At 45.6% G+C, this 108,068-nt stretch overlaps 2 protein-coding genes across 2 annotated transcripts in view; both read right to left on the reverse strand.

Annotated features, from left to right (window-relative positions):
- Nucleotides 1-2,995, reverse strand: part of LOC142574165 (uncharacterized) — a 7,835-nt gene extending 4,840 nt beyond the window's left edge. Inside the window, exon 1 of the mRNA XM_075683318.1 lies at nt 2,746-2,995. Within this exon, the coding sequence (XP_075539433.1) occupies nt 2,746-2,985 (240 nt within the window). The 5' untranslated portion in view covers nt 2,986-2,995. The remainder of the gene's footprint in view (nt 1-2,745) is intronic.
- A 29,247-nt stretch (nt 2,996-32,242) lies between these two features.
- On the reverse strand, nt 32,243-104,628 carry LOC142574166 (neprilysin-1-like). The gene is made up of 7 exons (XM_075683319.1): nt 104,500-104,628; nt 79,229-79,327; nt 76,793-77,077; nt 70,512-70,706; nt 49,908-50,140; nt 37,573-37,719; nt 32,243-32,652 (listed from the first exon to the last, which is right to left on the reverse strand). Exons 2-7 carry the CDS (start codon nt 79,275-79,277, stop codon nt 32,311-32,313), a joined length of 1,251 nt encoding a protein of 416 aa, XP_075539434.1. The 5' UTR covers nt 79,278-79,327; nt 104,500-104,628; the 3' UTR covers nt 32,243-32,310.
- Between the last annotated feature and the right edge of the window lie 3,440 nt (nt 104,629-108,068).

Below are 108,068 nucleotides of genomic sequence, written 5' to 3' on the forward strand. Positions count from 1 at the left end.
TTAGGCATTCAAGCATGTCAGTGCACTATATTGATGGGTGAAGATACATAGTATTTCAGTTTCAGCGCAGCAAGTCAGCTTCAGTTAACGCAGAGTTCCGCAAGGTTCTGTATTGGGGGGGGGGGGGGGGTCCTTTATTCTTCCTGCTCTACGTGAATAATATTGTCTCTATACAGGCCTCCCCACAGCTTACTATGTACCCAGACGCCACGGACGTATTCTCTAGATCACAGCGCTTAGAAATACTTGAACAAAAAATATAAAGGAGTATATGGTATCCCTCTGAAGCTGGCTCAAGAAAAACAAGCTACATCTTGGTGCCAGAAAAAACACCGTATATCGGATTTCGACAACTAAATAAACATGCAAAGCATGAATTAAACATTATAAATCGACAAATATATCAAAAAATTGCTTCTGGTATGGTTCAGCGAAGACACCATGGAACGCTCACATTTATCATCTTATTAAACAGCTTGCGCAAACAGCCTGATGCCTGTAGAGAATTGTTTCTCTTATTCCTCCGTGGCTGAAGTGAACTTTTTATAATTCGGTCTTCTACTAATGACTCGGTTACGGCGTATTAGTATGGGGGACAAGTAATAATTATATAATAGGCGGATTGTGCTAGAAAATAAATTACTTCGCTCTTACGAAAACTACCATGGTACTACCGACGGCTCGCGCACATCACCGCTCTTTTATAAACATAACATGTTCAAGGCAAGCCAAACATTTTATTTTAAACTACTGAAAGAGGTACAGTCAACCACAAAATTTTATGGAACATGAATTCTGAGGAAAAGCTGAATATATACGCAGCCGCGGAATGCAGCCTCGTATTCGCGTTTACAACCTCTACCAGTATAAGTGAACAACACTGTGATGTTCGGTTTTTATAACTAGTCTTAGAAACGGCAGAGAAATTGAGTGTTTTGCGATATCCCGTGGTCCCTTAAAATTTGTGGTTGAGTGTACATAAAGATACTTTGTACATGCGCAATGAGAGCAGTCGGCGGTATACCACAAGAACAACTTTACAAGAATTGCCAAGAACGAGGAGAAATTATGGAAAATAAACTATGCAATACCAGGCACTGAGACTAGTTAATGAATTAGAATATTTATCAGAATTTGGAGCTATTCCACAGGCTTTTAAAACTCATGCTAAAAAATTTCCTGGAGCAACAGAGTTTTCTTTGCACTTACCAATCTTGCGAAGAAACTTTATGAAAATTATAATAATTTTCTCATACGTAAGCGACAGTGCATCGCTTATGTTGTATTTTTTTTCTACTTTACTACTGTACGAAAAGTGTCGGCCATTCGCTGCTTTTGTAAGTGCTAAATATCATTTGTGTGCTTACATGTTATATAAATGCATGAAATGCCTTCTTGTGTATGACGTGTATCTTTTGCGAAGCACAGGTGCAGGCGTATACAACGGTTACAACGTATACAAGCGTTTGTCAGGCGTATACAACGCTTCTTTCTTCTTTGCCGTTTCTTGTTTATGTAGGAAAAGAGTATATGTACATACAACTACTACTGCTGCTACTACTAGTTATGTGTGTTTAAGAGTCGTAAATCGGGCATTGCTCTTGCTTCTGATCTAATATCAATGGAAATTCCTCGGTTTCTACGCGGCAAAACCATGAGACGGTTAAGAGGGAGACTGTAGTAAGGGACCCCGAAATAATTGCGGACAATAAGTGAGCCTATTTTGCATGCACCTAAAGCGAAGTACGCGAGCGCTCTTTTTTTTTTAAATTTTGCCCCCATAAAAATTCAGCCTCGTATGCCGTGATTACAACCTCAAGCTAGTTATATTTCTTTGCTAATTAAAACAGTTTTCGGGCTCACGTTCTTTATCAATCTTCATTTTCACACGCACAATTTGTATACCTTCCGTTACTGGAAGCTTGTAATATTGCAAAGCCTTTTAATATGATTGTGAGATGGCGAGCTTGCATGTGATAAGCGCCATTTGCAGACGCCTCGAAGGATTACAAATTTCTTGCTCGCGACCTGATTGGTCCGCAGAACGATGGACTCTGGCGGCCGAGCCGCCAGAAACTTTTTTTGGAACCATGTTCACAGTTAACGCTACCTCGCACAGGTTCACTTTTTGTATGACCGCATGTTTTGCTACAGAAATTTGGCGGTCAGCAGTTTGAACACATTAGTGATTTCGGCAGTAGGTATAACTACTTTTATGTCTGATTAACTTTAAAGTTCTTAATTTAGCGACAGGTGTTAGACCAGAAGCGGCGATACTTTAGCGACCTAGAATTTTGGAAAGTCGTCTGGCGGCTTTCAGCTGTCGTCGTCTGCTGCTTTCGAAGATCAATAGCGAAGTAAAAGGCCGCTACACACAGCTGGTAAAAGTACTGTACGTTGCTCATTCACACCAGCCTTAGACAAACGTAACACGTTTAGCTGAGTTCTTTAAGCCAAGATAGCGTATATTATAGTGTTTCAAAGCTCCAGCATTGCCTGACATCTACTCAGATGGTTTCCGGTTAGCTTTAATGACCACGCCGCAAAATATCGCAACTATTTCACAATATTGTGTAAATTAGTGAGAGATTTAAAACAGCTGGGGTCATCCTGAATATAGGCATCACTGATGCAATGAACTTTACGCGAAGTGATCTCATTATTGCATGTGCTCACGGAGGACTCGTTCTCGCATTTAGTATAAAAACGACGCAACATAACGTTCTTTCTAGAGAGTGCTCTCACCGCGTTGGTGTCGTCGTGTGAAATCTGACTGGACAGCAGGAGTATGGTCAGGAGAATGCCGCAGCATATCACCGGCAGCAAGCCGAACATGGAAAAGAGCGCCAACCTGGCCCAGCCAGAATTGTGCTGGTGGTCCCACTCTTCTGGGATCTCGTCGGCAAGGCTCGATCTCTTCCTCACCTTGTAGGGCCCTTCCCACCCTTGTGTGGTCTGGTCACCAAGGCTCAACCTCTTGCTCATCTTGTACGGCCTTGACTCCTGGATTATCCCCATTCAGACACGTTACGGAAGCAATGGTACATTTTCTCTGAAATTAACATCTGGAAGCATGTTAGAAATTTTATTAACAAAAATAAACACAGGGTATGAAGCTGGAAATCAAGTGACGTCGCTTCGCATTGGCGTCGTTTATGCACACAAAGAAAAATAAGATGCTTGCAAAGCCCAAGTGATGGGTACCTTATTAATAACGCAACTTTAGCTCAAATTCGTTAGCTGGAATCGCTAATAAAATTTTACAGTATATATCGTCGTCCACGAACTTTCTTCCTAGTTAGTTGCAAGAAAAGAATGCAAGAGAAACTGCATGAGCAGGTCAGGGTGATTTCGATCCAAAGCAATGAAATGAGGCAATAAGGCAATGGGAGGCAATGGATCTTGCCTCCGAAAGGGGCAAGCCTATAATGTTTGAGTAGCTAATACGTGGAAGGGGGAATTAGGATGGCTCTAAGCCTTTAGATGCACTATGACTAGCTAGCGCTAAGACAACAAAAGCTTTAACTATGAAAGCACTCACGTTTTAATACCACTGCTGCATGCAAATGTGTATCATGTCCCTTGCATTCACTAAAAGCCGGCACACCTTCAGATAAGCTTCCTCAGGTTGGAGATATAAAAACGTTTATCGCCATTTGCGTAGAATCGCAATGATAATTCTTCAAAGAAATAGAAAGATACTATTGTAATTGTAATATAATTGAAACTCACTGAACCTATTTCGCAAAATGTTTATTTTGCGTTTGGCTCACTCGGACAGACAAACATTCACTGAAATCGTACTCCAACGCTTTCACTCACTTTCAAACACTTCATGAACAATCCTAGACAGGAGAACTCTGATTCAAACGATCTAAAATTTAACAGAGCCAGACTCATTCAAACTTGAATCGGCGGAAGGCTCACGCCTACTGTATCATGTACCAAGACGCCGCCGGGTTGCATCCGCCTCACAATAAACTGCTCAAAGAACGGGTAACAAAATGGAAGAAAGCAGTCAAGCAGCATACGTCACCATAGTTTTGTCGCGTTTGTCATGAAAGGGGCGTAAGCTGAAATATCCAACGAGGAAGCGTCAGCGATGGAATGTGTGGGGCAGCGTAATGTGGTCTGGTTGCTTTATCGAGGCTTCTTCTTCTTCTTCTTCTTGCTTCGAAACACTGGCCCATAACCACTACGGGGTGTTGGCCAATAAGCAGGCGGGTTTATATGTTTTGTTCAGGCTTTGTGTACGAAAGTGAAGTTTAGAAATTACGAAATAAAATAAACAAAATGAAGAACTTGATTACAATTTCAGGAAAGTAATTATTTTGTGGCATTAACGAAATTGTTAATTTCGAGAAAAGCTTTCCTGTGGTTCCATCACAACGAAGACGCCCCCGAAGAAATCACTCATCTAGAGGAACAAAAAACAAAAGCCTGCTCCTTCAATAAAGTTTAGTCCTCTTCCTCGTATGCACATCTCAGGCTTACTTTAAAACCATCTATGGAAACATTTATTGATTTCGCCATTACCGAGAAATGAGCACCCCACACACAGCAAAGAACGCAGGGAGCACTGAGCTAAAACCATAACAAGAAGAATGAAAGATAAGAGAGCTGATGAGGTCGACGGAGCTTCCAGTAGACATGGGGCTGCAATCTCGGCTGTCGTAGACGGTGACGGAATACCCAAATGCAAGGTGCAAGTACGGCCGAAGAAGTCGCAATAGCACTCGCTTGCACTGGTACAAAGGCGAGCATTATCATTAGTGATAGCAATACAGCTATTTGCATGTTTTGTAAAGGAGTATATTGGACGAACCTAGACGCATAGTCCTCGGTAACCCAATTGATAGAAATTGCATGGATCCCCGCGCACAAATCTGTCCCAGGTAATGGGGCTCCACACGAGCTGGCCTGAGCTCTCTGCCGCCGGGCGGCTGCGGAACAGCCCGAAGGTGGGGGAATGAAAGATAATGTAATCACATGTCATGAAATCACTGAACATTACAAACGTGAAAGGAGAAAGCTCCCTCCTCCGGATCGGTCACTCTCCTACAACGATGCGCGTATATGGAGGTAATTGCAAGCCGGTAATTACATCTACCTATTTTAGGTCTAATGTACGCAGACAGGGGGCTAAAATGACAGCAAATGAAAAGATTGCGGCGAGAGCGGTACGCTAGGCCACATAATCTGGGAATGTGCCGGCTCCCCAGGGATCATCCAAAGCATAGATGGTGGAGAAGCCTGAGAGGTGTGGCTGCGGAGCGAAGACCCCAACGTCGAGAAGCAAGCCATCCGCCTGGCAGCTGAGGCCGTGAAGAAGCAACTTCACTAGTCCTTAGTCTACGGGGCAATCCCTGATTCCCCCTCGGCCTTCGTGCGAGGGCCGGGCTCTGACAGGCCCATTCTGGTGCAAATAAAAGTTTTTCATTCATTGTACTGGTTATAGTTTATAAAAACTTCCGAAAGAAATTACGAGCGTATGAGGAAAGCATAAATCTTTTAGATACTGTTTACATATATTTTATACTTTATGCATCAAATGTATCGGCGTCGACACCGCAACTAGCAACTCGAACTCTGGATGAGGAACGTGCCCGTGAGACAGCATCTTCCATGATGGCGAGAGCGCGTGAACAGGGAGCAGGTTGGTCGACAAGAGGCGACAAGAAAAGCTCCCCAGCACCGCAGTCAACAGTGGCACTGCAGTGTTGTAGGATATCGAGGCCAAGAATTACGTTGTGAGCGGATTGAGCAAGCACTGCAAATTCGGCTTGATACACGTTATCGGAGAAATAAACGTTCGCGGTGCACACACAAAAAAGTCGGAGCAACTCTCCACTCACAGCACGAAATGCATTGGCGTTATCCCAGCGAAACACCACTTTACGACCTAGTCGGGTTTTGAAATCCAGGCTGATAACGGACACACTCGCTCCTGTGTCCACTAAGGCCAACGTAGCAACATTGTCCACTAAAACACGAATCTTGTTATGACACATGGTGACTGGCGGAGGCATAGGGGCGTGTAGTTGATGATGACTGGCGACCTCATCTCCATTGGTCGCGCCGCCTAGTTTCCTGGCGGTGGTGACGTGAGACGTCGTTGTGGAGATGGAGACCTGCGAAGGCGTGAAGGTGGCGGCGTCAAGCTCCGCACAGAAGCTCGTGAGTGGCTACGGTAATTCGCCTGGTGGTTTGTCCTGCTATCGGAGTCAGAAGGCCAGCGTGTCCCGTCGCCATGCCGGTTGCTACGCTGATAAAAAGTGCACGGTCGCTCATGGGACGGTGGTGACGTGCAACGGCGATGGGGACAAAATCTGGTGACGTGACCACGAATACCACATTTGGAGGAGATGGGGCGCTCACGGGACTCACCGAAATTGTAAGTAGTAGGATAACTCGCACGGCCGTCCCACCCTTGAGAAACTGCAGGTGGTCTGAGTGAGCGACCATCGTGGAACGGTTAACTGGGATGCGCGTTCATAGTAGGGTATGGCACTTTTGAAAGATGAGCGAAGTTGTAGGCGTCTACGTAGGCGGCGTTGATGGACGTCTCACGAAAGTCGCAGTGAGAAAAGGTTTATCGAACCCGTGGAGTCGAGAGGGAACCCGCCTCACGTCGGTCAAGCTCTTCGCGCACCACTTGCTGAATAGCTTACGCAAGGCAGGATGCAGCTGGAACTACGTCAACACTGGCAACGTTAGTTACGTTTTACCATTGAATGAGTGATGAATAAAGGGAAAATGAGACATCCACCTGTTCGTAGCAATTGCTACGAACAGGTGGAACAGGTGGAATGAGTGAATACACCTTTGTTGCATGCGGCTTTCTCTGTCAGAATAGGAAATTGGGAGGGGAAGCAAGAGGCAGAGAAAAATTTAAAAAAAATGGCGAACGATATGTTATGGTCAGCAACTAATATTCCTTGTTTTTATTATTGTTTAATAATTCAATGTGTTAACGCTGCTATGTCTGCCGCAGGCTCCTTGGGATGGCACCACGCTCACGGCGCACAGCGCCTTCAAATCGTCTGAGATGGGTTTGCCCCGTACCTTTCATCCACTATAAGCGTCAGGACCTATCCTTTAGCAATGCTTTGTTACTAGTTCACCGACTCGTCTTGATCGGTTGTCGGAACTATGCTCAGTCTTATGAACAATTGCAGTAAATTCACCTAGAAGCTCCTGTGGAAGTTGTCTAAGTATGGGTAAGCATTCTGATACATGCACATCTTTACTCAGACTGGTCTTATTATCAATGGTATGAAACTTCATCCGACCTGCATAAACCCTTATCAACCTTTATTGATGGTTATCAATGTTGTAGGGCTCGATCGCAGCCTTCTCAACCCTTACCGGCCGGTGTCAACCTTCTCGCGCTCAACCCTTACAAATCTTTATCTGCCCATTTCAACCTCTACATGTTGTCCCAGAAGTGGCATTTATTGATGTGAAAGTATCAAATGGCCCATTGAGCGAAAAAGCTAGCGCTTTTGTCTGTAGCCGCGAAACGGCACCTAAATTCCCATCGACTGCGAAGTCAAATCGCGACCACGCCTCGACAAATTCCCACTGGCTGCGATGCCCCGTCACTAGCGAGCATCGACGGAGCGAAGAGGGTGGAAGGGAACATGTCTTGTTGCGCTCACGCCACATGGGTTGCGCGAGTAGAGAGGGCATCGTAGCGACGCAAGTCACCATCGCTGTCGCTCTCGAACGCCGGGGTGTGGTCCGTCCAGGTAACCCCGTAGAGGTTAGCTACTGCGCATGCCTACCGGCCTTGGTGGCCGCTGCTGCTTCCTTGGTCCTCGTCGCGCAGGACATCGGTGGCAAGCGGCGTGTGTGCTGCAGTCTGCTGCTAATTGCTGGCTCGGGCAGCACGCACCGCTATGGTGCATCACTAGCAGCGCACAGCTTGACGTACAGCTCGGCAGCGTTCAACTGTCCTTTAATGCTTTGGCATTCACAACTAATAAGCGCTTAGCTTTCCTTGGATTTTCTACAATCACCAAACCTTTATACAAATACTTCATAGGAACTGTTCTCCTACGACATTTATTTTGTAGCACCGGTAGAATGCATTCATATGGGTCAGCCATATGCCCCTTCTGCACGCGTAAGACACTCTGCTTCAGAGCATTGGGTCGTAGGTTTGGAGTTCATCAACGCCAAACTTCTTCTTTTCGAATTTATTTTGTTTTATGTGTTTATGTCGTTATAGCTATTCGTCTTACGTCACAGAAGGACGGCTAAATGGGCTTCCTCGTTCCGTGGACATAGAAACGCCTACGCAATTGAAATTCGCTGTTAGGACAACACACGTATACATGACACCGATGGTTAAACTAATTTTGTAGTTTTTATTTTATTGCAGAAGCTGCTTTTCTCAAGGCATTCCGCAGACCTCCCTTTCTTGGAACGAACTGACCATAGTGAGGGAGCCCCTCTACTATAGCCATAACATTATAATGACCGCATAACAGAACCGCGGGAGAACCAGTGCACTGGTGCAATTTTTCGTCTAGTTCCACGGTGCTGCACCAAAGCGTTCCGCCAATGAATGTGGGCTACTGGGTTTCAATCGCACCTTCGGCAACTTCTTTAAACAGTGCTGCATTATTTCTTTCCTCGTTAGACTTCGGCGCTGCTTGTACTTCAGTACTAATTGTAACAATAACACCTGACATGGAAAGCTCCTGCCATGGGAAGCGAATCGACCCGCTGCGTAGCCCGGAGGCCCTATAACGTAAAACTATTCCAATATGTTTCTATTTCAATCTCCTAATGTCAAATTTGCGTAACCGCCAACCCAAGCATCGGAAGGTCTGCCGCGGGGTTGTCTGAACAGACCAATCAAACGCTCTCCTGATTCATAAGAAGTCACTTCTGTTTGCTTGAAAAACGAATAACGTTGGCTACACTGAGCGGCTTGTCACATCTGCTTGACTGAGAAGAGGCGAGGAACACGAGCAAGTGAAGAGGGTTTCGATGCGGTGGAGCCAATGCACTGAAAATCGATAAACGTATAACGCGTACACCTAAGTTTGACGAGGTAAGTTTTCGTGGTTTTGTGACTTGGCGTGACAAGCAGCTGAAGCTGGAAACTTTTTAGCAATAGCCGAGGGGTAATGGCGCAATGGCGTCGAATCAGAAATAATTTTTTTCTTCTGTTTGGCCCAAGCATGCATAATGAGTGTGCACACCTCATATCAGGTGGGAAGCTATCGCGGTTTTCATGACGTCGCTTAGCAGACAGATGAAGTGAGGGCTGGTCCAAAAACTTTTTGACCAATCGCGGAGGGCTGATTGCAGAATTGGAACAGAAAAATTTGGAATAGCTTTACATAATAGCGCCCGAGAGTGCGGATGCCGCATTAGCAACTGCAAGCCGTAATTAATGGCATGTTGTTACGTTGTTACTGTGTGCCCCACTTAGACTGGGGCCAACCACTGGCAAGCGAAACTATGTGCGCATTATAAACGATGGAATCAAAACCGGCCCCCTCAATTTAATAACTCTACGGGGATGAGGCCCGTCACAGTAGTGTATAGGCTCTTGCGATGGGCTCCATCACCGTAGTACGTACCGTATTGAAAACGAGGTCATCGCCAGAAACCGCGTCACCTACCAGAGATGGCTTCAGGCAAAATCGGCAGCCCATTTTAACTTGTTTGCCCCGTTATGAGAACTGAATGATGTTATTGGGTTACCCTACCTCTCATTTCGTGTCGCCGGTGATTTTCTTGCATGATCTATGCGGTCTTCTTCATATCGCTTCAGGGAAGAAGGCTTAACCTAGTGTAACCCTAGCAACACCGAGGCATCTCGCCATTGCAGCTCTCTTAAACTGACGTGGCTTTAGGCGGCACGTGCTGCTTATTAGTTTCAGGTCCCACCTCGTGATGATTCACACATTCGATCCAGGCACGTACACGTGAAACCGCTTTATTTTAATTCATACAATGCTGCAAAACTACGACATAAAGGCATAGTTCCTGCGTTCTATGAGTCTCGGTACTAATACGAAAGTTAAAGCCCTGTGCATTGAATACGTGAACGATCTCAGCTATAGCTCTTTATTGCTTGCAGAGGCTCCTGTCCTGATACGTTTGATGTATGCACTGCCATTCAAACGAACGTGCATTTGTAAAGCATCGGACTGGTTATCAGGTAAGGTGTCAGGCTGGCGTGTTTCAATTTACGCCCAAGCCCAGTGCTTGACCGCTGCGCCGCCCGAACGTATCACATTTCTTGGTACTTTTTCGCCGAAGCGACCCGGTACACTCCCTAGATCCTTCTAGGTATCTGGTTTTGCGTCCCTGGATGTTCCTGGGCGCGCAGTCAGCTCGGCCCAGCCCGCATTCGCAGAGTTTAGGTGGTGTAGGTAAGTCTTAATTTTAAATGCGTAAGTCTTTGTATACATACGCAACGAGAAAACTGCACTGGGGGTGGCGCCCGCAGCAGCGAGCGAATTTGCCTTGGTACTGCCTCTCCCTTCAACGCCAACGAAGGGGCCAGAGTACAAAGCTGATGGCAAACGCCTCACTCGGCCACTCTGGTTTCAAGTTACGGGCGCGCGCGTTTCTTTAACACTGAGTAAGCGGCGAGAACACAGCGCGGAAAGCTGTGAGCCGTCGACACTCTTTGTAGGCATCGCAGATCGCTTTCAAGGTGAGGCCGGCGCGGCGGTGCCGTAGGGAGCCGCCACCTGAGTACGTTCATGGTTAATATTGGTTTCATGTGGATGGATAAGGCGCTAAAGGACGATAAAGGCTTAGAGTGATTGGAACGTCATCAACACACCTGGCGCCTCCACCTGCAGTACTTTCCTTGCATCATCAATGCTTCTTGCGCTGCCGTCGGCACCAGTTCCTGTCGCCACGGCGCTATCGTTAGTGGTGGCCTAATCAAGTTGCATAACATCTGCAATGACACCGGGCTGAGTGGAGATGAGCAAGTGGCCCAATGCTTACGCTGCTAGCGCATAGTTAGTCTAACTCCCAGAGGAACTTCTGTGATTTTGTTTTTGTTCCTGCACGCCGCGCGACAGTTTGTTTATTATGCGTAGTGTGTGGCGCCTGCGTCTTGCTATTGTTCCAGCTGGAAGAGAGATAGTGATGTAAAGAAGGAAAAGACGCTTGATTGCAACGATGACATGGCTCACGGTGCTAGAAACGCTCCATGCCCTACGACTCTCCCAGCTTTTGTAGATCGAAGCGCTTCGTACACCACGACCAACTTCTTATCACAGTCCTTTATCCCCTTACCTAGATTGAAAAATTCCGTACAATGTTACTTCAGCTTCCGCACGCAACCTTTATTTTGAAAGACCCTAGGCGGCGTGTTTTGAAAAAAACCTATTTTCCCTTAGCGACAACTGGCTGAGCAGTTTGTGCGCCCAGGCACATCATCTCCCTAGTCCCACCAAGTCATCATCATCATCATCATCAGCCTGGTTACGCCCACTGCAGGGCAAAGGCCTCTCCCATACTTCTCCAACAACCCCCGTCATGTACCAACCCCACCAAGTACCTACACTGTAAAATAATTGACACCCTTAAAATAGAAAAAAGGGTGTAAATGTATCTATAACCCATAGCCCAAGGGTGTCCGTTATATAAATCACACCCTAAGGATGTGCACGAGTTATAGACACATGTTCACCCTTTTGCTCCTTTAAGGGTGTAAATTATTTTACAGTGTGGAAGGATCTAGGGCGTCGCCGTGGCGCTTCAGGGAAAAAAGTACCTAGACACGTGGTACACGGGAGCGGCGCATGGCGGCGCCGCGGTCGAGCACTGGGCTTGTGCGCAAATAAAAACGAGCGTCAGGCTTTTAGTACAAGGCTCGAAACAAACCGTCCGTCGGAGTTGGGTTGCTGTGTATAGGAAACTCGGCATGTGCCGCTCGGTATGCGTCGCCACGAGAGCTCACCTCATGCATATGCAGTGCGCTTTGTGGCCCTCGTGAAATTCATGAGAAATCTGCAGCTACAGACGGAGCGCTCGCCAGGGTGTTTTGTGTTCAGCGCCCCATTAAGCATAGTAGCACCGAGCGGTAGCAAAATATTGACGGCCATGGGTGCTAATTTGCGTTGTTTGAAAGCATGCCATTTGAAGTAGTCCTTGAAGGGAAAGCAATTAAGCAAGTTGGATAACAACAACTCTACGACTACTACACCAGAACCGTCAACACGGGCTACATTGTTTCTTTCACAATGTGAAAATCACACGAAGAGCTAGTGCTCAAAATAGTTAAATCAGCGACGGCTAAAGTCGTCAAGTGTGTCAACAGCCCGGATTAGCATGACTATTTAGGGATCCACGCACATGCACATACCACCTTTATGCTCGCCCCTTGTAGCACCCGCCCATAAGCCCAGATCCATTGTTCCGACGGCAATGCCACTGTTACGTTCTTGACGATACGCTGCTGGCCTGTAGTGTGAGTGACAGTTGATGCCGGTGTCATGGCTTTGCAGGGGACGTACTGCCCATCTGGCTCCTGGCAAGTTGTATCACCAATGGGGCTGCTGTGGCTTCGGTGAACCAACCGCACGTGGAAATGCTTAACGTTCATCACTATCTACGAGACCGGTAAAATTAGCCATTCTTTTCGTAGCGCTTTCATAGATAGTACTCAATTAGGTACCACGTTACTTTACGCTTTTTCAAAAGATACTATGGTGAGGAGGCCTGCCATAATTGTCTATGCATTGATATGACGGACCCCCTCACCGCGTAGTTGCTAGAATGAGAACGCACATAGTAGTGGACGGCCCGGTTCACTGGTACGTACAGTCACAACGTAACAACGCGCTTTTATTCATTGGTCTATGGTCACCAAAGCCGCATATACCCAAGCCCTCCTTCCTACACCTGGGTTACTCAGCTCGTCACTTCTCTCCCCATGGCAAGTACCCTCCGTTTCAGGCTTGGTGGTGAAGCATAGTGCAAAAGAACAAACAACGCTGAAGTCTAACGAGGAAAGTAATAATGCAGCAATGTTTAATGTTGTCGAAGACGCCATTGAAACACACGATCCCACTATCAAGAGACCAACAATTTTATGCATCGCCATGAGACCAAACGGAGAATTGCACTATAGCACAAGTGCTGCATCCGCGGCTGTTACCCCGTCACTATAGTGCTATGGTTACATTAAAGAGCTCCGTTACTCAGTCCGTTCCTTCCCAGAACGAATTTAGGTGCCATGCTATAGCCGCCGTGGTGGTTGCAAGGTTTTTTTGAGTGACCATTCTGCGCCGCTTCCGATAAAATTAAAGAAACAAGAGTGAACAGCAACTATGTAAATAGCGCTTGTTTGTATATCTTCAGTTAATTTTACTCATATACGGGGTGAATTCAGCTGCGTCCTCTGTATGCTCACGATAAGGTCAGTTTTATAGTAGAATTTGTTGACATTGTGAACGATAGACAAGATGTTGTCTCTACGTTCGACGGTAACTTCCGTCATTTTCATTGTGTCGCTGCTCATGCATGTCTGTTCATGTACCTAATGTTGTCATTAAGTTTTTTGTATCAATTGGGAACCAAGACATTTTTTTACAATCTTCGAAGCTTGCACAGTAAACTGAAGCATGACCTTTAGAAAAAAAAAGTAAGGAACTTGTGAATGGGCCGGTTTTTTCTTTTTTTTTGCATGCTGAAATCTCCACGCCTATACGTCTAAATATATTTCCTATATTCTTTTGCGCCTGTATAACATGGTTGACAAAAAAAGCGAACATCCTGCCCGTGGAGATTAAGGACGGATGTATGAAGGCACCACACCTCGTGGAGCACGCTCTAGCGACGTCACCACTCAAGGTGCTTTATTCTTTATGCGTAAGACTCATATGGCCCTTCGACGTTAAGTTTTATTAATTCTTATTAACGCAACAACATCAATTGCTGTCTTCCACATGCTCGGCAGTCAATTTCTCCCATTTCCTGACATCCATGCGAATTCACCACGCAGACAACTGGGTACCTGTCTAGCGCGTCCAGGTACGAAGAGCAACGTAACCTACGCGAAAGCGGTACGCGAACCAGTTCAGTGTGGCGAGGCACTGCGCAAATCGTCACAGCTTTTGATTTATCTAAACTGGAAGTGAGGCTCAGCAGAGTCAGAACCCGTTGATACCGAAGCGAACCGATATTTGTTTTTTTGTTTTTCGGTAATACCAAGACGGAAGTACAAATTATTTCTTCAAAGAGGTAATAGGAAAGAATACACGAAACGCTTGTGTTTCACTTCCACATACACCGATCAGTGGCATCCATTCTTTCACGACCAGAAGGTGCACCTGCTCTTCGGGTTCATGAGGGACCCCGGGGGGCAGCGGAAGGCGGTCGAGAATTCCGGCATGTGCATGAGTGGCGCCATGCAGCGTACGTGGAAGGGCGAGTAGCGAAAATGTTCAATGTCGCTTTAGTGGTAGCAATACTTGACGCAGTGGCTGATGAAGAACAAACGTTCGGCTGTTATGTTGAGGCCCAACAGCGTAGTGTCCCGTTCGTGGGCTGACAGTGACGTGTAGGCCGAGTACGATGCTGCAGTGCCAACGGAATCGGCCAGGTTATCCGAGTCGAGCACATGGTCCGCAATCTCCTGCCGTGCCAGCTGTTTTCTCTGAAAGTTAACACATCAACCAATTAGGTGATTGAGCAGGCGTTTGCTGTATTAGCAATTGCGCTAACAGCATCGTTCATAGCTGGGCGGGCCCAGCCGGTCCTTAGATGCACTTCATAGCGTTGGCGTGAAAGAACCAGCGAAACACGAATAAAATTAAATGGGCGCTCACTCACGAGAGCCATAGTTGATCTGCGCACGCATACCGCCCTCTTTCCGTATTCCGTTAGGAACTCTGGCGTTACCCAGACTCGATTCTCGGCATTTTCGTCCAATATCGTGCCCAATACGTCGCACATGTGCATAATCTCATGGCCAACTATCTGCAAAGAAGAAAACATAAAAACAAAATGTCGCAGAAACATCTTATATGATTGAAAAAGGGAGCTTCAGCTGTCATTGCAATCGCGCTGTCTAATTCGACGCCGCCGCTTTCTTAACGATACACTTTACCCCTACAACCTGATCAGAAGAGGCTGTTTTAGCACTAAATTGGCAACGGCACCATCAACATTTCGACACAGTAGGCACCCCGTGGGCCAAGCTTTACCTTTATAACAGTACTAGGAAGGTGAAATGAGGTATAGCACTACTATGCGTCCGATATCCGTTGACATACAGCGCGCTCGTCGAGGTGCACATTCATTTTGTGATATCGGTGACGGAAGACTACGCGCAGCTGTGGTCGCTGCCGCAAACTAATTAGGCACCCCTCCATCTGCTTCCGCGTAACTTGGCTTTATTCTCCACTCCTCTACGCTACTCATCGTCACTTTTCTAGAATTTTACAGTGTTGTTTTTAAGTTTATGTTGACGTAAAAGAAAATGTTTGCTCTCTCAAAAATATCATGTGAAAAGTTATCCATTCTAGACATCACATCGAAAAAAGTATAACGCTGCAGAGGTATTCAGTCCTGAAACAGGTTAGCCTAGTGAGCAGTAATAAAGCAAAAGCAGTAGTGGGTTTCATGGCTCTGCCGAAACTCGTTCAACCGTTCCTGCAGATTTTTTTTTGTTTAGAGATGTCGTGGGCACATTGAGATGTTAGAGCTGACTTAACAACGGATATTCAAGATCATGTACAACATGGGCCAACCTATTTACAAAACGGACTGCGAGATAAGATACACATGTCAAGTCAAGTCAATTTATTTCAGGATTTCTTTTGTACAAACAGAAGAATGCTAGGACAAGCACAAAAAGCTGCTGAGCTGCAGCTTGACTGGGTGCTTGCCCCATCACTTGGCAGAAACAGAGACAGAAAATACATTTGAGTGAAAAAAAAATATTTACACATTTCAAATGGTCACGTAAAAGCATGGGAAAAAAACACAAAGTACATCATATGAAATACTCAAAAATCTGTAGCGACTGCTCTGTTATAGTATGTCACTGAAAATTTATAATGAACAGTAGCGCACAGAACAGCAGAAAACAGAAAATGCTCAACACATGACGTAAAATAATTAGAAACCTCTCTACAACAAAAATTGAACAGAAGTACAACATAAATATTTCAATTCGATGTAGTAGTCTAATCATACAGTCAACGAACGGTCTATATCTTTTAAAAGCACCAGCGATTTAGTAGAAAAGTTTTCCATTTTTTGCGGGTTAAGTTATCTATGTCGATATTGCCTTTTTCCAGGTCACCTAAAAGGGTAGCTATGCGCGATTTTAACCTGTTTCTTCCATGACATGTTCTTGAAAAGGGAGTAAGCCAAGTGCTTCTATTTCTGAGCGTATAGGGTATGTCGGATGGTTTTGTTAAGGTGCATAAAGTAAGAAAGGTGGTTTCGTTTTGCTTAAGACTGTTTTTGTATTTTCATAGTAAAGTCATACAGTAACTGAAAGGGAAGTATGCCATATTTTAGAAACAGATCCTTTGTATGCGCATCGCGCACTACATTCCCTATATGACGCAGTGCCCTTTTCTGTAGAGTATACATTTTCTGAATGTTCCTCCATGAAGTAGTTCCCCATATAAGAGTACAGTAGTTAATGTGAGTTGCAAAGAGAGCGTTATAAAGCAATAATTTAATCTTGTCCGTCAGTACATGACGAAGCCTAGAAAGCACACGGCACGCTCGTGACAGACTTGCACATACACGATGTACATGAGCATCCCAGCTTAAGTGCTCGGTGAAGATAACTCCTAGTGTTTTAACCTCACTCACAACAGCTATTTTTTCACTCCCTAGGTACAGATCAAGTGAATGGTTAACTGGTTTTTGAGAAGGTGTGAATAAAACTGAGTTAGTTTTTTTGGTATTAATTTCAAGTGAATTTGCCATACTCCACGTGTGCATTTTTTGAAGTGTTGAGTTTGCTAAGCAAGAGAGCTCGTGAACATCGTATGCTTGGATGAATATGGTTGAGTCATAGGCAAAAATAGTGAACTGCGCATTGTTACGAACTTTTACGATATAATTTATATATAGGTTAAATAAGATCGGCCCTAATATGCTCCCCTGAAGTACCCCTGCAACAATATCTTCTGAAGAGGAAAGGTGATTTGTGATTGCTACTGCTTGTTTCCTATGCTTCAAGTATGATTGTAAAAGAGAGAGAGGTAGGCCACGAAACCCATAGTATTCTAATTTAGCAAACAAGGTTCGATGACTTATTCTATCGAAAGCCTTGGAGAAGTCAACAAAGATGCCTAGCGTTAATTTTTTGTCTTCAAAACCCTGTAATATTACGTCTTTCTGCGTTAGCAAAGCGAGTTCTGTGGACATGCGCTGGCGAAAGCCGAACTGTTGCGGTGATATAAGAGAGTGTTTTTCGCAGAACGAGGCGATTCTTTTACCAATTACTTTTTCCAAACCCTTAGAAAAAACTGGGAGAACAGAAACGGGTCGATTATTTGAAAAATCGTTTTTGTCCCCGCTCTTGTATAAAACTGTTACTTTCGCGTGCTGCATTTTTTCAGGAAAAATGCCTGTAGAAAGAGAAATGTTATATATGTGGTTAAGCACGTGCACAAGAAAGCCAAGTACATACTTTATTGGCCGTATTTGAAGACCATGAATATCTCGAGCTTTACGGTTCTTTAGGTTTGAGAATGTGGAGAAAAAAATGCGGAGTGAATGTTAGGTTCATTTAAAAAGCTCATAGCTGCATTGTTGTGGACGCCTGACACTAAATTAGTAAAGTATGTATTAAATTGGTCAGCTAGCTCTCGGCCCTTCATAAGCCTATTATTGGATGTAAGCTGCAGTTCATTGAACTGACTACTACGATTCAAGAGCTTGTTAAGTTCGCGCCATAAAGCTTCCCCTCGGCCGGTACATCGTAAGAACAAGTTTTCGTAATACAAATATTTCGTACTGCGCAAACGTTTTGTTACATAATTTCTAAATTTTTTAAATGAGGCTAGGTCAGTAGGATCCCGTGTGTGCATGAACTTTGAGTACATCGCATTCTTTTTTTTTTATTAAGTCCATACATTCAAGTGTAAGCCATGGCTTCCTGATTTTCTTAGGCTTACTTATCGTTCTAGGTCTAAACTAGTTGTCATACGCTATTTTAAAAATTTCTATAAAAATTACATACGCCTCATCAGCATCTGTGCATTGAAATACTGGTGTCCAATCTATGTGTTCTATATTATGACGAAACATATCCAGCGTTCTTGTGTTAATATCTTGAATAATAAATGTATCGGGATTATCTGTTCCGTTTCTTTGTAACTCATTTTGTTTGCAAAACATAAATATTGGCAAGTGATCACTGACATATGCGGCAATGACGCCCGACGCAATGTTGCTGTCTGTGCAATTGGTTATAAACACGTCCAAAAGGGTTTCAGAAACGCAACTAATGCGTGTGGGTTCCGATATGACGTTCATGCAGTCAAACGAGGCAAGTAACAGTTGTAACTCACAGGAATGAGATGTTGGTTGTAGAATATTGATATTACAATCACCACCTATTACCAAGTCTAGCTTATTAGAAGAGGAAAATTCGAGCAGTTTTTCTAGGAAACCAAGAAATCTCCCAGTATTTCCATCAGGAGGGCGGTAGACAACTGCAAAAAGATGTTTTCCGCATTGCACGGCTAGTGTTTCATAATCATCGGTTGTGTTAGAAAAGTCACTAATAATTGAACATGAGAGTTTAGTGGATACAAGTTGCGCTATGCCCCCACCTCGACGTTGCTTTCTATCTAAAAAGAACGTGTTAAACCAGGTAAATGCAACACGTCCATATCAGAAACGTACCAAGTTTCTGTTATCATGATCACATGAAAATCTACGTTGAATGAAGAAAGAAGTGCTGTTAGAATGTCATGTTTGTTTACTGCGGATTGCGCATTACAGTGCAGAAAACCTAGATAATCGCGTTCAAAAGGGCATACTACATCTTTTGGGTCAGTCGTTGTAAGCCGTCAGACAATGTTGACGTAGGCTTATCTGTAACTGTCTACTCCATTTTGTCCAAATCATTTTCGCAGGTGATCCGAATCACGTGAGACGTTTCTGTTTTTCTAGCGAACACCTTCCCTCCCTTCGTTCAAGCGAATTTCCAGTTCCGTGCTTTCTTTTTTCCAATCGTCATCCCAAGCAGCTTCTTTAACTGGGGACACAAGTGTTCGTTCAAGAACACGGGTTCTCTCACGCTATATCCTAGATCCTGTGTAGTGAAGCTCGTTTTTCGCGCCTTCTCAACGACTAGATCACGCTTCGCTCGGCGACTGAAAGCTACAACAATATTTTGGCTTGCATTGTCCTTTCGGTTCGGAGTACGGTGACACACTTCAATGTCCTGCTCGCTTAGCGATACGCCAATCGTATCGCCAATCTTGCTAACTACTTCCACAAGATTTTCATTCTTTGACAACGGGATTCCCTTGATTTCTATGTTTCTATTTCTGGAGTACTGGTCCTGAGCCACTATTTGCAAGGTTGTTTCATGGGCTTGTTTTTGTAGAGCGGCAAGCTCACGTTTCAGTGGCTCCTGCATGGCCTTCAGATCTGCATTTTCTTTCCTTGTGTTTCCACACACTTTCTTAAGGCTTTCATATTCCTTTCTCACAAATTCCAAGCTGTTCCTTAACTCTCTTATGTCTTTCCGAAATTCACGTTTCAGATCAGCCAGCTCTCGTTTAAGGTCAGCGACGTCGCCTCCCATCACCGTAGTTGATCAGGGCAAGGGCTCGAGATAGACTTACAACCGCCAATGAAGCAGCAAAAAGGCAAATGGCAAATGGCAGCAGAGGCAGCAAGAAAACGAGAAAAAAAGGAAAGAAAGAAAGAAAAGCAAATTGTTTCATCAAACCTGTGAATGTAAGTAGATTCTTAGCCACTGCTCTGCCCGCCACCTCTGCTGCCAAGTGTCCGAGAAGCCGCTCGGAGCGTTGTTTTATCGGGTCCAGCAGGTGACGTCAGCCACACGTGGTCCCGAAAGTAGGCTGTGCGTCTTTCGCTGCAGTACCGAGAAGCCGATCGGAGCGTTGTTTTATCGGGTCCAGCAGGTGACGTCAGCCACACGTGGTCCTGAAAGTAGGCTGTGTGTCTTTCGCTGCAGTAGTCGGTGCAGATGCACTCAGCCAGCCACAGTCCGGGTCCTGAACGAGTTCCACAGTCCACGGCTGCCGGTCTACAGATGGCTTCAAGGGTCACCCAAACCTGTGAATGTAAGTAGATTCTTAGCTACTGCTCTGCCCGCCGCCTCTGCTGCCAAGTGCAAGCCAAGTGTCCGAGAAGCCGCTCGAAGCGCTGTTTTATCGGGTCCAGCAGGTGACGTCAGCCACACGTGGTCCCGAAAGTAGCCTTTGCGTCTTTCGCTGCAGTACCGAGAAGCCGATCGGAGCGTTGTTTTATCGGGTCCAGCAGGTGACGTCAGCCACACGTGGTCCTGAAAGTAGGCTGTGCGTCTTTCGCTGCAGTAGTCGGTGCAGATGCACTCAGCCAGCCACAGTCCGGGTCCTGAACGAGTTCCACAGTCCACGGCTGCCGGTCTACAGATGGCCTCAAGGGTCACCCAAACCTGTGAATGTAAGTAGATTCTTAGCCACTGCTCTGCCCACCGCCTCTGCTGCCAAGTTGACGAAGAATAGATATTTCGCACTTAAGTCGAGGTTTGACAGCTTGCTTTCCCGGATGTAGTTGAGCAATGAAAGGAAGATCTTGTACGCATTCGTGACGCCCAAAAAGTAATCCAGATTTAGGGAGTCCAGCATGGAATTCACCACCTGCTGCCCGGATGAGGCGTCTACCTGCGAGTAGCGTTGGCGCCACAGGAAGGGTACTATTTAAGGCGCGCAAACTTGCCTTGTTCATGTAAAGTAACATCAATCTCAGCTCTTACATTTCCTGGTGAAATGGTTTCGCTTAGTGGCTACGTCTCAGCAACCACGAGTTTGCGCACGTTCCGTACGTATCGCACTACAGGTGGAAGGCCAAGTATCCTCATAAACAGTTTAACAGGAGTCTTGCAGCGACGCATTTGAAGTTTTGTACACGAGTTAACGTAAACAAACGCGCACACTGACCGCCCGACAGCAGCCTCGCGAGCCTAGCAGCCGCAAAGCTGGATCTCGATGGCACGGTTCCGCCATCTGTCGGCCAAACTGAAAATAGAGACAGGGGCAAAGCACGGCGCCGGCGGAGAGCTCGACGACTGAACCTAGTGTAGTAACGTTGGTCCGAACCGTAAGGAGGTTTTTTTTTACCTTTACGCCACCCCAAGAGCAGCGGTGGCGTAGAGCTAGAACACTCGCCTCGCGTGCAAGAGGTCCGTGGTTCGAATCCCGGTGCCGGCAATTTTCCACCGGATTAAAAAAAATCCGCGTGTCGATAAAATTGCACAAACTGGCCTGGAGTGTGGCCTGATCCCGGTGACCAGAACAGGTAACGCACTCCCTCACCAGAGCAGGATTGGCCACCCTGGTGCAGTACTTGGCCACAACCTCCTATACGAACACAACAATAAAATTTTGATGTTTAGAAGCATGAAAAAGAGATCTTCGAATATTACGAAATTAGCATTAATTTCTATAGTGTTACCATTGTTCTTTAGAACGCAGATGGGTTTCAAAAACGGAGTGGAATGGAATGGAAAACTTTATTGGTTCTTTAAGATATTAGTGAGTTGAGGACGAAGTCTTTATTCTTGAAAACTTTGGGTCCTCTTCAGCGTTGGGTGGGCTCCTAGTCCAGGGCACCACTGAGCCGGGCCACCTCGCTTTCGTGTGCTATGAGGGCCCTTTGGACCCCTAGCTCACAGCTGGTGAGCCGGCTCTCCCATTGCTCCGCACTTGGTGTTGTATGTTTGTGGAATGTCTTGTTTCTCTCGCATTCCCATGTGATGTGATACAGCGTTGGCCTTGCTCCGCACCACGGGCATACGGCGCAATATTGTGTGGGGGACATCCTGCTTAGTATGTAAAGATTTGTAAAGGAACCCGTCTGCAGTCTACGCCATCCTGCGGCTTCCTCCTTCGTCAACGCTTTGTGTGGTGGGGGGTATTGGAATCTTCGCCCTCTATATAGGTTTAGCAGCTCTGAATAACTGTCCCCGCAAGTAATCTCAGGCTCTCCCGGGGGACTGAGGTGCCCGCTCAGATGGTGAAGCCTCAAGCTAAGCTGTCCGCCCCTTCATTGCCCTGAATCCCTGCGTGGCTTGGTATCCAGATTATCTTGTGTGTAGGTTGTCCTTCATAGAGCGGTGCTCTACTAAGCATCTTGAGTGCCGTGCAGCTTATTCTACCCCTGATATAGTTTCGGCACGCCTCTTGTGAGTCTGTTAGGATGTTGAGGGATTTTCCTATCCTGTATCCTTCCTCTGCTGCCAGTGCGACAGCTATTTCCTCTGCTTCGGTTATGTCTGATACCGCTGCCATGAGACTCGTCATTATTTTACTTTGATTATTAGCTACTACCGCTACTGCGTGTTTCCTTTGTTCTTTTGGATAGAGGGAAGCGTCTGTGTAGACTGCGTTGTCTCTCTGCCCCATCGTTCTTTCGTAGAATTCTGCCCTAGCCTGTCGCCTGCTGGTATGGAGATTGGGATCCATATTGCGGGGGACAGGTTGTATGCGTAGTTTCTTCCTTAGCAGGTCCGGTATTATTACCCTACTACTTCGCGGTTTTTCTATTTCTCAACCCAACTTTGTCAGGAGCGCCTTTCCTGTTGTTGTGTTACTGAGCCTTCGCGCTTGTGCCTTGAGCTGGCATTTTCTTCAAACGTGTTGCTGATTCCCAGTTGCATCAGCTTGTCATTGGATGCGTTTCTTGGGATATGAAGGGCTGTTTTGTATGCCTTCCGAAGGATTGCTTCGGCTTGTTCTCTTTCAGCTTTGATGGTTACATGGTACGGCAGGGAGTATGTGACCCGGCTGACCACCAGGCTGTTGACCAGCCTGAGGTTATCTTCCTTTTTCATGCCGTATCTCTTGTGCGCAACTCTGCTGATCATGCGGCCCACTTGTCCCGCTGGTCTACTCCGCAGACAGATGGTGTGGCTGCACCTCCGGCTGCCCTGCAGCCACATGCCGAGGATCCTGATCATTTTCTGTTCCGGAATGTCTTGGCCTTCGAGTTTTACTTCGAGTGGGGCATCTGTTGGGTGCCTTCCCACTCTGAGGAGCTCAGACTTCTCCGTGGAGCATCTGAGGGCTCTTTGCTGCGTATATTCCTCGATGCAAGCGGCGGCTTTCTGTAGCGCTTCTTGCTTGTTCCCTAGTGATCCTTTGGTGGTCCAGATGGTTATGTCATCTGCATATATGGCATGACTGATGCCCTGGACTTCGTTGAGCTTCTTCGAAAGGTTGACCATGGCGATGTTGAAAAGTATTGGCGAAATTACCGAGCCCTGCGGAGTGCCCTCTCATGGCGTTTGAAAATAGCGGTTAAAGTCTGTGGCTATTTGTTTCTCATCTTGAACTATTTCATCGCCGATTTTATTGCAGTGCGATGTTTTTTGTTTATTAGTTTCATGTGACACCAAAACCTCTCGGGATCACTTTTCAGGAATTGAGGTAACTTTACTGAATAGAAGACGTGTTTGCTAGACCGTATTTTTTTAGAAAGCATTCCTTTTAATTTTTGAACTAAGAAATCTTTTGAGTTGCGCTTTCTCATACGCTGAATCTTCCGCGCTAGATGACTAATTTCTCTAGCTATCCGCCGATTTTTAGAGTGCTGCTTCTTAGTTTTGTTTGGAATGAAATGTTCGAAGGTGCATCCTGTGATAAGAACATAAAGGGATGGATGGGTATATAGTGTAAATAGAGTTCTTTGAAATGAGCCACTCGCTCTCGGTGAAGTTCAGGGCATTGACTGAGGACATGTAGGACGGCTACGTTCTCACCGCAGCGTATGCACGTTGGGGGGTCAGTTGCAGTCAACAGGTATTTAAGTGTGCCATAAGTGTGTCCTATGTATAGTCGTGCCAGGGTGGCTTCGGTGAGTCTGTCAAGCTTCAGTGGGACATATTTCGTTAACTGCGATTTAAGCAAGTGCAGCTGATTTTCAACTTTCTTGTCCCATTCAGCTTGCCAATCATTACGGAGCGCCTTTAATGCCGCAGGTTTCATGTCTACACCAAGTACCCTGCTTACATCAATTCTATCCTGATGAGCCGCTTGTCCAGCATTTTTGTCCGCCATATCATTGCCTGCGATGCCCGAGTGGCCTGCGACCCAGCATACAAGAGCAAGATTCAGTTTATACGCTGCATGAATCCATTTGAGGAGCTTGTTTAACACAGGGTTTCGGCTTGCTTTGCCAGAGGACAGGCTTGGGACAACGCTTAAAGCATCTGTGTACATTATAGACTTTCGTATCTTGTGCTGTATTACGTGCTCAAGAGTGATCAGAATACCGTATGCCACCGCTGTAAAGATGGTGCTATGGTTATGCAGGGTTTTAGAGTCGGAGAAGTTTGGGGCATGGGCAGCACATGATACCGAAATTGCAGACTTTGAAGCATCAGTGAAAAATGCCATAGATCTATACTTGTCTTCAGGGGCCAGAAAATGTTGCTAGATGAGGGCACATTGTTAACTCCTTTTTGTTAACCTCTGTAAACGAAAAGTCACAGGTGAATGTACATTGCTCCCAAGATGGGATGGGTTCAGTGTATTCACTTTCCTGCAGATCTGTGAAAATTATTGCGAGTTCTTCTGCAACAGATTTGACTGCTAACGGGAACGGCGGGGCGTGTGAAGGCCGGTTTAGGTGCAAATGATTTGTGAACTGGTCATTTATGAGTGCTTTGCATGGATGTTGTTTTAGCGACATGGTTCTTACTGCATAGGTAACTCCAAAATATGTACGCTGATAACACAGTGGCCGCTGGTCCTACTCTGCATAGAAACTTTGGACAGGGCTCGTACGAAAGGCACCATGTGCTAGGCGCATGCCTCAGTGATATGGTCGAGTAGCTTAAGTGTTGTCTTTGAATCTGACTGGTACCCAATACATCCATATTTTGTGCGTAACAACACAAGGCTTTTAAAATGAGATCGGAGACAATACCTATCTGTTCCCCATGACTGGTGCGATAAAATCTTTAAAACTTCATAGTTTTAAGACATTTCAGCTTCAGCTGTTTTACATACAGCATGAAGGTTAGCTTAGTATCGAAGATTACACCCAAAAATGTTTGTTCTTTTCTATTTACCAGGCTTCTCCCATTCATCGTAATCCAAGGGTTAGGACATACGCTTCTTCGTCTGGAAAACAGCACACAGGAAGTCTTTTCTGCACTGACTATAAACCTGTTTTCGTCATTAAGTGTTAACGGCGAGCCCATTAACACTTAATTGTATCTGACGTTCGGATATGCACAGGTTACAAGATTTAAAGGTCATTTGGATGTCGTCCACATAGACAGAATAAGATATCACAGATAGTATAACATAGTGGAGAGAGTTCATTTTAATTATGAAAAGTGTGCAACTTAGCACTCTTCCCTGTGGTGCACCGTTTTCTTGAACAAAAGTGCGAGATAGTACACTGCCAATTCTTTCGCGGAACTTCTTTTCAGAGAGGTAATTTTGCAAAATGTTCACCATACTACGACGAATTCCATAGGGCGACAGGTCTTGCAGAGTACTGTATCGCCAGGCAGTGTCATATGCCTTCTCAAAATACTGATATACGGTATTGACTGTGTACAAATGCATCACGTACATGTAACTTAAGGACAACAACATTATCGGTTGTAGACCTCGCTCTTCGGAAGCCATATTGGTGAGGGTCCATTATACCATTATATTCGAAAAAGTACACAAGGCGACAGTTAATCATTTCTTCAAATACGTTAAGTAAACATCTAGTGAGTACAATTGGTCTGTAACTGTTAATTGATGAAGGGTCTTTGCAGCGTTTGAGTATTAGTATGACTATTGCCTACTCCCAAGATGAAGGCATATGACCAGTTGCAAAAATCTTAGTGTAACGACATAAGATACAGTTCAGGTTCTCACCAGGCAGATTGCTTATTATTTCATTTGTTATTGTGTCAACCTGGAGCCGAGTTGCCACAAGAGCCTAGGGAAAGCTTGAGTTCATGGAATGTTAATGGTCTGTTGTACCCTTCTGATGACTTGTTTGGACACAGAGGAATATTTTCAGCTATTCTTTTATCGTTTAAGAACGTTTAAGCGTAAGATACGTAGAATTGTGCGTATGTCTGTAATTGCCTGTATGTAACTTATTCTAGCTGATAAAACTTAGGGGCAAATACTTTCTGATTCGCCTTCGTAAAGGATTGTTGGTTTCTTAAATGAAAGAAATTGCGGTACACTCCAAAATAATAAAGAAAGAAACAAAGGTTGACAATACCTCCACTACATATTATATATTGAGGGGAACATGTCCTGAGCTCAAAAGGAGTGAATATAAGTGCACAAGAAATATTTCCAAATTAATTTTTCCACGATACCATTTCCCAGTGAAATCCACTGGCAGATAGCATTTAGCATACTTTATAATGAACGCGTTGCAGTGCCTCATCAAGTTACTTTCTTTCTTGCATCGACCGTGGCTGATGTTTTTTTTTCTTTCAACATAGGTAGAAACTAATGCGCATATGTAAATAATACCTTTGAATTGTTGCACGGTAGCATTCTTGAGTGACCGAAGCTCTTAGGCGAGTCATTATTTTTCATGAGGAAAATATTCATTACTTTTATGACGAATTACATTTTTTCTTTTTTCTTTATTTTTGCTATACAAAGTAGTGAATATGTACGGATGTGGTTCGTTTACTTTGCTCCTGGAGCAGCAGGAATACCAGACGAACGGGGTAGACATGGCAGTCTCGAACCGTGGCGCGCGATGGGAGGTGGCCCTGCACAGCCACGACCTCGCCGATCAACTGTGGGACGTACGGCACGCCGAGGAAGCCATCCGAGTGCGAGGGCTCGAGACGGTCACCTAGGCTGAGGCGTTTATGGACCCGATCCGCCGAAATCGCGTGAGGTTTAGAATATCCTTTTAACTCACTCATTACTTCTTTGGCACCTCTTACACACATCTTTATTCTGTCAGTAGAAAACATACGCGCAACTGGAAATATTCATTCGTAAAGAAAGTTGTACTTTTTTAAATTTTAGGAGAGGAGATGGCCTTTCAGACCTCATATGCCTAAAATACCACCCATGGCTACGTAAATCTTCTGTTTATTCGAGTGCCCCTTTCAGGTTTTTGACATGCATAGTCGGGACATATATACTCTGGGAGCCTTGCGGGAGCAATGCCGCATATGTAGTCAAAAGTGCAAGCATTTATAGTACGAATGCCCTGCACTGACAATTTCTGAAACGGTCATTCACTGACTACACTTTTGAGCAAAATTACAACCTTTTGCCACACAACAATAATCGACATCTATCTTGCACGTATTTCCTTTCCTTAACGCGGCGAGCCCGGTACTTTCCAGTAACGAATGGAATGCGCGTTATCAGCATGACATAAAACTTCCCGACAGGAAAATAGCGGGCGCGGCGTTTTCAAGAAAGGAAACGCAAGCAAGGTAGATGACGATTATTGCCGTATGGCAGAGATGCTCGCCAGAGGGTGTAACTTTGCCTAAGAGTGTACTCCTTTGAAAGCAAGGGTGAAGTATGATCATACTTGGAAATACTGCAAAGGCACGCATCCTGCAGAATTTTATTAGAATTTTCTTCAGGTGGCGGTGAAGGTGATTGCTCATAACGGAGATGTGTGCGTCCGTATAGATGAATGTTGTGTCGGTTGTTCCATAAATTGAGCATCAAGAAGGCTGTGCATTATTCATAATATCCATGGAGGATTTTGAGCCATATCGGACACTGAAGCACCACCTGTAGGTACCGCATCGTCTCGCTTTCCGGCTGGGTGAGTCCTGGGTTCATCTGCGATGTAGAGCGGCAAGGCAAACGAGACTGACAATGTTGTGATGAGGACGAACGAGCGTAACGGCGAACAGCGGAAGTGGCGCAGCTGGGGCGCGAAGTGGAGGAATCCCAAAAGATATTTCGGGTGAGAGCGTCCACCGACTTCAGCTGTGTGGAGAATTCCACCCCAATAGAAGCAGACTGTGCAATGATTCAGGACAGATTTGTTTAAATTTTCCACCCTCTGCTTCCTGGCTGCGTATTTCAAATCGTTTCGGTGAAACTCACGTCATTTACTGTTTTCGCATAGTCCACCTAGCAGCATCACTATCGCAATCTCTCACATAGTTAAACACATATAATTCATTGATGTGCGACATTCTGCAATTGCACTTGTCCACCTCGTAAGCCCTTCCAGCGCACCACAGTATCTTCTGCGCTTGATGTCTCTTCGACGAATTAGTCTGACCAGTAATGGAACTACCTAAGAAAGCCTTCTCTCCTTGAGCGCGATAACCAAACACATGCAACACTCCAAAAATGGCAAAATAGTGCGCCAATATACTTTCACGCAAGTCTGCGCAGACGTGAGCCGCATCACAATAACAGTTGTTCTCGACTTAGAACCCGCGATCGCTTTGCCAGGCGCTAGTGTCCATAGTGAACACATCTTTAAAGATCTAATTGGTAAGAGCCCAGTCTCTATTTAGTTCCTACCATAATTCCCACTTCAGCGCCTTTGCGCCTTCAGTGCCCTCTCTGTCTGCAGCACACACTTCCCGCAAAATTGGGGCTGGCGGCTTCATAGATTGGCCCGCATATGATTAACGCACCTATACATTGTGAGATGGTGCACTTTTGCCAACGGCACTTGGGCCTCCATCGTGGTCCGTCCCGGCTCAACTCTTCTTTTCTGGCCATTGCGTCGCCACCGTTCTCGTTATTAACTTCAGGACGCCACTTACGAGGCTGCCTCATTGTTTCCATCGATGCTAATTTTCTTTCCTGGGCCAAAATTCCGTTAATATGTTAGACGTACACAGCATGCAAGGAGCGAACACGTAGATGGTTATTATCAAGAAAAGCGCGGTTACATCCGCATTTAATCGTCCACTGGACTGCAACCCGGCCTCCCAAGCGTCGCCCTCTTTATACAGCTTGTTGGTTCCCGTGCCTGTGACATCATTGGTGCCTGCAGCTTCCACGGCCTTTTGCCACACAACAATAATCGACATCTGTCTTGCACGCATTTCCTTTCCTTAACGCAGCGAGCCCGGTACTTTCCAGTAACGAATGGCATGCGCGTTATCAGCATGACATAAAACTTCCCGACAGGAAAATAGCGGGCGCTTCCACCGCGAGGCTTTATGAGTACTGTACACTACAATAACATACCCAATAATGCTGGACCCAATGCTGATACCCAATGATACCCAATGCTGGACCTCCATTTCCACGCATATATTTGTTTTCTGCGCCGGGATTACGCGCACATGTTTCACGCACGCAGTGGGCAGGGACTGGAAGCATAGAGGGCTCAATGAAGAAAAATAGCAGTTACAGGCGCACTTGCAACCTGGCAGATGCAGCTGCCAGGTAGTGTTCCATTGTCAACCAACGGTCAGTCTAAATGTTCTTCAACATTCACATTAAGTATGAAAAATGTCGCAATTTGAGTAAATGGGGTATGATGTACAGATGAAAAATATGAAGATCCAACGCACATGTTGGAATGTGTGGGAACCGAATCTTTAGAAAAGAGGGTTTTGAAATTTTACAATAAAGGGAAATGATTACAATTTTGCTCGCTTTCGTCCTATACATGAAGCAGATCAAATTAATTAAATTCTGGGGTACTACACGCCAAACCACAATATGATTATGGGGGTTGCCGTAGTGGGGGACTACGAATTGTGTTTGTTCACCTGGGATTTTTTTTTATTGTGCACTCAATGCAGGGGCATTGGGTGCAGGATATTTCGCACGCAAGGGTGCACGATGTTGTGCGTTTTCTCACTCATACAGAAAACGCACAACATTAAATTCTAGTTTATAAGGTTCCTGCTTGTTTGTCACTGCTATCGCAATTTTTGTCGTGGTGTCTAGTCGCAGTAAAGTTTAGTTAAACCTCGTAACCTACGCAAACTGTCCCTTTCCATGCTGATAAGAAAATAAAGTGAAATTCGCCGACGAGGGGTTAAGTGTGCTCTGTTCCTTAGAAAGAACAATTTATCCTCAGTTACAGAGCAAATCGTGTATATTAAGCTTATACGTGCCTAAAGGACCATACTTGGCACCTATAATCGCCTTAAGTGACAGATTTAGTGTCTGTTAGAGACGCCTAGAACATCAATTTTTAGTGCCCGAGCACCCTGTCTCTACTAAAGAGAGGAGTGTACACTGAAAAGCAAGACAGGTACCAACGATCATTTAGAAATTCTGCATTCCTTGTTTCGTATATTGGTGTAGGAACAGACGGCCCGCGAAGACTTGCCATTTATTAAACAGATGACTGCGTTGATGTCGCGGCTACCATCGTTGAGCCTATATGCTTGATGGCGCTAGTCCAGTCTCTTCTTCCACCGCGAGGCTCTATGTGTAATGCCCACTACATGGCTCCCCCCCCCCCCCCCCCCCCCCCCAGCGATGAAGGCACTGCCGTGAAGCGGTTTAAGTTGTGGCGATGGCACTGCCAGTAACTAGATTAACTGGTTTCAATCGGCCGATGGAAATTGTCTCTTCGCGTCCGTGTGAAAAACTTAGCGTCGCGTTTGAGGATTTTGAAGGGACCGTCATCAGAAGCTTGTAAAGGAGCGTGGGTGAGCGTCGTGACGGATAAATACGTCACTGCTATGAAGTAAATATGGGCTCGTGTAAACATTTCTGCGGTAGTTACGAAGCGGCGGTGGCATAGCAGTGGTCACTGTAATGCGAAGGCGGTCGGCGTAGGATTGCACGTCAGCAGATGACGGTTCCGAGGCGAAGAACTCACCGGGTATGCGAAGTGTCAGGCCGAAAACGAGTTCTGCTGAGGAACACTGTGCATCTGCTTTCAAAGCTGTGCGAAGACCTAGTAGAACCAAAGGCAGACACTCTGTCTATGTAATCGTGGATTCTTGAGCGCGAAATGCTGCTTTTAATTGACCCTGGAAGCGTTCTACCATGCCATTGGAACTTGGGTGATAATTTATCGTTCGTATGTTCGTAGGTATGTTCGTATGTTCTTCCACCGCGGGACTTTATGAGTACTGTACACTACAATAACATACCCAATAATGCTGGATTAGCAAAGAATGTGAGCATTCGTAGTGTCACATAACCAATGGATATATTCAAAAATAAGGAAGGTGAAACAATCTGTGAATTATAATTTTCCATTTTATTACCATATCAGTCTCCTGTAGGGTTATCTGTGAGCTGACGTGAAAATGATCATGTTCTATGTAGGAATCGTAGCAGCACATGCTCATTATATAGGTTCGGCTAATGACGGGCACGCAACGAGTGGCAAACACTGAGGGGCTAAAGAAGAGAAAGTAAAACAAATCCAAGAATAGTTGAAAAATATTTGACATGTATTAACAGGTCAGTATGTTTTAGATATCCGCGTGAGACAATATATATTCAGCTTTTATGTAGGAAGTTAACTAATACAATTATTACCTGTATACTTGATCACCATGCAAGGTTTATATTAGTCACTACGCTGGTACTTTCATATGCGTTTTACTTATATATCCAAAAAATCAACAGCCTTGATGGCGACCGACCCCGCAGCACACAGCACCCAGCAGCCAGGCAGCCAGGATAACCTGGATAAGTAGGCAACGATTGCTCAGCTTTAAATCTAATATAATTATTGTCTTAATTCCACGTTAAATACGCGTTTCGACCATGAGGTTGAAGATAGAATTTCTAAGCACTACTACCCATACCCGTATATTTAACCCGTGGTTATCAAGCAGAATGATGGCTTAACATAAAATGCATTAGCAATCCCTTGAAGGAAAGCACGGACCACACTGGAAGTACAGATGGTAATGCTCCTCGAAATTATTTGAGTGTTTTGCGATTCAACTTGCGTTATTTGTTTACGTGCTTTCAGACTTCGCGATTGATCAGAGCGGGCGAAATGCCACTCAGTCTAATCACAAAAAAATATTACTGCCACAAATAAAATTACTACAGCGATAACTATTGCGCTGGAGTTGCGAAACCACGTTTAATTATGCTTTTCTTTATTTAATCGGCTCAGTGATGCAAAGAAAAACACGTCGAGGAAGAGAGGCCACGTACTGCGACAGTATTGAGAAGAGGGCGCGTGGACAACATTTTACGACCAGAAGTCGCACTTCTTCTTCGGGTTCATGGGCTGCCCTGCCACGCAGCCAAACGCATTCGAGAACTCGGGCATATTCATCAGTGGCACTATACACCGGGAGCGGTATGGTGCATAGCGGCTCGTTAGTTGCCTGTGTTGCGCGCACCACTTGATACAGTGGCTGATGAAAAAGAGCCGATTCGCCGATATGTTGAGGCCGACCAAGGTCATTATCCGCTCACGATAGGGCAACAAAGTGAAGGCATCGTACGCAACCTTCACGCCCACCAGGTCGGCAATGTTCTCGGAGTCGAGCGTGTCATTGACCACTTGTTGCCGGGACATGAGCCTTATCTGCAGATAGAGACCACGGTACAGATTAAATCTCTCAGGCAAATGTTAAGTAATTGGAACTGTCACGGAAGCTACAACACATTTAGCACATTCAGAGAAGTGACCACGCAATAGAATTGCTGTTGCAGTGACAAACAGTAAGAGGAAGGCGTTTGCTACGGCTTCTGACTTCTTAACGAGCAACAACAATCGTCGCTAAACAAATACGAGGAAAAAGACGCGCTGCACAGGACAGGCGCTTACAAAGCGCCTGTCCTGTGCAGCTTCTTCGTCCTTGCCTTTGGTGAGCTATGTTTTTTTTTTCATTTGTTGGCGCAAAGAAGCTGATCGCATTTATTCGCTTTTCCATATGTATTTTCTTCTTGCTTTGGTTTCGATACGGCGTGGCACAGAGAGTGGTTATCTGTGGCAGAATGCTAGGCTGAGGTACGCACTTGCTTCATAAGCTCCGTGAATGGCGCAAATGACGCCAGCAGTTTGACGTGTCTTCGCCTGTAATCTCAACTCAGCTGTCGTGCATCATGGAGTCTACACAGAACTCATCTCAAGAACTCCGACACCGCGGAGAGCTGCCCGTGCTCTTGGGCTGCCTATGTGTGGTACAACTAATCGCAGTATTGAACTCTGAATTATTTCGCAATAACGTTTCGCACACCCGTGAATCCATTCGCAAAAACTTGTTGCCCCGTCTTTCGAAATAATGACCAGCAGCGTATTGCTGTCTTTGAAAAGCAACGTGTAGAAAGAAACATTACATCATAATGTTACTCACGTATTGCGTAGGAACCTTCAGATCAGCAAAGAAGTTCGAGAAATGTGTTAGGAGTCGCGCAAGGAGCGATGTATAAAAAATATGGCGCTTTAAGAGACTAGTAGATGGTCGCAGCGTTTCGCCACGTGGGTTCGTGAGGCCGCTCTATAAGTATATCTCCAATGAGTGGTGAACGACATAGAGTCGATATAGCTGAGAAGCCGAATTCCTAACCCGTAAGCTGTTGCGGCTTGACTGCTTTTAGGCAGACTTCCTGCTGCCTCCATCTTGCTACGCACGCATATTTCCGCTAATATGGCGCTTTTCTAACGATGCTGCTACTTGTAAAGTGACAGGCAATACGTGTGAATTTATAGATGACGTGTTATGGCTGACCGATAAGTATAGCCAATGCATGAGTAAAACCTCCAGAGAACGTAGCTAACATGTACCAAAAATTATTTCGGCACTAACTGAAAAACAATTTGGCGTTGTGATACTGGTTCCGCTCGCGCATAAATGAAGGTCATCTTTAGTGAAGATTTTGATGGATAGCCTCATTATCCTCGTATCTACAGCACTAAAGACAGATTCAAAATTTCTCTCGTACGTGCTAGCCGTTCCTCGCATCAATGGAACGTACCTTCGCTATCGAATTGGCCAATATTTGGGTAGCATAAGTATTACAAATACGGGGAATATATAAATAAAGAAAAATTGTAGCAGAAGGCAAGAAAACGACATTTGGAATAAAAAAAATATAATCGAAGGAAAACGAAACTTCAGTCTGAAGCACTGTTTGCACTGTTAGGGGGTTATTAATGGGGGTGCTGCTTTCTTTTCTTTGATTATTGTAATTTACAGTCGTTGAATCTAGTAATTTTTTAGTGCCTTGTAGGAAAACAATATAGAAAACAAGCGTTATTGATATTTTCGGACTTTGGTAGTGCTTTCTGCGTCTTTTAGTTGTACACAATGGCTCACGTGATCAACTTTTACTTGCCATGAGCAAAGAGCGACATGTGCCTTTTTCATCTTAAGGCATATGGGGAAGCTTGAGGTCAGGGCGAATTTTAATTTCTGGGCTTAAGTATTTTAGCAAGATTCCCCAATGTTAAGTTTTTTAAAAATAAGCACAATGTTCTATCATCATCATCATCACCCTGGTTACCCCCTTTGCAGGGCAAACGCCTCGCCCATGCTTATCCAACTGCCCCGGTCATGTACTAATTGTGGCCATGTTGTCCCTGCAAACTTCTTAATCTCATCCCTCCATCTAACTTTCTGCTGCCCCCTGCTACGCTTCTATTATCTTGGAATCCAGTCCGTAACCTATAATGGCCACCGGTTATCTTCCCTCCTCGATGCATGCCCTGCCCATGCCCCCCCCCATTTCATTTTCTTGATTTCAACTAAGATGTCATTAACTCGTGTTTGTTCCCTCACCCAATCTGTTCTTATCTCTTAACGTTACACCCATCATTCTTCTTTCCATGGCTCGTTGCGTCGTCCTCAATTTAAGTAGAACCCTTTTCGTAAGCCTCCACATTTCTGCCCCCTACGTTAGTACTGGTAAGACACAGCTGTTATACACTTTTCTCTTGAGGGATAATGACAACCTGCTGTCCATGATCTGAGAATTCCTGCCAAACGCACCCCCAGCCCATTCTTATACTTCTGATTATTTCAGTCTCATGATCCGGATCCGCGGTCACTTCCTGTCCTAAGTAGATGTATTCCCTTGCCCCTTCCAGTGCTTCGCTACCTATCGTAAACTGCTGTTGTCTTCCGAGACTGTTAAACATTACTTTAGTTTCCTGCAGATTAATTTTTAGACCCACTTTTTTGCTTTGCCTCTCCAGGTCAGTGAGTATGCATTGCAGTTGGTCCCCTGATTTATTAAGCAAGGCAATATTATCAGCGAATCGCAAGTTAGTGAGGTATTCTCCATTTACTATTATCCCCAATTCTTCCCAATCCCTCCTGTAATCACGCTGTGAATAGCATTGGTGAGATCGTATCTCCCTGCCTGACAACTTTCTTTATTGGGATTTTGTTGCTTTCTTTATGAAGGACTAGGGTGGCTGTGGAGCCGCTACAGATATCTTTCGGTATTTTTACATACGGCTCGTCTACACCCTTATTCCGTAATGCCTCCATGACTGCTGAGATATCGACTGAATCAAACGCTTTCTCGTAGTCAATGAAAGCTATATATAAGGGTTGGTTCTATTCCGCACATTTCTCTATCACCTGATTGACAGTGTGAACATGGTCTATTGTTGAGTACCTCTAGGGAATCCTGCCTGGTCCTTTGGTTGACGGAAGTCTAAGGTGTTCCTGATTCTATTTGCAATTACCTTAGTAAATACTTTGTGGGCAACGGACAGTAAGCTGATCGGTTTATAATGTTTTTTAAGTCTTTGGCGTCCCCTTTCTTATTGATTAGGATTATGTTAGCGTTTTTCCAAGATTCCGGTATGCTCGAAGTCATGAGGCATTACGTATACAGGGTGGCCAGTTTTTCTGGAACAATCTGCCCACTATCCTTCAACAAATCTGCTGTTAAAATATGGTGGGTAGATTGTTCTACTGTAGCAGAGTGTTTACTACTCCACAAAAACAGATGTCGGAGTACCGAAACTGAATCTTTTAGAGTATCTCAAGAGAAGGAATTTTATATAAGAATTTACAGGTTAAATGAACTTCTTTATTATTTACGAATGTTTTCGAAGCTTCCGTATCGCAAGGACCTGATGGATATTAGTGAAGTGTACGACAGATCAATTTCGATCGTTCTAGATGCATTATTTATAAAGTGCAGTTAGGATTGTAAAATTGATAATTTGTTGTGTATAGTATAAATCGTATTTTTCATTACACGAGCCAAAACATTTTAACTTTATTTGAGTACAGTATAATTGATGAGAATGGATGCAACGATTTCTGAGAAACACAATTACTCCGTTCTATGTATTTAGATAGGTTCTCGCAAGCTAAACCGACCTCTGAAGCTTACTAGAAAACGAGCTGAACGTTTCTCACTTCTGGCGCCAGATGTCATTTAAAGCCATTTCGCTTCTGGCTTAGAGGTTGGAACAGAGCGCCTCATTAATAGTTATGATGGTTTTTTCTCACGCTTTTGTGTCTCGCTCTTCTTTCCGTATTTACTTCCCCTTTCCCTTCCCCTAGTGCACGGTAGCAAACCGGAGGTTATAACTCTGGTTAACCTTCCTCCCTTTCTGTCATTGCCATCTCTCTCTCTCTCTTTCTCTCTCTCTCTCTTCCAGATTCCGTGCGCGCCATGTGGCTATTCGAACCATGAAAGGCTTTGAGTATTTTGGAAGTCATGTTATTGTGTTACGGAGTCGCAGGTGGCACATCGCACAACAATAAGCACTTCACCTGTGCCGGCCGAAAACGTGTTAGAACACATCTATACATGGGTAAAAAATATATTGATTTCTACTGCGGCAACACTAGTGTGGTGCTACCTATCAAATAAATGCAGCCTAATTTCATTCAAGGCCAAGTGAATTTTGCCGTCACTGTTCACAAGGCTCAAGGTAACGAAAGTTGACAACAGAGGAACAAAATATTTGTGTTGCAGATGGCACCCGGCCGTGCCCGTCATGTTCCCTACATTTTTGTTCTTTGTGCTGTACCAACACTGTCAACAAGCTGGAACGTGAACGTGTTATTGATGCCGCCGCATGCTATGTTTTCTGCAGTGCTTGTATGTCTATAATAATGCTAAGCCTCTGCTGTAGCAGTACACACGGTAACCGCTCGACTTTCTACGAATTAAACTTTGAACATACAAGTACTTCTCTGTATTAGTACACTTCGTTCTGGAAGTTAGAAATAAAACTAAATAATGACATATTTATCAATACCACAAGGGGCGCAAAATGTTAACGAGAACAAAATTCATTCGTAAGCTTTTTTGCTATAGATGCCTTGCAACTGTCATGACAGTAAGTGCTGCATTTTTCGCGCAGCGTTGCCTTGTTGCCCATGTATTTATGTAGGTAGCCAGCTACTTGACTTAAGCCACAGATCTCCATTTTTTTCACTAGCGATTCGCAAATGCCCTTGCGATGAACGCGTCCAGAAAGATTCATAACAGGGTGCTTCCTAATGGAATGTGCCTAGGTGTACGTACTTACCGCTTCTTTGTGCGATTGCCGTAGGCACAGCGCCCTTTGGGTATATTCCTTTGTGAACTCGGGCGTTACCCAGGGCTGGTTTATGCCGTTGTCGTCAATTTCGGTGCCCTTTACGTCGTATGCGTGCATAATCTCGTGGCCCACTACCTGTAAGCCGGAATATTTTTTTGTGATAGCTAAAACTCAAAGCGTGGGCGAAAGTAATTGAAGAAGCAAAATTATCAGCCTGGAAATCGCTTAATAGCGCGCGCGCGCTGCTGGTCATGATCAAATGCCCTAATAATGAATGACCGTCTCCTAAGGGTGCGAGAAAAAAGAAGTCCGAACATAGGTTCAGGAATAATCATGCATTAGTTATATGATATCCCGTGGCTCCATTGGCGCCGTGGCTTCAACAGACATCTCAGCAAATATGGAATCAATGTCCATGTTATTAGATCCATCTCCGTTGGTCAAATATTGTCCAAGCCTTCGTTCTGTGTGCGGCATCCATAAATTGTTGGTAGAATATTTAGCCGCACTAATGTCACTGCGTGAAAGATCCAATTCTCGTCGGATCCTTTAAACTTTCAAGCCCTTTCTGTGAATCTCCAGAAGATTAAGACCACTGCAGGAATGATGACGCAGATAAATTATACGGATATTTGTCAACAGGCCCTGCAACTTCTCCACTTCAGGTTTCGAGTTTAAAACATGTCAATAAAGAGTTGACTATAATTCAATGTCAGTAAATGATCACCTAAGCTTCTAGTCAAAAATACGATGATTTGCTCAAAAAGAGAGTGAACAATGATAAGTCGGTTCAACTCTCATAACGAGTACCTGTATTTTTCTAGGCTCGGCAAGAGTTAGCTAAAACACCATGCATATATCTACATATTGATATTGATACGTGTACTTGATTAGGCAGCACTCGATCTGTGGCGCATGCGCCCCTGATCGCCCTTCTTCCTTCCACATTTAAGCATCAAGCATCGCCTTGACTTTTGTCAGATTGCTGCGTGAGCGCTTCAGTGCGCATATGACCTGCTGTTTGCATTTCGGTACTTATTTAACGGTGTAGTATAAAACATTGTGTGACAATAACATTGCGAACAGTAAGGATACCCATAAAAATGAGAGACGTTTTTGCACTATAGAACAAATTCAGCAGCAAGGAATTCCAGATAATTGTACGCATTGCGTTTGGTTGTGCCCAGCGCGGTGGATTATTAGCTATTGCGTTCGTTGTTGGTTCTTATTCCGGCTTTGGCGGCCACTTTCTTATGGACGCTCAATGCGAGGTCACTGGCCTGTGTGTGCATGCTGGAAAGACGGGATGGTCAAAACTAACCTGCCGCCCAAAGGCGCCCCTCATTACCATTTCTCTGCATCTGGGATGTGAAAACCCGCACACTGGCTCCTTCTTGTGTAAAGAGCTTTCCAACGGGCGTAGCAGAAAAAGGCACGCAAAGAGCCCTTCCTCCTCTGCAGCTTGTGCGAGCCGGCAGGCCGCTGCTTGAATGTGTGGCCGCCGCGTGCGGCGTGAAGATTTCAGGATGCCTTAGGTCATTCGTATAAAACTTACCAGGATTTTAGTTCGTAAAAGGTTGAAACACGTTGGTGGGCTAGTTGGTTAGAATCCTTGGTAGAGTGCATAAGCGCGACTGGACGAGGACGTAGAAAGAAACAGATAGACAGACGCACCGCTTCACTTTCAACTACAGATTTTATTTTCGCAGACGTGTTCGGTTCAACGAAATGCACCACTCAATGTTCTTTTTTGCTGTATCTATTTTTGCGATATATCTATCGATGCGTGCGGAAATAAAATCTATAGTTGAAAGTGAAGCGCTGTGTCTATCTGTTTCTTTCTACGTCCTCGTCCAGTCGCGCTTATACACTCTACCATGAGTTCGTACAAGGTCGTCTGGGAACCACTGTCCATAGCTTTAGGGTGCCGCAGTAACTTCAGTACGCGAATGTTTTTCCAGACTGCGCCAACTTGCGAGGTGCTGCATTAGTCGCGGTGTGTGTACATCTATTTTGGAAGTGTCGGCATCCAGTCGACGAAGAGCAGCAGCGTCTGCGAAGCGTGAATTGGAAAATCATTTCGCGGTCTGCTCGTTTCGCATGAGATTTTAAACGTAATGGTGGCCGTGTACGGCCAACCCGACGCAACCTCGAAATATCCAAGTGTCAGTCGTTATAGAATGGTTGCGTCAGCCACCGGCCATCAGTCTGACACATTTCAAGGTCAGCATGTCTCGTCTACATTAGCCAATCGTATAGAGGCCGATGGCTTGTCTCAACTCACTGATCAGTCTGGTTCGTAAACGAACAATACACGTATAAGTTTTGTGCTTAGCGATTGCCTCTTTGTTTTGTAAAGCAGTAATATCCAAAGCGACTCATATAAAAACAAGGCGGCGGCTCTTTGTAAGGACCCAATTTGCGTAAGACCGGTGAGTATGCCATAGCGGTCAGGTTGAACAAGACCTAACAAAAAAAAAATCGGTTTTCATCCCCTCGTGGCTTGCAAGGTTTGAATCGGGCTTCGCTTTATTGGTCAATCGCCCAAGGGGGTCGCCACCATTCGCAAAAATAAAAACACGAGGCAGGATGACGCTGCAAGAAACAACACGTACGTGTGCCAAACTAAACGTGCGCTACAAACCAAAATAGATATATAGCCCGGCAGCTATCACTTCTTCGGACGCTCGCGCAGTCCACAGCCGACTGCTCAGTCACTCGAAACTGTGATTCACACTCAACTATACGATGTTATGACTATCGAAAAATATTATATTCGGGGACGCAAGCCGCACCAAATAAACTAGATAGCCGGCCCACTGATTTAGAAAAAAAATACATTTTTAACGCCGGTCAAAAAAAAAATACGTTAAGGGCCGATCACTGACAGCGATAGCAAGGTTTATCTCCTTGGACAGTGTACTAACTATACGCGGGTGCGATTGTACGTGGAGGCGGCATACCTCGATGCTCGAAGACTTGTGGTAGCCCCCGTAAAGGGGCCCTGAAACACTTCTCTAACTAGTCATTCATTGGCCTCACTGCTAAAGGACGTGACTTCATGAGTCCCCCTGCAAGAACTTTTTGTGCCCTTAGAAATAGCCGAAGGTACAGGCAATTATCAATCGGGAGCCCCGATTTTTTTAAAATTTCGCCTGGGAGCTCCAAAAGCAGGATGACGAAGCCGCAAGGCCCTGCTCAAACGTCAGACATTTTCTTTGATTTTTTCGTTACGACGCTTCTTGCGGTTCAGATGGGTGCTCGGGTCGCTTCGTGTTGCCACGTCCATGTAGCTACGTCCCCCACAAAAACAAATCGGAGCACACCGTGGTCGGAAGCCAGAGGGTTGGCCATGAAACCCTGTAACGGCCGTAGTATCTACGCTACGCAGTCACCGCTGCAATGTCTGGCCCTTAGAAAAATGGCTTTAGACTGTCTATAGAACGTCTATAGACTTTTTTATAGACGGCCTTGCCTTTCTATAGATTTGGACTTTTGTTGATACAAAGTCTATAGAATCTATAGTCTATAGGTACAAAGTCTATAGTCGATAAAGTTTCTATTTCTTTTTGTCTTTCGCAGTCTATAGACGGCCTACAGAAAAAAGTCGATAAGATGCTTGTTTCTTTATTGTCTGCTTCCCCTCTATAGATTACCTATAGACGAAAGTCGATACAGTCTCTATTTAACTTTGTCTATTATTTATCTATAGACTTTCTATAGACGAAAGTCAATAATGCTTCTATATCTTTTTGTCTGTTCGCAATCTATAGACGGTTTATAGAAAAAAGTCGATATGGTGTTTGCGTCTTTTTGTCTGTTTCCCATCTATAGACACCTATAGAAGAAAGTCGATAAGGTGTATATTGCCTGTTGTCTATTCCCAGTCTACTTAGTTCTCCACAAACACGCACATCCACACTACACGTACAAACGCACACCCACACAGACACGCACACACACACACACACACACACGCACACGCGCGGGCATATATATATATATATATATATATATATATATATATATATATATATATATATATATGTGTGTGTGTGTGTGTGTGTGTGTGTGTGTGTGTGTGTGTGTGTGTGTTTGTACGTGTATGTGTGCATATGCGTGTTTGTGAGGAACTAAGTAGACTGGGCATAGACAAGAAGGAAAATGCACCTTATCGACTCTCGTCTGTACACAAGCTGCGCGACCGGCCGCGCGAGGCACATTGCGTGTTATCACGGGCTTCACGCGGAAAAACACTTCTACGGAGCACGTGTTGAGCAACAGAAAGCTGTATCAGCAGTTTCTCATGTTGCTCTACAATTTTATGATTGAGCATTTTCATATAGTTATAATAATGGAGAAATTAATTAACAGTAATTATCTAATCAGGGGGAATGCAAAAAAGTAATCTGAGTATCTCGAAGCGACGGCAAACAACATTACCTTGGTTCTCTCCAGCTACGTAGCATTTGCATATCTTAAAGGCCGGTTCAAATTAAACGGAACGCCCCGTATACTCCTTCTCAATTCGATTTTTTTCCACGGTTTCCTATATCATCGCCAGTGAAGGCCGTAGGGTGGGGCGTCACCAAATGTATTGTTAACTGTAGCAAGCAGCCCGTATACCGATTGTGGTAAGGCGTGAAATGAAGTAGAAAACTGCCGATACCATAAAACGCTTATTGCTTCAGGTTTACATGACGTCTATAGATTGACAATAGACATAAGTCAGTGACCTCCCGGCCCAACCCGTGTACGCTGTAACCAAGCGCAGGTACCGGTGGATAATACGGAGCTGCGTTTAATATAAGCCACTGAAGTTCTATACTGCTGAATTGCTGTAGAGCCTATTTGTAATCTTTAGTATACACATAGTGTATACCTCCGCATTTGTCGACCACCTGATATGATCTACGTGGTCGCTCTCGGAAATCCCAAGACAGTCTTCACAGTTGTCATGCCATGACTTTGCGGAAGTAAAATAAAGAAAGGAAAACGCCGATGAAATCGTGATAATAGATTGTATGAACGCCAACTTTAGCTAGAAGTAGATTCGAAACAGGCATCAAGCTAACTGCACAAAAACTCGTGTGTTTGTAGCTGACAACGCGGACTTTCAGAGTGTGCGATGAACCGATGTCGCTCATGTGGTGTGGGCGTTGTGTGTCGTCCGATCGTCCGATACCTTTCACATTGTCCTCATATCTCGGCTGCATCACTAACATCGGGTGGTTTTTCGTTCACTGATATCCTGCACTATAAACTCATCAAAGTTTCTCATTCACTTAAAATATGTGCCAAATTCTCTGAGCCCACCCAGTATTTCGCAGGCGGTATGCCTGCGCGGCTACGCATATGAATACGTCATTGCTGTACTGATTCCTTTGACCTATCATCTGGATGGAAAGTTTGCACTGATCACATTTGGCGATACGCTGGAAGGTATGCTACAAATGCACTGTATTACTCATCGTCGCTGGCGATAATGCAAGCGCCTGAGGGGCCCTGTAACGGCGTTTACAAACAGCGAATTCATCCATGTGTGCGTTCCAGTTTCATACGATAGCCCACAGCGTTTGTAATACTTGCCAGCGCATTTCCTTCATCCATGAAAGAAAAATGAACAATGGAAAAGAAATGGAACCCGTCCCGCGCGCATAGCACGCAGAAAGAGACAAAGAGACATGAAAAGAAAAGAAAAAGGAACAGGCGCTCCGACTTTTCGGAGCGTGGACGCCCGCGGCGCATGGAGCTCCTACGCATGCGCAATGGCGGCGCGCCATCTGTCCTAGTCAATTTGAATTCTCAACGAGTGCGCCAGGCACGTAAACGCTTGTAGCGGTGTGCGGTGTCTGCCTGTACCTTGGTGTCCGTGTATGCGTATCTTCTTTGTGGCATCACACGTCAACTACACTGAATGGTAAGTTTTAGCAAAAATGTTTTCCGTCAATAGCTCATGATTAGGTAAGCGCATTTCGTAGCGCGAACCGGCAGCATGTAACGCAGGCGACTCGGGCATAGTGTCGGTTTTTCATTTTCATGATTTGATAACACGCTCTTGTTCTCGCTTCTACTATAAGGAATGTTTTACGGCAAGTGATCGTTCACGCTTGTTGATTTTAGCGTCATAGTTGATGTACGTAAAAAAGAAAGTACACGGTGTTTTACCTTCATACTGAGCTGCCACTAAGCGGATTGTGCGTCTTGAGCAGCCAGTGTGGCAGATCTCATTTCGTGGCGCTCGATCCGGCCGAGATGAATGCTGCGCCGCATCTATATTGAAAGTCTCCTAACACGCTTTACGTATATATCGCGAAATTGTGTTACCATGAAGAATTTTCAGAGACGTATAGTTGAATAAATGCTGGCGTACTCGGATGAAAGGCCGAGTTTACGGGTCATGCATCAGCAGTGTGTGCGCTGCCGTTTTCGTATACTTTAAATGTAGCAGTATATTTAAGGCTCTTGGCAACTAATCTAAATAATTTTGGGAAGTTACCGGAAGCAAAATACGAGACTGGAAATATATAGATTCAGCCAATCTAATTATGTGCAACCACAAAATCTTTTGGAGCATGAGACCTGCAATAAGCTCAGTCACTCGCAGTTTCGCAACTTAGCCGAAAAAATTTGAGAACAATAAATTAGTGGCTCGGGGAAGCACCTTTACAGGTTTAAAACTGAAGGCATTGCGTTTGACGACAGTTGGAAGATTTCTTTTTTTGTGTCTCGTTTAAAAAAGTTTAGCAGCAGAAGTTATCTATCGGGCTATTCGAAAAGCGTTAAACGCCTTTCGATGCCTCGGCGTTATGCAGTTTACGTGATGTTAATCGTAAGGCAGCTGCTGGCGCAGATTCGCATTGTGGCAATCGTGCATGGTATGAAGCCCGTGTCATGAGTAATAAGTATTCCGGTTTTCACAACTGGTGCATTTAGTGCCGTCGCCTTGGACAGGCTGTATACTACATGCGCTTTGCAAAAGAAAAAAGAGCCAGACTATCCATTTGGCGGTCTTTTCTAAGTAGATAACGCACAGATTAGTCAAATAATTTAGTGCACATTGCACTTGTTCTACCCTTATCAATGCACCTAAGCGTTCATAACATGTTTTAGCTGATAACTAACCTTATCAGTACACCCCCATTCATGTGCATTCTACTAAAGGTATGGCAAATGTATTCATCTGAAGTATAAAAAAAGAGACATTGCAGACTGTTCTAAGCGGAAATAAATTGCAATTCTTAACGTGATAGTTCAAAACTGCAGTCACTATGCTGAACATGTTCGTTCGACGCGGGTATATTGCATTAACACCCGAACAATGTGCACAGTCCAGCCGGGTATCTTTGTTTTAGCAATTATTACTATAGGAATCGTTTGGGATTCTCGCATTTCTTTTATTTTTATAAGTACAATGGGTGTGCACATGAACCTGTCCATGAACGAAACGTGCTGTTGCTGGCACCAGCGACCAATACGGTTGTCTAACTGCTCATCATACTGTAACATAACGAAACATCATAACGGTACTTATTCATATTGCCATGTAGACTTTAGTCAGAGGTAAACCAAGTTAATAATAATAATAATAATATTTGGGGTTTTACGTGCCAAAACCACTTTCTGATTATGAGGCACGACGTAGTGGAGGACTCCGGAAATTTTGACCACCTGGGGTTCTTTAACGTGCACCTAAATCTAAGCACACGGGTGTTTTCGCATTTCGCACCCATCGAAATGCGGCCGCCGTGGCCGGGATTCGATCCCGCGACCTCGTGCTCAGCAGCCCAACACCATAGCCACTGAGCAACCACGGCGGGTAAACCAAGTTAACTAGAGACATAAGTGATGAGAGCAAAAACATAAGAAACTACTAGTGAGCCATCAAAATAACTCACTGAATATTTTTCCCTCACATTGTTGCATTTGCTTTACGTATATGTCTCTGTGTCCTTGTCTTCCTTGCTGTGCTCGTGTGGCCATCAATTACGAACTTGCCTAAGCCCTTGTCAGCTTTATTAAACAAGGGATTCAATTCAGTTGAAACTAATACTGCATATTAAGTGACTGGCGTGTTATTCGTTTTATCTAAATATTATGGACTGGCAGTACTTGGCAAGCATAACCAGAATATTTTTATTGCACTTTAGCTGCGGGTGTCACAGATTGCCCGGGAATTTTTCTAAAAACTGCCAAGGAAAGCTTGAAAAGAGATCGTGGAATTTTAAAATGACCTCATAGGTATGCTGTCTTGTTATGTCATACAAAGTTTCCAGAGAATATCTCTATTAAATATATCTTTAAAACGTTACACCTCATTAAAGTTTAAGGCAGATTGGTCCCATCTATTGAAAAAAATGAAAGTCAACCACACTGACATGGCACTTCTTACTCAATTTGTGTTTTCTTGCGTTAACTTAAAGTGCTGAACCTCGAAACCCTAGAAAAAATTTTTCCTCTTTGAGAGCACCTAAACTAATTTACTGTGATAGCATTCCTTCGAACTATTGCTTCAGTTTTGTTTCCTAGGAGGTGCATATCTGTCGTGCGATGACACAAAGTGCTCGCATGGTATTTCTGGTGCTCATGTGGTACACCTAACTTGCAAACGTGGTAGCATGCCCAAGAGCCCTCATTACCTGTAAAAAACTAAGTGACCATATCAATACAACCAATCCACTTGCCTTCTGTTGAAGTTATGGCCAATGAGCCACTCATGTAAGCGTATGAGAAAGACATTTAAATTGGTATTAAGGAAAATAAATTACAATATTTAGCATGATACTGTGAGTATGCCAGTCACTCTTCTGAGCATATCCCTCTGCGCGGGCATATTTAATTACCAGCCGAAAAATGCAGAGACCGTCCAACTCGCTAACCTTGTTTCATCAATTGATATAGAGATAATTTGGAATAACTACAATGATATGTCATATAAACTTGTCTTAAAAGCAACATACTGTTGGTCTAGCACCAGCAGCAGTTGGGACTGTTTAACTGTTCATCATGCTATAATATTAAACATTCCGTACTAGTACCGACTTGTATTCACAAGCAGCCATTACTCATACTTAAACCGTATTGAATATTGACTTAAATGGTTCGAGTAAATATATGAAGCTCCTTAATGAGCATACAAAGAATGCACAACTGTTATTTTTGCCTCACATTGTTGCATCTACTTATTTGCAGCAAACACTTGCAGCATCTTTGAAACGTATGCCACGAAGGTCAAGGCCGGCCTGGCGGCCTTGCTTGCAAAGGAGAAGTAGTCTGTAAATCTGTAAATAGTCTCTTTCGATCATAGCGTAAGGGCTGCATTTTAAGAACATTAATATAACGCCAAATAAAAAGAGTTAATTCAATGCTGGTGCACTTGTTTTCTTTTTTGCATTGCATGACTCAGCACTAGCGGAATTGCTTCAATTGTTTTCTGTTTATGCAACATATGATAGTGGAGCTGGTTCAGGAGCATTATTAGGCTATCGACATTAGTTCATATGTGCAGATGAGAAGCAGCCCGTGAACATACATAATTTACGTTCAAAACTTTTTTGCCGCCATATATAAACAGAAATGTAAACTAACTTGTAGAGAGCAGATAGCTAGCAGATTTCTCTCAACTGGATGCATTGCATGCAACTGTAATGTTTCTTAAATGTGCTCATCCACAAATACTCATGCAGTCTCGCATAAAGATTCACGGCTACATGCATTTGAGATTTTTCGACTGCTTCCATCCGCATGCATGATTTTCTGCGTACAGTTTCCTGGGTAGTTCCCATGCGCATGCTGCATGCACTAGATATTAATAGACATGTCCAATATTCTGCATATTAACAGCCCCAGCAGCGAGTGCTTATATATAATCGAAACGTCTTTGGCAAAATGTATGGTTTACATAGCTAGTATATAGGGTGTCGATCCCGGCTTTTTAGCCAATCTGGGCAATGAAAATACAAGATTTAAAAAGAACACGGTGCAAGATATACTAATATAAAAAGACCTACGGGTCAGATCTCTCACGGCTGAACACCATGTCTTAAATTCGGGTCTTACTGCACCGTCTATTTTTACATTATTCTTCGTTGAACAGCTTCACTGAATTTATCTTAGCTCGGACACCCTGTATTGACAATAATCGATAAGTAGTGTCAGGCTAAAGTCTATGGATTAGCTATAGACTGATCTACAGGAGTTGTCTACAGTCTATGGATTTATGACCTTACACTTTTTGTAGACTAGTCTCAAAAATGTGTTAGTCTATAGACGCTCTATAAACTGTCTATAGATTAATGAAACTGCTTGTTTGTAGACAAATGTCTGCAGAATGTCGATAGAGAAAAGTGTATAGGAATATAAAGCTCTACTTTTGTAGACTGAAGTCTATAGAATGTCTATAGACAAATGTTTACAGAGAGTTATAGATATTTGCCTATAGACGTTTTGTATACTTCAGTCTGCAAAAGTAAAACTTTATGTAGCTATATATTTGTATACTGAAGTCTATGGGATGTCTATAGACAAATATCTATAGATAGTGTATAGACGTTTGCTTATAGACATTTTATAGATTTCAGTCTACAAAAGTATTTCAGTCTACAAAGGTAGTCTACTGTATAACCGTATACACTTTTGTCTATAAATATTCCGCAGACATTTGTCTAGAAACGTGACTTTTCATAAGTCTACAGACTGTCCATAGACTAGTCTAAAAAATTCTGTAGACAGTCTATAGATATTTCTCCATAGACAGTCTATCTATAGAAATTATATACACTTCAGTCTACAAAAGTAGAACTCTATAAGCCTATACACTTTTGTCTAGAGATATTCTGCAGACATTTGTCTACAAAAGTGTTTTTTTATCATTAGAAAGTGTATAGACAGCCTGTAGAATGTCTATAGACACTCTATTGACTTATGGCCATACACTTTGTATGGTATAGTCTATAAAAAGTGTTTGGTCATAAGTCTACACACTGTCTATAGACAGCCTATAGACTTCACAGACGAATGTCTGTAGACTGTCTATAGACTTTCTATAAAACGTTTGTAAGGGGAGGCCACGAGCAACACCCCACGATACATGGAAGTGTCGTGTGTAGACATCAAGTGTTCACCAACACCATTGGGTTGGCTGCTTGTGACGTCGCTGTTGACGACATTGCGAATGAGACAGCAAGATATGATTCTATTTCTTGACAGGAGATCTTAAATACCATGCTTCATACAGTGAAATAATACGTCGCTGACATGTTTAGAGAAGCCAGATCTACAGATCACTAATATTCTTTTGCTGTGTTGAAAAAGTGTAGATCCTGTAATGGTACCGCTGACGAGCCACTCCGGTGCTAGGAAAGTGCGGCGTCATTGCAATTATATTTTAGATTGTGAGCACTGAGAAAACACATTCAAAGCACGTCATGCAGTTCTAAGGCTCGTGAAGCTGCTAATGAAATGCAATAAATTTGGCAGTTCCATACCTGCGCCTTTGGTGTAAAGGAAACTCGTGTCTCAATGGTTATAAACGATAGGCATGGAAATGTTCGATATGTTCCTTTACTAAAGCGTGTTTATTCTCGATGGCGTACATTTGTTGCAGTGAGTATATTTAGCTATCATCTATCATTGGGGGGGGGGGGATGAATCCCGCAAAAGAACAATGCCAGCAACCTGGACACTTATAAGGGTAGGACAGATGGTACACTGCTATGCTGCGTGGGAGCTTATTGGCAAGACAGCAGCAGTAGCGGCAGCCGCAATCAACCATTAGCCACGGGCGGGAATATTCTGTGAGGGTTCACAAAGAAAACTTCGCTCTAAAGATATGAGATTAATGCAGTTCTGCGAGGCGTGACGAGCAGATATGCTCTATGTATGCCAACTTATGCACCAAGAAATCTTACCAGCCTATGCACTCACTCTAATCAAAAGAAGGCTACGTTTCTGCATAGCAAACGCACCGCACCACTCGCACCTAACCATATACGGCAAAGTGACGTGCGTGAAGCAAACTAACCTGTGCTAAGAAGCGTCGCCTAGAAATTATAAAACGCCGGAAATCCGCCTGCGCACGCTTGCGTGGGGTAAAGTGAACTGAGCAAATTAGTGTTTTGTTTACTGCAGCCTAAGTGTGTTGAGGAGAGACCTCATTCGCGCCAGCTGAAGCATGGAGTACGATTAGAGTGTGCTTCAATACTTGAGCAAGAATGCTGCCTTTCAGACCCAAGTGATTATTATTCGGGTCCTTCGGGACGTTGGTTTGTCTTGTGCAAGTGCAGCTTCTGTGCACCCTTGAAATATAATGTCCGAGTGCTTACCGTTCCGAGGCCACCGTAGCTGAGCGCCACTGGACCCTCGAAGTAATGCAAAGGGCGCTGAATAATGGCTGTCGGTATGACGATTGTGTTAAACAAAACTTGGTAAAAGGCGTTCACGGCCGCCTCGTCGTAGAGCCTCGTCTTTTGGTCGGTCCAAAGATAATGGGCCGAAAGCGAGACAGCTTTGATCCATGTGGGGAAGAGACTGTCTTGGGGCACGTCGGGGAACGGTCCTGGGCATCGTAGAAGGAAACAAGTTAGTCTGAACTAGTGCAACTACTTTATACAAACTCTCAATAATATTGATAATTTTCGCGAAACAGTTTGTTTTACAGAAACGACATTGCGCTGTCGGCGGCTCGCCGCATGTCGCCTCAGTGACAGCGCACTAATACGACACCATTACCGCTTCCACCTTGCTTCTTTGCGATCAGCTGTTAAAAATGGAACTGAGTTTTCGCTAACGCACTGTGCTGCAATCATGCCAGATTGTATCATCTTAGTTGAAGACGTGTGTAGTAGTTGGCTGCAAAAATAGCGACTGGCGTATTAAGGAATGAATAGCCAAGCTCGCGCACCGTTGCCTCAACTGCCCGTACGTTTTACCGGCTTTCTTCGAGGATGCAAAAATTTGCTCATCCACGAGCGTTGTATCGCTAACTTTCAAAGAAAGTGCTTCAGCCCCGGCACGTCAGCAAGAGTGAGTGCCGCTCGTTAAACAATGACAAAGAGAGTAGAGCCACTTCCTGTCGTAGTACGTCTCAAGCACAATATCTACACACATCTATCCCAAATGCACGGAATCTTTCGCCCACTCTATCGCCAACGGGCCAATAAGTGAATGGACGCACACTTGAATCATATACGCAGAATAAATGACGCACTACACCGGTACCGCACGAATGGTCGAAGGTGAGTGTTCCCTGAACGCCGACAAGAGTAAGCGAGTTACTAGCGATAATACATATTTGCTACAAGGTATTACAATGTACAAAACGGCTACGTGTCAGGCCTTGTACGCAACAAGAACAAATTCATCGGAACTGAGCACACCCGCGATCGATCAGGCGGAAATAAGATAATGAGCGCACCAAGCAAATTTACCTAGTCAGAAGTGTGACAAGCCGCTGCTTCAGAATATTTGCCAAATAAAGAACGAAGAGCAAAACACACTAATACTCATTCTGTTTATGAGCCGAAAGTTCTCATAGCATGGAAAACGTATTCAGCCTCGCTTCTAATACAAGCACACTGTTTGCGACATTTGGACGTAGCTGAATCAGCTTCCAAAGCGTTTGTGCATGTTCTCTGAAGCTGTGTCGAAAACTTCGTGCCGTCCACGCAATCACCGTCCACGACATCTCCCGAAACAGAGGTTTGCTAATCCGCACCGGCGTCATACACACCCATTGTAAACACGGAGGCAAGGGACGCGTCACCACTTGATCAAACATGCCAGTGCCCACTGCATCGTGATATAACATTACATATTGCCATCAAAATAAAGTAAAGTAGCGTTGAGAGAAAATTTCTAAATATCTGTAAGGTAGCGACCCTCTTCACAGAGAATGCCCTTTCCGGTACGATAGCATTGCTCTGCGGAGAGTATAATGCTGCGACAGGGGCTAGTTGGTGAAATATCGTGGCTAGAGGCGCTCCTTAAGCCGCTACAAAGTGCAGGTTAAGAACGACAAGAAGACAGACATGGTGACACAAGAATGCACAAATGGCTTTTAAGGTGGTGGTACCACGGCAGTCATCTTGTGATTCCTATATTAACTGGCACGTGACGGCCACTAATTGTTACCCTAAAAAAGAAATTTGCCGATTCACCATAGGTGTGCTGACAGCAGATCTGCTTTATTCAGATATAATGCCTCCCCCCCCCACCCCTTACCTTTTGCGAGCGATGGGTGCTGCCATGGTATGCTATTGTTGTTTTGTTGTCGCGGGAAGTGTCGATGGGAATACAATTGAGCAATAATACGACCGATTCCGCCTAAGCGTGAAGCGCACTCTTGTTCTACTACTAAACGCTAGTCGGTTAGTGCCGTCCTTGTAGTGAAAGTGGAATGAGGCAAGTAATCACACACACACACACACACACACACACACACACACACACACACACACACACACACACACACACACACACACACACACACACACACACACACACACACACACACACACACACACACACACACACACACACACACACACACACACACACACACACACACACACACACACGCACGCGCACACACACGCGCACACACGCACATACACGCACGCACATACACGCACGCACACACACACACACGCGCGCGCGCGCACACACGCGCACACGCACGCACGCGCGCACACGCACGCACGCGCGCACACACACACGCACGCGTACGCGCGCACACGCGCGCACACGCACACGCGCACACGCGCGCACACACGCGCACATACACATACACACACGTACACGCGCACACACACATACACACACGTACACGCGCACACACACATACACACACATACACGCGCACACACACATACACACACATACACGCGCACACACACATACACACACATACACGCGCACACACACATACACACACATACACACACACACAAAACTTTCATCCATCCACCCAAAGTGTTTCAGAAATGCCCAGAGAAAACCACTGCGCTCGCCTCCTGCTATCTCATGTTTAGGTTCGCATTCCTGACAGTTCCAAAAGGCAGGATAGACAGAGCAGGTGCAGTCATGTCGCAACAACACAGCGTGGCCTTTTCACGCTCCCAGTTCTCTTGCATTGTCTCACCTTAGTTTCAACATCATTATCATTGACATTTTAGCTGCTCCTCCTGTGCGCTCCGCGGCATTTCCCCTCGTTGGAGCATTTTATCATGACAATCACGAAGCGAATACCAATAACCTTTATCAATAAGTTCGCGCACCGATATTAATGGGCCACAGCGGCCGCATTTCGATGGGGGCGAAATGCGAAAACACCCGTGTGCTTAGATTTAGGTGCACGTTAAAGAACCCCAGGCGGTCAAAATTTCCGGAGTCCTCCACTACGGCGTGCCTCATAATCAGAAAGTGGTTTTGGCACGTAAAACCCCAAATATTATTATTATTACCGATATTAATGAAAACCGCACGTCGAAGCGTGTCCGAAAATCCAAAAGTGTGCTAGAAATGAATATAATCTGCGCGAATATGGGCGATCAATAAATAACAATAATGATTATTATTATTACCAATAAATAGAAAGAAAGAAATGTAAGACCGGTTTCTGGCTACCTCAAAACAAATCTGAGGCTATATGCGATCCTCTACTGCAGCACTGGATTAGTGTACTTTAGCACACGTTCCGCTTCGACACTGCCACCGCAGATGCTACGCATGGTATACGCAAATAAACAATAAGGCAGTGCAAGAAATGGACCATCTCAACTTGACAATAAGCTATGTACGTCATAATATAGTCACGACGACCGTATCTAAAAAAATGGCATGTATGAACGACGAAGTTGGCCATTAGGCAGCAGTTTTCATTTCTTTTTCTCTTAGGAATCTAGGCATCGAGGTCAACTATTCCAAGTTTGTCCATACAAACGAAGGAAAATAGTACTGATGTCCAGGAAAACATTGAGTGCCACATATATATTATTGCACCGCATATATCACATTGCAAGATATATAGTTTCTTCTGGGAGGGGTCACTTGCAGTGATCTTTCCCCATTTCAAATGCGCAGGCATGACGGAAGCGATCACCCCTAGAAACATGTCGTCAGTCACAAATAATTCGCGCGCAATATATTCGGCTATCTGTACGTCGTTTGCAATCTCACCTTGAGTCTCAAATTATCGGTAGATAGATGCTTTCTCACATTCCCTGCATCTAAATGTGGCTACGATGGCCTGATATTGAACCGGCCACCTCCAGATCCGCAACGGTATGATTTCGCTCATTTGAATACTGCTCTCTATTTTACATGTTACAGCACAAGTGCTCGTGCTTCAACTGCAAATTTTATGGCGATAGCAATTCTATGGCCGATCCAGAAGCATTTTTACCGTCGCCGTGGTGTGACGTATAACGTCCAGGGGCAATAACACTGCTGCTGCACGTCGTATACTCTATGTGCGAGTGATAGCACGCTAGAGAAGCCCACGATCGCGGGTCAACATGGCGGGCGGGAAGGAGAAAGTGGAGAGCAAAGGCACCGTCTTCCTTCGCGCGGAAGGCCGTAGGGGGGGGGGAGGGATGGGAAGGAGAGAGGAGAGGCGCCGTAGCGTAGCGTTGTGCTCCGGCTGCAACTGCGCATTTCGAGACGGCGCAAAAGCGGCACTGACCATCGCGGTTCAATCATCATCATCATTATCATGTTTTATGTCCACTGCAGGACGAGGGCCTCACCCGGCGCTCCCCTTCTCTTAGTACCCATTCTGTCACCCTAATGGTCCAACGGTCATCTAACTGGCGCATTGCATGACTTGCACAGCTCCATTTTTTCTCTAAGTGTCAATTAGAATATCGGCTATACCCGCTTGCTATCGGATCCAAACCGCTCTCATTATATCTTAAGGTTATGCCTAGCAATTTTCGTTCCATCGGCCTTTGCGCTGTCCTTAACTTGTTCTCAAGCTTCCGTGTCAGTGCCCAAGTCTCTGCCCCATATATGAGCACTGGTAAAATGCGCTGCTTGTGCACCTTCATTTTCAATGATAATAGTAAGCTTCCAGTCAGGAGCTGACAATATCTACCGTATGCGATCCAACCCATTTTTATTCTTCGATGAATGTCCTTCTCATGATCAGGCTTCCGTGGGATTGATTGACTGAGGTAAACGTACTCCTTCAAAGACTCTAGAGGCTGACTGGCAATCTTGAACTCTTGTTCCCTTGCCCGGCTATTCATCATTATTCTTGTCTTCTCCATAATAATCTTCAATCCCGTTCGTACACTCCCTCTGTCAAGGTCCTCAATCATTTGTTGTAACACGTCTGCATTGTTGCTGAATAGAACAATGTCATCAGCACACAAGAAGTTGCGGAGATATTCGCCGTCGATCCTTACTCCTAAGCCTGCCTAGTTTAACAGCATGAATACTTCTTCCGAGCACCCAGTGAATAGCATTGGAGATATTGCGTCTCCCTGTCTGACCCCTTTCTTTGTAGGTATCTTCCTGCTTTTCTTGTGTACAATCAAAGTAGCTGTGGAGCCGCTGTAGATATTTTCCAAGGTATTTACGCATGCGGTCTGTACTCCTTGATTACGTTTTGCCTCTATGACTGCTGGTATCTCTGTTGAATCAAATGCATTTTCGTAAGGTATGAAAACCATATAGAGAGGCTTATTGTGCTCTGCGGATTTCACGATAACCTGAATAATGACATGGATGCGATCCATTTAATGTATCCCTTCCTGAAGCCAGCCTGTTCCCTTGGTTGACTGAAGTCCAGTGTTGCCCTTATTCTACTGGAGATTATTTTGGTAAATATTTTATATAATACTGGGAGTAAGATAATGGGCCAATTATTTTTCAATTCTTTACCGCCTCCCTTTTTGTGGATTAGTATAATGTTTGCATTCGTCCAGTTTTCTGGCACCCTTGCAGTTGATAGACACTTTGTATGAAGAGTGGCCACTTTTCCAAGCATTAAGTCTCCTCAATCTTTGATAAAATCAACTGTTATTCCATCTTTCCCTGCCCCTCTTCCTCGTTTGATGTTCTGCAAGGCCCTTCTGACCCCAACGCTAGTTATAGGAGGACTCTCTGTATCTTGTCCATTACTGTTTCTAATGGAGGTATCCTGATTCCTCTGGGTATTGTACAGGTCAGTATAGAATTCTCCCGCTGCTTTTACTATACCTTCGAGATTGCTGATGGTATTACCCTGCTTATCTTTCAGTGCATACATCTTGGTTTGTTCTATGCCAAGTTTGCTTGTCACTGATTTCAGGCTGCGTCCATTTTTTTACATCTTCTTCAGTGTTTCTGAAGTTATAGTTGCAAATATCACTTATTTTCGCCTTGTTGATGAGTTCTGACAGTTCCTCGCATTCTATCTTATTTTTGAGTGGGACATTTTCATTCTTTGTCGTTTCTTTATTAGGTCCTTTGTTACTTGGGAGAGCTTGCATACTTGTTGCCTTGGTGCCTTGCCTCCAACTTCAATTGCTGCCTCTGAAGCCAGCCTAGTTACGGTTACATTCATTACCTCTATGTCGTCTTCATCTGTGTGTTCTAAGGCTACATATTTGTTTTCAAATACCAACCTGAATTTCTCTGCTTTTACCCTTACTGCCTGTAGGTCGACCTGTTTCGTCTTGCCCAATTTTACTCTTTCTCTATTTAAATGACGGTGAATCCTAGCCCTCACTAACCTATGATCACTGCAGTTTACCCTATCTATCACTTCTACATCCTGCACTATGCTGGGATCGGCTGTAAGTATGAAATCAATTTCATTTCTTGTTTCACCTTAAGGGATATTCCAGGTCCACTTTCTGTTGCTGCGCTTCCCGAGAAAAAAAGGTTTTCATTGTTCAAAGCTTATTTCTTTCTGCGAATTCTACTAGCATCTCTATTCTAGAGTTCCAAGAATCGACGCCGTAGTTGCCAATTGCTTGTTCCCCTGGGTGCTTTTCCCCCACTTTTGCATTGAGGTCGCCCATTACTACAGTATACTAAGTTTGCACTTTTCTCACCGCTAATTCAACATCCTAATTAAACTGATTTTCTTCATCAACATGGTGTCTGGATGTTGGAGCATAGGCTTGTACTACCTTTTATCTATACCTCTTATTAGGTTGATTACGACTACAGCCACCCTCTCACCGGTGCTGTAGAATTCGTCAATGATGCCCGCTATGTCCTTATGGATTAGGAATCCTACCCCGTATTGCTTCTAATCTGGGAGACCTCTAAGTAGAGGACATTCCTGACCAGTTCTTCTATTGTCATTAAGGCCGATGATATCCATAATAATGTCTGATATTACCGCAAAGAGTCCTGCTAAGCTAGCCTCACTGGACAGAGTTCGGCAATTAAAGGTTGGCAGGGTCAGTTTCCATTGGCTGTCTGTCTGAGCACAGAGATTCTTAGCACCCTCTGCTGCGTTACAGGTTTGACCACCATCTTGCTCAAGTGCACACAGCTGCTGGGCACTGAGGGCCATGGGTTCCCTTAAAGAATCATTAGGGAGGTGATGGCCCAATACTGCACCAGGGAGGCCAATTAATGTTCTGGTTCTGGGTGAAGCTTAGTGGGCCTTCTTAATTTCGTTATAGCTGGACTTATAGAAGGATTTGAACTACCGACTACGGCAACTGAACATTCGACATAGCTCACGCAGATAACCCTGTAGGCGACAAGGCTAACTTAAAGCCGACAAGCACAGCGCAGAGGGCCTACGTGCCTAAAAACTTTATTTATCCGCGATAGATGTGTTTTCCTGATCGCGATCAGTAACTCAATATAGAACGATTTCGAAACAATTCTGGCCTTGTAGTACCGGAATCTCACGAGCTCAGGCGGCCGTGAACTCGGCTAGGCAAACCACAAAGGCTCACCGACTACCGTTCACACTTGCGAATACGTGCTTGTGATCTACGGGAGCACAAACGAAAACCCACCAAAACGAATATAAGTACAAATGTAGAAGAAGTAAATGCACGCTAACTACGACCATTTTTGTATTTATTATTGCTTTTTTTACTCAATGAAAACCTGTATGAAAATTTTGCAACTGTTGTCGTTACATTACTTTTTTTCTTATTGTTTGCGTAATACGTCAACCCTTCTCATCACTTTTTTTCTCTTCCTTTAGTGCTAGAATATTCCTGGGGGCTACGGGGGAGGCTCTCACTAGAAAGTCAGCGCGAGGCATGTCGGTAGAGTCAGTTTAAGTCAATTCGGTATATATCACGTGCCTGAAAACTTGCTTGAATTATCCGCGGTATGCGGTTTCTGCTCATCGCGGCAGGAGACACGGCGCAGTGTTTCACAATGGCTCTAACGTCGTGGTTTCAGAGGTTCCCGTACGCAAGCGGCCAAGAACGCGGCTAGATTCACGATCTATTTTTGGCGAATTTGAACAGTACTTAAATGTAGTGCGAAATAAAGAAAATAAGAAAGTGAAAAAAAAAACAGTCAGTTACTTCATGGACTCGGCTGTCTGTCTCGTACATCGGAGAAGCGCGGAGAAAGCGCGGGAGGGAGGCTGGGCGGCTTCGACTCCGTCGATAAGCGCGTACTTCGCATGGCTGCGCGCGCTCGCGTGCGGGGTGTCTCGAAAGCGATCTGCAGACGGCTTATACCTTTGTATACGCTTTGTTGTACACTCTCTTGCATTAAAGCGATAGACAGCACGAATGAAGGACACTTTGCTCGCTGCTGCTGTAGTGCTTGCTCTCACCGGCGCTTTGACAGCTAGTGTCCGCGCTCATCGATTGTGGTGTGTTTATGTTTGCTGGAGCGCGTTGACACAATGGTTCAAACTCTGTTAGTAAGGGAATGTTTTTTTTTAAAGTTTATACAGCCGATAAAGCTACTATCCTCAATTCGTATAGCTGTCTACTAATTCTCTATCGCAAGCAATGCTTTGCCTTTCGGGCGAAGCTGCTACTATTTCAAAAGGTGGTCTCAAATGACACCCACTTAGCAAGAACAATGTATCCTCGCCGTGCGCCTTTATTCAGAAAACCTACACTCTTTCATAATATATAGCGTTTTTAAAACATAAGGAATCTTTTTTTAAATCGCCTTTGGCCGAAAACACAATGTCACAGGAAGAACAGACAAGATATACTCAATGGGCAGATGACAGGCATACAAGATGGAGCCCGTGCGCATGACTATTGGCGATCGTCGTCTTTTTCAGTCCTCTCATAATGGTTCGCTCCTGCAGCACCTCGTAGCATGACCCCTGGCAGCGAAGGCGATGTCCCGGCGCTTGGTAGGTTTGAGTGATATTGCTTCAGTCGAGCGACGTGAACGGCATCAGAGGAGGATCGCGTTGTGGAGGTATCGAGAGGATGTAATTCGTAGGTCACATCTGTCACTTGCCGCAAGACACGGTATGGGCCTGAGTAGGGTGAAATCAGCTTCTCACGAAGACCAACTTGGCGTGCTGCTTTCCAAAGAAGCACGATGTCATCACGGATAAAGCGAGCATCGCGATGACGATCGTCATATATGCGTCGTTGCTTTTTTTGGGAAGTCGTTAGACGAAGGCTTGCAATCTCGCGTTTGTTGAGGGCCCGAGCCCTTGCTATTCTGCGGCTCCCGTCTCGCTCAGGGTGCACATTCTTGGGAATGGGGTGTATCCTGAGGTTACAGTGGAGGGTAGGAGAAAGGGGGAACCCCTCGGTAGGGCGTGTAATTTGTGTTAGGCTTAGTTGGAGTAACAGATTGCGGCCAGCCTCTGAGCTAGATAGACGGGATATTTGTGCCGTAAATGTGGTTTCTGTGAGTTCCTCAATGGTGTTATGGACACCGACTTTGAGGAGTCGGTTATTGATGTGTTGGGAGGAAGGCGTAGAGCTGCTTTCGTGCCACTCCGTAGGAGCGCGTCTAGCCGGTCTCTCTCCTTCTGTCGGAGGAGCAGGTATGGAAGAGCGTATGCGGTGCGGCTTATGATGTAAGCCTGGGTTAGGCGAAGCGCGTTTCTCTCACGTAAGCCAGCCCGGCGGTTCGCTAGGCGGCGAATCAGTCGGGTGGTCTGTTGAGCGTGTGTTTGCAGAGTATGACTTCTCCGTGCGCGCCATAAGTGACATCTAGACCTAGCGCTCGGATTTTGGATACAAGTGGGATGGGATGGGTACCTAGCGTAAAGATCATGGGAGGAACAACTGAATCGTGTTGCTTGTGAGGATTGAGAAATAGCTCCGATTGTGAGGGAAAGAAGGTCAGGCCACGCTCCCGTACAAATGTGTCGATCGCTGTTAGTGTCAATTGTAGGTGTTCCTTTATTTCGACGTCACTGCCTCTGTTTCTCCATGCAGTAATGTCGTCGGCGCAAAGGCTGAAATGGATGAAGGGGATTTGAGCTAGTTGTTGGGGTAGGTGAAGGAGTGCTATGTTCAATAATATAGACGAAAAGACGGCTCCTTGGGCGTACCTCGTGCCCCCAGCGTGATACCTGTAAGGCGGTGGTCGCCGAAATTAAATGTTGCTGTTGCGGTGGCTGGAGGAAGTCTCGGATGTAGTTGTACATCCTGGTGCCGACTGCCAAGGTTGTAAGATTCTGTAGGATATCTGAACGTGTAACGTTACTAAATGCCTTAGTGAGATCCACACTTAGAATAGCTTTGGCGTCTTTGGTTGGGGAATCTAGAATGTGATGTTTTAGCTGTAGGAAGATGTGCTGTGTGAAAAGCCTAGGACGAAATCCAAACATGCAGGTGGGCATCAGATCGTAGCTTCCTACGTACCGGCAAAGTCAGGTCTGGAGTACCTGTTCCATGAGTTTGCCGACAGAAGAGGTCAAAGAGATGGGTCTGAGGTTAAAGATGAGCAGAGATTTCTTAGGTTTAGGTATGAAAACGACTTTGGCCTCTTTCTGTTGCGGTGGAAGGGTGCCCTCTTACCAGCTACCGTTAAAGTACTCGTTAAGGGCCGCAATGGATTGGGCGTCGAGATACTGAAGTGCCTGGTTATGTACCACGCCTGGGCGGGTCTGAGGACGTGTCAAGTTTCTGGAGTTCAGCCTCGACTTCTCCTTCTGTGTTGGGTTGATCGAAGAGGTCTTTAAGGGGGCCTGCATTTGCGCGGTGTGTAAGGGAGGGTGTGTGGGGAAGTACAGATATAGAAGTTCTTGGGAGAGTTCCAGTGGAGATGCATCGGAAGTATGTATCAGTTTGGTTTGGTTGTGTCTTTGTGTACTCTTAGGCTGTGTGTGGTCTATTAAGTGCGTAAAGAGGTTCCAGGTCTGAGGTAAACTCATATTGCCATCTAGCTTTTTGCATAGTGACTTCCAGTTTTGTCGTGAAAAAGTCGCTGCGTGCTGCTCTTTCTCTTTGTTGCGACGGGAGAGGTGGCGTCAAAGTGTCCGGTTCCAACGCTGCCTTCGCCAGCGTCGTTCTAAGCCTGCTTTAGCTTCCCATAGATGTAGGAGGCGGGAGTCAACTGTATCGCTTGGGTAGTCCTCCGCTAGGGGACTAGTTACTAATCGGGCATCAGTTTGCAATTGCTTGGACCATTCGGTGATGTCTGTGATGGAGGCGGAGGTGCGGTCTGCTCTACATGATCGGAAAGAATACCACTTCGTGAAAGTGGCGCCTCTGGGAGCGGGGTAGTTGAATGTTTAAGAGAATTTCTATGATGCGATGGTCACTACCCAAATTCTCTTGTGTGTTGCACCATGTGGCGTGAGGGAGGCGATGTGCGAACGTAAGGTCTGGTGAAGTGTCCTTACAGACACTGGTTCCCGTGCTTGTAGGAGAGGTAGGGTCGGTGAGTAGGAAGAGGCCGGCTTGTTGCGCTGCTAACTACACCCGACGGCCTTTCGGTGTGTCATGCGGGTAACCCCAGGCAGTATGCGAGGCAGTAAAATCTCCTGCAACCAGTAAGGGGCACTTGTATGCTATGCGCTTCGCAATTGTAAAGATGCGTTCGAAGTTGCTTTGTAGGTACTTTGGGTGGCTATATACATTTAGGATGAAGAGAGTCTTCAACGGAGCGCGTTTCGGCACAATATCAGTTAGAAGGTGCTCAATGTCTTGAATCGCTAGGGAATGGAAATGGTGGTGATTGAGCGACGAACTAGAAACGCTAACCGGGAGGGTGGGGGAGGGTGAACAGGAGTACAGCCGGGAAAGGTAAGTGGGTTGGAGGGTTCCTGCAGGGCAAAGATGTCGGGCTTTATTGCGCAGGACAGCAGTTCGTGCGCCACATGATGCTTCTGGTCAAAGCCCCGGCAGTTCCACTGCCGGATTGTAGGATTAGGGTTTGGATCTGCCTTCATGAGAGTCGATAGGAGGGGGTCGGAGCAATAATGGAGAGGGGGAGTCGTGAGCTATGGCAGCAATAGGGTTGTCCTTTCCTTCCGTTCCTCTACCCTTCTTCCGTCTATTTGGGGTGGAATACCGCTTTGTAAAGGCGGGTGAGCAAAAATTGAGCCGGGTATCATGATCACTACAACGGTCAGAGAATCCTTGGTTTAGCACATCTAAACGTTGGATGAGAGCAGCATTCTTTTGTGTAATGTAGCTTACCGCGCTTTAGAGGGTGGCACATTCCTGTTTGATGTGAATAAGAGCGTACTGTAATTTTGCCTCAAAGCGAGCAGCGAAGGACTTAAGTAGGGTTGGTATGTCATCTAGTGAGATGTGGTTGGAGGGAGGGGGTGTTGTGTACGGAGTTGAATTTGTAGAGGGTTCGTGTCAGCCTCCATTGCTAGCAAATCAGTAGAGGAAGTAGGGTTGGAGTGACTGGGCAAGGTTTGGGTTGAGGTTGGCAGGCTGGTATGCGGCAGGATTGGGGGCAGATGGAATGGGAGATCCAGAGGCAAAAGCACTCATCTGGGCTTGCAGTTTGGCGATGTGTTGACGAAGGGCGGCTGCTGTGGCTTCTGCTTTGGACGCCGCTGCCTCCTCTTGGGATTTCGCAAGGGCGTGTTGTATATTGGGAGTCGCTGTCATGGATGCCGTGTTCTTGTGAGAAGAAAGGGAGTGTCCCAGGCTTGCTTCAACAGCGCCGTCCAGCCTTGCTTGTGTTGGTTACGCGACATCTCGGGAAAATTGCACCCGGGTGCGACTAATTCTTGCTGCTGCGTTTGTGGGTGGCTCGGCTGTTTTCGTGAGTGGTGAAGCTTTGGTCTCTTGCACTATCCTGTGCCGGTAAGGTGAGGGCCTCCGCACAAAATGCACCTAGGCTTGCAACGAGGCTCTTGTTGCGAATGTTGTGTTCCACAGCAGGGACAATGGTTGTTCTTGGGACTTGGGCATGCGCCATGACGGTGACCCGGTTGTTTGGGATTGGAACAGATATCCGTGCTGCCGTGGTATGTGGTGCAGCGGTGGATGGCTGCCATGTACTTTATGCAGTGCAGTACTGCGTTTGCGTCGAAGGTGATTAGAATGTAGTGGGTCTTTCCCATGCGTCGGGCTGGTAGTACGGTGTACTCTGTATTCCTTCTGACCAGGTCTTGGTAGAGTTGCGTTGGGGTCTCGTCGTCATAGGCGTCTGTGATGACTCCTCTGGTAGCCCCCGGAGGGGGGATGCTACGTAAGCGGCGCACGGGTAGGTTCGATGCCCAATGGTGAAGGAGGTCAGCATATTCAGAGTCTCGGGTGTTGGGAAATGTGTTATTGACATGGTGAACGTATTGTTGGCCGGATGGATGCGCAGGCAGAAGTCGCCCGGTAGAGTGATTTGGAGCTGGGTCTGCACTGCCTTCCTGATTTGAGGTGTTGGGACGTCTCGGAGTCGCACTTCACCTTGCGGGCGAACGACCACTCTAATAGCGTTGGGTGGGAGCGGCGGCTGCTGCTTGCTGCGTTGCACTGTGAGGCGAGCCGCCTTCGTCGCAGGTTGTAGGCGGGCTGGCGCCTTGCCGCTGTCGGTTGCGATTGCTGCGTCGTGCGCCGCGTTCCTGGCGTTCGGGTTCGCTGCCTCGGACGTGGCCTTATCGGAGAGTTCAGGTGGTTACGGCGAACTGGCTGGCCGGGAGGAATAGGCTGTGTAGAGAACCGGTATCCAATCGTCTGGCTGGAGCTCTTGTGTGGTTACGGTGTGGCCTTCAACCGTCACTTCCTTTTTAACGGCTGGCGTCGCCGCCGGTGCCGGCGGAGTGGCGGAGACCAAGTGAGGCTTAGCTCGGCAGCTGAGCGTCTCTGTACGATAACCGCTCTTAGCACAAGAAATGTCAGATTTCGCCGGGAATGGGCGGCTTCCCTGTCTTCCTTAGGCACTGATTCCGCTTTGCGAGCAGAATAATGGCTGTAGGAAAGATTGGGTAGGAGTAGCACATACCGTTTCTGGGACCTGATGTTACAGGCATCCGCTCGCGGTGGCCTCCTATTGGGGCCTAGGACTTACGGAGTCGCCATCTGTCGGAAGCGCCGCCCTTCCGTAGTATGAGGGAGCACATGGCGCGCTCCTCATAGGTTTGGCTTACGGCGCTTAATAAATATAACACGCGGCAGCCCTCCTGTATATTTCTGTAAGTACTCTCAAAACGGGGGAAATTTATTACTGTCGAAATAATAATCTTGGGCAAAGAGGAAGCACAGAATCGTTTGCACACGCCATCTCTTTACGAAATACGTACAGTGAAAGTCACTGCGTGCGGTCGCCGCGATGGGGTCTCCCAAACCAGCTTGCGCGAAAGGTCGGCAATCGCTGAGCCAAACTATGTGAAATATGTTCAGATAGTAAGCGGTCTGTATAATCAAATGGCGCATAACAGAACGAAGCCTCAATGCAGGCAGCGATCGCACGGGTCTGCGGAGACCGACTGCGCGTCTGCATGCATGTCCGCGCACAATGTTTAGCTTTCACTGAGAGCATTTTCGCACTGCGCCGTAAGCTTTAGGCCGCAGAATATCAGCATTTGACAGTACACAAGCAACCATTGTTGCGTGAACGCTATCAGAGTTGTTCAAAAATAATGTCGTTATAGAGACTTCGACGCCTACGGGGACTGTGATGTGCCGTCGCGACGATTCAATCTTTTTTTTCTGGAAAATTCTTGGACGTTTCAATATTATTTCTCAAGTTGCGTCGCACTGTATGTTTCTCGGTCTTCTCAGCGCGCGATTGCCCGCTGCTACTTTTTCGCAATCCAGTACATTAATTCATAACAAAAACATGACCGTGTGTCATACCTTATTCTAATGGGCTTCTTACCGCTCCCTTTCCATTCTAGTGAACTAGCCAGAATCTAGCCTGAACAAGTTCGTAGACCAAATAAAACGTCATGACATTAGCCGCGCAGCGGACGTGGGCGAGCGTCTCAGTGCGCGTTTTCGCCATCGCCATCCCGGCGCCATAGCAGAAATCTTGCTCGCATCTGTGCTTGCTGCATACCCGAGTTGTAGCCGATGGCTGTTTGCCGGTCCTCAGTTTCGCGAGCTTAGCTTCACGCAGCTTCTTCTCCTGCGGCTACCTGTGAATAAGGCTGACACCGGGCTCCGTTGCACACGTCCGGCACTGTGGCACCGAGCAGTGCCTCTACCATGCTGCACGCCTCCAAAGGCAGCCACTACCTATTATAGTAATTTCAAATGTTGTCAAACAGACACCCAAGGCGGGAAAGTCTCACAACTTAATCAGAACCGCAGTGCAGGTGAGGCTTTCGACTTTCGTTTTCAGCTTGCTTCAGCGCTTCCAAAGCAGCCCACGCGGCCGCTGTGTCCACGTGATCCGCCATACTACGTCAAGCCGACGTTGGCGCCAGGTTTTCCAGTGGTGGAGCTCGCCCCCAATAGGGGCAAGTCCTGACGGTGGGTGGCGGCGGCGTAGTTCTCCGCTTCTCGTTGAGGCTGCCGTCGTTCAGGTAGTTGTGGCGGCTGCTTATCTCCTAGCCTACGATGTGTGCAATCGATGCCACTTGAGGCTGCGATGAAGGGACCAACTACTAAAGCTCCTCCTTTACGACCGCTCTAGTGGTCTCGCACAGGTCATCGATGCCAGTGATTGAACTTCGGCGTAGTTTTTCATGAGTATGCGCTGGTTGAATTACCTATTCCGCATTTCCAGTGCTCTTTTGATCTCGGTGGCCTCAAAAATAAACTCTTAGGCGGTCCTCGGTAAGTTTCCTATCATTACGGTGAAAAGTACTTGCTTCACACCGCGCATGAGTAGGGCAGCTTTCTTGTCCTCGGATATTTGAGGGTCGGTGTGGTGCAAAAGACGTGTCATCGCTTCCATAAAGATGGCAACGCTCTCGTTACGTAGCTCCATTTGGGCTTCCAGTAGAATTTCGGCCCTTTCTTTTTTGACAACGCTCGTGAAGTCCTAAGTTAGTGGGGAACAGGTCCCACATTGTAAGGATGGACTCCTGGTTCCCGAACAAACTGCTCAGGGCAAACTCCAAGCAGAAATATACATGGCACAACTTATCCTCAGAGGTCCAGTTGTTGAAAGTTGAGATCCTTTGGAAAGTATCGAGCCACGTTTCTGAGTCGTCGTCCAACAAATCTGCAAGGCAGGTAGGTGGCTACTTAAGCTATTTCAGTACGATGATCGCAGGGGATGCTTCCGTTATGTTGGTAGTTAACTTGCCGAAGATCTTTCTGGTTGTGTCAGGTAGAAGTCCGTGCGGCGGAGGCAATTGTTGTAGACTGCGGCTAGCTCGCTGGTCAGTCGTTACGTGGGTCGTGTCGTCGCTGTTCCGGCTTGGATAGCGGCATTGCGGGGAGTCCGGTATATTAACGCCGAAGCATCCCCACTTCATATCACGTTATCGTGATGGCATAGAACAACATGATGTCATAAGCGTGATGTAAAAATGTGAACTCTTCCTTGGACGAACCTACGCCCAGCAATACAAGTGGCGCTGAAAGCTCAATGATGGCATCGAGCACCGCCGGTGATCGTAAAATGTGATCTGCGGGTCAAGCCTTTTGGCTTTTATACATGACTTGTCGAACGTTTCTGCGTTATCACTGATACCCGCTTGCCCCCCAGAAAGCACTCCTCTCGCGCATACAATCTCATTACTCAAAGCTAGGCAAGAACGTACAGACCAGGTAGAACCAACGATAACGTTCGAGTAAGCTCCAAATCCTGCAGGCGGATTTTGCTGAGCGATAATTTCCAAGTTAATGGGTGGAATAGAGCCCCCGGAAAAAAAGGTAAATAGGTACACGTGTCAATATCAAAGAGGTAGTTGGTTTTCGCACAGTAGAAGTGTGCGTGTGGTTCTCACCTAATGGTTAGGTCATCGCGTTGCTCTGCTGGGGCACCAATGCTCGATCCCACCATTGGGCACGTAATTAAAAAAATACGTATATATAAGACATTAGGCAAGACAGTAGGAGCAGCAGTACGCACCAGCTACGGTCAGGAATGCCCGGGAGAGTTAGCCGAGATAGCTTCGTTTTAAAAGCAGAGAAGCAGAACTAAGGTGGTCATAAAAGAGAATGCTGCTGTCACAGTGAATCAGTTCAGAGCCGACGGGTTCGCTGAAGTCTGCTGCCTTTCCTTTCCGTTTACTAGCACATTACCAAGCCATAGCTTCCAGCACACATCTCGCGGACCGCTTGTTACCGTGCTTTCTGGATACACGACCAAGGGTGACGTTGCCTGATGCGCTTTCCAAATCACCGTCGGTTCATGCAGGGGAAAATTGTTTCAGACGTGGTCGTTCCCGGCCTGCATCTTTTGCCATAGGTTTAGCGTGCTCTGGCTAAATTGAATTATTTAATCAATCTTTGCAAACTCAACTCCTTAACTAAAGTTTAGTCGGTTCACTGGGAGTTCACTGTAGCTAATTGTTTGTATTTAAAAGCACGTCACCAGTGTAAAAAAAACAAGCAGATTCAGGGTCAGCAGAAGTGTAAAATAACGTGTTGTTTATAATTACCGCGTTAGAAATAGTCACCTAAGCTAGATAGTGATAGAGCCGTATTGAGTAAAAATTCCGCAGTATAATAAATTATTTCGCTAAGCCCACCTTAGTAGAAATGGCAAAGTGATTGCTTTGGCAGTCTCATTTACAATTAGCGTGTCTACATTCAATTTCAACTCCATTCTGGGATATTTCGCTCGCGTTATATTGCATTTAATCTGTCAGAGCGATGCCATAATTCCTTTTCCATTCCATTCCGATTGTTTAACAATATGGAATAACTCCGGAATCATCCTAAGCTGTAGTTGTTACTCCGCAACTCTGATATGCACGCACTGCCTGAGTTTTGTTTTCATAGGTTTTTTCATCGCGCACTTATACACAATATTCTTAGCACTTTTACTATATCGATATATAGATATTGATCTGCAATAACACCCTACTGCATTCCAATTATGAAAATTTGGCCATTATGTGTTCTTACAACTTAGTTACACAAATCACTTACAAAGAAATACAACAAAGAATGTGTACTCCCGGATTTAAGCAAGTCCCACGTTTATAGTTATCTAATAACGAAATGCAACATGCATTCCTAACTCCGTTAACAGTGTTTCGCGGTGATTGTATTTCGAAAAAAATATCTGGTAACACCCGCTTTGCAAGGACTTTAAAAAGGTGTTAATGCGACCTGGTGGGTAATGAATCCATATGCAAAAAAAGAGCGTGCAATGAACAGAGTGGGGAGGGGGAATTATCATGCACTTCCATTAACGTATGTGTCAATTGATTAAAACTTAAACTCACAGGCATGAAACTAAATTGTTGTATCTGATAAATGGCGCAGGTATCCAAACCCTTTGACAATCAGCGCGATTTAAAGAGCGCTGATGCATGCGTCATCTTTGCTAATCGTGGCAAAAGCTTCCAGAATCTCGTGTGTTGTTTGGTCTATGTGCCGAAGCAGAACGCGCCACCCCAAAAACCACCTTAAACCCAAATAAAAAGCAACTGGTCAGTGTATATCTCGCGCAGATTTTTAATGCAAAAGCATTTATGTGCCCCATCAAACCGCGAGCGTCCAGCGTTTAACATCCGATTGTACCAGTAACCTACGTGATCAAGTGATTACGTCACTTCCCCGACGCTGGACCTGCTGCGGCTTGCACTTCGAAATGCCACGGTGAACCGCCACGGCTTCGGCCGGGCGCCGCGACCCATACCCAAGATATGGACAATGCCCAATTCGAAAATTGAGTTCACTCAAACTCAAAACCAACTTGTCTCACTTCCTAAAATGACTTGACCCACTCCCAAAACTTGGGTGGGCCACCCCCAAAATTGGCTCTGTCCAATTCGAAAATTGAGTTGACCCGCGTTCAAAACTGACCTGGCTCACTTCCAGAATTGGCTTGACCTGCCCAGAAAATTAACCTTGAGCAATTCGAACACTGAATTCACTCACGATCAAAGACGACGTGCCCATGCTCTCCCATGCTTCTCCAGCTACCCGGTCATGTGAGATTTGTGGCTATGTTGTCCCTGCAAACTTGTTAATCTCATCCCTCTACCTAACTTTCTGCAGCCCCCTGCTACGCTTTCATTATCTTGGAATCCATTCCGTGAGCCTTAATGGCCACCGGTCACCTTCCCCCCTCATTACATGACCTGCCCATGCCCATTTCTTTTTCTTGATTTCTACTAAGATGTAATTTACTCGCGTTTGTAGTTTGCGGTTCTTTATTGGGCGAGTAAAATGCACGAAACTACGAGGGACGTTCGGGAAATCACTTTCATCGTTTGTTTTAAAGGTAAGAAGGTGCACCAGGTGAAACAAACGTCGCCCTAAGAATCCACGCCGGTTGCTGGTTTAACGACGGAAGGAGTGTCAGCGGAGGAAGAATGACGCATGCGAAGAGTGCCGAAGAAAGAGTAGCAGCAGACCGGTGTGGCCAAGGTTATTTGCGTGGAAATCGCGATGACAGACAGACGTGTGCTAAGTACGTGGTCCCCAATGGAAGTGCATGCTTTCAGGGATAAATGGGCACTAGTTCCCTGCATTGAAAGTTACATTCTCAGGACGTCGCTTCTAAAACAATGCTGAGGTTGAGCAGGTTGTGCGACAGTTCCTTGCATCGCAGGGTGCCGACTTATACCGAACTGGTTTCTTCAAAGCGATTGCACGCTACCTCAAATGTATCAATGTCAGCGGCTATGTGCAAAAATAGAGCAAGGTCTATAATTCATTATCCCTTGGTGTATTTTTTGGCAGTAAAGTTGCCGCGCGAAAATTAATGATGTGACTTACTTTCAGAACGTCCCTCGTTGTTCTCTATCCAAGGCTATTCTACTCGAGTTGCACGACTATTTAACAAATGTTATGTAAGCTTGCAGGCTAGGCATGAGGAGGACAGAATAGTCGGGATGCTTTGAGAACATAATGGTCTGATCAACATAAACAGGACGAATATCTTCGGAAGGCGAAAAACAGTTAGTTGAGCAAACAACATCAAGAATAATAAAGGACCTAAAATTAAGCTACCTTGATACAACGAATAGCTCTGAATATGATTAGATACATAATTCTTAGAGAAGCAGACCGCCTCTTAAGGAGAAAGTTCTCTAAAAGTGTCAGTACACAACAAGGTATTGAATAATACAGTAATTTAAAAACACAATCAAGAGAATAACACTGCCAAATCCTTCAGAAGTGAGAGGTGAAATGATACAGTGCATTTTTGCAAGGCCGGCGGAATAGTCATGCATGAACTCTCTTTTACAACTTCGATCACTCTTAAGTGTTAAATAGAACGCATGCAATATTTTACTTGGCTAGTGTGCCTCTTGTTTATGACATCGCAGTAAACGACGCATAGTACTCCGCGGAAATTTAATATATTTAGTCACTACGCTTTCTATTTATTCGATTTAGTGGCTGATACCTTAGATTCTTAGATTGCAATATAGGTTACAGATAAGATTCACTACACTGGTACCGACGCTTGCAAATATGATATTGGCTTACAAAAAGCATGTAAATACGTTTTATCAACTCTATAAAAACAGAATAAGTACTAACTATAAAGCTCTTCCACGAAGGCTGCGTCAAGGCGTTGTCCTGGACTTCCCACGTAGGCCTTCATTTTGGCTAGCTTGCGAAGGGCGGTTTCACGAACTTCTTCCTTGACCCAGGTTGAAAACTTGAAAGCATCCCTGAAGCCATTGCGGATGTTTCCCAACATGGCCTTCACCTGATCCAGCATAAACGGCTTGACTGCAGCGTTGCAGATAAAGCGCGCAAACGCATTAGGATAATGGCAGCGCACGTCGGTTTCTGGTAAACATAATATCAATTTCACTTTAAATAGGTACCATTTTTCCCTTTTCGTCTCGCGTACTTCATTCGCACTGATTAGGAACACATGCAAAATGTCGGCGTGCAGAAAATAAGAAAATAAGGATACTAGAAATCAAGGGTGCTCTTCAGCACCTGCCCAGTGATTGATAATGGTCTAACAAGCGCCGTCGTGCCAGCCAGTGTTTGATTACAGAGGATTGTCTTCGTCAATACAAACGCATTAATGGACAGAGTTTAGTTACCTATTTCTCGCCGAAAATTACTGAGCAGAATAAGAAATTTAACATGTAGAACGAACAAAGTCAAAATATTGAAAAGGTGGGAATCCTTAGCTGTGAGAGGGAAAGGAAGGAGGTATCTGAGGGGCGTTATGTTGGCACCTATTCCAACAAATAGCGATAACAAAAACCAGAAACGGGCAAGCTGATACTTGACGGCTTTTGATTGTGGACTATTTTTGTTTTTTTGAGGAAGACGGAAAAATAAAGTTGTGCTTTTGGAAAGTTCTGACATGCGCGAAAAATACAGTAATAGTGAAATAACATAATACGGAATGCTCTTACAACGACTACTTTGTCGCTGGATGTTTGAATGTTGTTGCGAGCGCAATGTCATCGCCCAGATGGCCACAATCATCTAATAGATGTGCCGGTTTGATCCAAAGATGCCGCAAAAAAGGGATATCCTATGGGAATCCCTTAAATGCACTTAAATCTTAGGGACGTACAATGACATCAAAGTTTTGAATGTCCATTGAAAATCCATTTAGTTCATTCATCAGGCGTACAGCGGTCAAAATGTTCGAGGTTCATAGAACGTCTCTAAAAGAATACTTCAGACGTGCATTTCCCCTCCATAAAGTCTGTAGTTTAGGCGTGCACCGTAGGCCCTCCAGCTTTAGCACTGCATACGCCTTTCCATGATTTTCACGTGGACGACAATACGCAGTTAGTGCCAGTAGTTGGTGCGACTGTATCACGCTGCATCCTCAGTTCATATGTAATGGATGTCCATATATACAAGACGTCCCATTCTTTTGCTGGACATCGATCGATCGCTGCTACTTTATAACATGAATGTTAGCGCATGAAATGTACGTTTTTTTTTCGTAGAAGAATACCCATAAACAGTGGGGGATGCGAAATAAGAGTGCACATGCGCCCAAAACTTTCGTGTTGCAGATTCTGAGTTGTTGTTTACTTCGTTGTTTCCAACTTTGAAAAAGTAATCGAAAAACAAGGTACAGTTCATTCATCAATTAACTGATGTATATATAGGAGAAATAAAAAACGCATGGTAATTATATGAAGGGACTCGGCTTTTATGAAGCACCACCAATCGTTTTAAAACGGAGACAAACCTTAGGTGCGCAAGTTAGTGCACGGCTTCCGATACTTGACACTCTGTCTGAGAGGTTATCTGTGTCGAACGCAAGGAGTCGGAAAAATTATGTTTAAAGACGTTACAAAAGTGAAGGGATTTAAAGAGATTTACGTAGCATTATTGTCTAATTATCAATTATTCTCACAGTCGCGTGCCTTTCATACGTCACGATAAGCGCAGCCATCACGCTAGCTTATGCGGGCATGTGCCAGCTTGTGTTCCTGAGCTGGCGCTGACCCGTGCTTTTCTATGCCGTGCTCCCTGAAGGGCTGCAAAAGATAGCAAGATAGCACCAGCCTTTCAGTTCTCACAACGAACCACTTCTAGGTTGTGGTGCTGATGCTGCGACACATCATTTCTTATTCTCGCCACGTGTGCAGTGGTGTCCGTTCGTCAGCAGGTAGTGCGTGCTTTTCAAGGTATGTCGGCGGTTTGTTCTGGTACTTCTTTTATGCCGGTAATGAGGGCTTAGCATGCGCCGGAAAAGCTGTTGCATAACGCAAACGCACAAAGGTTGCGGTAGTGTCCGTCAAGGCATGTCGGCCATGTTTCTTCTCGCAATATTATTGAACTGAGCTAGTTTGGACAGCTGAACTACAACCCGAAACAAATAGTGATAGACAAGCGACCTTGTTGTCAGTCTCCCTTTGTCTCGTGTTTGTTCGCAGGTTTTGTGCACAACGGCACAATGGTTTCAGTGGTTCTGGCACACGATTTCGATAGTGGTGCTCGATGTTGTGAAGTAGTCACTGTTCATGCATTGGTTTTGTTCTGTCTGCCGCTGGAGGTCTTGTGTTATAAAGGCTGTCTGTAGAGCTACGTAATATGTTGCACGCTTTGTTACTCCTGTGTACGTTTACATAGCTCCTGTGTATATCGTGCACTATTACATGCTTGTATCATTTGTAGACACGAGCCATGTACTTTCAAGTGCTCTTGAAGAGGCAATCTTTTTGCACATTATATAAAACTTCGCTGTGCCATACTGCTTCGCAAGGACAAATTTCAATATCAGTGGTACTATTTAAGCAGATGCCTTAGATCTGTCCCCATGATGAAGGAGATGCTATAGGTGTCCATTTCTACTCTGGGATTTTAACCAAATCACTGAATTGATAGAAATTGAAAATCGGTTACTTTAGGTGTTTTAGGCTACTTTGTACGTCTTACCGCCTCATTCGAAAATATGCCTTAACTTCAAGCCCACACTTGATTTGGTCAAGATAAAGCCTGACGCGAACGCGCCCAAGTAAAGGCAATGAGTGTCGTCCACACTTTCGCGCCTGTTATAGTGGCAAAATGAAGCGTGGGCTTAAAGTAAGGGTGAATATCTGAATTCGGGGTAAATAATAGGCGATGTGCTTGGATATCTGGAAGGATTCTGTCCTTTTTTTCATGTTTAGGATGCTCAAGTCCGCCAGCGAGAGAGTGGTCTGCCAAGTAAGATTTGCCCTCCAGCCCCGCATAGCATCGTACCGTTTGCCTTAAGGAGTGCTGATAAATTTCTTCCTCTTTTAAACCCGTAGCGGTATAACTTCTAATAACGGTAATAACTACAAGACCAAACCTATGATCAGCGCACAAAAATAATGTTTCCTTTGAAGTGGCAAGCTTAAGATGAACACTCACTGTAACATGTTTCTTTGGTGGTACTGCTGCGAGGGCCAATGCAATTAACCACTGCAGGTATGAGGTCAGTGAACACCAACCAGATAACGCTACGGAGATGTAGAAGTAGCAGCTCGCTACGGCATTAGCTGAATCAATGCTTTGACCTTTCGTGGTACCTGATTGCATTATAAGTAATGCTGTATGTTGCCAAAATTGTGAAAAATGTAATGGCGCTATAACGTAAAACTATTCCAAACTTTTCTATTCCAATTCTGCTACCAGGCCTCCACGATTGGTCAAAAACTTTTTTTGACCACCCCCACTTCACCCGTCTGTCACGCGACGTCACGAAAACCGCGATAGGTCCCCATCTGATATGATGTGTACACACTGATTATGCATGATTTGACAGAAAAACGAAAAACAGTTATTTCTGATTCGACCCCTTTTCGCCATTAGCCCTCGGCTATTGGTAAAGAGCTTTAGGGTTGCACCCACTTCACCTGCCTGTCACGCGACGTCAAAAAACCGCACAAACTCACCGCGTCAAAGTGACGTGTACGCGATAAAGATGCATTAGTATGCCGAACAAAACTGAATTTTCTTCGGAATAGCCACAGGCTGCCCCGTTCCGAAAGGAATAAAAGATGGCTGCCGCCGATCGCTGAGACGCTGGCTACTCGCACCTGCCGGAGAGCATGGGTGTATTTGCGTATAATAAAACTTCTTTCGTGGCCGCGTAACGTTTTCAAGCACTTTCGGCACGTTTACCACCTAACTCTGCCAACTCTTTTTTGCTGAGGGTCAGTTTTAGCGTCATTCTTAAGCTTCCGTTGCATGCCGCCGCGATTTTCGACCAGCCACCAGAAGCTAAGTAAGGGAAAGCCGACCAATCGCAGACGCTGGCACCACCCTGTTCATCCGGTTATCAATTTTCAGTGCACTGGCTCTGCCCCAGCGGATCCCTCTCCACTTGAGCGTTCTCCTCGCCTCCTGTCAGCCAATTAGATACGACAAGCCGCTCAGTGTAGGCAATGTTATTCGTTTTTCAAGCAAACAAAAGTGACCTCCCATGAACGAGGAGAGTGTTTGATTCGTCTGTACAGACAACCCTGTAGGTGACCACCTGGTGCTTGCGTCGGTGGTTACGCAAATTTGACGTCAGGAGATTGGAATAGAAACATATTGGAATAGTTTTACGTTATAGGGCCCTAGGATGCTGTTACGCGGTGTCAGGCTGAGTGTACAGAATGCATTGATACGGTTTAAAAGGAAAGGGCTGATTTGATACTGCTACGAGTGGCTCAGCAGTCTCAGCAGCATGGTGTGACCTGGTGCCACTGCATTTGGTTGACTACTGCATACCAAGTGTGCTGTAGTACCAGGTAACCACAAACCGCAATGACATTGACATTCCTTATGATCAGTGAATCTACACACGAATTGGCTGTAGTCTCACTCGCATGGAACTATGGTATAGTTATTGTATTCGAATAATTTATGGCGCATACCATGGTTGTACTCGGGATGCCTGCTTACATATTTAAGAAAAATTAGGGAAAAATTAAGGTACTTCCTCGTTATAACTGTCTTCATTTCTAAGACTGAGAACAATATATTAAAACTGTATTTATTTATGCAGCACCTGTGTTCCGAATATTTCTCCTTTATGGAAAAGCTAATTTGGCACCCTTTTGCTGCAAGTGGTTACCTGCTTCTCTTACACAATTTATCATTGTGCTAACGTGTTGATGGTTCTCAGATTGTTTTTCCTGTAGGATATATTGCTATTTTGGGCGTTCAGCTGTTGTGCTTCTTTATGTTCCACTACGTTGTTTCTATTCTGTCTTTCTTCCTTTTGCTGAATTCAAGGCTAGCCAAATAGTGCTTTGATGTTTCCGTATGTGAATTCTGCTTTTCTTTTTGTTCAGGAGAATAGCGTATCATAATGTGGCCTCTGTGTCTTAATGCAGCTAACACTGCGTTGTTGCTCACCTAAAAATTGTTTTTGAAAACACAAGTGTTCGTTTTCATGCGTTTATTTTACTCACTTATTTTATTTATCCTTTAGTGTGTTTATGCCTATAGCTCTTATGCAAAAGCGATATTTTCGTATTGGTTCGTGCGAAGTGCTCATTGTGCCTTTCAGAAACCAAGAGATGGCATTACGTTGTATTTTTAGCGTTAAATTTATTTTCTGGAGACAGCTGCAATATGCCAGTGTATTTCGCTGCTAGCATTGTGGACATCATTAAATGCTTGTCAAGCGGTTGATATCAATATGAGGTTCCACAATAAAAAGGCTGGTGGTAACAAGTTGAGCTTTTCTTCGCTTAGTAATAGTGACACTTTGATCTGTTGTTCCGAACGGTCCAGGACTATCAGAGAAGCCACGTACGCCAATAATCAGTGGCTGTAATAGCGTCTCAAGCAGTCCAGGGCAGTCTGGGACAACAAATTGAAGAGGCCCAGTGCATGCATGCATGACAAATAAAAGAAACAGCTAGAAATATACAAGGTGCATCCGATGGATGTGAATGTGGATATCTAGTGGACGTTGCGGATACAGCCATACATAGTAAAATGGATGTCCTATGGACGTAAGTGTGGTTAATATAAATGTACATTAGATCTAGTAAAAATCTATTGGATGTTGTGGACGTCTATTAGATGCTACACATATCCAGCTCTGACATCCCCACAACGCACTACATACACGTTCTGGATGCATTTGTGATTATCCATAGTACATCTACGCAACGTTTTCTGGATAAATCTGGATATCTAACAGACGTACTGAGTGTCCAAAGTGTACCATATTATGTGCGTCTAATGGATGCATCTGGCTATCTGGGAGGTGGCACAAACAATATCCACAAGCAAAATCTTTAAAAGCTCCACGTTCCTCCCTAGATTCTTTCACGACCTTCTGCCTAATGTCTTCTAGCGGTTCGAGTACGTTGGCAATGACCTCATAATAAGTGCACTAGGCAAGGAGTCAAACGCACCCCACTGGAGGTAGGGGCTGACCACAGCCAGCTTCATCGCCTTTCCAACGTGCTCGTAGCAAACGTCTTTGCTTTTCCTGCGGCCAACCAGCAACTCTGGCACCGTGTACTCCATCAGCTGCGTGTAGACGCTCCAAGCCACCAGGTGTCGCAGCCCATCCTGGCCCACGGACGTGTCATTGAGGAGATTCGCGAGCATGTTCACCACGTGGATTTGAAGCACAATGGAGTCCACTGCCCGATAGGTATTGTTGGTGTACTTTGAAAAAAAGTTGCCCCATTGATCTGTTAAACAGAAAGACGCAGGCGCCAACGAACTATAAGTCCTGCAGCACTGTAAGAGTGGCCGATTACTCAATATAACATCATTTTAACCTATTCCTTACGTGAGCAATGTGTTGGTTTGCTCTTTAACACGGCGGTTGCGTGCTTTCGTTTCATAGGTTACGCTAAAGCTAGGTGACAATGAAGAGTAGCTGCAGCTAAAATTCGATGTAGTTTATTCGATATAATGCAGCAATGATCTTAGATCACAATGTGTCCAGTACAGAATGGACACAATAATATTCACTATTACTTTTTAAATGGGACTACCTGGTGCCGTTAAACTGAAATTGCATACCTAAAATGGCTTGTTAATTATAGGAATATCTAGGTTTGCACTTTTGTGCAGTGGAAATCTGCTGCTTTCTTTGCTGATTGGATGCTGGCAGAAAAAGTTTCACTCTCCCGCTCATTCATGTCTGTTTTCTTTTATTCTCCCTGAAAAGCTGTCCTTTCTTAAGAAATGAAGGATAGCTTTGCATTATTGCTATTTGTAGCTGCTTTAGGTGCTCCATACTGTTGTCCGAGAAATTTAGGGCGTCAGCTGGGACTGTTCACAATAGAACCGTCTCACCTCCTGGAGACCAACATTTCAACCCTATATAAATACGTTCACTCAACGAACGCTGCTTTCAATCTCAAACGGATTTTTTGAGCACTGTCTTGAACCACTTTCCGAATATCCAAGTGTCGTATTTGCTACATTCTCCGCTGAAGGCCACATACAGAGAGACTTGGGTACTGTCACACTAAAACTACTTCATAAAGGCTAGTTTTGAAGCAACATATTACAATGAAATTCCTCTATTTCCAAAACGGATGTCAGATTACCTTAAAAAAAGGCCACAATGAATATTATTCAATAAAAGCACGCCGATACATTGCCGTGGCCGCCCCTTACGGCAAAGACATAACTAAAAGCGCTTGCGTAGTCACATTTAAGTGGAAAATAATAAACTACGTGTAGCCAAGGTTATTCCATAGCCTTTCACTGCGGCCTCGCTCACCATGTACTGGGAAGTTGTGAAAAGTTACAGACTAAATGTCAATTTAAAAGTTCTTGCGACCTTCCTGAGGGCTATGTTCTGGGGCTTTTTTTTTCATCTATCTTCTAAGGCGTGACTGCGTACGCTGTACACTTCTTGTTGTTCCTTATTTTTGTGTCTGTAAGTTCCATGTCTCACGTCTCTATACATTTGAGCTATCACCGCGCCTTAAATATAGGTATACTTGTTGTGCCACGTTTTCTTTTTTGCGTATATTTTGTACCACATCTTGGTGTTTACCAGTTGTGTATATCTGTTCTTCTGCGCGGACATCTGAGACGACTGATTCCGATTCATATCTGATCTTTCTAGTTCTAATTGGGCTCTGTATTCTTCTTCTAGTAATTCGAGTGTATTATCAATTGTCTAGATGGCTTATGACTTCGCTTCTACATATCAGTTCCATGTTTTCTAGCACTGTGCTGCTGCCAAAGTTGTTGCAGGAGGTTTGGAACTCCTCAAGAAGTTGGTCGCTGCTTTTCTTTCAACACCGTCCATTTATTTTGTTTGAATGTAAAAATTGTAAGGTTTGGTTTTATTTATTGCGAATATCATGATCTCTACCCAAATTTTTCACTATATCTTTCCGGCGCAGTTTTTTAGGCCTCGGATCAGTCATTGTACTTTATATCTGAGTACAATGGGCGAGCATTCTGCGATCACCAAGACACTAGATCCGGGCTCCTGTTTCTAACTCGTCGACAGTTTCCTTCAAAGTTGTTCGCGCTTTCGATAACACATCACCTAGTTTTTTTCATGTAAGGCTTAAAACTAGGAACTCATGCGTGAGGCAACATGAGCGTCTGTTGAGGAATACGATGAGCGCGGCACTCTGCGTTACATAGCTAGTGCTGCCGCAATGCAGTCCTATTAGTTTCAACCACTTTGCTGTTTCTTTTAACATGAAATCGTTCAACCGTAAAGCCAGAGCAGGGACTCTGTATATTAAACATACCGCTATAACAAACTTCAAAATCTTACATTGGTACAGCGTAAGCCGCATCGTCTTATATATTGAGCCCAACAAACTTGTATCGCACAGAGGTAGCGGCGAAGCTGCACCCACCTGCAGTGACGTATGGGTCTGTATATGCACCCAGCCTACCTATGGCCATTAGCTGGTTGCGGGCATCCCGCAAAATTGTTGTTCTGGCTATGTACACAACTGCAACATGAAAAATACAGAACATTAGCAAATTTAAGCTTTGTGGAATACACAAATAGCTGCATAACTCACACTGGAGTAAATGCAGGGCGCTCTTTCTATAATTCACGCAGCTGCAAAGGAAACAAGCTTTTCTATACGAATGCATGAACGAATTCTGCATTTATAAAAATATAGTAAGCTATATGGCCTGCAGGCGAAGAAGTGCGTCGGGAAGCAAAGGACACGGGAGGGACGCTAAAACAAATAGAATGTTGTCAGCAGTAACCAGACGAAGGCTTCCGTATTGCGTGCGTATTTTCTTAATAATTAGTTCCTAATGCCGAATTATCTACCGTTAGGTTGGTTTATTATTACCGCACATATTTTCACAAAAGATTTCGAAGTCATACAAACATTGATATATTTATCTTCTTTTCTGCCTCCTATATACCTAGATTTTTCGTGATTAAGAATTGCCCGCCAAATGCATTTCGTGTTTGTTTTTTTGTTTTCCTGCCGGAAAGAGGTGTCTTAATTTTTCTGCTGCAGCACCTGCATTCCGATGAGGGTTGAATGCAGCATTAATCGTGTACCTTACTTTCGTTGCATGTTAAAGGGACACTTAACGCAAATACTAAACGCACGCTGGCTGTTAAAATATCATTTCAGAAACCTCTCAGCATCCGTTTCGTGCCATCAAAAGACTAAGTTTATGAGAAAATTGCGTCTGAAGTGACCGCATACCCTTAGCGTTATTAAAATCGCCCACCTCCGAGAGGGGAATGGCGACGTTGCATACGCCATGACCGTCTTTACTGACGTCAGGCATTTAAAAATAAATAAATAAATAACAAAAAATGACACCAAACAGAGGCCGTTACAATTTTCCACGCCAAACTCAGGCGCATGGCCTTGGAGGAACCAAGACAAGGCAGAACGTTGGATTCTTCGTTACAAGTCCCCTTCGTTAAGTGACGTCAACCGTTTGGGCATTTTACTACGTAACATGGACGGGGCATTTTGTCCTACTTTCAGTTTGTCTGAATTTCGTTCAAGAGCAGATGGAGTGCAGCACTACGAGATAACGAAATTGCTATAACGCGAACGAGCAGCAGGCGCGGAGTCGAACAATCGCAAAAGCTTTCGACCGCCCGAGTCATTGTTAAGGGTAACGACAACGAGTTCACTTAAAAAAAAATCCAATTAATCTGGACAAATATTTTCTTGCGTCTTCTGATGCAATGCTAAAATTCTTTTTTTTTATGAGTGATTCAGTACTAGTGGCAGAATTTTAATGAGCGCACCCTACGTTGAGGGGCTAGAGTATGAAAGCCCCAGGAGAGTCGAAATAGTGCCCTGTACTTACCTCAACTTCTTGATTACTAAGGTTCAGTACGCGATAGTGTTGACGCGAAGGTTGTTTCACATGATGCGATTTGCATCGCACCGGAAGTGTGCTTTGGGTCGTACGTGACAAATTGCAGGGGCACACGTAACCCCCCCCCCCCCCTTGCTCCCCGTGCGACAGTGACAAACCGGCTGGTCGAAGATAGCAGAGGGGACGAAAAGAAAACTCCGCCAAGAGCCGCGAGAGCTGTTTCGAGATTTCTTCGTGAAAATGGCGTCTAGTCGCTCAACAAACCCCGAACAGTGCAACTGAGTGGAGACGTGGATTGCGTAAGCGGTACGTACGCTCTTAGTCAAGTCCTGCACAGCGTCCTCTGTATAAGCGGTACTTTCTCGGTTCATCCCAGACCACCGCATATACGCGTTCTTGCGTCACAAAACGCGGCTGACCCGCTGCTCACGGCTGTATGCGTCCTATGAGCAAACGCAACGTTTATATAGACCGTTTTTTTCGTAGGCGCCGCCATATTGTGAACGCAGTGGCGCCGCCTATGAGCAGCGCCATTATACTGGCTTGGGTGAAAGCGGTCTTTGGCATGGCAGGTATATGCTCGGCGGTAGGTTCTGGCATTTGTTTTCGCGGTCGCGTGCTTTAACGTGCGTCTTCTACGTGGTAAGCGGTTCTGTGAGACGTGCTGAAGTGGTTTAAGGCGTCATGGCTGGAATTTCTGCTGGCGTTGAGGTGGACAGAACACGCAACGCGATGTGCGCGCGCATATTTGAGCCTACAATCAGCCTCGGAGATCAATTGTGTATTTCTGAATGTTCCAATCACTAATGTGGCCTTATTGCAGTATTATCCTGTATTTCTAAGCTGCGGTTTAGGAGCCATGAAGCCTACGCGACGATCGCAACAGCGTGAGTACCGTTCTGCTACGATAGGAGCTGTGCTGTTATACTTTGACGACCGTTCAAATTGTCCGCTGCAGGTTACATTGCGTGACTACTTGGTTGGATAGATGAGGTACCCACCCATGAATGAAATAGTTTTGGCTAGTAATGGGATCATACCTTACAGTCTGAATTAGGCTTGTCCAGCAAAGCGACCGTTTACGAACTGCGCGAGCGTCCTGAGCAGTAGTAGGTGCTGGATTACAGATATCTTTGTTCTATATAGAGCACCGTCCAAGCGTACGGCATCAGCTGTTGTATATTTATAAATGTTGTGCGGCGTTAGCCCGTTTTCTCTTGCTTTTGAGAGAAAGAGGATGATAACCGATTTTTTTTTCGCTTGTGTTCGTTTAGTTCTCTACGACACACTCACATGTATTATGGAAATTTTGCGCTCAAAAATAGCCATCGCATTCTTTTGATACGAACCCTCTCAGATACTATGGCTGTATATAGGCCAAAAAAGCAATGCCGAAGCACACAGCTTATATTTGTCTCGTGCTGGCTCATCAGCCGCAGTGATCGCTGTGTTGAGCAGCGCCCTGGGCCTCATGCAGCAAGGCTAGCGTAGACACACGGTAATTTCAAGCATACTAGTCTTGAAATGCGTGAGAACGATGCCAGTGTATCACAAATATTTGATAGTGCCTGCCGCTCAGATGTTTTGTGGTTGGCTTAGGTTGGCCGTGCAGTAGCATGCGCTCTTATGTTTTACTCCCTACGCCAATCAATCATACAGCGAGCTGATTTACCATTTATTGCCGGTAATACAGAGATGCCGGTTTTCTTTGTAGAATTATGATCGATATAAGCAATATAGTAAACAACACATACACGCACCGCGACTGATAATGCGCGTACAACGCGGCTGATTATGCACGTCGCATTTTAGCGCATCCAAGACATGTTTCTGACTACAGTAGTTACCAATGTACCGAAAGGCTTCCCTGACGACCTTACATGAACGAACGTGGCGTAAATTTCACAAAGTAAGGTTTAAAACATCTCGAAATCGTTCCGCAGCACGCGACAGCAATACTTTCAAGCAGCGCCGCGCCGGCTCGCCCAAGCCAGAGAGGAGGAAAGGCCATCCGCACGCCCTATCCTCCTCGCCCGATGAAACGGTCTATAGTCAAGAACAGCACCGCGAGCGGCGCTGCTGCGCTGGCGTTGAGAGCGCCATATGCGGGGCAAAATTCAACTAGCGGGTGGTACACCTCTCCCATGTTGCGTTCGCACCGCCTTGATTGCCTCTTGCACTGCGCGTATTTGGGCACGTTTCTTACCGCGCTCGGTATGTGCCTACGTGCATGTGCGTGGAGGTTTTATTCGAAGGACGATGTACACTCTGCTTCACACTTAGGAGAAAACTCAGAGTGCATTGCATCGTGATGCAGCGAGGGCTTGAGTCAGGTGGCGGTAGCAGCTCGTGCAGGCGCAGGTGCTCGAGGGGCGGGGTTTTGAATGGCGTCGTCTCCTACGGCGGCGCACGCTGGCCGCATTGTCGGGAAGCGTTCTATTACCAGTTGCAGTGCGCCGATCTCATCGTCAATGCATTAAATGAACCGATATCTTTTACTAAGCGTTGTGCGGCATCCACTGATACGCCTCGAGGGTAAGATCATCGCTGAAAGGTGCAGGGCAGTCATAGACGACGTACTGATTCCATACATTCATGACGGCTCGTTCCTTGAAGGTGATTATATATTCTAACACGATAGGCCGCCGATCCACACTGCTTATGTTGTGCAAGAACTGCTGGAAGAGCGCGCCGTCCCTCTCTTCGAGTGGCCACCTCAATCCCCGGGCGCCAACATCATTTAAAATGTCTGGGGCTCGTTTAAAGTATCGCTGCCGCACCATCCCCTCTATCAGTCGCCCGAGGATAGGCTTTTATTCACCATCGTCAGCGACTGAGACGTGCTGCGAATGAACACATCCCTGATCAAGTCACTCTGCACTTCACTGCCTTCCAGGATGAGCGCTGTCATCGCTGCCGCTGGGGACATGACGAGATACTAATTGAATTTCGGAGCGTGACGTGTCCAATTCCCCGCCGGCGGGCAGAGTCTGTCTGGTGTAGTGAATGATTGTCGAGAAAAATGAATTGAAGCTCATTGCCTTAACTTCAAACATTCCTTTAATCGTATCCGCTTGTTTCATCGTATTCGACCCCCATAGTTATCATTGTTGAGTTCCTTGTGTTCCTCTCGAGTCAAATAAACACTGAGCACGTTGCGCGCACATTTTGGTGCGTCTCGTCACTGCTTATTACAGCAGCACACATAGTGAAGAAATATACGTGCACGCGCTCAGTACCACAGCGTTTCAAAAGAACAAACGAAGCATGCTGTCAAGCTTGTGGAACTCCATTATCGCCAATGAAGACTCAGAGTTTGGCGTCGCACAGCGTTTAGTAAAGAATATCAGCTCAGTTCCCGCAGTACCGATGAAATCGGCGCACTGGCCCTGGCAGTAGCACGCTTCCCGACAATGCGACCAGCGCGCGCCGCCGTAGCAGACGACGCAGATCACGACTCTGCCCCTCGAGCGTCTGCGCCTGCTCGAGCTGCCGCCGCCGCACCACTCCATTGCCTGCCGCATCGCGATGCAATACGTTCCGAGTTTTCCCCTAAGTGTTAAACAGACTGTACACGCTTCTATTTGCTCTAAAGAAGATCGGTACTCTTGACGATTATTCCTATGGCTGCAATGCGGCGAAAGGGCAGCGTCTGCCTAGACATGTAAGTGACGCTGTGCAGGTAATTGAAAATGACATCGTATGTGCCGCCGGAAAAATCGTCGGCACATACGATACGGCACGTAGGAGCTAAAGTCATCTTTAGAGTTTCTCAGAAAATGTTTGCTACAAATCCGTGTTGTCTCTGATGGCAACAACGGACTTCCATCGACACTTTGCGGAAATAAACAAAATATATCGCTGCATAGCACAAGTACGACATGCGCACACAACTTTAACTAGTACTTCTCCTACAATATAGAATAGAGGCAGCAATGTAAATAGCTTGGCCATTTGTTAGCAGTACTCAAGGGGCGGAAGTTGAAAGTATTAGTAATCATTTCTGCTTCAGCGATGCCGGCGCGACCAAGATGCGGGCGTGTATCGTCCAGTAATTCGATCGATCGGTGCAGTGGTGATGCAGGAATTAACTCCGGTCATTTTCAATGCATCGTGTACATATTGTCACATAGTGGTGACATCGAAGAACACAGTAGCAACACTGTGACCGGCAAAACTAACTTCTATTCGGTAAACCTGTGCCCACTAAATAGGATACACTTATAGCACAATGATAGCGGCGAAAACGGTCGGAGATCGTCGAAAATCTCATCAGTGGGTCAAGCGCGTCGGCTTTTATACAGCACTTGTCGAACGTTCCGGACTAATGGTTGGGACCCGCATGCCTTCCAGAAAGTTCTAAACCATTCGCGTCACGCGATGAAATCAGATAACACAAGGATCGGCGACAACAGACAGCAGATAGAAGCATCGATAACTTTCCAGAAACTTCGTATACATGCAGGCGCGTACGCACTGTGCGATAACGTTTGTTAGGCGGCGAAACGTGGTCGCCCGATAAAGAAACGTACACGAGTCAATACCCCCTCTTAAAAAGCATCGGCTCGATGCTGCAAATAAACGAAAGTAATAAAAAAGAGCACTCGTAGCAAAGAAAACAACAAAATAAGGAAGTTCGTCAGCGTCCGTAAAAGGGTTTAAGGCGCACCACGTGGACCACTTCAGATCGTGCGCGGCGCCGCTGTGAATACGAAATGCCATTTGGCACGACCTCATAGTCCAGCGCACCAATACGTCGGATGATCTTGTAGGGTCCGAAATAGCGTCGCAATAGTTTCTCACTCAGTCCTCGTCGGCGTATGGCGGTCCATACCCAAACACGGTCGCCGGGATGGTACTCGACGAAGCGTCGTCTGAGGTTGAAGTGTCGGCTGTCGGTACGCTGCTGGTTCTTGATCCGTTGTAGGATTTGTCGGATGATCCCACCGCAGGCACACAGTTGTATGAGTTGTCGGACGACCTCGCCGCTGCCACCAGTTGAAGGGGTTGTAGGTCGTAGAGAGGAACTTGGGAGGAACTAGGTGAACAGGGTTTACTTACAGTGTTCACATTTTAAACAAGTGATAGATTTACACAGTCTAGCGTGACTCCCAAATGGAGCCCGCAAAACGAAGCATGCAGCATGCGAGCACACAGGCTCACGAGTACATTGACGAGCATAGAGCACGACGACGCGCACACTGTAGCAGCGACAAACAGCTTCTTATAAACACTCCGTTCGACGCCATCGTTCGACGTCATCGTAGACGACCCGCCTTTTTGGAGGTGGAGGGCTCACACACACAAGTACGCACTTTAACTGCCCCCCCTCCGAGGGCAGACGACCTTCGCAGCACTTGGAGCTGACCTTCGAAACACTCGGAGCTGACCTTCGCATCGCGGCCGTCGTGGTGTCCAGTGTCTTGCGTCCCCGTAGCCAGCTGGTCACGCCCGACCCCAGCCGGCGCCTTTAGGTTCCACAGCTGCCGTAGTCCGCAGTTTTCTGAAGTAAGTTCATGGTTGGTTAGCGCTGTCCTCGCTGGTTCTCTGTAGGGCGCCCCCACCGCGGGTCGATCGAAGCACGTACAGCGGGCTGAAATAGCTTTCCAGAGCAGTACCCCTGCAGGCCGATCCTAACAGCTCCTCCATGGCCCGGAAAATCTCGCCTGGCCAATGCTGGCAACCGCTGGGCAGGAAGAGAATGGCTGGCGAGCAAGAAGATGGATTTGCTCTATGCAACCCCTGCGCACTTGGAATGCCTTCAATCATCTCACAACAACTGGCACAGAAGAGTCGATCCCGGCAACACAATACCACTCAACGTGCAAACGCCCGGAATCAGCTGTTAACCTACCAGCCTTCCTGTCAAGATTTCAATGCAAGCCACTGAACTGGGAACCCCAAATTTTGCGCCAAAATTTCGTGCCGCCAAAGCAAGCGTTCGCGTTCCCCCTGAGTTTAACTAGATCTGACTGTCGTGCTGCACAAGAGCAAAGGTTTACGCAGAAATAAACCGAAGGCTCTCCAATACCAATACCCAAACATAACTTAAGCAGCCTAACTTCACGAACAGCCTGTTCTTACCTTATCGCAGGGGCGTACTTATCTCACGTACTGTTGCCACTGAACAGTCTGGCCAACTCCACAGGCACGTAATCACAATCGCGCTAGCTTTGTGGTCCCTATTCCGAACACGTGCTTGCGTCGTACGCAAACGTTTCATCGCGCTAACTTTTCGTGTCTTTCTCTAGTCCATACTGGACACGTTCCTTAAACGAACAACTAAACTTGCCTAACGTACGCGCTCTGCAGAACCCTTTAAAAAATTGCGTCTTCTAATAACTCGTTCCACGCACGCTTATTAGAGAAGTCAGAAAACGGCCGCCCTCAACAAACACGAGCAACCCAGTTATAAACATTCTGCTGCCTTCCGTCCGCACAGGACCCGCGCTAATGGAACTACGAACGCCTCCCCGTGCACATGATGCAATAAGTCAAAATCTACGGGCTTCAGCTTAAAAAATTCGAAAACACTCATAAATAAAAGAAAGTTAACTAATACACACGCGCTTTACCATAGACCTCTCAATGATGACTCACACATTCTCAATGACTCACACACACAAAAAAAAGGAAAGCCTATGTACTCATTAACTAACGCCTCGCGAAACTAAACTTTTACCTAAAATGCGTCTTTCAAATCTCGGAGCTTCTCAAACGAAAACACAAACAAAGCTCATACCTTACATATTGAAAGAAATTGTTAGTCCCAAATCGCGAAAATTTCCAAAATGCTCAGAACTAACGAAACAACACGTTTTACTTCTACAGAAGCTCCCTTGGCCTTCCGTTCCAAAGGTTTACGTCTGACTCATACTTTTGAGCCGTACTCGCGGTGGTCGCGGTTCGAAAGCTATTATGGATACCCAGGAACAACAAAAGGGCTGACACGCTATCAGCTCCTCCAAGACGTTACAGTGTCCTGCCGATTTGCGTCCTGGCGCGACGCTTTCATGACGAACTCGACTGAACGCGTAGCGACTCCCTACCACCTCGTCTCGACTTGCAACCTTGCGCTCCTTCGCATTACATGCTGCACTCCGAAAAGAACGACGGAATGACGAGGAACGTAACTGTCCCGTGCCCTTTGTCCGCGTCCGTGCAGAACATGCTTCCCGGTCTCTCTTTGACCGGTGGCTCGAACGTGTTTGATGCGTCAACATCGTCAACGACGACCGCCCTTTTCTTTTCCTCGCGCCCTGGCTTTTTGCGTCTTTCACCGTCTTTGGCTGCGCTACTTTATTTACTGCTTTCTGATCTTTACGGCGCTTCTTTCTACGGCGCTTTCTCTTTGAACTCGCTTTCATGTCGCCTTCTCGTGTCTCAAACCTGGCCGGTACACATTGCGTCGGCCCGGATCGGTCTTTTACCCGCAGAGTCTGAGTGATTTTCATTTAAGTTGACTCTCTCTTTGCCTCGACTGGCGGAAAGCTCAACCGACTCTGGAACAAGTCGAGAAAGACTCGAGCTATGCAACTCGCACTCGGGCGAACTGCCCTCTACTGCATTGCCCAGCTCACGCTGTGCATCGACACACAGCCCGTCGGTCTCGTTCGTTGTCTCACGCGCACAGTCCGAATGATTCCTAATTAAATCATCCCTCTCTTGGCTACCTAAACTGGCGGAGAGCTGCACCGATCCCTCAACAATGCAGTTGTCTTCTCTTGAGCTACGCAGATCGCAATCCTGAGAACTACCCTCAACTGCATCGTCCAGCTCGCACTTCACTTCGGCACGCAGATCTGACCTGACATGGGTGCTCGCGTCTGTCGGGTCAGCAGTACTGTCTACTTCTTTAACAACCTCGCTAACATTACAAGCGACGCACACACGCCGTAACTGTGCCAATTGATTCGCAGATGGCCTAGCTGCCTCTACAGTGCTCTTTTGGCACAGCACCTCGTCGCTCTCACTACGGCCTTTACGGCCTCTGTTGCCACTAAGGCCTCGTTAGCTGCTAGCACTTCGAGTTCACCTATGAACGTGCTGCTACTCTCACAGGTACTACTCCTTCTCTCGGCTTGTTGACTTTGCTCTATTAACTGCTCAAAACTTTCAATCTCTTTGTTCAGTGCATCAATGTACTGCCTCGTTACTTCTGTGAGGTCTTTCTCCTGCGAAATGCTTTTCAGTTCCTGCCTAGCTTTTACCTGTTCTTGCCTAAATTCTTCCTGTTCTTGCCTAATTGCTTCCTGTTCCCGTTATTTTCTCACGTTGCAGGCTGACGTTCCAGCTCGACCTCCTCCTTAAGAGGAATCTTTAGCTCGGGTGTTCGCATCTAAATACATGTACAGGGAGAATTGGTTTTCTCGGCAACCACTGCACCAAATTTCACGAGGTTTGTTGCATTTAAAGAAAAAGCTTAAATTCTAGTAATTTTTTGTTTTGGATTTACTATTTAGACTGTCACTTCTTTCTTAAATATTGGCATGAATCGGAAATTTTCAGAAAACGAGATTATCAAGTTTAAAACTCAACAGGAAAAAATGATATCGAAATTCTGTGAATTGGAACTAATAGTATGTCTACATCGGAAAAAATTCTTTTCTTATACATGATTCTTAAAAAAATATTGTATTATGGAAATACGGCTTTTGCAGAACCCTAGAACACAACGTAATCAATTCACGTAAGGTACCTATTGATGTACAAAATTTGTCTGCTTTGACTGTTTTAACCAATGCCGTTTACAGAACCGCAATACCTGTTCTTGATGCATAGCTTTTGATTTGTAAACGTTATGCTACTACATTTTTCGAAATTTCAAGTTTTTCAAAATATTTTAAACAAAATTCAGACCCTAAATCGAAATTCCTTTTCCAACAGACACTAGAATTTAACTTTCTCTCTCAAATGCAAGAAATTTCATTAAATGCGATCCTGGGGTTATCTCAGAATAGTGTTTCTGCGTGTTACATGTATTTGAATGGGCCACGACGGAGTTGGGCCCGAGCTAAAGCTTCCTCTTAAACAATTTGTCGAGGGATCAAATACATTAATTCATGGATCAAATACATACTGCATTTTCATTGCCAAAGATGCTGCAAACGATTTCTTGAAGGCTACGCACTGTCAAAGCAAGTAAAATATGTATTTTTCCATGAAAGAATATACTCGTATGTTCAAAAAATTCTGCCCAATATAAGTGATATGAACGCTTCCATATATTTTGTCTATTTAAGAAGTACAGAAAATATGACATGAACTTTAGAACTATATCAGTTCGAAAGCAGCAAAGCAGTGCATGCTGCTGATATAATAAATGTAAAGGCCATGAAATGAACAAGTTGAGGAGAAATATGTTAATGAAGCTTTGTCGTTCAAGAACTTTGTTTACATCCTTGTACATATTCAACGGCCAATAAAATTTCTCAGCGACGCTGTCATTTGCTCCAATATATTACGCAGGAGCACTTGTCACCGGTCGTGTATCGTAAGTAATTGCACCGAAATTATAGTAGCAACATAGCAGGAGTTTTTCAATATATACGAGGGCCAGTCAAATGAAACTGAGTCAATGCGAACATATGACAAACGCGGTACTTTATTCAAATTAGTCTCCATAAACAATTAGACGTTTGTCCTATTGACCAACGAGTCGCGTGATTCCCGTCTCGTAAAACTCCTTGGGTTGCTGCTTCAAAAAGTCTGCAACTGACTCTTTCACGTCATCGTCCGACACGAATCTGGTTCCCTCGAGCTGTTTTTTCCGTTGCCCCAAGATGTGAAAGTGGCAAGGCGACAGGTCTCAGCTGTATGGCGGATGTTGCAGCGTTTGCCACTTTAACATTGCCAGTTTTGTATTAACCATATCCGTGACGTGGGGAGGGGCATTGCCGTGGAACAAGATGGCCCCATTCGACGTCGATGACCCCTTTTTCGACGTCCTTTGTTCTTGACTGCGACACGTAACCGATCCGGCGTTTCACAATATCGGAAACAATTGATACTCTCTCAATATTTGGTAAATTCTATCAGTAATGGCCCCTGAAGATCTAAAAAGAAGTCAACAACACCTTTCCGGCGGAAATGACGGCCTTTGCTTTATTTGGGGGTAGTGAATTCGACTGTTTCCACTGTAAGCTTTGCCGTCCTCTTTCATGCTCGTAGTAGTAGTGGCACCATGGTTCGTCGCCGATGAAAATTGTAGACAAGAAGTCGTCACTCTCATTGTCATACCAGATGAAATGAGTCAAGGCAGTGCCAAAATTTTCCGTCTTCTGGCGTTGGTTGAAAATCTTGGGCATCCATTGCGCACACAAGAGCCGATAACCGAGATGTTCATGAATTATGGTGTGAACAGAAGCGCGGTTGATGTTCGCACGCTCTGCCAGTTCATCGATGCTTATCCTCCATTCTTGTCTAATCAGCTCATAAACTTTTGCAATTGTCTTAGGGGTGATTGCACGGTGACAGCCCGGTCTTGGATCGCCTTTGACACTTTCACGCTTTCTTTGAACCGTTTGCTCCAACACTTCACCGTGGCCACTGAAATGCAATGTTCAACGTACACGGCAGCTCTACGACAACTAATTTCTTTTAAGGAAACATCTTCAGCTGTCAAAAACCTCACAACACCACGCTGCTCAACTTCTGGAGCGTCCATTACGTCACGCAACCATGCTCAACCCAGTGTACGAGAGCATTAGAAAACATTTATCCTCCCACCTGCATGTCACTTTTGTAAATGGGATATCATAAGAAGCCAACAAACACTGACACCAAGGAGAACATAGGGAAAATCACTTGTGCTTAATAAATGAAATAAAGAAACGATAAATTATAGGAAATTAAAGAGGATGAAAAAAACAACTTGTCGCAGGTGGGAACCGAACCCAAAACCTTCGCATTTCGCGTGCGATGCTCTCCCAATTTAGCTACCGCGGCGCCATTTCCCCATCCAATTTCTTGGGTATTTATGTGTCGTAGTAGAAACCTGGGAGTGTTAGCCAGCGCCACCACTCACAGACCTTGGCGGCGGACGCGGAACGTCTTTTTTGCCGCAGCCGTCACGAGAACGTGATGTTTTTCGGTGAAGGCAACTGGTTAATAAACCCACACATGGTAACTGAAGGCATCAATGTTGCTGGATTCGAGACCCTCCTTATGTAATAAACGAGAAGAAAGGGGGCTAACCGAGGGGCCCGATTTTTATAAGTCATAACATAAGAAGCCATAAGAAGACAAGAAAAAGCGGGCACGTCCTGTGTTACTGGGGCTTAGCGGAGAGGCGAGAACTAGGAGTCGGATTCCTGGTTAATAAGAATATAGCTGGTAACATACAGGAATTCTATAGCATTAACGAGAGGGTGGCATGTCTTGTTGTGAAACTTAATAAGAGGTACAAAATGAAGATTGTACAAATCTACGCCCCTACATCCAGTCATGATGACCAGGAAGTCGAAAGCTTCTATGAAGACGTGGAATCGGCGATGGGTAAAGTCAAAACAAATTACACTATACTGATGGGTTGACTTCAATGCCAAGGTAGGCAAGAAGCAGGCTGGAGACAAGGCAGTGGGGGAATATGGCATAGGCACTAGGAATAGCGGGGGAGAGTTATTAGCAGAGTTTGCGGAACAGAATAATATGCGGATAATGAATACCTTCTTCCGCAAGCGGGATAGCCGAAAGTGGACATGAAGGAGCCCGAACGGCGAGACTAGAAATGAAATAGACTTCATAGTGTGCGCTAACCCTGGTATCATACAAGGTGTGGACGTGCTCAGCAAGGTGCGCTGCAGTGACCATAGGGTGGTAAGAACTCGAATTAGCCTAGACCTGAGGAGGGAACTGAAGAAACTCGTACGTAAGAAGCCAATCAATGAGTTAGCGGTAAGAGGCAAAATAGGGAAATTCCAGATCAAGCTACAGAACAGGTATTCGGCTTTAACTCAGGAAGAGGACCTTAGTGTTGAAGCAATGAACGACAGTTTTGTGGGCATCACTAAGGAGTTTGCAATAGAAGTCGGTGGTAACTCCGTTAGATAGGATACCAGTAGGCTATGGCAGGAAACGAAAGATCTGATCATGAAGTGCCCCCCCCCCCCAATGTATGAAAGCCTCTAACTTTACATCTACAATAGAACTCGCAGAACTTTCGAAGTTAATCAACAAGCGTATGACAGCTGACATAAGGAAGTATAATATGGATAGAATTGAACATGCTTTCAGGAACGGAAGAACCCTAAAAGCAGTGAAGAAATAACTAGGAATTGGCAAGAATCAGATGTATGCGTTAAGAGACAAAGCCGGCAATATCATTACTAATATGGATGAGATCGTTCAAGTGGCTGAGGAGTTCTATAGAGATTTATACAGTACCAGTGGCACCCACGACGATAATGGAAGAGAGAATAGTTTAGAGGAATTCGAACTCCCACAGGTAACGCCGGAAGAAGTAAAGAAACCCTTGGGAGCTATGCAAAGAGAGAGGGCAGCTGGGGACGATCAACTAACAGCACATTTGTTGAAGGTAGATTGGCAGATTGTTCTAGAGAAACTGGCTACCCTGTATACGCAATGCCTCATGACTTCGAGCGTACCAGAATCTTGGAAAACCGCTGACATAATTCTAATCCATAAGAAAGGGGACGCCAAAGACTTGAAAAATTATAGTCCGATCACATTACTGTCCCTTGCGTACAAAGTATTTACTAAGGTAATTGCAAATGGAATCAGGAACACCTTCCGTCAACCAAAGGACCAGGCAGGATTCCGTAAAGGCTACTCAACAATATACCATATTCACACTATTAATCAGGTGATAGAAAAATGTGCGGAATATAGCCAACCTTTATATATAGTTTTCATTTATTACGAGAAAGCATTTGATGCAGTCGAAACCTCAGCAGTCATGGAGGCTTTGCGGAATCAGGGTGTAGACGAGCCGTATGTAAAAATACTGAAAGATATCTATAGCGGCTCCACAGCCACTGTAGTCCTCCATAAAGAAAGCAACAAAATCCCAATAAAGAAAGGCGTCAGGTAGGGAGATACGATCTCTCCAATGCTATTCACAGCGTGTTTACAGGAGGTATTCAGAGACCTGGATTGGGAAGAATTGGGGATAAGAGTTAATGGAGAATAGCTTAGTAACTTGCGATTCGCTGATGATATTGCCTTGCTTAGTAACTCAGGGGACCAATTGCAATGCATGCTCACTGACCTGAAGACGCAAAGCGGAAGGGTGGGTCTGAAAATTAACTTGCAGAAAAGTATAGTAATGTTTAACCGTCTCGGAAGAGAACAGCAGTTTACGATATGTAGTGAGGCACTGGAAGTGGTAAGGGAATACATCTACTTATAGGACAGGTAGTGACTGCGGATCCGGATCATGAGACTAAAATAATCAGACGAATTAGAATGGGCTGGGGTGCGTTTGGCAGGCATTCTCAGATTATGAACAGCAGGTTGCCATTATCCCTTAAGAGAAATGTTTATAACAGCTGTGTCTTACCAGTGCTCACGTACTGGGCAGAAACCTGCAGGCTTACGAAAAGGGTTCTACTTAAATTGAGGACGACGCAACGAGCTATGGAACGAAGAATGATAGGTGTATAATTAAGGGATAAGAAAAGAGCTGATTGGGTGAGGGAACAAACTCGAGTTAATATCTTAGTTGAAATCAAGAAAGAAAATGGGCATGGGCAGGACACGTAATTAGGAGGGAAGATAACCGACGGTCATTAAGAGTTACGGAATGGATTCCAAGGGAAGGGAAGTGTAGCAGAGGGCGGCAGAAAGTTAGGTGGGCGGATGAGATTAAGAAATTTGCAGGAACAACATGGCCACAATTAGTACATGACCGGGGTTGTTGCAGAAGTATGGGAGAGTCCTTTGCCCTGCAGTGGGCGTAACTAGGCTGATGATGATGATGATGATGAAGAAGCCAGGACATTTGGCACCATTTTTGGTATATACAAATGCGAAGATGCACTGCAGCTTGATAAAGGGCAAAAAAGTGTAACTGGAAACAAAGGTCACTGAACCTATACACAAAACCTCGCAACAAGATATTTAAACATAAGTATAAGTCTCCAATTAAGCTGCGTATCTAAGAAAAAGCCACCGTTATAATGTGTCAAACAAGGCAAATAAACATGTTGCGCAATCACAGATTCACAGATCACCGAACCATATTGATGAACTATAGCGTGTGACCGAAGGCGGCGCGCTTGCTCCCCGCTTTTCTCCTTTGCGCACACAAGACTGAGCCACCATCGTCTGCTCACCCATTCCAACCCCTCCCCCCTACGCTTTTCCTCGCACATACACCATGCGATGCGCGGTCACGATGTTATCACCGTTGGACTTTATACGAAACACGAGGGCGACGGCGACGGCAGGAATTCGCCTGGAGTGTCCATATAGTTGCTATCGTAATAATGTAATAAGAACATCCGGCAACTGAAGCGTCCCGTGGCCCAATAATTTCCGCAAGAGAAGTAACAAAATAGGACTTTCACCATGCGGCAATACGCTGCGCCACAACAATGTGTTTTTTTTTCCTTTTGAGGGGCGAAGCCACCGATACGAACAAACGCAAAGGAAAGTATGTTGGCCACAATCGAATGCCTACATTGTGCACCCAACGTTTCTACCTTAGGAATATTGAAGAAAACGTCCACTGAGAACCATACGCATACTTCTCAGTATCCTACACCGGTGAGACAAGACTCCGGAGAGGTTGCGCTCAAGCGAACGCGGTGCAATCCGTCGACTCCCCACAGTGATGGCGGCGAGCGACCATTGTTTATTTTTCTAGTCTGCTAGCCAGAAAGTGTCCAAAACTGTGGAAGGCGAAAATCCACTCGGCCAGAGAAAACCGAACGCGCACCGAAGTGCGCCGCGCGGTGGTCGGGGCAGCCCCAGAAACATGCATGCACTCTGGCTGGCTCTGGCAGCCCGCGGGTAGGGTAGCGAGAATTTAAAAAAATGAAGAGGGGGGGGGGGTCTCAATGTGTCTCGCAAATAAAAGTCAAAGTAAAAAAAAAATACGAACATAATTACCTTGGCTGGCCTTGGTTTCTTGACGTGGACGCTTTGGCGTAGGTAAAAAAAAATGTTCATTTTTTTATGTGACGTGACGGCACAAAGGAACCACCACAGCGTTTCGTCTTATCGGACCTCGCTGCGCGCTTTGTCAACTTGTCTGATAGTGTGCTGATTTGGCTTGTCTCGTTCTATGTTCCGATGTAAGACGTAAAGTCAATAAAATTTTGGTGTCAAACCTTCATAAGAACATTAAACCTACAAAATTCCGCAATTGAAAATCTAAAGCCCAACTTTGGAAATGTCAACGCGTCTTTCACATCAAAAATTAATGAGAATTCTATACCAATGAAGTTTCAGAATTGACATCCAGGCGCTCCGTAGATTCCGCGGCCTTCGCGATATGCCGCGACGAGCCCGCTCGCCAACAAAATGCCCTTGACATTTTGTGCTCGGATAGGGCTCCTTTCGTTATGCGACTCCAGGTGCAGGGGCGTCACCGCGAAATCCAGCTCCAGTTCGCAATGTTTGCGGTGAAATGTCTTTTTGAGCGTGAAAAATACATTATAGACAAAATCGAGAATGATTTCCGGCGCCGGGGGTTGCTTTGGTCGGCGGTGCATGGACAGCACGAAAAAATTTCGGAGGGGGGGGGGCTGTAGCCCCATAAGCCGCCCCCCCCCCCTGGCTACGCCCTTGCTCCGCAGTTCTCTCAAGTAAGTTCATGGTTGGTTAGCGCTGTTCTTGCTGAATCTCTGTAGGGCGCCCCCACCGCGCGTCGATCGAAGCCCGTGCAGCGGGCTGAAATATCTTTGCAGAGCAGTACCCCTGCAGGCCGATCCTCACACCGTAGGCGGGCGAGCTGTAGAGCTTCTTCGGCGCGCTGGAGATAGGTAGCGATGTCAAGATTTTCCTCGTCAGTGACATGTGGCAGCATGGCGTCGAGCGTCGTCGTCGGGTTCCTGCCGTAAACCAGCTTAAATGGCGTTATCTGTGTTGTTTCTTGCACAGCCTTGTTGTAAGCGAATGTTACCTACGGCAGGACCACATTCCACGTCTTGTGCTCGACGTCGACATACATTGCTAGCATGTCGGCGAGGGTCTTGTTCAGGTGCTCCGTGAGACCATTCGTCTGCGGATGGTAGGCAGTTGTCCTGCTGTCGCTTGTCTGGCTGTATTGCAGAATGGCTTGGGTGAGCTCTGCTGTTTTAAAGCCGTTCCTCTGTCGGTGATGAGAACTTCTGGAGCACCATGTCCGAGCAGGATTTTCTCGACGTAAAATTTCGCCACTTCAGCTGCGCTGCCTTTCGGTAGAGCTTTAGTTTCAGCGAAGCGGGTGAGATAGTCCGCCGCCACAACGATCCACTTATTTCTGGAAGTTGATGTCGGAAGCGGCCCCAACAAGTCCATCCCGATCTGCTGAAAAGGTAGGTAAGGAGGCTTGATCGGCTGTAGTAATACCGCTGGCCTTGTCGGTGGTGTCTTGCGTCGCTGACAGTCTCGGCATGTCTTGACGTAACGGGCGACATCGGCGGTTACGTGCGACCAGTAATACCTTTCTTGTATCCTCGATTACGTCCGGGAGAAACCGAGGTGCCCAGTGGTCGGATCGTCAAGTAGGACTTGCAGTACTTCTGGACGCAACGCCGACAGAACAACAAGAACGTAGTTGGCGCGGACTGGTGAGAAGTTCTTCACGGGTAGGTTGTTTTGAAGCGTGAACGAAGACAATCCACATTTAAATGCCCTAATACTCAACTAGGGCTTTTAGCTCGGGGCCTCCTCATTGCTGTTCGGCGAAGTCTTTCGCGTTTATTATTCCACGGAAGGCGTCGTCATCCTCGTCATCTTGCTGCGGCGGGTCAATGGGGGCGCGTGATAGGCAAACGGCATCTGAGTGTTTTCGTCCGGACTTGTAGGTTACAGTGATGTCGTACTCGTGTAGTCTGAGGCTCCACCGTGCCAGCCGTCCTGAAGGGTCCTTTAAGTTAGCTAACCAACACAACGCGTGATGGTCGCTGACCACTTTGAATGGCCTCCCATATAGGTAAAGGTGGAATTTTGCTGTTGCTCAAATGATGGCGAGGCATTACTTTTCAGTCGTAGTATAATTGCCTTTCACCAGCCCTTCAAGTCAATATCACCCATTCAAGTCCGTTTTTCCTCTTGACTAGGACGGCACCGAGGCCTAGGCTACTGGCGTCAGTGTGATTTCGGTATCACCGTTCTCGTCGAAGTGTGCAAGTACTGACGGCGACTGCATGCGTCGTTTGAGCTCTTGAAATGCATTGGCCTGCAGCGTTTCCCACTTGAACTCGACATCACCTTTACTTAGGTGCGTTAGCGGCTCCACGATGCGTAAAAAGTCCTTGACAAAGCGCCTGTAGTAGGCATATATGCGAAGGAATCTACGCACTGCCTTCTTGTCGATGGGTTGCGGGAACTGTGCGATGGAAGCTGTCTTCTGCAGGTCTGGACGGACACCAGATTTGCTGATTACGTGGCCTAGGAACAGAAGCTCATCGTAAGCGAAGCGGCATTTTTCCGGCTTCAGAGTAAGCCCTGACGACTTGATGGCCTCTAGTACTGTCGAAAGCCGCTTGAGGTGATCGTCGAAATTTTCGGCGAACACGACGACATCATCCAAGTAAACGAGACAGGTCTGCCACTTCAATCCTGCTAACACCGTGTCCATGACGCACTAGAACGTTGCAGGCGCTGACTACAGTTCAAATAGCATAACCTTGAACTCGTAGAGGCCGTCTGGGGGGATGAAGGTGATCTTTTCGCAATCTCTTTTGTCGGCTTCTATTTGCCAATAGCCAGACTTGAGACCCATCGAAGAGAAGTATTTAGCGTTGCAGAGCCGATCCAATGCGTCATCTATCCATGGGAGGCGGTATACGTCCCTCGTGATCTTGTTCAGACGACAATAATTGATGCAAAAGCGTAGGGTTCCGTCCTTAGTCTTCACCAAGACTACTGGTGATGTCCACGGACTTTTTGACGGCTGGATGATGTCGTCGCGTAGAATTTCGTCGACTTGGTGCCTTATAGCGTCACGTTCTCGCGCAGAAACTCGATAAGGGCTCTGGCGGAGTGGTCGAGCACAATCTTCGGTTATTATGCGATGCTTTACGACTGGTGTTTGTCGAACCATTGATGACGTTGAAAAGCACTCTTTGTATCGTCGAACTAGACTTCTGTTTCGTTGTTGCTTAATCGTGGGGAGACTTGGATTTATGTCAAAGTCTGGTTCGGGAACTACGGTCATCGAGGTAGATCCGGCAGAATCCGGGAGCACAAACGCATTGCTGGTTTCCAAAATTTCCTGGATGTATGCGATCGTCGTGCCCTTGTTGATGTGCTTGAACTCCTGGCTGAAGTTTGTAAGCAACACTTCCGCTTTTCTTCCGTGCAGTCGAGCGATCCCTCTTGCGACGCAAATTTCGCCGTCGAGCAGTAGACGTTGGTCGCTTTCGATGACGCCTTCTACGTCAGCGGGTGTTTGGGTGCCAACCGTAATAACAATGCTGGAGCGAGGCGGGATGCTCCCTTGATCTTCGAGCACACTCAAGGCGTGGTGACTACAATGATTCTCGGGCGGTGTCGCTTTATCTTCCGACCGCGTTATTGGCTTCGACTTCGGGTCGATGATTGCGCCGCGTTGGTTCAGGAAGTCCATACCGAGAATGACGTCTCGTGAACACTGTTGGAGGATAACGAAGGTGGCAGAGTAAGTCCGGTCATGAATGGTAATTCTTGCAGTGCAGATTCCAGTCGGCGTGATGAGGTGTCCTCCAGCGGTCCGAATTTGAGGGCCTTCCCATGCGGTCTTAACTTTCTTCAACTGGGCGGCGATGGGTCCACTCATGACGGAGTAATCGACTAAGGCGGTGACTGTGTGGCCGTCGAGAAGCACGTCTAGGTCGGTGGTTCTTTGACATGTGTTACAGTTAGGTCTTTGCGTCTGATCACTGCTGCGTCGCGTTGACCTGTGGCTGGTACGTGGCGTCGTGAAGTCGTCTTTCGTCGTCGTAGTGTTTGCTTCCACACTACGTCGGGATGACGGTGTCTCGTTCATATGTCGTGTAGACAGGATTTTCGGCGTATTCGTCGGCGGCGGAGGATCTTTGTCAGTTCGACGAACAGCAACCGCAGCTCCATCGGTTGCTGCTTTTAGTTTTCGGGATATGGGCTCGCAGAGCGGCCCCGCGCAGGGCCAGTGTATGGACGGCGCTGCGGTGACAGGTAGCGGCCTGACGACGGTGACCGGGATGGCCGTCGAGGGCTCCTTTGAGTATCGGCGAGGTAGTCGGCGATGTCACGAGGGCGTTCACCTTCCCGAGGGCGCGATGCGTTGCGGCAAACCCTCGCTATCCCACGTCGCGGTATGGGCATCGGCGGTACAAATGGCCGGCTTCACCGCAGCGGTAGCAGAGCGGGCGGTGGTCAGGAGCGCGCCAAACGTCTGTCTTCCTCGGGTAGTTGCGCTGGGCGACGGGAGGGCGTGCTGGCGGCGGTGGCGGTGGTCGACGGAATTGCAGCGTTACAGGGCCCTGGCATGGTCGTCGAGGGGGACTTTGACGGCTGGCGACGGCAACGTAGGTCATCGCTTCTGGCTGGGGCTGCGATGACTGTGGTTGCACCTCGGGAACTCCGAGCGATCGCTGGACTTCTTCTTTGACAATTTCGGCGATTGAGGCCACTTGAGGTTGCGATGAAGGGAATATTCTTTGAAGCTCCCCTCGTACTGCCTTGACGGTCTCGCGCAGGTCGTCGGTGGCCATTGATTGAACTCCGGCTTAGCTTGTTGGCTTGGTGCGGCGGTCGAATTGCTGGTTCCGCAATTCCAGTGTCTCCTCGATGCTCTTCGCCTCACGATGAAGCTCTTCGACGGTCTTCGGTGGGCTTCTTACCATTCCGGCGAAAAGTTCCTCCTTTACAACACGCATCAGTAGGCGGACTTTCTTCTCCTCGGACATTTCCGGGTCGGCGTGGCGGAATAAACGGCTCATTTCCTCAGTGAAGATCGCGATCCTCTCCTTCGGCAGCTGCGCTCTGGTCTCCAGTAGTACTTGGGCTCGCTCTGTTTGCAAGACGCTTTTAAATGTTTGCAGGAAGCCGCTTCGGAACAGGTCCCACGTCGTCAAGGTGGATTCTCGATTCTCGAACCACGTCCTGGCGGCGTCCTCTAATGCGAAATAGACATGTCGCAGCTTGTCGTCGCTTTCCCAGCTGTTAAACGTAGCGACCTTCTCATACGTTTCCAGCCAGCTTTCCGGGTCCTCAAATGTGGAACCGCGGAACGTCGGTGGTTCCCTGGGCTGCTGAAGAATTATTAGGGCCGCTGCGGCTGCCATTGGGGATGTCTTCTTGGTCGTATCTGGTAGAAGACCGCGTTCCAGGGGCAGCTGCTGTAGCCGGCGGCTTCCTGGGTGTTCCGGGACGACGTTGGTGGTGTCTTTGCGGTCCGGGCTTGGATTACGGCTTGTCGGGGGCGTCCTGTGCATGAACATAAAGCACCTCCACCAGATGTCACGTGGTGGTGATGTTTAGGCAGAGGTACTCAACTATTGTACACGGTAACTAATGCCTGATTCAAACGTTCCTTCAAGAAAACTGCGTTGCAGTCCATCTCACCTGCTTGCAACCACTGCCTGGCACACCTTACTTTGCCTGACGCACAGCACAATACCGTCGGGCTCGCTTAATACATCGCCTCTCCTTTAAGGCAGTTCGCATAGAAAATATTTATAACTAAAGGTAGTTTTTGCAAGAATACGGCTCCTCTTGCGGACGGAGAATTGCTTGCCTTCCTGAAAGCGGAAAGGGCTGATTGTGGTGGTGCTGGTCATACAAATGTAGCACAAGACAATGGACAAATCGTCATTATTCCATGTTCATTCAGCGTCGGAGCCATCGATTTGAAAGGCTCGGAATGAAGCCGTTATCGGCTTTGATATGTAGGCAAAATCATGCCTCGGTATACATTTTCAAACAGCTGAATCGTTATTTTGATGACAGTTGCCGCAGTAACCTGGTGCCTCTAGCGTTTCGGCCCCGCCTAACGCATTACGGAGGAAATGCAAACCTTCCTTTGGGTGCGCGTTAATTAACCCTAGGTGGTCACAATTAATCCGGAACTCTCAATTACGGCGTCCCTCGAAATCCGGAGCAGTCTCGGTATGCTAAATCCCACAATGAAAATTCTTTAACCATACCCTGGTTTGTTTTCTCCCTTCCTTCTTTTAAGACCGACGGCAGTGCAGGTATGGCCACGGTAGCTGAACTGACATGCACTTGGCAGGTAAATAGATGAAAACAAGGTGGCGTGTGCAAAGTGGCGTAGCTTCCGATATTTTCACTACAGTTACGTCAGGCTAACGAACGGAGATGGTGACGCACCTTGCTGCTTGAAAATGAGTGTCGCCATATTTCCTACAATTTTGTTCTAAGCTGTGTATCTAACCTCGTGCAAAAACCTCTGGGTGGCGCCTGTCCGTAAATATTTTTTAGTGAGAAATGCCCGTTGGGCCTCTTAATCTTGAGTAGCATAATATTTGAGCCGCTTAGTAAGCCGGACAGATTCGGTCTCAAATACAGCATAAACATTTGGCGTTATGCCAGACAATTTCCAAGCGGCCCCCTTCTCTGTAACGAATGGGGCTGTTTAAATATGGACCGCATATGCAAGAGCCGCATAAAATAGGCCGCATATTCAGGAACCGCATAAAATAGGCCACTTGGAGTGAGCCATTCATAAGCATCGAAATTTTGATCTACTTTGCGCGTTTTATGCGTTGTTTTAAGCCGGTATTGACTAAGAGTGCACCATCAGCACCTGCAAGCGAACAAGGAAGGCTCAGAAAACTCGTAGGTAGGATTCAGTTTCTGTAATTTCTATGGGTTTGTAGACACACTGCATTGCTAATCAAACAACGAGTTTTTGACGTTGGCTTCCGGTGCTGATACTACTTATTCTTGCGTGCCTTTTGGTTATTTAAAGGCACGTTGCAAACAGTACGAAGTGCCCCTCATGAGAGGATATGGGCTTTGAATGTCATCCCAATTTTCTGCTCTGTTACGTACAGCCTCCTCGCCATATACGAAAAGGCCGCACTCTTGGTGCCTTATGCTTTTACGGAGGGAGAAAATTAAAGAACATGCAACTGTGGTCACATGCTATGTTGGGGGGATATGACGTGAATGCGTAGTATGCGACGTTTCAACGCAATGCCACGCGTACGACCATTTAGGTCTATTCTCTTCGTTTCGGCTTTCACGCGCATTTTTTCGCAGTGAATTAAGCGTCTAATTTCAAGGTTCTGTTACTTCCATTGCGAGACGCTATTGCTTATCAAGTATATCGCAATGACTATTCTACAGTCGCACATGCAACGCTTTTAGTGGGTATAAATAGCATCGTCAATTTGTATTGCAAGTGTCAATGCACAATAAGAATAAATTAAGCTGTTTTATCTGTTTTGTCTCATGTATCATTTATTTCCTGCACGAAAAGCAATAAACCTTCAACATGTTCCAGAATTTATATTCTGGCTGCTTGTATATTATCCTTCACTTTGAAAGATAATCGCATATAGCACTTCAGTGCATTGAATCCTTGTTTATGCTACTGTGTTTAAGTTACTGTGGAGTAATATATCAAGAAGGCGCACATCACTAAAAGTACAGCAATCAGAACATGATAGAACCACACGCGCTGTGAACAGCCGTAAACGTCCGCCATGCCTCCCCCATCTTAATTTGATGAATCGCTGTTGCCCTCTGCAAAACAAATTTAAACTTCAAAGTGTTTAACTCACAAAACGAGCGTATGATTTGCTAGTAATTAATATTATTCATAAATGTCACAATGCGAAGATTTTTTTCATGACATCTGAGAAATTATGGGGCATATGCCACAAGACCTGACAGCAAGAAACACCGGGCGTCACACCATAGTAGTGTGAAATAAGCCTTCTACGAATCCCAATGATACGTGTACGAATGAACCATATTTTTCTTACTCGAGCCGGAGCATGTGAATGAGCATTTAGATATTCTAGAACATTAATCTATAAACTTAGTTTGACTAGTCATGTGCCTTTGTGTCCCTTTGAGAGACACCAGGTGGTGTAAGTCAATCAGGAGCTCTCCGCCACGACATTTGCAGTCGATCGCTGGGCAGTTTCATAACGTTGACTACGAGAATCCGATTTTCAAAAATGTATCTAAGGAGATGCAAGACGCTTCGTTACTAAAAAAACAAGCTTGGAAAGCACCCTTCACTCAAAGCAGAAATTTTAGTGACTCAACAGTTCCGCATGTTTTCAAACATGCTGGAAAATGACCTAAGCAGAAAAGCAACAGGGAATTATATTGTTCTCCAAGCTTTAGAAGAGCCCAATAGACTTTCATGGAGCCACTCAATGATCCTAGCTTGAGCGATATCATTTTATCATGCACCCTAATCGCTCTGTTCCACCCTAACAGATCCCGCTAGAAAGTTTCGCAGGTCATATTTTTGTATTTCTTGTGTGTACTTTGTTACAACCTACAATTTTATTGTTTGGGCTTTATGTTACAGTTCAAAGCAGATCAACACGAATGAATAACAGCAGGACACTCCAGCACGGAATGCATCAGTAAATGTTATTACTGCCATGGAACAGCCACGACACCTTAATATAAACCGCGCCTACGCCTTCTGTTCTGCGGTGCAATTCACCATGAGAAATAGCTTAGAGTTTCTCACGCTGTTTCTCGTATCGGAAGATTTTCAATGCCAGCTCTTTGTCACGACGGGGTCCGACACCATACCAGCGGAGCCGAACGGTGTAATCATTCGTGTTATCCTTTTCTGGTATCCCGGAGCGCAAATTTAACCACTTTTCTTCTTCTGTGCTGTACTCAATCTACGAAAAAAGAAAGGAAGAAAACGTTCATAATTCCTCCATACCTTGTTTCCAGCTTGCGACGCGAGGCTGAGAGATGGAACATCTAAAAGCGGAAAGCTGCGCTTCACCACCGCGTTATTACACGTGTTGGAATGCATTACGAAACCGCGAGAACGACAACGGAAGAAGAAGAAAACACTGGACAAGCGCGGATGTTTTCTTCTTCGTCCGTTGTCGTTTGCGCGGTTTCATAATGCATTCCAATATCGGCCACCAACTAGCCCGGCTTTCTCTGTTACTTATTACATGTAACTGTGCACTTGTACTCAGAGTGACGCTCAAGTGCTTGCCGGACTGTTTGTTTGATCAATGAAAGCACGTAAACAATTAAAACACTGCTGCGACTGAATTTTATACCAATAAGAACGTGTGCTTTCGATGCTCGCTTGTATATATAATGTACACCAAATGGGAGATTTGATTTGCTGAAATTTGACAGGTGCATGAAAAATATAAATGCCACTTGCAATAATAGCACCATGAACATCGACGAAGCATTGCGAAGCATTGAGTAAGCATGGAGAAAACTTTTCTGTGTTTCTACGAAAACGAAACAAAATTCATAAAACTTTTCGTGCGTACTTGCTCTTTGCTTGTTCAACGGCCTGCTCCGCTAATGATATCTCCGAACATCAGGGATCGCTCCAGTTGGCGCTCAAGAACAATCACGTTAGCGAAAGAGTTTTCATGAAGTTTTCTTTCTTCGGAGCCCCGTCAATGATGAACAATATCGAATAGGCCCATGATTCGGCCATATCACTATATTATTATGAATGTGTTCAATGTACCATAACTTGCACAGGCACACAGCAGAGGAACAAGATATTTACGCAGCACTATCTATTCTTATGTACTCTCCTTCTTTTCACAGCGTCAGCGATTCTAATACACGCTGCCCTTCCTCTGTGTCTGTGTCCTAGATGGCTACACTGAACATTTCTTGATGGCATTATAACAAGATACCTTAATAAGCAAAACATTATAGTAGACGAATTCTTTTCTGAACTGTAATTTAGCCAGAACGCCAGATAACCATGATCAAATGCAGCTACAAAGAATTGAAGGAGGCAGAATAAGCTTTATATTTAAAGAAAATTAGAAGAAGAATTGAAAGTTTTGCTTTAAATGCGCAGCATTTGTTGGCGAAAATTTACCACTTTGACAGCATCTGGCAGGCGAGGTCTTGGTGCTATCATCGTCGTTTTGTTAATTTGGTACGTACCAAAATTGACATTGTATGAGAAGAGTGTATGACGAACATCAGTAATCGGTCATGACATGAATATCATGAAATGTCTGTCATATAGGACATGGAACTTCCGCCTAGACCTTGGTGCCCTCATGGTCGTTTCGTTAACTTGTTATGTAGCGCAATTGGCATAGTTTGACAAGAATGCATATCAAACATAAAGTATAGGTCACAACATGGGTGTCATGTAGGTCGCGAAACAGCCGCCAACGTCTTAGTATGCACCAAAATTTTCGTAGTATGAGAAGAGTGTATGGCTAACATAAATGATAGGTCATGGCATGCGCTTCATGTAGATTATGAAACAGCCGCCTACATCATGGTGCTGTCATGGTCGTTTGGTTACTTTTGTATGCTCCCCGCGCACTGCTTCGCATAACATTGATTCCCACAGGGCGTGGAGTGTGCCGGCTTTTTCAGCATAAATGATGTTGGATACTTTGTAATATATGTCCAGGGAAAAGCAACAGAGGAAGACCAAACAAAACATGGCGGGGATATTCTGCTTAAGCCGTGTGCGTCTCTTAACGCGGAAATTCCTATTTTATGTGTACCAATGTGTTCGAGAAATATCTACATCGTATTAATTTTGAAGGAGTTGGCAAAGATTCTGAAAAATGAAACATGTAGGTTCCTTTCGATGTTACAGAAGATGTTTGTTATACAAATTTTTATTTGAATCATGCCAATGCAACATCAACCCAAACAGCCAAAAGCTGGCGTCACAGTTATTTCCCTGCAACGAATCACATGCACTTTATTGCTAAAGTACTTGTCAAGTCTGCAAATGATAACTGAGCTCCGTACATGACCATGCAAGCGTGCCAGCACGCCCCCGGTTCCCGGGTAGGCGTCCAGTTATTCTGTCCATTTGGTGCCTGAGCCTTAGAATGTAGAAGTGCTGCTGCCCATTTGTGTGCTTTGTTTATTTCCCTGAAAACGCCAGAAGGCTGCCTCCCTGGAAAGCTAGGAAAATGAGCCCACAACCTGGGAATAATTCTCTACCGAGCTACACTAAAGTGCCGGCAGGTTTTCTCTTTTGTTAAGGTAACGTAGTTTTGTTTCCAGAAGAATAATGGGTACCAGCTCAGCATACTTCACGCATGTGAGACCGGTCAGCGAAGCATTAAATTTCTCGCTTAGTTCATCAGGCTTCCAAGCTCACAAGCTCTAGGGCACACAGTGGGGACTTTCCAAACTTCTCATGAAACAATGACAACATTTTGTACCTTTGCAATGTGATATGTATTTTCGGCATCTGATAAAATGCAGCGCTCTGCCTCAAAATATTATACGCTCCTAATTACAAATTATGCTATTCTATGCATACATTTTTTCCTCGTCGTCGTGTCGTCTTTTCATTGTGTGTTCGTCCCTTCTAACGCTACCATCAGTTTTAAGGAAAACATACAATTTTATCCTACAAATCAAAACCTCTATTCAGACGACGTACAGAACTAGCGCTACCAGATAGTGCGGGTGACAGCTGTCTGAAGTCGTCAGCAATTTCCCAGCAAGAATGCAATACGAAATTCCAGAATGGGATAGGCGAAGCAGACTACACGATCTATAGTTTGCTCTTTCAAAATATCATGGCACAGCATTGAAAGTTGTGGAAGTCAGCCCTATCGTTTAAGACTGCGCCGATGGTTGCTTGGTGCTGAGTAGGCCACCTTATGATTTATGTCTTGCTGACTCCCCTGTGTTTATATACAGGCACAGCTGGGGGTCTCACACGATTTTAATCTCTAATAAATGGCCGCTTTGTTTCAAAACCACCTCGACGCCAATATGGTTTCATCTCTCCTCTGTCGCTTGAGTTGTTTCCGCGCGCGCATGGCAGCTGGCGGGCATTTCTTCAAGCGAACATGACATTGGGTACCTTAATCACACTTTTGTTCCTCCGACTAAAATTTTATTATTCAGTAAGAACTAGTGCAAGTTGCTACGGGAACGTTCTGTAATATCGGCTAAACGACAGCCTTCTTCCTTATCTGAATTTGTGATCTTTTGTACCCATCAGGTGTTTTGATTCTGCAGAGGAGCTGCTAGTTTTGGCCAGCTCGTATACCATTCTGGTTCTGTGCCAGCACAACGCATCGAAAGAGGTGAAACACA

Source organism: Dermacentor variabilis, chromosome 3, assembly GCF_050947875.1.
Source record: "Dermacentor variabilis isolate Ectoservices chromosome 3, ASM5094787v1, whole genome shotgun sequence".
In the NCBI taxonomy this organism is placed as follows: domain Eukaryota; kingdom Metazoa; phylum Arthropoda; class Arachnida; order Ixodida; family Ixodidae; genus Dermacentor; species Dermacentor variabilis.

What these genes read in the sequence shown, in the direction of transcription:
- LOC142574166 (XM_075683319.1), bottom strand. Translation starts at nt 79,277, where the DNA reads ATGGCCATAGGTAGGCTGGGTGCATATACAGACCCATACGTCACTGCA. An exon ending in AGACCCATACGTCACTGCAG is followed by an intron (nt 77,078 to 79,228) that starts GTGGGTGCAGCT and finishes TCTGTTTAACAG; the next exon opens with ATCAATGGGGCAACTTTTTT. An exon ending in GCTACGGTGGCCTCGGAACG is followed by an intron (nt 37,720 to 49,907) that starts GTAAGCACTCGG and finishes TCCGGCTTACAG; the next exon opens with GTAGTGGGCCACGAGATTAT.